General features: G+C 39.0%; 6 protein-coding genes and 2 pseudogenes across 8 annotated transcripts; 2 read left to right on the forward strand and 6 right to left on the reverse strand.

Annotated features, from left to right (window-relative positions):
- Positions 1-7,010: 7,010 nt before the first annotated feature.
- LOC119773073 (protein FAM160A1-like) lies at positions 7,011-40,359 on the reverse strand. Of its 3 annotated transcripts, none has more exons than XM_038269888.1 (17): positions 40,200-40,359; positions 32,128-32,377; positions 29,336-29,531; positions 29,036-29,254; positions 26,189-26,351; positions 23,770-23,881; positions 19,107-19,208; positions 18,559-18,615; positions 17,745-17,831; positions 16,365-16,532; positions 16,194-16,273; positions 15,864-16,036; positions 15,672-15,783; positions 12,088-13,376; positions 10,184-10,362; positions 9,990-10,110; positions 7,011-7,423 (listed from the first exon to the last, which is right to left on the reverse strand). In XM_038269888.1, exons 2-17 carry the CDS (start codon positions 32,230-32,232, stop codon positions 7,191-7,193), a joined length of 3,396 nt encoding a protein of 1,131 aa, XP_038125816.1. In that variant the 5' UTR covers positions 32,233-32,377; positions 40,200-40,359; the 3' UTR covers positions 7,011-7,190. The 3 variants fall into 3 exon arrangements, with proteins under 3 accessions (XP_038125816.1, XP_038125814.1, XP_038125815.1); XM_038269886.1 differs by having other exon boundaries at positions 29,036-29,257; XM_038269887.1 differs by lacking the exon at positions 40,200-40,359 and adding an exon at positions 40,150-40,166 and having other exon boundaries at positions 29,036-29,257.
- Positions 40,360-45,097: 4,738 nt separating this feature from the next.
- On the forward strand, positions 45,098-87,793 carry LOC119773074 (SH3 domain-containing protein 19-like). Its single transcript, XM_038269889.1, has 17 exons — positions 45,098-45,580; positions 58,736-58,772; positions 67,557-67,597; positions 69,807-69,861; positions 70,427-70,562; positions 70,742-70,880; positions 70,958-72,130; positions 76,878-76,943; positions 78,742-78,970; positions 80,427-80,685; positions 80,775-80,975; positions 84,139-84,188; positions 84,281-84,534; positions 86,218-86,243; positions 86,553-86,727; positions 86,950-87,044; positions 87,140-87,793. The coding sequence occupies exons 1-17, from the start codon at positions 45,490-45,492 to the stop codon at positions 87,248-87,250; spliced, it is 3,138 nt and encodes a 1,045-aa protein (XP_038125817.1). The 5' UTR covers positions 45,098-45,489; the 3' UTR covers positions 87,251-87,793.
- A 2,370-nt stretch (positions 87,794-90,163) lies between these two features.
- Positions 90,164-92,613, reverse strand: LOC119773076 (tripartite motif-containing protein 16-like). The gene has a single exon (XM_038269890.1). It carries the CDS (start codon positions 92,437-92,439, stop codon positions 90,766-90,768), a length of 1,674 nt encoding a protein of 557 aa, XP_038125818.1. The 5' UTR covers positions 92,440-92,613; the 3' UTR covers positions 90,164-90,765.
- Positions 92,614-100,197: 7,584 nt separating this feature from the next.
- On the reverse strand, positions 100,198-102,340 carry LOC119773075 (annotated as a pseudogene).
- A 2,845-nt stretch (positions 102,341-105,185) lies between these two features.
- LOC119773072 (tripartite motif-containing protein 16-like) lies at positions 105,186-107,212 on the reverse strand. The gene has a single exon (XM_038269885.1). The coding sequence runs from the start codon at positions 107,026-107,028 to the stop codon at positions 105,220-105,222; it is 1,809 nt and encodes a 602-aa protein (XP_038125813.1). The 5' UTR covers positions 107,029-107,212; the 3' UTR covers positions 105,186-105,219.
- A 13,865-nt stretch (positions 107,213-121,077) lies between these two features.
- LOC119773088 lies at positions 121,078-122,563 on the reverse strand (annotated as a pseudogene).
- A 6,272-nt stretch (positions 122,564-128,835) lies between these two features.
- On the forward strand, positions 128,836-131,296 carry LOC119773071 (tripartite motif-containing protein 16-like). Its single transcript, XM_038269883.1, has one exon. It carries the CDS (start codon positions 128,864-128,866, stop codon positions 130,502-130,504), a length of 1,641 nt encoding a protein of 546 aa, XP_038125811.1. The 5' UTR covers positions 128,836-128,863; the 3' UTR covers positions 130,505-131,296.
- A 2,987-nt stretch (positions 131,297-134,283) lies between these two features.
- On the reverse strand, positions 134,284-135,990 carry LOC119773069 (tripartite motif-containing protein 16-like). Its single transcript, XM_038269881.1, has one exon. The coding sequence runs from the start codon at positions 135,988-135,990 to the stop codon at positions 134,326-134,328; it is 1,665 nt and encodes a 554-aa protein (XP_038125809.1). The 3' UTR covers positions 134,284-134,325.
- Between the last annotated feature and the right edge of the window lie 8,189 nt (positions 135,991-144,179).

Below are 144,179 nucleotides of genomic sequence, written 5' to 3' on the forward strand. Positions count from 1 at the left end.
GATTTGTGTCTTTCTGTTGCCATCTGGTTTGGAAATTATGTTAAATGTGAATTCTGCCTTAAAATAGACAGTGAATTGCTGCTGCCATCTTCTTGAATTACACAGATAACGGTTCAAACACCATCATTGGATCACCTTCCAATGGTTACCAATGGATGTGGAATCACAATGATGAAGAAGATTTTAAATAAACACATTGGGAAAATATGAAAAGGAAGAAAAATAGAAACTAATTAATCTACTCTCTGATCAAAGCCAAAAATAAAAATCTATGCAACTGAACTATCTGACTCACAGCCAAGCAAAGATGACAACAGTGGCTTTAATCTATTCTCTGCCCAACTGACCAGTATGAGCAACACATTGGACAGGTATTCAACTTTCTTTAGGGCATGAGATGACTTGTTTTTGCCTTTTGATACCTTTTCTGGGTTGACCATTTACATTTCCCATTGTTAGCAAACTATAACCAAGACTCACCTTTCTAAAAGGACAATAGCTTGCTTAGTTGGTAAATATTAGCTGCCTTACCTCCCAAATGAAGTAGACTATCTGTGGGGAATCAATTACAGTCTGTTTAAGGTCCAATATGAAAGTGTCCTGAAACGTTATCTAGCATGTTAACTAACTAAAGTCACACATAATGTTTCTTTTCTCACCCACTAGATTTCTAGACAGATTGAAGCATCCTTGTCTTTCTCCATCTTCATTGTCTCTCTGTCTACATATCTGCAGCTACAGAGCATATGGTCTCACATGCATCATGTGCCCTCTACTGTAGATCTGTCCTCTTGTTGCTCATCACTCATTTCCAGTCACAGCTGCCATCATGTTATGAGATTGAATTGACCAGGTTGTATCATTTGGGAAATCCGGAGTCCAAAGTGTTGCATTTGTGGTTGTTGTTTCCTGCCTTCCACACGCGAACAAGCTTCCTACACACAGACACACCCAGACTCACTCGCTTTATATAAAGACGCTTACAGTACAGCATCCTGTAAGTAGAACCGTGGTTAGTTGATGGTTAGTGAGTAGGTTTTTAGGGTTTTATTTAGGATTTTAGTCATTCTTCTGACTTTGATGAATTATGTTGATGTTATGTTTGGTTTGCCATACTCTGTCTGTGTAAATTCAGGCTAAAAAAAAAACACTCAGAAACTATCAAATATTCAGCTTCCATCATATCTGTACAGATGGAAACATAAAAGCTGATGAAAAATGTTGACATTCTTTGTAGCAACATTACAGCTTCATCCCGGCTCTGTTTCTGGGTTTCTGGCGTAAGAAAAACAATACCTGTCATGATTTTGTCTAGAGCTCGGACCCACATGCAGATAAACCAGTCCAGAGAGACAAGGGGAAAAGTTTAATAGAAGTCTTGCTCTGAACACTGCTCAACCGGAACTGAAAGGTGAGGCAAAGACACTGCGGTTAGTTCAGGTTCAGTGGGAAAATTGATTCTCGAACTTGAAGAGGAGGAAAGGTAGGCAGACTCAAGTTTCCAGAGATTAGGTTGACTCTTAGACTCCAGTAGGTGAGGAATATGTTCCAGTGTTTGTCTCATACGGTGGAGGGCGGACAGGGTTACCCAGAAAGCAATTGCTTGTAGATGAACGGAGAAGACTGACTGCCACTTAGTTTTCCTGCGGTACTTGAACGGACTGTGATGCAGATGAATCCCTTGCTCAGTGTGAAGCTCAAACAATTCCTCGGGGGGAAAATGGATCCAAACCTCCGGTTTGTATCCCCAGCTCAATTTGAAGCTCAGATGATCCTCCCAGGGAGAGAAGGTCCGAAAATCGGGTTTGCAGGATGACTTCCTATCGAGAGGCAAAGATAAAAAGACAATGTTAAGACTCAGGTTGACAAAAACTCAGTTTGACGCAGCAAAACTCAGCTTGGCTAGAGTACCCAAAACTGGCAAACACTCTGGCGTCGAGGTAGTGGCAGTCAGCACTCCATTAACGAGGTAACCCCTTGCAGGTGTGTGAGGAGGAGAATCAGAACCAGGCGCCGCCTGGTGGAGGAAGGAAGACAAACACACAAAAACACAGACCACACAGACTGGAGTCCTAACAATACCTTGTCATAACTGAGAGTTAGTTATAAATTTCTTACCTAGTGATTAATTAGGTGGCCTCTGAAGGGGATTTTTGCTCTGGATTTTAATAAAGGGTATCAGATTAAAAGAAAAGCTGACTTCCAAAGTAAAAATTGTTTCATATCCTTATTGGTAAAAAGACAAAATAAAATAAATGCACAATTTTTCCACTAACTCATAAAGATGGGTTATTCTGTGTTGATCCTTCTATCTAAATCCACTAATTCACTATATGTAGTTTTTAGGGTCAAAACATGAAAAAAGATGAAACAATACGTCCAAACACAATTTTATTTGCAAATTCATAAAATCAAAGTCAAATGAAAGAGCTGCAGCTTAGTCTTAATTTATTATAATTTCATATAAAGAGACCGTTAAAGATGACTGAAACTGTCTGTCAATAACCTTTAACCATATTTTTCACACCTCATTCTTAACAGCAGATGCTTCACGGGTTAGGAAGTGATGCTTTTCACATTACGCTGTGTTGAAGATAAGATTTTCAGTGAAAAAAGATCACATTTCCTCTGCACTTGTTTTATCTTTTTCTTTTGTGAAAGCTCATGTTGACGAGGAGCTCTAAGTTCAGCTTAAACGTGCAGCCCCAACATAAACCAATCTAACCTTATCTGTCTGCGCTTATTGGAGTAAAAAAAAAAAATAATAATATGACAACATCAGTTCAAGACAATATCTATTTTCTTACACATAATTGACTCAACAAATTGCTGTGAGAAACATTAGAGGTTAAATATTATTCTCCATTCTAAGTGCTCTAATCTTTTTTGTAAAACCTCTCAGGTCTTTCAACCTTGACAGACCCAGAAGATAACATTGAGGCATCTCAAGGCGCATGCAGCTGGACACCTTCATGAGTGATTTAATTGTTTGGGAAACGTTGAAAATCATAAAGTCCCTCAGATGTCATGCTTTCAGAACTATGACTTCTGATAAGAAAACAGCAAATGCGTGCAGACACTAAAGCAGATATAATAAAATTGAATCAAATTGACTTTGTGATCTGTTTGAACAGTAAAGTGCCTTGAGATGACTTGTGTTGTGAATTGGCGCTAAATAAATTAACTGAATTGAATTGAAATTGAATAATCCTTTACAGTTTTTGTCATTTTTCCCAAGGCCAATTTAATGGCTCAGTTCCCTTGTGATTTTTATGTTCTCTAGTTGTTCCCTTTTTTCATTTATTCTTATATAATATCCCTCTACTTTCAGCGTCTGGCTCCTGTTCCTTTTTCTACTTTCAGTGGTTCCCCCTTCAGATCCCTTTGCCTCCATAAGTTTCAGCTGTTCCTTCTCTCCAGCAAATAGTTCTACTATTGTTCCCATATCTTCTTTTTGCACACTTTTACCTATATATATTTATTATTGTTTGTTACTGTTTTTTTTCGATCACCGTGGCTTTTTGTCAGGAGATTTTTACATTGCATGAAGTTTCTAGGGCATCAAAAAAGGGAAAGAGGCAGAATTGTTAAAAGAAATCAAACTTATATGGACACCTGCCCTCAAGAATAAATATTTAGTATTTATATATTTATGTAATAAAAAATGTTTGTTCACTCACTTTGCTACAAATATCAGTAAATGTAAAGTTTACTGCTTTATGTTCACAGGCATAGACGGACGTATTGATGGGTAGATGAGATGTCATGAAGCATTTCACACATTGCTAAACTGTATAATGATACTCTGTCACTGAATAGTGACACTTGGTGGACCTTAAATTCCCTACAGGCAGCATATCTGACTCTGATCCATGGTTGGTTGGATGTTATATTGTATAGTTTCATATCTTAATTTAAACTTCATATATCTTTGATATTTTTAGATGCAGTTGACAAATAATGTATCACAACCTTGAATATTTAAGTTAACGTGAATACTTGAAGAGTAGGGTTTTTTTTTTTTTTAAGAATAGGTTTTTCTAAGTTTTTGAAATTTAATCAATCAGGATTTTTTGATACACCTTCTCCAGCAGGATAAGAGGTTTGGTTAGGTTGTCATTTGGTTGTCTCAGTATCTATTTGGACCTGGCAAAACTGGCCCCTCCCAACTTTCTCTGCACTTCCTGGATGGCATCAGCTGCGGCGCTTTTGGTCTGCCTGCTCACTTTGATGCAGAGATGTTTCCAAATTTTATCTTAAAAAAACAACAGATACACATTTACAATAGTACATGATTTTACAAAGACAAAAAAACTATTAAGATTGTTTGAGTTTCACTCGTTAAAAGTCGTTAACAGAAATATAATTGACTGGGACAGATTTTTGTGAAATTCGTTTATGTCTTAATGGAAGTTATTGGGAATTTATTCCATATGTGGGTATAGTTAACTGTTTACCAGGATTTGAGCTTGTTATAGAATTTCATTTATTGTTTTAACACACAGCCGGTTGGGCTCAGAACATATGACAGTCAGAGAGGTACGTATTTGATCAAATATTTCTCACCCTTCCTAAGTTGGGCATTGATTTATTACATAGCCCAGCCTTCTTCTGCTGTCTTACACACAGTAACAGCAACTGTGTTTTTAAAGAGCCGGATGTGGCTGAGCTAAAGGCTGTTGTTTCAAAGCCTGGTAAAGACGGACAGCTGTAGGAAACGGGTGTAGGTTTGGATGGGATTAAGTGCTTATAGGACGGGTGTATTATGCTCAAACTTGCTTACTTCCAGGATTACTCGGTTGGCACTGTTTTGAACATGCTGTACATTTTGAATGCTTTTGGGTGATTAAAAAGGCATGGGTAAGTTTTCCAGCATAAGAGCAGGAGAGGATTGGATGTAAAGTAGTAGCCATTCGAAAATTTCCTCAATTTCCTTGATGGGCCCTTGGCTGGTCCCCGACCGTTTTAAACTTCAATGTTTGTACTAAAATATTATTTCTGTCATGATTTGTGGACATTAAGATATAAAGAGAAGCATCATCTCCTGGTCAGACCCTTTAATTTGGTGAAAGAGTGAAGTCGGAGTAAAAAATATGCACACCCAGAAGAAGGAGGGGGGGTCACTCCAGCCATTCGGCTGCTGTTTGACTGGGAAGGACCATTTTGAATAGCTCCTACTGTATATTTGGGAGTTTTTGACTGAACCGGACACCAAGGTGAGCTGGGAGAGAGAGAGCAATGACCTGGTCATCCGATGAGAGCCTGGAAATGGAGAAGGTGGTGATCTGGTGAGATGTGCCAACAAGTATGTCCTCGTTTTTGCTACTGTGGAAGGAAGCTAAAGGAAGTTATCTAAGAAGTGTCAAACTTCAGTCCTCGAGGGCTGGTGTCCTGCATCTTTTATTTGTCTTTGCTTCAACCCCCTAAATCAAACAATAAGCTCATTAGGAAGGGATTAAAACATTAGATTCAGGTGTTTTGGACCAGGGATATATCTATAAGTTGCAGGATATTGTTATTTGAGGACTTGATTGTGAAATGATCCATAATCTAGGCTTCACTCTTCTTAAGACAAGCAGCAACATATGACAACTGTCTTGATCCTCCTTAATTGATCTCTTTCACCTGCCGTTTTCCCTCCCTGCCTCAATTATAATTTATTCCTCTCACCTGTTTCCTCTGGTTTATATTCAGTTCAGCCTGAGCATTCAGTGCCAGATCATTATTTTTCTTTCTGTTTGCCTGTTAGTTTTATTCCTTGGTTCATGTTTTGGATCCTGGCAGCCAGTGGAAAGAGGGTTTTTGTGTCTGTCTCGTCTCCTGATCGTCCACTGTTCCTCCCCCGCGGAGTCCTCCGGGTTTTTGGCTCTATATGTGGGGAGGTTCAGTTTTTATTCCATTAGGCCTGGCTCCAGGGAGGAAACCAGTTTAAAGTCCTGCATCTAGTTCTGGTTCCACGTCCTGTCTCGGCTACCCTCTTCCACTGCGCCTGCTCATCTGCACCTGATCCTGTTTGCTCCTGTGCTTGACCACCTGGTCATGCTTCTGGTCCCAGTCAGACTCTGAACCCGCCTGGGAGCTCTATGATGCCTGGAAGCCTGGATCAAGCCTGATCTGGATCCTGTTCTGTCTGTTCTGAATCCCTCACCAGGATCGGCTTCCTGCAAGACCTCTGGAACTGCAGCACTGGGGACATTCTTGGACTGGACTGTTAAACCAGAGTGTCTGAGACTGGGCGGTGCCCCGCCCCCCTTCTGTAGTGTCCGCGAGCCTCAGCTCCACTTTAGTTTTTGTTTTGTTATCTTATAAACGTTTTGAACTTTCCTACTGACTGTCTCTCCTGAATACTGGGTCCATCTGTCCTCGTTTCATGACAACATTGTGTCTGCTGAGGACCTAGTAGCGTCATTGAGGAGAAGAAGAGCAGGATACCCTAGAATGAGCCCTGGGGAACGCCACTAGCAAAATGGAGGGGTCTCGACTTACAGGATCCCATAAAGACATAGTTGGTCCTATTGGTGAGGTAATGATTATTCACATGGCTAATAGTGTCCAGGGCTTCGCCCTATTAGGAATCTATGGCAGGGGTGAATTGGTGTGTTTTCCTCATTTTTTTTACGTTTAATGAGTTTTGTAGAACTAAATAAATTCTCCCTCTAAAAATAATTGAAATCGACAGAAAATGAGCTGAAGCGAAGGCACTTAAAGATCTTTGAAATCTTTTCAATATTTATTTCAAGTCACTTCAATGTATTAAATGTTCCTTGTATATTTTTAAAGTTTCTTTATATTTTCCCAAATAGGTTCAAATATCAAGAATGTAGTTGTCTGTATCTTAAATCAAATGAAAGTTTAACAAGAAATGTATGAAAAGATTCAATAAAACATTTTCAAAAATGCCACACATTGATTATAAAAAATGTTCATATCAATCATCTTTAAAATAATCTCCTTCCAAACATTTTATAAATATAATCTATCTTCATATGGGGACACATTTTCAAGTGCAGTCAGGCAAAAAAGAAAGTTTACATGAAGATTTGCAAATAATAGAATAATTTAAGGTAATATAGTCCACATAAGTTGCATAAATCTACAGGTTGGTTTGAGAAGTTTTCCAGTGATTTGTGATCAGCTCCTAAGATGTGATTTTAGTCCAGTGCAGATCTTCATAACAGTAGACGAGTGCATTATTCCTCTGAACAACAGTCCAGAGCGATGCTGTGCTCCTGGGCGATGGCTGCCAGCTCCTTCAGGAACTCGGCGTACAGAATGATGGCAAACACTCGGCTCTTGGCTTGAGGAGGGATGGGGGGGCACGGGGGTAAGACACTGAGGGGAGGCAAAGGCAGGGCGTTTCTCACTGAGCCGTTGGGTAGAGATGGATCCAGGATGATGTCCCCGCCCTGAGACTGGAGGGCCTCTGAGAGACAAAATATGGGGAAAAAGGGCTCATTAGTTTAAATTGATTCCGTTAAATTATAGCAAAACACTGGTTTGTTTTTCCGCTTTAAAATTTTGTGAATTCTGCATCATTATTTCCTTGTAGTTTATTACAGAAAACATCTATCAGTTTATTATAAAGTTCTGTACGATGGATCTCCTTATGTAGAAGGAATTAAATTAAACTAGCATAAAAAATGTACAAAGTTAATTGTTTTACAGTTTTTCCTTCGTTGTAAACCAGTCGAGACTATTGGTAAGCTTTTAGGATGCTCAGGATGAAAAGTTTTATGAAGGATTTTTAAAAATGTTGGTTTATTTAGCATCCTTTCCTCAACCTTTATGACTGAATTTAACCTTTTGAAGTCTAAAGCAGCAACTAACTGTATGAAAGTTCACATTTTCGAAAAGTAGATTTAGATTCTGACAAATGAAAACATTTACATTTAAATCAGGCATTTTATTTCTATTAAATTAGGCACTTCCATACATTTTGTTATATATCTATATATATATATATATCTATATATATATATCTATATATATATATATATATATATATATATATATATATATATATATATATATATATATATATATATATATATACACACTGAAAGAAGTGAAATGTCCATTTAATTCGGTCAACTTAAAAGTTGATGTTTTTTCAACTTAAAAAATGCATGTGTGGTTTGAAACCAATAATTTCACTTTACCTGGAATTAAAAATCACTTATCACAGAAACAATCAACTAAAGCAATTATTTTCCAAGTAAATATCTACTTCAAGTCAAAGGTAATAGTGTCACTAGGCATTTATCCTTCCACATGCTGTAACTCACGTGAATGTGACCTCATTACCTGACTAATTGAAAATAGGTGTGAGCAGCACAGCACCACCATGAGCAAGGCAGCTGTTCCAACTAATGCAGTCTGCTCAGTTTTGGAATAACAAGGATTATGATGGGCAGGCATTGTAGTCATCAAGAGAAATTGCTCCATTATCATATGGAGACCATTGCACGAACTCAGAGGAACTTAGCTTTAAAAAAAATAGGATCAAACTAATGATCTTATAACAACTAAAGGTCAAGCTCTAAGTTATCATGACTTATAAATCCTGTCTGTGGTCAATATAGTTGGATCAGAATTATGTTTTTAATTCTTTGAAATAAATACAGTTTTACATTTTTGTCACTACTTTATTCCAAATTACATTTATACTTGTATGTAATTGTACAGATTTCATTTTTCCAAACAGAAAAAATAGATTATAAAAAAAGCATAAAACTTGTTTATGATCTGTTATAAGTTATAGTTTTACTTTGTATGAATGTAGTTTCTTTCTTTGGCTTAAGGTAAAAAATATATTTCTAGTAAATCAAAATGTACAGTTTCAACCACATCAGAAACTTCATTTGAGACAAAGTAATAAATTTAGGTGTAACAAATTACAGTAATTTTTTCAAGTTGATAAAAAGTATCTTTTTTTTCAGTATATATATATATATATATTTATATATATATATATATATATATATATATATATATATATATATATAGATAGATAGATATATCTATATAGATATATATATATATTTATTTATTTATATAAAGGCCATTGTCTGATTACAAGATTGTAGACCACAGAAGTGCCAATTAGTGGACATACCTTGATTTAACATGTCCCTTTGGTCACATTATTTTCTTTTCTTTATGGTTTTACAGGTTTTTTTGTTTTGTTTTTTGTTTTTTTTAGAAATCATTCTGTTTAACAGTTGGAAAGCAACATCTAGGTTTCATTTGTAAATTTTCAGAACATTTTTATCTATCTATAAATTTTATTTTATATTTGTGACTATTTGAAGTTTTTCTTTCATTAAACGGGGGGTACCAACAACCTTTTCCTCGTGTGTAAAGGTGCAGATTACTGTAAAGGATCTTCACTGGCTGTGGGAGAACAAATTTAGGATGAAATAGACCAAAGCTTTCACTCTTAGCTGCTTTTCAGTAACCAAATATTCAAATTAATTAACTTCTAAATGTTGTAGACAGCAATTCCAAACAATGTAAAGCTGTTATAGCTACTCGTACAAGGGTAGGCCAAAACCAGCGCCCTTTGTATAAAACCTGTGTGTGTGTGTGTGTGGTCTTGTTTTACCTGCAATGTGAGTGAAGTATTTTGTAAAATATCCTACATGCGAGGACTTACAGGTACATATGGGGACATTCAACTGGTCCCTATATGGTAAAGTTCTGTTCTTTGAGTTGGGGTTAGGTTTAAGACTAAGGTGTGAATTCAGTTTAGGTTAGGATTAGGTACGTCTTGGTAATAGTTAGGGTAAGGGTAAGGGTCTGGGTTAGGCTTCATTTTTGGCCATATAAAATGAATGCAAGTCAATGAAATGTCCGCATATATCATGAAAACAAAGCTGTGTGTGTGTGTGTGTGGAGGCAGGTGGCTCAATAGTTTTCTATAATGCGGTGCAACTTGAGGTTTTGCCACCAGTTGGTGTATGTGTTGATGTTCGGCTTCAGTCATTTACCTCTAAATTTGCCATCCTGGTCTTTAACGAGCAAGAACCTCCAAGCCTGGGTGACCAGAGAGGGATATTCAGGTCTTTCCTCCACATAGTGCTCGATCTGAGCATGCACTGAAACCAACACCTGCAAATACAGCCAAAACAGTGTTATCATGTCTGAAACAGTTTCAGGAAAATGCCACCTGTGTTGGTGTTACCTGGTATAAAGTCCGTACGCTGTGCTGGTTGTGTGTTTCTGTGCTGAGTAGGAAGGACCTCAGTAGAGGCTGGGGGTACGATGCTAGCTGGGCTAGGATCCCTGTGACCAAGAGGTTGACTGCTATGGAGTTTTCCAGGAGGTTCTCCAGTCGGGACAACAGGACGCTGATGAAGGGACCTAGTGCGTTTTTTGAAATCACAGTTTGGTATAAGGAATGAAAAAAAGGAAAACATACTGTATAGTAGCAATGGGTCAGAAACATGCATTGGTGCTGTCAATCAATCCTACAAAGAGAAACCCAGCTGATGTTTACCCTGTTACAGAGGAGCCAAACTGTTTTCTAAGGTGGTTTATCTGCATCTGTTAATGGGATACATTAAATGAATCAAAGATATAGTTCTTCTCATCAATTCATTTTGATATTAAAGGGGAATTTCATTTTTTATTTACATTGGCACCTTGATTTTACGTTATTACATCATGTTCTACTCACCCATATGAGTTTTGTGTAATTTAGAGCCATTCTGAAGATATTCCGTTAGGTTATATCCAAGTAACGTCTTCCTATGATCATCTGTGGTAGCAGCACTAGACATCTTCCAGGCATGTGAGTGAAACTAGCAGCAGTTCAGCGGACAGGATGAATGAATGGTAGCCGGCGCATGCGGATGACGTCATACACACTCTGCTTTGTTTTAAAAAAATTAAAAATATAAAAAAATATAACCGCGGATGTCTGGAAGACAGTGATTTGCCTACATCTTATGAATGCTGGCATAACATAAAGAAAAAATTATGAACAGTTTAGTTTGTGCCTTCAAGTCTTTGCCCATAGGAAGATGTTACTTGGATATAACCTAACGGAATATCTTCAGAACAGCTCCAAATGACACAAAAGTCATATGGGTGAGTAGAACATGATGTAATATCGTAAAATCAAGGGCACAAGGTTAAAAAAAAAAAACGTTCCCCTTTAAAATAACAAAAAAGGTTTCGACCATATGGACCATTTTAATCTAATATCACCAAATAAGATATTTGTTGGTAGTTCCTTCCTTTCTGTCCACTTCATCTATATATATATATATAAAACTGTAACTGGAGCGTGTAACAAAAGTAATTTCCCTCTGGGATTATTAAAGTATTTCTGATTCTGATTCTGATTCTCTCAGACTCCAAATAAATCTAAAGTTATGCTATTCCATTTATTTCTTGCAGGTTAAATGTTGCATTTGTGTGACTGAGCTGTCAAATATAAATAAAAGAACCTCCTCAATGCTAGGTCTTAAAGCGAGGAGTATGTGACAGTAGAGACTCATAAACCATCCTTATCACTTCAAAAGTAAACACAGGGTCTCTATATAGCATGAGGGGCTGATGGCTTAGTTAGAGGGAAGCACACCTTCTCAGCATTAATAGCGAACAGTTCTGGGAACTGCTTGAACCATCAAACGTTTTGCCATCCAGAGAGGTTTGTATAATTTGCATCAAAAAGGAAAACAGAGTCGTCTGAATACAACACCTAGGGAACCTTTTCTCTCTGTTTTTTTAAACATTTTCAATTTAAAAGCTCCTTGGATTAGTTGCAAATCAAACACATCCAGTAAACTTTCTTTTAGATTTTCACATTATGACGCATTCACATTATAGACTGTATATTTGAAAGATATCTAAGATATTTTAAACTTAAATGATCTAGACTAAAATCTAAAATAATGCAATATGACATGCAATGAATTGAATTACTGTATAAACTATGGCATTCAATTTGTGTTTGATGCAATGGTGTTTAAGATCCAGCAGGTGTCAGCATAGAGCAACAAAGTGACCCTATACCAAAACATATTGGTATAGTTCTGTTTTATTATTTCAGTATTTCGTTCCTGTCTAGCAAACACAAACCTGTGAATGGAACCCCTTGTTTCTTTCCTCCGTTCTTCTCCTCCTCCTCCTCTTCCATGGCTTCTATTTCTCCCTCCTGCTCTGCGTAATCCAATGCGCAGCTCAAACCAAAGTCTATGAAAAGCTGCTCGTCCTCCTCCGCCAGTTTTTGCCTCAGAGCTCGAACACGTCTCCTGAACGTACCGATGTCATCTGTAATGTCCTCGCCGTCAGGCTCCACCCCTAAAGAGAGCATGAGCTCGTAGTATTGGGACAAGAAGTCATCCTTGGTGAATCCGTTACCAGCAGGCACTGTGTTTGGGGTGTTTGTCTTATAAAAAGAAAGTGATTCTGTTTTTAAATGTCCGTTTGTGATGATATTTGACTCAAAAGGAGTAGTGAGGCCAGTTTTGGGATGTGTCTCCTTCTCATGTGTTGTATTGGTGTTACTGCTACAAATTTGGATGTCTTTCCAGAAGCAGTTTTGAGTTGAAGAATTTGTTTCTTGTTTAGAATCATCAAATTTGCTGATGATGTGATTCTTCCCATCAGTTACGTTAATCCCTTCATCTTCCTTTTCCTTTGTTCCATTCCAAAACTCCTCACTTTTCCTCCTCACTAATCCCTCAAACTCTTCTGTTTTGCTTCTTTCCTCTTTACCGCCATCTTCACTCCTCCTCCGTGTTGACAAGATGCTGTTAACCGTCTCCATCACTATTGGGGTTGATGTTGTTGGTACTGTTGCCGTGGATACTCTACGTTTATAGGAGAAGCTTTCACGAAACTGTCTGTTTGCGGCCTTAATCCGCTCAAATATGGCTGCCTTTGTGTCCTTTTGAGCAACAAGGTCGTAGACGATGACGTCGTCCTGAAACTCTGATTCCTCCACGTACGCGCCACGCACCAGCTTGGTCGCCGTGAGTCTCATTTCCTGGATGTGCTGAGGCGGCAGCAGGGGTGGAGGTACAGGTGAAAACCTAGATCTGTCCGACTCCACACATCCGTTTGCAAAGTTAAAGACGGCTGATGAGGAAGGGATGCTCTCTTCTCCAAAAATGTCGTCCCATTCCAACTCCATGGCAGAGCTGACCCTGCCTGCCTGATTGCCAGTGGAGATGGTGTCTGAGGATGACGGTGTAGGAGAGAGAGCTGAAGGGGGATGAAGGACAACCCCAGAGCAGATAGAGTCACTCTTCAATCGTTGCATGAATTCCTCCTCGTCTTCTATATCATCCCCTGGCGTTTCAGATCGGTACTCCTGAGGCGGGGGATCGAAGCCATCGTATGTCGCCGACCAAAACCTGCAGGCTCTGGAGACAAAACAGATGAAAAATCAGTACTTTAAATGCACTTTTATTTTGGGAACCAAAGATTGTATTTAAAAATATAAAGTGTTACTTCATGTTCAAGTATAATTTAAGATGTTAAAACATTTATTTCTACAGTTGGCTTATTATTTTGACAATTAAAGCATCAAACCCTTACTGGCCAAAATATTATTTGTTCAAATGATTCACTCAGTTTCATAGATGGCCTCCCTCTGGGTCTAAACTGAGGGATTAATGAAAACTAATTGAATAGTTGACACTTAACTCTGTCATCCATTGTTGCTGTTTTCCTTTCTTGAAATGCAATTTCAACATGAAACACAGCAGCCCTTAGGACTGAACTTGGACACCACTGTTTAAGAGATTTGATGACATTCCACAAACAGAAGAAACTCAGGGCAGATAATATTTGTAGTTTATACATTTTATTAAGCTATCAAAGCAGATCTATAATCTCTTACTGGTAATATATTCAACATTAAACCTCTATTCCACCATGAAAGTGTGAGGAGAATCAAGACACTCCTGTTTTCTTTTTGGTTTGTTTATAAATAAGAATTAACAAATTTTCTGTCCTTATTTTTATTTATTTTTTTGCGATATTTAGACTGAAGTTCTTTACAGGTGGTGTAGAATTTGTGGTTCCAAGCATGAATACAATGGAAAGTTTCTGAAATGTACAAGGTTCTTTAAATTATACAGAAATGTAATGATATTAGAAAATGTTATAAGTATTTATAATACTTAAGTACTTTTAAATGCATGTACGTTTGAATACATAGGTATTTTCAAAAGCGAGTGCTTAAATATTTGAGTAGCTGTTTGACAAATTTATATTTACTTGTAGTTGAGTAACATTCAATGATGAGTATTAATACTTTTACTCAGGGAGTGCTGTTGAGTACTTTGTTTACTGCTGTTTATCTCATACATAAATGATTAAAGGAATAGTACACCCAAAACATGATTAGCCTTCATTTTCTACTCACCCCCATGCTGAACAACACTCTGGAGTACTTTTTTGATATCTCAAATGCATCTGGAGATCTGGGAGGCTTCTTGCTGTCTGCTGACATTCAAATAATGGAGGTCTATGGCGCCCGAGGCAGAAAGGTCCATAAAAGTCCACAAAAAAACGTGTCAATATTCCTCCATACTGCTCGTCCAATGTATTCCAAGTGTCCTGAGTGGGTAGCATCCAGAATTTACTCGAAACAAAGTCATTTAGAATGTTTTTAGAGCATAAACAGTAGTGTATAGGATTTCCTGAAAGCGCGCGCATGCGCGTTCCTGACGCTACGGAAGCCGACAGACCAAACCAGATGAAAGTGCGCATTCAGCGTCTGCTCTGCCAATAATGCAAGCGTAGAAGAAGAAATGTGCTGTTTACCAGTGCAAAGAAAGAAACAAACAACGAAAGAAAAATGTCTGAGGACTTCAGTGTTGAGGAAGAGCATGAGTTCTTTGCCGAGCTGAATGCGCACTTTCATCTGGTTTGGTCTGCCGCGGTTTCCGTAGCGTCAGGAACGTGCAGGCGCGCGCTTTTAGGACATCTTATACACTTCTGGATGTTACCCACTCAGGACACTTGGATTACATTGGACGAGCAGTATGGAGGAATATTGACACGTTTTTTGTGGACTTTTATGGACCTTTCTGTCTCGGGCACCATAGACCTCCATTATTTGAATGTCAGCAGACAGCAAGAAGCCTCCCAGATCTCCAGATGCATTTGAGATATCAAAAAAGTACTCCAGAGTGTTGTTCAGCATGGGGGTGAGTAGAAAATGAAGGCTAATCATGTTTTGGGTGTACTATTCCTTTAAGACACATGTTTTTGTATGTAATTGCACCATCTGTCCAGCAGGAGCCACTTGAAACCCCTTTATTGAAATATGTGTTTTTTTTCACAATGAGGACACTATTTAACAACAGTAGGTTGTCTAAAGTGTGTCAAAGTGAAGTTACGTTGTCGATTCTGTTTCCAGAAGAATTTTTTTTTTGCCACGAGAGTTTAAATTTTTTTCGATGTACTGATTTCAGCTTTTCAGCAGTCAGTGATTTAAAATCTCTAAACGTTATTTTGCTGCTTATTTAACCTTTATTGTCCTAATAAAGTGAGGAGGGGGAGAGAAACAAAGCCAGATTTTAATTTCCAAGATCTTTTTTTGTTTCGTTGTGGAATTTTTTTTTCCCGCTTGCTGGTTATTCAAACCAAGATTAAAGCTGTTTTATTGAGCCTTATTCAGAAGCATGTGTGACATCAGAACAACTAACCTGTAGGAGATGGAGATGGCCTGGCGCGCATCCCAGAGGTAATGGATGTAGTTAACATCCATCAGGAAGTCTGACCCTCGGCAGTAACCAACACTGTCTGAAACTGACAGATCTGACACACAGATTCAAAGTCACTATTTTTCTGTCCTATTTGATGTTTCTTTATGTTTCGTCATGTAGATCCTCACTGACCTGCTCCTTTGGGCCAGTGGATGTGCTCTGAGGGTGAATGTGTGTAGTTGAGGTTCACCGGGCACCAGGAGGGCATGAGGAGCAGGAAGGAGGCGGCGCTGGAGGAGTAACAGTCTCTCTGCTTCAAGGAGCAGCGCTGCTTCCTGCTCAGGTGGTTACAGGGAATCAGATACCTGAGGAAAGATCAACCATTTTCTCAGTCCTGCTCATTACTGTCCGCTGTCAGGCAGAAAACCAAACAGCTTAATAAAATCCTCTAATTTTAAGATCTAAGAAGAAAGAAGAAATGAGCAATGATAGGCCTTCTGCTGTGGTTCTTTTCAGACTGACCTGAACACCAGCTGCAGCATAACGTCTTCACAGAAGAGTCCAATAAGAGTTCTGAACAAAGCCAGAGACACAGTACCTAACTGCAGGCGAAGAAAGAAAGGTCAGAAGGCAGAGAACAAGAGAGACAGGACAGGCAGAACCGTTACTGGGACCGTGGTACGACCGCGGTACCTGGAAAGGCGTGTTGATCCTGCTGACCAGCGTGTCCAGGATCTGAACGTTGTCGTGTCGATGCAGCAGGATGAATGACAGGAAGGTGTGAAGGAGGGCGGGCTCAGCGATGGAGCGCAGGAACAGGTCCAGGTACGCTGTGGTGGTCATCACCTCCTCCACAGTCAGCTAAACACCAACACACACACAAACCAGTTAGACGTTAGGGATGACTCTTATACCAGATGATCATCCATGTATTTTTATTTTCTCTGAGACACATGAGAGACATGTTCTATTTCTCTGAATAACTAAAGGAAACACTGGAGAAAAGATACCTTTAAAATCACTGAAAAATTTGTAATTTCTAAGATCCTGTTGCATTGACTACATATGGACAAATTAATTAGTGCCCTCTAGTGGGGAAACATGGCAGGGCCGTGTTAAAACTCAAAACAAACCCATATTTAGTCATAGTAATAAAAGCTTTTCTACTATTTTACGTACTTAGGAACCATTAAATCAGATGATATTAGTCAATAGGTTCATTTCAGCCATATTCCTAACAGTTGACCTACCAAATAGTAATGACTCCAGGGGCTGATTAGTGGCATTAAAGGAATAGTACACCCAAAACATGATTAGCCTTCATTTTCTACTCACCCCCATGCTGAACAACACTCTGGAGTACTTTTTTGATATCTCAAATGCATCTGGAGATCTGGGAGGCTTCTTGCTGTCTGCTGACATTCAAATAATGGAGGTCTATGGTGCCCGAGACAGAAAGGTCCATAAAAGTCCACAAAAAAGACCAAACCAGACGAAAGTGCGCATTCAGCTCGGCAAAGAACTCATGCTCTTCCTCAACACTGAAGTCCTCAGACATTTTTCTTTCGTTGTTTCTTTCTTTGCACAGGTAAACAGCACATTTCTTCTTCTACGCTTGCATTATTGGCAGAGCAGACGCTGAATGCGCACTTTCGTCTGGTTTGGTCTGCCGCGGTTTCCGTAGCGTCGTGAACGCGCTTTCAGGAAATCCTATACACTACTGTTTATGCTCTAAAAACATTCTAAATGACTTCGTTTCGAGTAAATTCTGGACGCTACCCACTCAGGACACTTGGAATACATTGGACGAGCAGTATGGAGGAATATTGACACGTTTTTTTGTGGACTTTTATGGACCTTTCTGCCTCGGGCGCCATAGACCTCCATTATTTGAATGTCAGCAGACAGCAAGAAGCCTCCCAGATCTCCAGATGCATTTGAGATATCAAAAAAGTACTCCAGAGTGTTGTTCAGCATGGGGGTGAGTAGAAAATGAAGGCTAATCATGTTTTGGGTGTACTATTCCTTTAATTAGTCATTCAATAATAAATTACTTATCTAGAAGCTTGTTACCTTGTGCAGAGCAGGAGCGAGAACCGGAACCAGGAAGCCGTTGTAAATGTAGCTCAACAGCTGGGAGCGGATGGAGGGATGGGCCACCTGAGACAGATGGACAGTCTTTGGTTTCATATCATAATGAGGACAATAGGAAAGACAAACCACTGGGAAAAATGTGGCTCAAACATATGGATATAAAGGGAGTAAAGTTTGTGATTAAAATGTTGTTTATTTATTCAGTTGTAACCGTTAACCCTTCATAGGGCAAGTTACTGTTTTTGATCACTTGCATACCCCTTACAAATGGAGCCCCCCATCCCTCAGTGAGGTCTAGAAACACAAGATCTATATCCAGCCATCCAGCAAAGATGCTGCTACATGGCTGTACATCTTATTTTTTACCAACAAATGAGACCTTGAATGATATATTATGTACTGTAAATTAGGTTGAAAAAAGAGTTAAGTCAAGAAAAAAAAGGTTCAAAAAAGTTCAAAAGTTAATAAGCCTAGTTAACAATTATATTTAGGTTTATAAACTAAAAAATGTAAGCGCTATTTTTCCTAATGTATGCGGGCAAGTTGGCCTTTCTTGTTATTACATTGATATTCATTTTTGCCATCAAAATATCCATATTTTTTGAATGTTACAAAGGTAATAAGGTCTTGTCCTGGATTCCAATAACACTATTGGCTTGAAATATTGATTTTCATAGTATTTCACTGAGTGCCCTTCAAAGGGTTAAGGTGAAGTTTAGAGAAACTGTATCAGAGGAGAGTACAGATGAGGGTATATCTGTGCAGGTTTGTGTGTTTTAGTGTCGTTTTGTACCTTGGCAACAGCGCTGCAGAAGTCCAGCGAGTGCAGGAAATGTACAAGAGCTGGAACCTGTTTACACAAGATAAGAATCCTGGTGATGCTGGCAAACAGAATTTATGTGCAAGTTTTGGCATTTTAAAGACTCAAATGCCTAAAGAATACAAAGAAATGGAAGGAATATAAAAGAGCAAATTCATGCAAAAGAAATATTTTTACCAATTTTTTAACATAAACCTTATAAACCTATCCTTACAATAAGAACTGTATATATGTTAGGATAGGATAACACACTTCCACTGTTAATATCTAGTTCATGCTTATTTGATTTTGGATTAGTTCCAATTACTCACAGAGGAAAGAGTAGTCAGAGATTTTAATCCAGTAGGAGTAGCGATGCTCTACAAAAATATTATTCAAACTAAAAGTAAGAAGTACAGCACAGTAAACCTACTCCTAAAAATACTTTTTTTCAAAATGTTACTCAAGTAAATGTAATTGAGTAAATGTAACTAATTACCACCCTCCCCTGGTCGTACCCCTGCTTTGATGAGCATCCTCACCTGCTGCCAGTCTGCGGGCTCCAGGCAGTGCCAGTCTTCACTGTAAACCTGCAGTCTGGCTGGAAGAGACGAGTACAGGCCAGACAGACCAGTGGCTAAGACCTGTGGACACACAGAAACAGGCAGGGCCATGACTTTATGGTCAAATTCTGGAAAAACGATCTAGAAATAAGTAAAACATTCCTTAAATTAAGTGTATTTACCCTTAACCTGAGTAGGTAAATCAGAAATTTGCCAATGGAAGGAGTAAAATTAGATAATATGCACTTGAAATAAGAGAATGCAATTGTGTTTTCTTATTTTAAGTGTAAATTGTCTTGTTCCGTTGGCAAAATGTCTCTTTTACCTCCTTAATCCAATAACAAATGCACTTATTTTAAGAAGAAATGACTTTTCTAGATTTAGATTTTTTCCAGTGTGAAGGGTTGTCGTTCGGTTAGGAAGCAGGAGATTAGACCATGAAGGTGTCCAACTTTAATTATACCATCCTTGCTTCCAATGTAGATTTACATAATTTCTGTTTGTAAATAAGCCATTTCTATCAGGTGATCTCTATTATGGCTCCTTCAATGGACTCCAGACTTAGACTCTTGTCTTTCTCACCTTAAAGAGGTCAATTTATCTGTTTTTCTTGGTAAATCTTCCCAGGAACTTCCCTATCAACACAGCTCCAAGGATTTTTTCCACCCCAACAAGGTGAATTTTCCCCACAGACTCTCAGGAAGACCAACTGATCTTCTCTCAAGTAAGCAGCAGGTGATGATTGGATGGATCTGAACCTCTGATTTCTGCATTGAGGTTAATCAGCGTTGCTGTTATACCAGTAAGGTATTCTGCAGGTTCCACCATCAAAACAAGAAGCCTGTAAATCGTTTTCCATTTTCAAATAATATGTATGCCTCAATAGGAAAGAAGCACTGAGACTCATCCGCTGATCAATCACCTAATAAAAGACACCTCACAGTATGTTGGTGCTTCTGTTTGTTTACTGTATGACCTCTTTGTAATCTAAAAAAAAAAAACAGACCCAGCGAACACACGGAGGCTTTTATGGAGATTAAATTCCAGAGCAGATTAGTGGAGATTTGGGGAAGGTATGTGGAAATGTGAGTAATTTAAAAGCTATTTAATGCTCATTATTTTTGACATTTAGGGAAAATGATTCAAGGAGAATAAAATGATTCCTAAATCCTCAATGTGAGGTGAACTATGAAGCACAAAGCAGTTCTTTTAGCTTTTCAAACTTAACGTTAAATGGAAAATGAATCCTTACATCTATCAGAAGTTAAAAAAACCTTCATATTTTACTGATTACAAGGAAGAGAGAACATTTTCTTTCAGGAATATTATCCACATTTCATCTAACTTTTCCAAAGCACAATTGTTTTTTCTTCTTTTTGCATGTTTACCAAGCCTGCATTTCTCACTCCTGTCCCACGTGGCCCAAATTAAAACAAAGAGCAAAAAAAGTCATACATTAATATTCACAGGCACTTTAAGCTAAAGGCAAAGAAAGTAGAGAAAGTAGAGAAACATCATGACCAAGCTGCTCCTGATGCTCTTAAAACAGAACAATTAAAGGATTTTTATATAAAATATGAGTAGGGTTATTCTCAGAGAGCTTTTTGAGAGTTTGCTGAAGTTATTTTTCAGTTTAATAAGAGAATGTGTTATAAAGCAACACAAAAAGTGTTTAACAAAAGAAGCATAGAGCTAAAAAAGCTGTGACTGTCTCGTATCGTGGCTCATAACCTCCTGGTTGTCCCACATTTTTTGTGACCCTACCAAAAACTGAGATAGGTATTCAGATGTTTCATTCTACATAACTAAAGAAAAACAATCCACCTGCCATTGTTTTGCTTCTGACCTGGAATGAAACTAAAAGGATGGGCCTCTGTTTGAGCTAAAAATAAAAATGCTGCTGGCATTTAAAATATACAATGAAATCTTCAAGAAAAAATGCGCTTATTTTAGGAAAAAATAACTTATGTAGATTTGAATTTTTTGCAGTGTTTATGCAGACTTTGTGAGTTTTTATATATTCTCATGAAAATACAAAATAATTTTAATCAAAAGCCAAATGGATGACAAATAAAACCAGGCAGAATGTAACCAAATTCTAATTTCATAGATGTAGGAAGACTGTTGTTTATTTTTTTGTACTTGTTGATGTTCTGGGTCAGTTAGTTTACTTCTCTTAGTTTAGTCCTACAGAAGACCAGGTAAAAGCTGCTTCATTGTCAAAGCAACATTAGATCTTTTTGGCTCTTTTTAGATTTAAGCATGATCATTTTTTTCATCTGAAAATTTCTAAACCTAAAGACATTTTCTATGATATATGATTTGCCAACAAGGCGACACATATAAAAAGGTGCATGAAGTGTTGAAACACAAATTGAGAAAAAAAAATGGTTCACTAATAATTGATTATCCTTAAAAATGAGTAAAACAGAGTTCAGTTCAGAAAAAAAATCAAAATCTAGATAAGTCTTAAAATAAGTGCATTTGGTCTTGGATTGAGGAGGTAAAAGAGACATTTATTATAATACTAATAATAAATTACTATTATATTATATATTATCAAACTATCTTGTTTTAAGAGTAAAAATGCTAATTTACCTACTCAAATGAAGGATAAATACACTTAATTTAAGACATTTTTACATATTGCTATATTGATTTTCCAGTGCATGCAACATAAACAAACAGTCAAGTTTCCTGGTGTTCTGATTGATGAACGAGTGATATAGAAACTTCACATAGATCATATAAAACTTAAAATACCAAAAACTATTGCTGTTTTAAGCATAATAAAATACTTCCTAAATGAAATAGCTTTGAACATTCTGCATAACTCACTTATTGTGCCATATCTGACATATTGTAGGGAAGTGTGGGCTAACGCTTATAGATGACATTTAAAACCTCTCTTTTTATTGTAGAAGAGCCATAGGAGATATAAGTGGATACAGAGATCACGCAAATCAGACATTATAAAGTTAAATACATTAAAACTTTAAGAATTGATAGAGTATAATAGTTTAAAATTCATGTATAAGCCACAAAAAACAAAGTTCTTCCAAACAATATTACAAAAAAAAAAGATTTTCTAAAAGAGAAAGTAAGTATAACTTAAATGGAACAGATAGTTTTAAAAAAATCCAGGTAGAGAACAGCAATGATGGAACAATGTATTTCTATTAAAGGAGTTGATTTGTGAAATAATCTTATTAGTGAGTTAAAACAAACAGAAACTTATTCTCTATTTAATAGAAGCTTTAAGGTCATTTTTAGGAGTCAATATTGTTTGTTTGTTTCCTGTGTATTGGGGAACATGGTGTGTTTGTTTTATGTTTGTACGGTTGTAATTAATCCGAGTTGAATAAGTAATACTTTATTGAAAATGGGGGCAGACAAAATAAGCTTTTACTTCTTTCTGCTTCTTTTCGTTCATTTCACTTGTCAACTGCCCATGTATACCGATTTCTTTTGAATTTTCTGAACGAATTAATGAAAAAAAAAAAAAAAATCTACTAATAGAAAGCACAGTGGATAGCTAAAAAAACAGACATAAAAGAGGAGATGGATAGAATTAAAACCTCCAGATGAGTCTAAACAACAGCAGCTTCCTCAGTGGCCAACAGCTGCAGCCTGGAGACTCATTAACAATCGGGCAGCCATCCAATCATGTGCAGCCTTCTTAATCTCTCTCTATGCAGCGGGCCCAATCCCTGGCTGATTTACTAATCTGCTCTCTTCAAAGAGATTGAGGTCAGAGTGTGGTCACATGGGCTTAAAGCTGGAGAACTCCAACATAAACATGCTCACAGGTGGCACGTGCTGAGCAGCGTCTGCTTCACCGTCTCTGGGTTTTAAATAGGAACCTCAGATGTCTCTATGCTCTCCTCACACAAGGTGACAAAGAAGCTGGCACAGATATCTCCTGCTTTCTTAACCTTACCCTTACCTTTTGCTAAATCCTTGTGCAATTTTCTCATCACTTTTTTTTAGGTTGAAATGTTTCATCTAATGGTTTCGTGTTTATGTTAATATTTTCTGCACATTTCTGTCCAAGTCTAACCTGATTCTTTCCCTATTTGTTTTTGCTTCTTGCTTTCCCCTCATTAGCCCGCCTTATTGTTTCTTTCTCCCTCTCCATACACATTTAGTCCCATGAGGAGGCATTATGAGCTCATTAGTTTATTGCATAACTCATGATAATGAGATTACAATACTGAGGGGAGATGAATGGGGGGGAAAGCTCATGCAACAATCTGCATTCATTTAAACAGCCGTTTGATTCATGAAAATCTGATAATCACTTATTACATTATGTTAGGGGATTTTTCATTCTCAGATCTATTATATCCTCTTTTTTCTTCCCCTGTTCATTCTAAATAATATAAGAACAAGTAGTTTAGCTTTTCTGACAGTGATTTGTGAAGCATAAACTGCTATATTTGGGTTGTGGATCAAAAGTTTTCAGGCCTAAAACATTTGGAGCGAATGTATGAGATTATTATGGCATGCAGCAACGGCCATGAGGCAACCAGCCGTCTCCTCCGTCGCCTTGACATGAACCATCAAGGACTCCTCCTATCAGCGCCGGAGGACTTTCATATCATTACGCTCATCAGTGCGTTTGTGTGTTCTGAACACTTACAGGACAGAAGTAGGTGTTCTCTGCGATGTGCTGAGCAACTCTGGGCTCTGAGGCTGACAGAGACATGATGAGCAGCAGAGCATCCCGGGCCTGCTGGCCTACCAGACCCTGTCTGGAAGACAAACACAAACAAACTGTAGCTGATTTAGACTGCAGAGGTAATTGCATTCATTTGTTGTAATCTTTTCACGGGACATTGGTAAGAACTGCTTATCTCATTCAATTTAGGGAACCTCTCAATTGAACTGAATTGGTGAAATTAATGATGGATGTATGAGATATATGTCCTGATCTGATGCCAAGTACGTAACAAGAATCCTGGTTGAGGCATTTTACAATATAACGTCACTCCTCTCTTAAAAATTAATACAATTTTTTAATTTCCATAGCGCTAATAAAAAATTAAAAAAATTGTTGACAAAAGTCATCTTAAGTGACTCAGGCAGATGACAAAGCATCATCAACCTTCTAATCTGAGGCCTCTAATGATAAAAAAGCCTCCCGAACATCTATTATCTGATGTGCTACAAATCTTCTGTTATAGTCTGTAGATGTATCGGTAATTATAAGAACACAGTTCATGATATTCCAAGCTGATGACTCCACAATCGGATGAGAAACCGATCTTCTAAACTGAACAGTAAGGAAGGCCAGGGTGTACGAAAAAAATCTGTTAAATTCTCGTCCTAGCCATTGTTAAAAATAATGTAAAATCCCAATAACCATCTGTTGTCATGTCATTTACTTGCAAATGTACATTGATCTTTTCTCTGAGGGAGAGGCCATTTTGCCTCCTGCAGCTTCTTGTCCATCTGTGTCCAATGAACCACATTAGGTAAAAAGTTGGACCAAAATACTTGTCATGATCTGTAACAATCTGTGACCCGATCTGATCCGTACCGTCAGCCTATTTGTTTGTGTCCAAGCAGTTATTCATCAAGATCTTCATAATAATGTACTTACGATTTTGAAACTGCTTATTTCTATTCTTAAATAATCAAATAATGCCAAACCACATTGTATAAAATTTGTTAACGACTTTTCTGAGAGAACCGGATGTGTCTGGCATCATCATGGGACATGGTCAGAGCAGCCGGGCAAAATATAATTACATCTGGTTTATCTGTATCTTACTTGTGTCATCCTTCCGATTATGCACTACATACTATAAAAATTTAAATAATATGCAAACAAATAAAACACAACAATTACTTACAAATCCATAGCTAAAAGAAATGGGCTGCTGGAAATAACACACATATGATCACATTTTCGGGCAGGGGTGGAAAGTAACGATTTACATTTACTCACGTTACTGTAATTGAGTACATTTTATGAGTAATTTGTAATTGTCTGAGTAGTTTTTGAAATATGTTATTTTTACTTTTCCTGGAGTAAATTTTAACCAAAGTAGTTTTACTTTGCTACATTTAAAACCCCCCTCACGTTACTGAGTAAAAAATAATAATAATACTGATGGTGAAAAAATGTAATGCCGCCAGAAATTTAAACCGCTAGGTCATTGAACCCAAACTTAATGCATGCTCCTGCCTTGCAATTACTCATTGTATTAAATTACTCATTGATTATTCACATAATCCAGTGCTGCGCTTTGGAAGATGGCAGTTTCTAATCACGACATAGGGAGTATGGATGAGGAAAGGCAAAAAAACCCTTGGCCATATTTGGAAGGATTATTTGTTTTCAAATGCACAAAAGGGAAAAACGTGATAATGAAGTGCAAGAAGTGCCTGCCCAGCAAAACGGAGCTGGGCAGAATGGGCGTAACAGGAAGGATGCAGTCATTTTCTCAGAAACTTTGTAAATAACATTTATAATTTATATGACTAGGGAGAGAGAATAGTGTTTTCTGTCTTTTTTTATTAAACACGATCAATGGTGTTCCTGATATATTTACGATATAGATCAGCTGAAGGTACAAATCTGGTGGCAACAATGGTTACCATCATAACTCTGATGACTGAAGCAAAATCATGATGCATGAAAAACACTTTTACTGTAAGTTATAGTTTGCATCAAATACTGGATTACTTGAGTCAAATTATCAACAAGTCATATCAAAACAGAGAGACCATATGCTAATGTTGGGATAGAACTTCAGCAAACAACTTTGCACAAAACAGTTGCCAAAGGCAACATGTTAACTTAATGTAAACTGTTATTATATCCATCATTCATATCTAACATGGTAAATCCATTATGATCTATGGTGAAGCATCTGAAGCAGACAGTCAGCACATTTCTTAGTGTTTCAACAATATTTTAATGTAGCGTCATACTGGGATATTAGGATCTACTCTCATACTCAAAGTGAGTTTTCTAAATGCTCAGATGTTCGGTGTTCTCTCTAAAGTATTGCGGAGAGGCATACCCTGATTGGGAGATATGCAGTGCCTACCTGTGTGTATATTGTATGAGCAGGGAGAAGAGCAGGAAGTTGGCAGCTCCTTGGTCCTGACTGCTGTGGAAAAAAAGCTCCAGCACAGATGGATCTTTGACCAGAGCCACACAAAGCTGGTGCAGGAGGTAGACCAGCTCCGCCTCCACCACACCGCCGGTGTCTGTGGGACAAGGCATCCAGGTACAAGAGTTAACATCTTACTAGCAACGCATTCTCAAGTCTTACACTACTTTAAAGATCCTTGATCTAAAAGCAGAATAGAATAGAATAGAATAGAATAGAAGTCAACATTATTTTTATTAAACTGTCACAAGTATAAAGCAACGAAATTCACTCATGCATTTAACCTATCCCTTTTGGGGGGAGCAGTGGGCTGCCATTGTGCGGCACATGGGGAGCAATGTGGGGTTAAGGGTCTTGCTCAGGAAAATACAGTGGCAGTCTGTGGGAGTGGGGCTTGAACTCAGAACCTCTGGGAATCAATTGCAATGCCCCAACCCCTAGGCTCCCACTCCCCTAAAAAACAACCGCCCAAAAAAAAAAAAAAAAAAAAATGGCACCAAAGTGGTGGGTACGAATTACCCGGAGGGGCAGGGCTAACTGTAGGGATGATTTACCGAGGGTGGGGTCAGAACTTGGCAGCTAGTCATTAGTTTGACATGTTGAACCATACAGAATTAGAGTGACACTGGGAACTACTGCATGGACAAAACCTTTTGAGGTGGAGGATTTTTCACCTTTGATTTCATGCTGAAGGAGTTTTTCAAAGCGCAGTTGCCTGGATGCTTATAAGTTTAAGCATGTTTCTATAAAGGTCTGTGCTGAGTCTGTGTGGATTCAGAAAACTGCATGCAAAAGATTTTTACAACCCCCTACTTGGTGTCTCACTACCCTGCTCAGTGAACATAGTATGTCTTGCGAGGCAGAATCTTCAAACCCAATTTCTTTGAAGCTGACAAGGCTCCCCAGCTAACAGCTAACAGCGACCCATTTCTCAGAAAATCCAGTCGCAAGGACCAACAGTTTTAAAGCCACTTTGTGCACAAATGTGCACAAACTATGTCGATATTTTACCAAATTTGAAAAGGCTTAGTTTCGCTATAGTGTTATTTGCATTAAATAACAAAATTGCAAGTGAACACATTTGTTAAAGCAATAATTCTGAAAAAAAACATGGTAGTGGCAAATTTAAACATGAGATATTTCCCTATTTCAGCCATGGCTCTAGTGGCCGCCATCATCCTCCAATTACTTCCTGTCTTCTTCTAGCTGAAGATCATGTGCCTGGTGTTATACAGAGAAAGTATTTCCATTGCAGTTGTGCGAAATATAACAGATTCAATACAACGAAAAAACCTCATGAAATGATAAAAAGATTTTTTTTTAAAACATCAGTTTTTTCTGAAACTTCTGTGCTTCCGTTTAGGGAATTAATTTCGGGGATTACAATTAGCACAAACCCAAGCACCAATCTGAACGTTGTTTCTTTTGTCTTTGTAAAGTTAGCAGGTAAATGTTCACCATGGCAGTGGGGGGAATGAACGCTTTTCTCATGAAAACTGCAGGAACAGATATGCTTGACTGCATGCAGACTCATATACAGAGTGTGTTTAATGTCCACTCAAGCATCGGCCCGAAGACAAGTGCTTGCAGAAGCAGTGGAGGAAAGGAGGGCTCTCTATTGGTGTGTTTCTGTGAGTACAGTAAGATGCCTGTATACCTGAATGCAGGTTTAAATTAATGTAAACATGTAGCCAAAGTGGTAAGTCACCCGTCCTGCAAACAGGAAGCCTTTCCACTCTGGGCCCATGAGCAAGACCCTTAACCCCCACACTGCTCACTGGGCGCCGGTACTACGTAGAGAGTAATTTTGTTGCTCTGTACTTGTGAATTGCACTGCAACAGCCACAATTCCTTATAAAAGGGCATCACTTTGGCTGTTTTATACAAATATTGCAGCATTAAACAAGTTAACATGGAAATGGTAGGAGAAATACAAAGTAACATTAAGGCCCCGTCCACACGAAGACGAACCCTGGCCTAAACGCACAAATTTTTCACCAAACCAGCCTCTCATCCACACGAAGCCGGCGTTTCGGGGGTCTGTAAACGATCTTTTTTTATTCAGCCTTCAGAGTGGGAAGATTTCGAAACGCCGTTTTCGCGTTTCCATCTTTAAGCTCTAACCGCATATTTTTTTTTACACGCATGCGTCATAGCGTCGCCTCTAAACACGCATGCGCGACACAGTATCACAACAACAATGGCGCCGTTGCTGCTAATGCTACTCACCCTGCTGTCGGGCTTACAACAGAATCTTCTTCTTCTGGAATATCTCCAGGAAGAACAGAGCAATATCGACCACATAGTTCAGCACCTGAATTTGACTTAACCACGAAAATGGACCCGCAGGGCAACCATGAATAAATATTAGTGCCATGCCCAACATTTCGTCGCTTATTTTTGCTTTGGCACCACAGCGCCACTTACAGGCCTTGCATAATTTTGCAGCGTTTTCATGCATTCGTGTGGACGCTCACATTTATTTTACGTCTCCGTCTTTACGGCAAACGTTTTGGAAAATATCAGCGTTTCGTGTTCGTTTTGACTTCGTGTGGACGGGGCCTCAAACAGCATCAGTTAAACACCTTTTATCTGAGTCATATTGCAACCTTCTCTAAAGGTAGGTGCAGGGTCAGACTGAAATAAATCATATTTTAAAGACTCAAGGCACATCTAAATAGACTTTTTTTGCTGTAAATCCAAATAAGGCATTAAAAGACAATAAGGCAGAACATTATTTTTTTATTTCCCTCATATTAAACAAGCTGATTAAGAACTGACCAGTTGCGGCTCCAGCACAGGAAGTGAGCAGCATCATGAGCGGCCGCAGAACAGGTTTGTGGTGCAGCAGAGGCTGTTTGGCCTGAGATAAGAGCATCTGGTACATCCTGAGCTGCTCCAGCTTCATGTCCTCAGTGAACTGTCTCCTCAGGCTCCACAGAAACAGCCTCTCCATCACACCTTCCAGAACCACAAACTCCAGGATGGGACCCATGGCTCCTTCTGGTATCCAGCACATCATTACCAGTCAGGAGACTTAACGCAGCACAGTGACGACAAACCATGATGGCTTCCTCCTACCTTGCCCTGACTCTTCTTCCATCAGCAGGAACAGCATGTGCTCCACATAGTTCTGCACCGCGCTGGCCTCGTCAGCGGGAATCGGACCCAGGTGGAACGTTCGGGAGCTGCTGTTGTTACCATGGTGACCTGAGAGGAAGCTAAGGGCCCTGGAGGTGCTGCGACTCGGCTCGTGTTTCTCCAGAATCTTTACGACCTGCACAGAGAGGGACATGATGGATGGGATAAGGATGCAGATAGATATACAGACAGAGAGACAGACAGCCGGACGGATATATAGATTGCTATCTAACCTATCTGTTTACATGGGTTTCTTCGTAAGATGGATTTTACAGATGTTCAAACAATAATTGAGCAAGGTTTTGTTTTATATGATGTCAAAATAACTTATACTAAAACTAAGCAATTCAAATAATTTTATTTTTCAACTGTGGCTACTTTAGAGCTCCAATTATTAGATCATCTGTTTTTCAACAATTCAATTGGCAAACAGATAACATAAGGTGCAGATAGATACAAAAGATACAAAATTTCACAGGATGAAGCTAAAAGTATACCAATTAAAGAGTTCTAGATATAACAAATTCAAGAACAATATAATCTTAAATGTAAAGTGTTTATATATTATTTTTTATTATTACTTCTCTGAGTAGGTTGGTCTCTCATACTCATTCTATACTTTACGATTAATTGATTACTAAATTAGATAACAATTTCAACAACTTACAGTATATTGTATATTATATGTGATATATACTGTATGTGATTTAATTATATAATAATTAATACAGTAATCGCATTTAATTCTAATTAATGTGTCATCCCTTGACTAGTTAAATGTTTTTTGTTTTTTTTTGCAGAGAATTGGAAAACTTCCAAGTCTTTATTTGAAAAGATGTAGAAAGGTCTAAACAGGCATGAGAACTTCACTTTAAGTCGTGTAAACATGGATCCTAGGATGGAAGGGGGATAAGGCCTAAAGATATTTGAGGGAAACCTTTAAGGATTTTTTTTATTCATTTTTTACACTCAAAGTAGTTCCTTTAGTGAAGGTACGGCTGCAATGTTTGAAAGTCAAAACGCTTCTGGACTTCAAACAGGCAAATCTGTTTGTTCCCAATGCGAATTAAAGTTTTAGCCTCAAAGGTTAACTGAAAGCTTCATACGTAGGCACGTTTTTTGAATCAATTAACAATTAGCAGATTTTTTTTAATTTTATTTAACCTTTATTTTACCAGGAAGTCCCTTGAGAGCAAATCTCTTTTTCGAGGGAGACCTGGCCAAGAGGCAGCAGCACAGTAAGACATATAAAAACAAAGAACAACATCATAAAATCAATCATAAACTAGACTCTAGAAAAACACTTACAATTCTCTGTGCAAGCGGTTTTCAATAGTGATTTAAAATGCTGTAGCGGAATAAGAGTCTGTAATTGCAGAGAGTTTTGAATATTGTGCCACGACCACGGTGCTGCATAGGAAAATGAAGAATTCTACAAAAGCTTATGGCATGTACTCCACCGCTGCCTCTTCTCTTTTGCATGGCAAATGGGATCCAAAGCATAAGCAATGTGGTTGGGAAGCTTCAGGGTCCTTTCAGTTTCGTCTTTCGTCAAACCAAATTTCTTAAGTGTTTTATGATTGTGAAGTAAAGCTGGTTTTATCAATGTATTCAACTGCTAGCTGGAGCATCAACCAATGCTGTTTCTTTCTGGGCTGCTCAGTGACGCAGCGGGTAGCACTGCTGCCTTGCAGCCAAGAGGTTCTGAGTTCGATTCCTGGCCTGGAATCTTTCTGCATGGAGTTTGCATGTTCTCCCTGAGCATGCGTGGGTTCTCTCCATGTACACCGGCTTCCTCCACAGTCCTAACGTGACTGTTAGGGTAATTTGCTTCTCTAAATTCTCCTTAGTGTGTGAATGGTTGTTTGTCTCTTTGTTGCCCTGCGATGGACTGCGACCTGTCTTGGGTGCACCCCGCTTCTCGCCCATAGACAGCTGGAGATAGGCACCAGCACCCCTCGTGACCCCACTTGGGATAAGCATGTTAGAAAATGGATGGATGTTTCCATCCATTTATATTTTTCACATTTGTAATCAAATTATTGATAATAGTAAGAAACAATCTAATGAATGAAGTTAGTGTGGTTAAGTAATTTCATTTTCACTTTTAGACTTTCTATGCAGCCTTTCCAGGTTTTAATTTCACTGGGTAATTAAAGAATATAATTTGGCACCCGAATAATATAATCATCTATCATCTAAATGAGTTTAACAATGCGTTAATGGTTTTAAGATGTTAGGCAACGGTTTTACAAGCAGTGGAATATACATTTATAGCCTTTAAGGGAGAATGAAGATCTGTAGGTTTTCTGTTTTTAGCAGAAACAGCAAAACTGGATCATTGGAAATGTGAGCATTTTTTCATCCAATGGAAAATAATAAACTCACAAATAAGCAGCGCAATGATAAAAGCATATAACATGCTGTTTAAATCTGTAATCTTCTGACTGTAAAACGTTCAGAAATGAACGCACACACAGAGATGTTGAGGTTTCTGTTTTTTGTTTTGCTTTTTTGGCAGTAGCAGAGATCTGGTGTAAAAGGATTCAGTGATTAAGGGCCAAAGTCTGGATCAAAAACCCACAATAACAAACCAAGACTAACAATCGGCCACATTCATACACAGTCGGCCAGAAATTATGAAGGAAAGGCTGAACTAAGAGCTGGAGGCAGTGGAGACAAACAGGCATTATGAGAAGGGAACCATTCTGATTGAGCTGATGGTTTATTACCTGCATCCAGTGGTTCTTAAACACAATCATGCAGGTCTCCGGGTCCACCCCTCTCAATGTGAGGGACTTCTTCCGTTTGCCCCCGACAACCACCGAGGCCATCATTTTGACTGTCTGTCAGGCAGCTGTGGTATCTCCCAGTTCAATGTGAGCAGGACGCCGCCTGCGGAGGAGAGAACCTGGAGGATCTGTTCAGTTCTATCTGTCCGGAGTCAACCGCCATGCCTGGGCTCAATGAGCTGCTGCTGGCCTGCCACAACATAAAAATAAAAAATATATGAATGTTTAAATATGAAACCAAATCTACAACAATACAAGCAATATGTTAATATGGCTCCCTGTTACTTTAAGCCTCCTTGGTTACAAATACTCACTACCTCTGATATAGTTTATTGAGCTGATTCAGCTTTAAACATAAATAGATGCCACACAAAGCTGTATAATTAAAATTAAGACATGGTTTCTTGGTTTTTATCCAAATGCACAAAAACTCGTACAGGATTTCTGAAAACCATCCTGCTCTTGAGTCTTTAGAGAGGAACAAAAGGCTGCAAACCTTAACGAGCTTTATTACCAGACTCACAGACAGGAAAGATGGCATCAACAAGAGAGCAGTCAGCAGAAACTTTAACATGTATAGGATGACAAAGGTCATTTAATAGTGCTTTATAGGATGCTGAGTGTTCCCAGGTGGCTTTAGAACCAGTCTGGATAAAATGTAAAGGTTTTTAAAAGGAAAACCTCCAGGCAGACTGATGAAGACACAAAACATCCTAGCAGAAACTTAAAGCTCTTTTGGAAATAATTAAAGGTATAGATATCTTCAGGTAACATAGAGTACATGTCAGACTAAATAATACTACTTCAGCGATAGTTTCAAGGTGTTGCTTTATTGTATGTCTCGTACCGTGTCTTCGGTTGTGCTGTTCTTTTTACATCTCGTTGCAGGTGATGAAGCAGACTGAAAATGCTTTGTCATTGTTTCCTTTCTATCTCCTCTTTCTTTCATCTTTTCTCTTTTTTTTCTTCTTCTGTTTTTCCTGTTCTGTTCTATTGACATTGCAGTGTCCATATAAACTGTGAAACTCCCTGCATAATTATAATAAAGCAACTTAAATGCATGAAACAAGTGGATCAATATGGCAATTGGCATACTGCTACACTTGTGATAGTAAAATCTGTTGGGCTATTTTTGGCATCTATACAATTATTCTTATTGCCACATTGCCAGACAGGACACTGTGTAAAAAAAAAAAAATAAAGGAAATAATTAAAGGTGAAAAAGAGAAGAAATTACACCAAATGGGTAGGGGGAAAAAAAAAGAAGAAGAAGCATATATATATAACTGTTTAAACTGAAATCCAGAAAAGGTGAACTGGAACTGCCATGGGATTCTAAAGAGAAGGTGACAGGCTAGGCTGAATCCTGAATCTATCAGTAAAGATCATGCAGGCTTATTTTCATCACCTTGTCAACTAAACATCAAACCATGATAACATCTTGAAAAATCTCCAATTTCTACTGTTTGTCTTGCCTAACAGAACAACATCCCCAGCAAAGAGCATTTTCAACTGTAAAATGTAAAAAAAAAAAAATAAATAAAAAGTTGCCCGACAAGAATGCATTGTGCAACATAGAAATTCCAGGTGCTATATGATAAAGTTCGGGGCTGTAAGGTGGCATAGATGGTTACCCCTCCACCAAGGCATTAGTTTGAAATCCCAGTCTGGATTTGTATGCATGGAGTTGTCTGATTGCAAGGGTTCCCTCCATCCATCTATCCATAGAACCATCCATCCATGTCCATCTATCAGGTTCTGGGTCATTGCATTGCGTTTGAAACCCCCAAAGAAAGCAGATTGAGTAATCCTAACCTGCTCAGTTTACGTAGAAGAACAATGGCTCTCCTTAAAGCTCTTAATGGATGATGGAGCACCTGATCATCAAGGCTATCATCTCTTGCTCTGCCCCTCCACTAATGATGTTTTGTATCATTATTTGCTACAATGCCATAATCCTCATAACCCACCGTTTTAAAGCGTTTACAAAAAATAACTCAGAATGCATGAAAATTACACTGGTAAAATGTTTACCAATATTGACATGTTATTTTTATTTATTAACAGTGTCCTGTCTGGCAATGTGGCAATAAGAATAGTTGTCTTGATGCCAAAAAGAGCCCAACAGATTTTACTTTCACAAGTGGAGCAGTATGGCTATCGCCATATAGCTCCACTTGTTTCATGCATATAAATTGCTTTATTATAATTATGCAGGGAGTTTTACAGTTTATATGGACACTGCAATGTAAATAGAGCAGAAAAACAGAAGAAGAAAAAAAAAGAGAAAAGATGAAGGAAAGAGGAGATAGAAAGGAGACAATGACAAAACATTTTCAATATTGACATGTTAGACATCGTTGGAAAGCTTAGATTCTCCACAATTCAACCACCTAGTTCATTTTATGGACATAGTGAGCACCAAAGAACAATTAACACAGATATAGCAGCATGGCAAAATATACCATGACAAAGCAGCCACAACAAGTAAGCATATCTTTATTACTACTGTTCAAAAAAGAACTATTATTTTTAAGAATAAAAAAAACTACTTTGAGTCATGTTTGAACTGATGCAGCTTGTGCTGTTTTTTACTCACCCAAATTTCATATATATATACATATACATATATATATATATATATATATATATATATATATATATATATATATATATATATATATATATATATATATATATATATATATATATATATATATATTCAGAAACTAGAAAGTGTTAGCTTACAATTAATGTATCACACATATAATTTGGGGTTACGGTTCCTAAGTTATTTAATTTTCTATTTGGGTATGCAAAATAGGCAAGGATTACCCAAAATGAGGTGGATATTAAGAGGTTAAATTGGTCTTAGAAACATTTCATGTTTGATTTAGAAAGCTCAGCACTCTTTGAATGATAAAAGACCTGAACAAACTGTAGGTGCAACCAGGACAATAACAGTTTGTTTTGTCACCCACTTGCATGAATCTATTGTCCACATGTTCTGCTTTGTTTATATAGATTTCCTTCCTATCGGGCAGCTTCTGTTCTCATTCAATCTACGATGTTTTAAAACCAGCTTGCAGAGATGTGAGGCTAAAGGACTGTAATCCGTCACAATGAAATGTATTTTTAGCTCAGCTGGGAGAATAAAGGGCTGCGATGATTTCTAATCTAATGATAAACAACTTTAGCACAATAACACAGTGTTTAAGTTTTGCTTTCTCTTATTTTACTCAATTTCAAGCATGAAGATCCTTTAAATGTGACTTTGATTCTTGTTTTAATGACTTCATGCGTTTCAAATAGGAAGAACGGGCCGTCAGCAGGCACATACAAACAGGAAAAAGTGACAGCGTGTTTGGGTCCCACCCTGGGCGTTACGGGAAATTCCAGGAATACCCAGGGAGGACGTGAAGATATCTCAGCATACCTACTGTATGTTCTGCTGCTGGGGAGACACTAAGGAGCCAAAACTAGCTTTTATCCTACAGGGAAGAAGAGATATTTCTCAAAAATTATTGCATAGCTAAATTTTAAATATAAGTAATAACTGCTTTTTTTATTTTAAGCCATTACTGTATGCACAAAAGAGATAAATGTCCCAACAACAAAGGTAAAACAAACGCAAACTAATTCATCCTGCACCATCTGGGCCTCTAATCTCTGTGGGTCTGTGAGGGATAAACTGATGGATTTTGGTCATTATAGGATGTGCATGTCAGTGTGTGCATGTTTCTGTCTGCTTTTCACCTCGAATCAGTCTTTGCAGCTTTCATTCATTTTTTTTGTTGCTTTTTTTTTATTAAAAAGCTGTGCACAGCATTAGCTTTGAAAAGCATATTAACCAAAATTACTGTATATCACTGAGAACTCGAACCTTGTCTGGATTGCATGAAAAAGGTTGGACTTGAGAAAATATGCAGAAAATGATGTGGTCAAACTCAGAAACCTCTCAAACAGACCCGACTGCATTCCTGCAGCCTAACTTGGCTGCACACGTTTAAGAAAAACATGTAGCTGACATTACCGCACAGATGGGTGGTGTCTTTAGACAAAATACAAAAAGATTCAGACCGTGAAATGTGATCACCCTGCCGGCTTTTAAGGTTTTCAATCTGATTGGAGATAAAGAGTTAAGGAATGTATTGGTTCAGTGGTCCTCCTCACACAGATAGGAGAACCAGTGTGTGTGTCTGTTTCAGACAGAGCTGGTGGGAGGAGGGAGGTAATCTGAGATGATGTTTAATCCTGAACTCACTCTGTGTCTGTGTCAGTCAGAGGAACACATCACAAAGCAGAGATTAAACATATGTTCAAACAGACATACCTGAATTAATTATAACATGTTTTAATTTGCAGAGTTTTAGGTCCTTATTTAATAACAACTTCAAACATTGGTGGTTATTACATTCATCAGAGTTTTTTAACAGTTTTTGCATTCAGAAGAATTTTCTGTAGAAAATTAAAATCTGTCAAATTAAGGTCTGCGATAACAGCTGTTTGTTTTGCAAATAAAAAAAATACATAAATAGCAGGGAAAAAATTAAACAGACTGATCAGATCATATTACAGACAGACACTGTTGTGTTTAATTCAGTCCTAGTGAATATGATTGAACAAAGACCTCATGTGGAGTCCCTCAGGGCTTCATTCTCAGGCCACTTTTAATCAATTTCCATGTGTTCCCAAAAATTGGACACGGTAAGCTACAGTCATTCAGTCAGAGAAATAATGGTCATAAATTACTCCATCATAGGGTTGCCAACTGTGTCATTGTCTTGGTTCTGTTGTTCTTTACTTTGCTCCTTGTTTTCTAGATTTATTGGTTTAATTCCAGTTTTGTTTTAATTTCTAGATTTATGTTAGTTCTCATGTTTTTCTGTTGCCCTCTTGTGTGTGTGTGTTCCTTTCCCCTTGGCTCCCTCGTTGTCTCCTCTCACACCTGCTCCTTGTCAGCTCGTTAACCCTCCCTTTGTCTCTGTCAGCTATATATGCTCTCCCTCTGCTCTCACTCTTTGTTGGTTCCTTGTCTTTGCTGTCCTCCCATGCTGTTGTCCACCTTCCTCGTCTCTCCCTGGCTCCTCGTGTTTGGTTTCCCCAGATGTCTCCTTAGTTCTGGTTTGCTTTTCATTATTAGTTGGATTTTTGGATTCCTGCCTTTGTTTACTGTTTTTGCCCCATTAAAACTCCTAGAAATCTCCTCAGCCTCTCTGCCTCTGCACTTGGGTCCTCCAAACCGCAACTAAACCCTGACAAACTGTCTCTTAAAAAAATAACTTTCCTGTATTTAGACAAAAAATTCGGCATTAAATTTAATTTGGGTTTTATTTAAATGTATACAATTCCTTCACACAATGAAGGGCAAGAATAAATTCTTAATGTCGCGTGAAAGACATGTCCCTTATTTAATTTTCACTGAGTTGGAAACCATATTCCGTCTTCCTGCTGGAAAAAAACTAGACTCAGACTTCAGCTTTTACAAGCTTTTATTAAATAAGTTAAATATGAGTTAAGGGGGACCCTATTACAGGTGCTGGTCATAAAATTAGAATATCATGAAAAAGTAGATTGATTTCAGTAATTCCATTTAAAAAGTGAAACTTGTATATTATATTCATACATTACATACAAACTCATATATTTCAGATGTTTATTTTGTTTAATTTTGATGATTACAAATGAAAATCTCAAATTCATCATATCAGAAAATTAGAATATTACTGAAGACCAATAAAAACAAAGGATTTATAGAAATGTTGGCCAACTGAAAAGTATGAACATGAAAAGTATGAGCATGTACAGCACTCAGTATTTAGTTGGGCCTCCTTTGGCCTGTATTACTGCAGCAATGCGGCGTGGCATGGAGTCGATCAGTCTGTGGCACTGCTCAGGTGTTATGATAGCCCAGTTTGCTCTAATAGTGGCTTTTAGCTCTTCTGAATTGTTGGGTCTGGTGTATTGCATCTTCTTCTTCACAATACCCCATAGATTTTCTATGGGGTTAAGGTCAGGAGAGTTTGCTGGCCAATTAAGAACAGGGATACCATGGTCCTTCAACCAGGTACTGGTAGCTTTGGCACTGTGTGCAGGTGCCAAGTCCTGTTGGAAAATGAAATCTGCATCTCCAAAAAGTTGGTCAGCTGCAGGAAGCATGAAGTGCTCTAAAACTTCCTGGTATGTGGCTGCGTTGACCCTGGACCTCAGAAAACACAATGGACCAACACCAGCAGATGACATGGCACCCCAAACCATCACTGACTGTGGAAACTTTACACTGGACTTCAAGCAACGTGGATGAAGTGCCTCTCTTCTTTTCCTCCAGACTCTGGGACCTTGATTTCCAAAGGAAATGCAAAATTTACTTTCATCAGAGAACATGACTTTGGACCACTCACCAGCAGTCCAGTCCTGTTTCTCTTTAGCCCAGGCAAGACGCTTCTGACGCTGTCTGTGGTTCAAGAGTGGCTTGACACAAGGAATGCGACAGCAGAAACCCATGTCTTTCATACGTCTGTGTGTGGTGGTTCTTGAAGCACTCACTCCAGCTGCAGTCCACTCTTTGTGAATCTCCCCCACATTTTTGAATGGGTTTTGTTTCACAATCCTCTCCAGGGTGCGGTTATCTCTCTTGCTTGTACACTTTTTTCGACCACATCTTTTCCTTCCCTTCGCCTCTCTATTAATGTGCTTGGACACTGAGCTCTGTGAACAGCCAGCCTCTTTAGCGATGACCTTTTGTGTCTTGCCCTCCTTGTGCAAGGTGTCGATGGTCGTCTTTTGGACAACTGTCAAGTCAGCAGTCTTCCCCATGATTGTGTAGCCTATAGAACTAGACTGAAAGACCATTTAAAGGCTTTTGCAGGTGGTTTGAGTTAATTAGCTGATTAGAGTGTGGCACCAGGGGCCATCAATTTTGAACCTTTTCACAATATTCTAATTTTCTGATATGATGAATTTGAGATTTTCATTTGTTGTCATTTGTAATCATCAAAATTAAACAAAATAAACATCTGAAATATATGAGTTTGTATGTAATGTATGAATATAATATACAAGTTTCACTTTTTAAATGGAATTACTGAAATCAATCTACTTTTTCATGATATTCTAATTTTATGACCAGCACCTGTATACAGAAAAACTGATACATTTTTTCTTGATGCTGCTGTGCCTTTCCTGACCAAAATCAGGGTTAGTAACTTTCTGTACATCAAATGCCGCCATTTGTAAAGGGGTGGGGGGGCACAAACCTATCCTTTCTAAAAAGGAAAGTAAGGGCTTTGATCTTCACCAATCAGGAAATAACCAGAGGCTGAAATATCTTTTAATCGGCTCACTTTCACAGTCAACTTGATAATAAAGCATGTGTGGTGTTTTTGTGTGTGTGTATTTTTTTTATTTAAAATACTAGTGTATTTGATTTAAACCAGTGCAGTTTAGATTTACATAACAGTTTTGATTTACATTACAAAATAAAAAAATTTAAACTCAAACCAATTACCCATTAAATAATAACTTAACAGAATTTTTTTAAAATTGTCGCTTTATGTTTCCCTAAACATTTCCATCTCCTGATTCTGGGTAACATAAGTACAGAAGCTTTACTCAGAGCTGTTTAATGTGAATGAGGGGCGGGATAGGTGAGCACCATGGTGAACACACAGGTACACACAGGTGGACAAATATTACTCAGCAGGATGTAACATATAAGATAAGATAAACTGGATATGATATTACACACATGATGCTCAGATGAGATCTTGTGCAAATCTTCTTCCAGCATTTTTCTGAATTCAATCTGAAGTCAATTTATTGTAATTTACTCACAGTTACCTGTAGGTTGTTGGAGAATAAAATACTCTAATAAGAATTAAACTTTTTTTACACACTAAAGTACAGCAAGTGTTGAATCATAATATATCCGCTTTTTTTTAAAGTCAGCAATAAAGTATTTACCTCTAGAGACGCATCTGTGTCGCAGCGATCCAGTAAAAGACGCTTCTTACCTCTGAAATGTTGTTCAAAGTTGTTAAAGGTGAAAAAAGTATCCTAGAAGTTCCTTTAAAATCCTGAAACGTTTATAAATCCAGGTGTGAGTGACTGTGGTTCAGAGGTAGTGTTGTTTCTGAGCGCTTTGCCATTTATTAGGGATTAAGCGGCTTTACTGTCAATCATTTTGCTCCAAGCCTGGACCTTTACGTTAGCCCCGCCCACTGTGTGGCTTAACTCCACCCACTTGAAGGCAGAGCTCCTCCTCCAACTCATTAGTAGTGTCATTAGTTTTTATGACATACTTGTTGGAGCTATTTATTCTTTATTTATCTATCCATTGGAATTCTGTTAATTAATTCTAAATTCTAAATTGAAGACATGAAGTGATGTGGATCAGTCCACTTTCTATAAGTGTAGGGGCCTGGGAATTCTCTTAATCAAAAGGCAACAAAAACTGTAAATGTGTGTAAACAATTTAATATCTTTTTATAAATTTGTACTTTACCTGGCAAAATGTGATGATGTAAATTTTCCTTTTTGTTTTATGGTAAAATGTTAAAACACCAGCAATGTTGGATACTGCACAGTGTACTTATTTTCACAATGGAGACGAATGTTCATGTATTAATGTAAACTGTGCAATTGTTGAATTAAAAAAAAATAAAAAAAAAATAAAAAAAGGGGGGGCCTGGGAAAGGACCAGCAGGCATTTTGGGTTTGTGGCCCATGGTTTTTACCAGTGCAAGAGAGGTAGGACAAAAGAAAAGTTGGAACTCTGTGATTGTTAAATAGGAAATAGGATAATAAACCTTCCAGAACCATCATCAAATTTGCACATTGAACCTTCCTTTCCCTGTGTACAGAAACTTGATCCCGGTGCCTTATAGTGGCTTAATTGGATGTTTGGCTTGGCAAACAATCACCACTACAATACTGTATATTTGCACTTCTTCACGCTTCCCAAAACTGATGCTGATTTTAATGTGAGAAATTAAGTATTACTATGTATTTGGCTTTGTTGTATAAATGGGAAATCTGCAATAGGTAGGTTAAAATACATAGATGCAAAAATTCTGGATAACTTTAATTCTGCCAATAAATTCAATTATGCTAAAGTTAACATCCAATGAAAAAAAATAAAATAAAGAGAACATTATAACTGAATAACCTACCATTAGTCACCATATAAACACTATAATCAGAATAAAGAGTTTTGATTATTTAATGCAAATGTTTAAATTGTTATGCTAGAAATGTGTGGCTAAAAATTAATTTAGTTAAAGATAAGCCTGCATAGTATATTTAAATACATTTTAATTCCATGAACATTATATAGAGGAGGTCTTCAACAGGGGGTCCGTGACCACTAAGGGGTCTGAAGAGGTACTGCATGGGGGTTGCAAAAGTTTTGGTTGATTACACTTTTTTTTATATTCCCCCTGCAATTTTTTTCCAGTAACTAAAATGTTTTTAAATACACGTTATCATGAATTCAACACAATTTAGTAAAAAAGATAAATGGAGGCAGAAGACGTCTTTCAGTCATCAATGCTTCAGTGACACACAGGAGCTCTTTCAAGCTGGGTACCGTTTCATTCACAACACCTGTCCCATCAACCAGGAACCAGAATCAGAATTACTTTAATAATCCCAGAGAGAGAAATTACTTTTGTTACATCTGTAATAGAGTGACTATAGGACCAGTTTGATAGAACACAATTTTATACAATATATATAATTAGGGGGGCCCCGCGCTCGCCATCAGTTTCAGGGTCCTTGGCCTGGAAAACATTGAATATAATATTATATAGCATTTCAATCTGTTTCTGCTGTTTTAATGTTTTCATGGTTATGTTTTTCTGTTATTGTTAATTATAGGTTTCATGTTTAAGCAATGTTTTAAGCATCTTTACATGTTAATACGTTCATCTGAATGCATTTATTACATACCCCATGCACCTTTTCCTCCTTTTGGCACCTTCTTTTGACTATTAAGCCAATGAGAGAAAATAATTTCTCCACTGTGAGATCAATAAAGTCTTATCTTATCTTATCTATGCTTATGTACTTTATTGAATATTTTTATTCATATTTCCTGATTTTCAGTACTGTTTTATTTATTAAATTCTGCATTTTTTATTGTGGTTGTTGTTTGTATCCGTGTCCCTCTGTGAAACCTAGTACTTCTGGCAATTTATTGTATTAGAAATTTTCGACAGATAAAATTTGTTTTGTTGATGATTGATTGAATGATTGATAAATAGAATGATTTTTTTCTTGTTCTTCAGCTACTTCCGTAGTTTTTCTAAAATACCCGTAACTTTTTATATGTTATATTTTAAACTGATGTCCCAAATGTACTTGTTTTGGGAGTGGGGGCCTAAAGATTAGGGCATAGAGCTTGGAATCCAGAGGTTCTGAGTTTAAGTCCCACTCCCAGCAAAGACCCTTAACCCCACACTGCTCCCTAAAGCGCCGCACAATGGCAGCCCACTGCTTCCTAAGGGGATGGGTTAAATGCAGAGAGTTCATTTTATTTCTCTGTACTTGTGACAGTGTAATGGCAATAAAAATTCTGGAAATGTACTGTTCTGAGATTTTTAAGAGCTAACAAGTGTGCTTTGTTTTGTGTGTTACAGCACCATCTTGTGGTAAGATTTTAAAACTACACCCCTTATCTATGTCAATATACATGCTGTAGATTTCAACTTTATTAAATTGCAATAAATTATCAGTGTTCTATCCAACATCTTTAATTTTCCAAAATATATCTGAGTTTAAATAAACAACAGTCAATGAAAAGAGGTAAACAGGTGAAGAGCTTGATGTTGGTGACATCATCAGTGACATTAAAACAATGCAAAACTACATTTGATTTAAAAACAGTAAGACCTTGCAGTTTTGTTTTCAGTTTCTTGTAGCCAATCTCAGTGTTTCTCTTTTAGCTGCTTATTATGTTATTCTGCTCACACTGATTGTAATATGACTCCAAATAAACAGTCCAAACAGGCCACCCAGTGGACGCCCATCTGTTCCTGCTTGCATATTTAATATCTATTGTTCTTGGCCAGGGTTTGTGGTTTCAGGTCATTTATTTCTCTGTAATCCTTTCACTGTGGTGTGTATTTTGTGCATTTTTATTATACCTTCTGGCTCTTTTTAAAGTTTTGTTTGTTTCTTTTTCTTTAATCATTTTTGTCTTAGTGCTGTTAACATTAGAAGGCCTATTAACCACGGTAAAATCTGAAGCCAAAAATGAACATGTCGTACCTTATCAATACATTTAATTGGATAGAGTGCTTTAAACAGCTTTACCTCCCAGCAAAATGTCACACAGATTACACAACAACAGAAAAAATCTATACATACATATAATCAAATAAGACATCAGATGGAACATTATTTGCATAAAAACAAAGTTTGTTTTCCTTTCATTCATTTCTATTTGCTTCTCACCTTTTCCTTTATCCCTGCTTCTACCAAATCCTCCCTGAACATAAACAAATCTATGAGCTTTCTCTGTGATCTTCTTCTAGCTCATCCTCATATCCTGCAGCTGTAGATCACTGTTCCTGCACTGCACATATCCTGATATTGTATAGCTCATTGTGTCTTTAGGCTGCTTTAGCTGACTTCAGATATTGCAGATAAGTCTGCTTTTATATTTTTGTGGACTTTAGTGGCCTGCAGTAATCAGGTGGGAAAAGGCAGGAAGACAAAAAGGTCATAAAATAGAGGATTTGAACCCTGAAATTGACGCTTAAGACTGTATAAATGAAGCACCTGCTCTATTGTTACACCACAGGGCAATCCAAGTTCCTGCACCGTCTGATCACCTAAAGTTTCAACTTGTCTCTTTTTGTCAATCAATTTTAAAACGGGTCTCACTGTTACCTGCTACACCTGTTTATTCTCTTTTGCATCCATCCATCTGCCAAAGATCTCTCAGGACCAAAACAAAATAGTCAGATTGGGCTCAATTTTAGAGTATTTTGAGAAAAACAGATCAGTTATCAGTATCAATTTTTGTCTTGTTCATCACATATTAAAATATGCTGAATGTTTTTGACTTTTGTTGTTGTTGTTAAAGATGCCGTGTTGTATTCCATTTAACGAGTCTTCTTAAATGAACAAATGTGGTGTTTTAACAAAGCAGTTTAAATTCCTGCAGTGAAAACATATATTTCATTAAAAATACCAGTGTTTTTTTTTGTGTGTGTTTTTGTTGCATTTTTTTCTCTTTTTGAATACTGTATTAAAACTATTTTCAATTGTAAATAAAGAAAATATTAGAAAATGTTTTTAACTTTTTGAGTTTACAAGGGATTTTTTTTTGCATCACTCTTACATTAAAATAAATTCTGTTAACCTGGGTTTGTTTTTTACATTTAATGCTCAATGTTTGCAAGCAAATAAATGTTGTTTTTTTTATCGATCAATAAAGTTTAAAATTATTTTAAACAATGCAGATTTTATATTTAAGAGTCCTTCACAAGATTTAGCAGATGGACAAATTCACCAATAAAGTCACAAAAATAACCTTAGTTCTTAGTTTATTTATAACTGATCGTATTTATCTGGTGGGCTTCTTGTTTTGTCAATATAAAAGAAAAAATATTGTAGTTTATTTATAACAAACAAACAAATTTTAGTTAGGTATTTTAGTTATTTTATCTTTTTGTGCAGCACTTTGGAAACCTTGTGTTTATTTAAACCGTGCTATATAAATAAAGTGGATTGGAAAATTGTAAAATAATTATGTGTTGCAGGATCATGTTGAGAAAGCTGCTTGGTTTTATTCTAAAATGTTAAGTCCTCCCTAAAAAATGAAACCTTGTTTATGGCCGCCTTGAACTTTGCACCGCCCCTGGTCAGATAAGCTAATCATCATTTCTCTCATCTCCATTTTCGTGACGTCACGGGGTCGGCGCTCGTGCGGCTCCGTATCAGGAGCTCGCGGGGAAACAGGGAAGCTTGGGGGAAAGTCTTCAGACGAAGCTCGGCTTCAGAGCGAGTTTCCACCGGAGACTGGATGCGGATAAAACGGAGAACAGCTCCCGGGTTCAGAGGCAGAGTCTCTATCCGCTCCTGGAAGCCGTTCGGAGCTGGAAAGTTCTCGGTGTTTAGGTGAACTTGTCCCCGCTGGACGCTGTGTTTAGGCTGCAGGTTATCGACGGAGGAACCGGAGAAGAAGAAGAAGAAGGGAGGGGAGATGGGAATGCGGTTTCTCTGCTAAACAGGGGCTCCCTTTTTTATTCAGACACTGAAACCTCCAAAAAAACAATTTAAGAGGCATAAAGCGTCATGGCAGAGGCTCGGGCAGAAGAAGAGGAGGAAAACCTGAGGAGGGACACGCGAGAGCAAGTGGTCCGCAGACAGCCGAGCAGCTCCGGAGGTAAGAAGCTCCAGTTAGTGGCCTGTTTGCACCTGCTCACACCACAGTTTATCAGTAAGATGGAAAAAAAAAAAACGAGATTTTAAACACACGAGAAATACCTTAACTATTGAGTCTCCATAACAATAAACCTTGAATAAAAACTCTATGAAAGCGCGCTGTCTCTTTAAAGGCGCCGCAGAGAGCTGGGATGTTTGGAGGATTTCTGAGGAATGTCACACTGCAGATAACTCTGATAGGGAAGAGGATTAGGGCCACTGGGAAAATATAAACAAAGTTAACTGGTTTTTAAATAATCTTTCAGTTTAATTTAGGAAAAAAGTCAGAATTCTGACTTTAATCTCTGAATTCTGACTTTTTTTGTCACAATTCTGACACATTAATCTTATAATTCTGATACTTTAATCTTATAATTCTGACACATTAATCTTAGAATTCTGACACTTTAATCCTGGAATTCTGACACTTCAATCCTGGAATTCTGACACTTTAATCCTGGAATTCTGACACTTTAATCTTGGAATTCTGACACTTTAATCTTAGAATTCTGACACTTTAATCTTAGAATTCTGACACTTTAATCTCAGAATTCTGACGCTTTAATCTTAGAATTCTGACACTTTAATCTCAGAATTTTGACACTTTAATCTTAGAATTCTGACACTTTAATCTCAGAATTTTGACACTTTAATCCCAGAATTTTGACACTTTAATCTCAGAATTCTGACACTTTAACCTCAGAATTCTGACACTTTAACCTCAGAATTTTGACACTTTAATCTCAGAATTCTGACACTTTAATCCCAGAATTTTGACACTTTAACCTCAGAATTTTGACACTTTAACCTCAGAATTCTGACACTTTAATCTCAGAATTCTGACACTTTAACCTCAGAATTCTGACACTTTAACCTCAGAATTCTGACACTTTAACCTCAGAATTCTGACACTTTAACCTCAGAATTTTGACACTTTAACCTCAGAATTTTGACACTTTAATCTCAGAATTCTGACACTTTAACCTCAGAATTTTGACACTTTAACATCAGAATTCTGACACTTTAATCTCAGAATTCTGACACTTTAACCTCAGAATTTTGACACTTTAACCTCAGAATTTTGACACTTTAATCTCAGAATTCTGACACTTTAACCTCAGAATTTTGACACTTTAACCTCTGAATTTTGACACTTTAACCTCAGAATTCTGACACTTTAACCTCAGAATTTTGACACTTTAACCTCAGAATTTTGACACTTTAATCTCAGAATTCTGACACTTTAACCTCAGAATTCTGACACTTTAACCTCAGAATTCTGACACTTTAACCTCAGAATTCTGACACTTTAACCTCAGAATTCTGACACTTTAACCTCAGAATTTTGACACTTTAACCTCAGAATTTTGACACTTTAACCTCAGAATTCTGACACTTTAACCTCAGAATTTTGACACTTTAACCTCAGAATTTTGACACTTTAACCTCAGAATTTTGACACTTTAACCTCTGAATTTTGACACTTTAACCTCTGAATTTTGACACTTTAATCTCAGAATTCTGACACTTTAACCTCAGAATTTTGACACTTTAACCTCTGAATTCTGACCTCTTTCTCAGAATTCTGTCTTTTTTTCCCTCAGAATTCTGACGGAATTCTTACAGCTAACAAACATGTTAGCATCAAGCCGTAGCTATGTCCATTTTAAAGACTAAACTAGCTCTCTTTTTTTTATCACCTTCAGCTCTTCCATTAATGAAATAGCATCACCGGGACCCCTTTGACACGTAAAAAGTCGCCTAATTCTGTAATTTTCCACCAATGTGTTACTGGCCCTCTCAAACAACTCACATCTTTGTCAGTGAAGCTGAGTACTCCCACATCTCTTCCTTCATGGTTCCATGGTACATTAAGATCCTTAATTCTGAGATGAAAGTCAGAATTTTGACTTTTTTCCCATATTAAACCGAAATGATTATAAAAATAATTTCATGGAATTAAAACATGTTTAAAGACATAAAAAAACATTTTCATGAGAATCTCACATTTTCAATGTCAACATGGAGCATGTTTTCTAAACAGAATCAAAGGTAATATAAGTTAAATAAGTTTACAAATAAATGTTAAATAAACATAATATAAATAAATTTTATTGATCTCACATTGGAGAAATTTAACCCATCCCCCTGGGGAGCAGTGGGCTGCCATTGTGCGGCTCCCTGGATGCACATGTGGGGTTAAGGGTCTTGCTCAGGAACCCAGAGATTTTTTTTATTTATTTTTTTTGCAAGTTTTTCAATGTATATATTTTCTAGTTGCACATTTTTCAGAGAGTGGAGTCCAGCTTTGCAAATCTAACACGTTAGTTTCGAGTTTCCTGCTTCAGCTAACAGGATTACTCTGGTGCTAAAGGAAAACATCTGACAGGATTATCAATAGTGACTCCATACAATTCTGTCCTGAAGTTCAAAGTTTGAACTGTGCTTCTTTCCTTCATGCGGACAATGACTCTCACCCCAGTGGGTAAACCATGTGGTTTCACAGTGGGTGTGGACCGCCTCAACTCCAAGCCATAAAACCTAAAGCCAACATATCACTGCTGGAGATGAAACTTGACCAAAACAAACTCGTAGAAAGCTGACAGCCAATCGGTTGTGTAAATATCTTATGTTTTTGACAGAATATTTTTTTTTTGTTTTGTCAGAGGAAACAGAAAACAGTAATTGAACACCTTCTACCTGCTGCTGTGTGAGTCAGACGAGTCTGATCGTGTTTAAACACAGCAGGCGAGGCCTTTCCCTGAGGTTAAGGTGTGCAGTAATAACACGCTGCACATTTTAAACAGGGTTTTTAAACGTCTATACCACCAATTTTCTGATGCAGTCATTGTTGTGTTTCCCCTTTCGGTTGTTTTGCAGTGTTTTCAAATGACTCTGGTTGAGAAGGTAACAGCAGTCGCAGGATTTAAAGTGTTGTGGTGGCGGTTTGAACCGTCACAAATCAGCTAGTTTCATCATGTGGCTGTTTTCTGGTTATTTTTAACTGTAAAATTATAACTTACTAAAATAGAGTGGCTGTAGATCACTTTAGTGACTTTTATTTTAGCCCCCAGTTCAAGGGGCTGAAAGATTAAACCCACATTTTTAAAATATTCTGTTTTTAGAGGTCTTTATTCTAATTTTATTGACTTATAAGATCAGAATATATGGAACCTTTGAGGTCTACAGTTAAACGATTTTTAAAAGAAAAAGGTTAAAAATGCAAACATAATTTAATTAAGTAAAGAAACCAAAACGTTCACTCCTTTTCAGCAGTTTACTTTCAAGAATCTATGAGATTCACCAAGAACAAGAAGAAAATGTTTGTTCATTGAACCCAGACTGTCCTGTTGTTTGATTTAAACTCTCTTAGATGGTTGATTTTCCTAGTTCATAGTAAAAAGCAAGAGTTTCATTTCACAAGTGCTTAAAACTTAATGAGTGAATGTTTAAAATGTCCAAAGCTTCTGGAAAAGAAAGCATGGATTACAGGGCTCGATGTTAACCATCGCCCGATCTCCCGGGGCAAGTAGTTTTATTGTTGGGAGAGTACAAATTTCATTGCATTTGACCGCCGGGCAAGTGCAATGATCGCAAAAAAAAAATTATCACTCAAAATTACTGTAAAATCACAGACATTCGATGAAAACGACCTAGAAGCGTTGCCGGCGCCATTTTTGTTGTTTTGTACACATTCTCGCGTGATTTGAAAAAAGGCGCGTGATTTGAAAAAGCCAGGTGATTTTCTGCCAGATGGCGGGATTTTTGTCCACTTAGCTGTAATTGTTATGTAGCTACCAAACCGACAAACGTCTGCATTTATTTTGTCAGGGAAAACTAATCCTGAGTCAGTTAAAAGTCAGGGAATTCTGAAATGTCAGACTGTGGAAACCCTGTATAAAATAACTATGTATAATGATTCTCTAGAAAAGTCACATTATATTAATAGTATTATCTTGTATAAACATACCGTGACTCTAAAATAAAAGTTATTCATTTGTGACATTGACTTCTGTCTTGTGATTTATCTTAAGTTTTTAACCTGTCAAGTTTTTTTCAGATTTTTAACATTACAATTTATATTTTTCCAAGCAAACAACAGTTTAAAGCAAAGTTTAGTTTAAAAATAATGTGCAGGAAGGATGGAAAAGCTTGTTAACACGGTAATGTAGGCTGGAGTTCATTATCTGACGCATGCATATACACACAAGGAACCTGAAAACTTAAAAAATACTGAATTACAAAAAACATTTAAAAAACAAACATGTTTCATTGATATATATACAAAAATGAATATTTGGAACTATATTTATCAAACATTATACTGGGCAAGTAAAATTTGTTTCTGGGCAAATGAAATGTGAGAGTCACTTGCCCAAAGGGCAAGTACTAAAAATCCTTAACGTCAACCCCTGGATTATTTACTTTTATTTCACCCTTTATCATTACTTCCATTGTCTGTGAATTGCAAGTGCAGAAGCTTTATTTCTTAAGCAATGTTGCTAACAAATCAAATTCAACATTAAACATGTTGCGGTCTTAAGGCATCTGGGTTTGTGATAGCAAGGGTGAAACGGCACATCTGCAGTCAAAATCAACCTCTATCTGAAAGAATTCAGCAGCAAAGTCAGAAAAAAAACTGTTTAGATCAATTTAAAAAAACTGAAGAGTTTCATTGTTTTTGTCTTACTCCTCTGGTTTAGTCCTGTAATGTGTCAAAGTGATGGAAATGTGTGTTTAAAGGGCGCCAGCAGGGTTTAACCTGCAGGGATAAACAGCTCTCATGAATAAAGGAAGGTCTGTGGTTTACCTGCCTCACTCAGATAAAGACCAAATGCAGTTGCAGTTGGGCGGGGCGAAATCACCTCAAATCAGTGTCACGACAAATTGGGCAGTTTTACCTCGATAACGATAAATGCATGATAAATTCTCAGGCTCATCTATAAGAAATAAAGGCATGTGCAGGAAATGCAACTCATTGATTTATAATTTATTTATTGAATAAATCATGTTACATATTACTCTCAATTAAATATTAAAGTTTTGTACCCATTTGGGTTTTAACATTCAAAAATGTCTCATTGAACAGGAGAAAAATGTTTCCTGTCTGGCAAAAGTTTTTACTCAAAGGTAATGGAGCCTTTTGCACATCTTTGAACTCAACGGCGTGGCTGTGCTGTAGATGGTGGAGGTTGGTAGTGTTACTTTTACACCATGTACACTACCCTGGAAAAACCGTGCCGAAACCGGTCCGAGCTCAGTAACTGAGATAACTTATCGTGTGTAAATGGACCGAGCTAGACACAACCGAACCGCACTAACTGCAGACCAGTTCCAGAGGTGGGTTCGGTTCTCTGATAACAAGAGCGCATGAGCAGAACGCGTCATCTCCGTCTGGCTGCCATCCCGATTCACACTCCATTCCAGTAGTTGGCGCTAATGCCCCTCCGGGAGTTGCTTACCAACCAACACAAAACAGAAATCCAGCAGCTGAAGTTGAAGAACAACTATAAACATCCATGAAAGGTTGCCGTCTTCGCCTGACCCTCCACAAACACCGAAGTACAGCAATAATAATCAATAATAAATTAATGTGATGGGCGCCGCCATTTTGATTTGCTTGATTCCCTCCTCCTCCTCCTTCTTCTTCTTCTTCTTCTTCTTGTGTTTTATGGCGGTTGGCAAACAACTTTTGGTGCATTACCGCCACCAACTGCTTGATTTCCTCCTTCAATACTGGCAGTAATACCGCAGATCGTCACTAGGAGGCGAGGAGTTGAGGAACTGAGATAGCGTGATGTGTCAACGGTCATCAGAATCGAGCTCGGCCTGGTTAACTGATCCGAGCTCGGACCGGTCTCGGCATGGATCGGTTTTTCAAGGGTAGCGTAAATGGGGTATTTGGGTAGTCCCAACAGTTTTCGGACAGACTTTGAGGTTCATGTTCTTTTGCTCAACATCTACTTTAGTGCCACCGAACTGAGTGAACAGTGAGAACAATGTGCATCGTTTTTTTGCACATCCTTGCTTAAAGGAATAGTACACCCAAAACATGATTAGCCTTCATTTTCTACTCACCCCCATGCTGAACAACACTCTGGAGTACTTTTTTGATATCTCAAATGCATCTGGAGATCTGGGAGGCTTCTTGCTGTCTGCTGACATTCAAATAATGGAGGTCTATGGTGCCCGAGGCAGAAAGGTCCATAAAAGTCCACAAAAAACGTGTCAATATTCCTCCATACTGCTCGTCCAATGTATTCCAAGTGTCCTGAGTGGGTAGCATCCAGAATTTACTCGAAACGAAGTCATTTAGAATGTTTTTAGAGCATAAACAGTAGTGTATAGGATTTCCTGAAAGCGCGCGCCGGCGCGTTCATCATGCTACGGAAGCCGGCAGACCAAACCAGATGAAAGTGCGCATTCAGCTCGGCAAAGAACTCATGCTCTTCCTCAACACTGAAGTCCTCAGACATTTTTCTTTCGTTGTTTCTTTCTTTGCACAGGTAAACAGCACATTTCTTCTTCTACGCTTGCATTATTGGAAGAGCAGACGCTGAATGCGCACTTTCATCTGGTTTGGTCTGCCACGGTTTCCGTAGCGTCGTGAGCGCGGATGTGCGCGCTTTCAGGAAATCCTATACACTACTGTTTATGCTCTAAAAACATTCTAAATGACTTCGTTTCGAGTAAATTCTGGATGCTACCCACTCAGGACACTTGGATTACATTGGACGAGCAGTATGGAGGAATATTGACACGTTTTTTGTGGACTTTTATGGACCTTTCTGTCTCGGGCGCCATAGACCTCCATTATTTGAATGTCAGCAGACAGCAAGAAGCCTCCCAGATCTCCAGATGCATTTGAGATATCAAAAAAGTACTCCAGAGTGTTGTTCAGCATGGGGGTGAGTAGAAAATGAAGGCTAATCATGTTTTGGGTGTACTATTCCTTTAAAGCCTGCTGCCGTGCGCTGAACTCTGACTGTGATTTTGTTTACAGCTGTGTTAGACGCTTCTTCATTGGGCTCCATTCTCTTTGTTTACGCTTCTGACTGGATTGAGGGAGTCGATTAGACACCAGCTGTTTAAAAAGTTTTCCACTCATACAAGCTTACTGTAGCCGAACGTCCACCCTAACCCTGAATCCCTAATTGCTATCTGGTTGAATTGTCTCTGTAAAGTGACTTGAGATGACATGTTGTTAATTGCCGCTATATAAATAAACTGAATTGAATTGAATCTTATTATTAATCGGAAAAAAAATTACAGATTAATCGATTTAGCAAAATAATCCTTTAAACGCAGCATTTATAATAACCACACATTGATTTTAATCGTCATTACTTCTGTGTTTTTTTAAATACCTTTTAACATTTTTGTCATTTATGCTTTTGTTTGCATTGCTAAAGCTTTAAAAAAGTGTGTTTAGAACATAAATAGTAAAAAAAAAAAAAAAAGCAGCATTAGGGGTCTGCTTTGTTGAATCACAGAAAAGGATGGACATTAGACCGTCAGCACAGGAAGCAGACATTAGCAGTGGGGATAAAGACTATTACACACGGTTATTATAGAGCTATAAAACAAGATACAAATGTGATAAGTGTAGTGTCATCTATGTAGATTTAATTAGGATAATCTGTGTTTCCGCAGCTGGATGAGATGGACAGCTACAGCTGCTCTGATTTGCAAAAACCCGACTTAGATGTTTTCTTCATTGTCTTTATAAATGATGTTGTAATTGTATCAGTTTTAGTCTTTCAGTGTTCGCTCTGATTCAGAGAATAATATATTTAGATTTATTAAATGAAAAAAACGCTTAATATTCACTTTAATCTGCAGCATTTTGTATTACCAATGAACTGGAAAGTTAGATTATTTTTTGTACACATGGTGTATTTATGACAAAGGTTTAATATCGCTGAAGATATCTGTGTAGGAGACAAACGGACATAACCTTTGATGCTATAATAAGAACTTTATGTTCACTAATTTTTCTGATGTTCTTTCCGACCTTTTAAATAAAGGAAATGGAGCAAGGGCTTTCATGTTTACAGTTTATTAAATAATAATTACACTTGATCAATAAAAAGGCGACATATTAACAGAAATATCATTCCCAGATTATTTGATCATTCGATTAATGTTGCATCAAATTTTTTTTCCTGGTTCATTTTGACAGAAGTCACCCGGTAATAAAGTTAGGTTGAAGATTAACTTTCACTGTTCTTAGAAACGCAGTAAAGGTGATGATCAGACGGAAGAGAAAACAAGTTAAAATATGTGACATTTATACATTTATATTTATAGTTTTTGCATGAGGAGAGCTTTGACAGAAATACTAAAAGAAATTACAATGCTCTGTATCAGTCTGGGTCTAATGAGCAAAAAAAGCCCTGTATAGACACGTCACATGATCTTACAGTAAGACATGATAGCTGAATACACCAGTAAAGGGGCCAATGCATGCTTTCATTGGCTGATACCCCCGAAAAACACTAATAGTGACCAAAAATATGATTAGACCGACACATCGATCCATCTCTACTTTACACTGTGTTTCTCATGAGCTCAATTATACCATCCTCAGCTTCCATCATCGCATTCTCAAATCAGCGCTTTCCTTTGCTTTAACTGAAAATATTTAACAAGACAATTAGGGCTGGGTAAAAAAATCGATTTTCGATCGATTCGTTTACATTTTTGCAAAATAAATGTGTAGAGAATGAGATAGATTAGTTTTATATTGAAGCTCTCATTCAAATGAGCAGACGTGTGCAAATGCCGACCCCAATAACACACCGCTCAGCAAGCTGTCCCAACTGAAGTCTGATGTCTGGAAACATTTTGGATTTAAAAATAACTAAAGATAATGTGCTGGATATGTGACATTAAGGTGACTTCCCACTACATTGATAATGAGTGGCGCCTCGCATCTCGTGCTACAGGCCACCAAGATGACTTCAAGCCAGACAGCTGCAAATATAGCCAATAGTTTGACTGAAGACATTAACAAATGGGGGCTGACCAGCAGACACCCTGTAGTTGTTACAGACAATGCTGCAAATATGGTTTGTGCAGCGAAGATAATGCAGCTCATGCATGTCTGCTGTGTCACGTCTGGTTGCTCGTGTGAGGCTTCACTTTTTCACTTTTCACAAACAAGTTTGCACTTTTGAGGCAGTTTTGTTCACATCTTAAGTTTAAAATATCTGATTTACAAGTTTGCACTTTGTATTTTATATGACAGGAAAAAAAATACATGAGCATTTTGAAACACTATTAAACCACTTTCATTATTGTAAAAACAGATTGAATCGATTTAGAACTGTATGAATTAAAATTTAATCGATTCAGGACTTTGGCCAAAAATACCCAGCTGTAAAGACAATTAAACAATAAATAAGGAAACATAATTTGTGAACAAGATGAATTGATTCCCTGCTAAGCTAATGCTAACCAATGTTACTATTTGTGTGCAGAGCTCCAGCTTTGTCGCTCTACTCTCAGAGGACCTGCCTCAATCTGTTATTAATTTTTCTAGCATCTGGAGACTTTTCATTTCTGCTCTTTAAGGGGGGGTTGTTGTTGTTGTTTCTTTTTGCTCTGGCAGATGAAGCTTAATGAAAACGGTTTAAATGATCATTGCAAATTTAGGCCAGATCTTCCTTTTCCCTCCGTGTTATCAGAAAAATGTCGTCAGTTTTTGACCCATTCCCTGCTTTTTAAAAGTTAAACATTCATGCCTGTTTTTCCCACAAACCTTCTTAGTGTCTGTGAGGTGATAAATGTCACATGTGGGTGTTTTATTTTGCAAGGTCCAAGGAAAAAACAGTGGAGGCTTTAAGTTTACTCCTTTCTGGATTGAATTTGTCTGAAATGTTTTCATTAAAATCAATATCTCTATTATTCTACTTTTTTATACCAAATTTTCTGTGTTTGAAAATAATTTTTAAGCTTTAAAATAAGCTTTCATTGACTTGCAGAGATGCATCATCTTGGATATTCGATTAGAAATTCTTAATTTTGTTTCAGGATACATCTGTTGGACAACCTTTTAAAGAGATTTCAGTTTTCCTTTTTTCTTTTTCTGAGAAAAAAAAAAAAATCACATCATTCCACTTTAACCCTTGACCTCTGACCTCCTTGAGGGAAAACAGAAACTGTCCCGATGACGAGCGCGGACTAGAAATGTGCAGCGTTGCTGGTCTGCATGTTAGAGCGTGGCTCCAGCTCAAAGCTAACATCTGGAAATGTTAAAGCACTGATGACTCCTGCAGAATCCTGCTGCAGCCAATCAGAGCCTCACTTCCTGGAAGCTCTCCACCAATCAGGGAGCCTGCCTGAGCTGAGGGACGGTCCGGTTAGAGTTTCAGGGACCAAAAGAAGTCGAGGAGAAGCAGAGAGGGGAGTGAGGAGATTAATTTCTGACTTTATAGATGGCAGAAGAAGAAAAGTAAGGATCAAAGTTACATTTTGAAGAAGCAAATGTTTAGCTGTGTTTGAATCTAAAGCAGATCAAGCTTAGCTGGTTTACGGTTTGGACTGGGAAGAAAACAAAGGAAAGGAGGTAGGAAATGGAAAAACTCAAATCCACACAGGAAAGTCTCCTAGTTTTTATGTTTCTCTTTAACTTAAATGATGAAACTGCAGGAGCTTCAGCTGAAACTAGTAAATAGTTCTTTGTTTTTCTGGATCCTTTGTCAACTTGGAGCTGACAGTTTTATCTAAAGGATGTGACAGACTCTTCCTTTGGTTGTTAGGTTGGACTTTTATCTGACCTCCTCGCTCCATGTCAGCTGCTCACAGAAAAAGTTTCCATAACAAATGAAAAGACTGCTTTATTCTGATACTGTAACCTAAATATACCACCTAGTTTAATTGTGTAGCTCAGACAATCATCCAGGTAAAGTTTCAGTGCCATTTTCACATTAAAGCCCTTCTATAAAAGCTCTTCTCTCAGAAAATAATTAAAATGTTTATTCTTTTGGGCTTGTTTAAAGAAATAAAATGTAAAAAGTGTTAGTTTATGAAGTTAAGGAGGAGAAAAAAAGATGGTGTCTGTTGAAGCTTCAGCGCAGAGTGGGCAGATCAAAAGCTGTGATTCAATCTGTGGGAAATAAGTTTAGATGACCTCATCACTTTTCTACGGAGCATCAAGGACGCATAAGAATATCTGGAGACTAGAGTAACAGGCTTGTTTTACTTAAATTGATCCAGATTTCTGCATCTCGTTCATATTTGCAATATTGTGGATCATCATGCTTGTAGATGGAGCCAGTATAAGGATAAGTTCAGGATAGAAGTCTGATCTTTATCCTGTCATTGCTGCCTAACAGTTCACACACTAAAGCAGGGGTAACCAGTTAAAAATCAGCAGGGTCCTAATAAAGAAAATCATCAACCAGTAAAGGTCCAGAGACATTTTTAATTATAATACTTTAAAGAGAATTTAACACTGAAATCAAATGAGGTTTTTATGCATTTGAATTTTTAAATAAAAAAAACATCTTTCCATTTTAAAATTTAAAGTATTTTCAAGTAGAGAACAACAGTCGTTCAGTTTGGTATATAGACAATTACCAAATTCACATGTTTAACACCTGAACTGATTGTTATTTTTTTTCTGTCTTAATGAGAGCAGTGGGCTTTATGCTGGCCTGCAAGGCTTTAAACCTGGTTTGAATGGAGACAAAGCCATTCTAAAGCACATATCCAGGTGCTCATTATAAGCCTGGATCCATATTGAATTTTGATTCTCTTCATGGTGGAGAATCCTGCTTCACAGCAACAGGTTGAGCCAAACATACTCAAAATGTTCAGGGTCATCTTTGAGCACCATTTCACTTTTCTTTCACCAGTTCACTGCGGTTCTTCCTGCAGTCCCAACTTTCTTTCACTTTCTCATCATCTTCTTCTTCTTTCCCATCGCCCGACTTGCCACAGGTTTGCCTGCTGTGTCTAAAAGTAGCATCAGCAGCAACCCAGACTGACAGCAGCCCATTGGCTAACTTGTATCACACGTAGCCGGGTCCTGGGCGTTCTGGAGGGCTTTACCGTAAAAACAGGAGAAGCGGCTGAAGTGAAGTTAGACACTGCTGTTGGACAACATGCAGTGTGTTTAGGTGTTTTAAATCAGGTGGGAGACCTATAAAGTGCTGTTGGCGCGTCTTCCAACTCCAGTTCTTTGCCACTCGCCAGTCCGACACAACAGATTTTTTTCCCTGCTACACCCGGCTGCTTCGCTTCTTCTTCTTGTTTACTACTGGCGGTTGGCTTTGGTCGCAGTACCGCCACCTTCTGCTCTGGAGTGTAATCGCTTCCTCTATGAGAAAAAGGAGCATCGCATGAACCGAACGAAACACACACGAACTGAACCGAGGCAGTCGAACCGACGGTTTTCATAAATCGTCTCATCCCTAATATATATATATATATATATATATATATATATATATATATATATATATATATATATATATATATATATATATATATATATAAATACCCATGTAATCACATGTGCATTAACCTTGTAAAATGATCCTACTATTAAAAAAAATAAAAATAAAAAGCTGTCATATGTGGATGCACTGTATGTACTGTATATATCCATGCACCTTTTTCTTCCTTTAACACCTTCTCCTTTGACTATTTGAGCTGATGTAAGGAGTAAATTTCTCCACTGTGAGATCAATAAAATCAATCAATCAGTCAATGGCCCGTAATGAAAGCGGAATCTGTAAGTTTAACTTTTTCTTCCTCTTCTAAGAGCAGGTCTATACATGCAATCAGAGGTGTGATGACACCATCAGTCAGTGCAGAAACCAGGCCTCATGGATGCCATGTTTTTATAGTCTATGCAAGGTCACCATCTGCTTCCTGCTCGTATATTGATCCAGTTAGATTGTTTTTCGCTGACCTTTAAACAGCTAATGTATATTTTCAGACTATGCTAAACCTCAGAGAGAGCGGTGACACATCATTTTGAATAGGAGTAAGAGGAGAATCTAGGAGGTGTTGCCTCATTCTAATTGAGTTCTTCATCAGGATATGGAAGCGCAGCTTTATTATCTCAGATTGCTGCTAAACCGATTGTTTTTCTGCTTCTCCTCAGGTCGGCCTGACAGACGTAAGCCAGAGCATCGCCACAGGTAACCTTTTTTCTTTTCTTTTTATTTCCCCCACATGGGGAAGGCGGGTTGGTCCAAGGAGGAGCATTTGATGTTGAATCCTTTTGAACTTTGACAGTTGCTTTAATCGAATGCAAGGGTTATTTGGCTTAAATAGAACAAAGGAAAACCTCTTCAGATGTTCAGGAGAGATTTGAATGCGGTTTAAACTCATCCTGCTGTTTAACTGCGGCTCAGGCACATTTCTTCTGTTCTCTTACTGACTTCCACGTTTTAACTTTCCTCCCCTTTGGTCTCTGCTTCTTACACACTCCCCAAAGTATTTACCCTGTTGGCTGGTTGGCATGGCGACCTGTAGAAGTCATCGGGTTTAAGGATCTGGAGTTTATTCATCAAAAACAGAGAAACATGACCCAGCAGCAGCAGGTGTTGAATCACCTAAACCTCTCTGATTCGGCCATGTTTAGTTTTAATGTTAATTCATGTTAATGAGGTTTCCCACTCTTCATCAGAGGCTGGCACTGCTGTTATTGCTTTCAGCTCCTGACCTTCAGCAAAACACATGTTTAAAACTGCAAAACAAAGACAGCTTTGAGTGCAGTCCCATTGCAGCACAACATAAAACCCCCACAGAGGATGACTCAGAAGTTTAAATGGCATCATAAAGCTATTATAATCAAGTAAATGTGGTTTTGATTACAAATGCTGTGCCATGATGTCAATGCAGAGATCAGAAGCATTAGGTTGTAGTTTAGTTTTAATCTATTCCTAAGATAGAATCTTTACTTTAAGCAAAATACATTTAAAAGAATAGTTTTTTTTTATGATGGTGATTCCCTTCTTTGGTTTATGTCAAACCTCACCTCCCATCTCTTTTTTGCAGTTGTCTCTGGTCTCATTCTAGAGTTAAATACGGAGGACCTCAGGGATCTCTGCTCGGGAATTGAAATTTCTTTACAATCTATATTCTTTGATACTGTAAAATGAATGGACAACATTGAATACGTATTTTGTTTCATATTTGATTAGCACCACTCGAGTACAGGTCAGGTGGGCCATTCCTTCCAACCACGCCTCCCCAGGTCTCACTGTCGTTGCCCACATGAGTTTAAGGACAGAATTTCTAGGTGCAGCCAAGGTGTTGAGGGGATCTGTCTTGGTGGCCTTAGGATTGGGTCTCTGTTATTCGTGGATGATGTGGTTCTATTGGCTTCATCAGGGCGTGATCTACAGCTCTCACTGGAGCTGTTCGCTGCAGAGTGTGAAGCAGCCGGGATGAGGATCAAATCCAAATCTGAGACCATGGTCTTGAGCCGGAGTAGAGTGCCTTCTACCGGTTGGGGAGGATTTACTGCCCCTAGTGGAGGAGTTTAAGTATCTTGGGGTCTTGTTCACAAATGAGGGGAAGATGGGGCGGGAGATGGATAGGCGGATTAGTGTGGCGTCTGCTGTGTACTGGTCTGTTGTGGTGAAGAGAGAGCTGAGCCAAAAAGCAAAGCTCTCGATTTACCGGTCGATCTACGTTCTTACCCTCATCTATGGTCATGAGCTTTGGGTCATGACCGAAAGAATGAGATCCCGGATACAAGTGGCTGAAATTAGTTTTCTCCGTAGTGTGTCTGGGCTCTCCCTTAGAGATAGGATGGGGAGCTCAGTCATCCAGGGAGGATTCAGAGTAGAGCCGCTGCTCCTCCACATCAAGAGGAGCCAGTTGAGGTGGCTCGGGCATCTGGTTAGGATGCCTCCTGGACTTCTCCCTGGTGAGGTGTTCCAGGCATGTCCAACCAGGAGGAGGCCCAGGGGAAGAGCCAGGATATGGAGGGACTATAGCCCCATTTACACTACCCTTGAAAAACCGATCCAGGCCGAGACCGGTCCGAGCTTGGATCGATAACCAGGCCAAGCTCAGTTTTGACGACCGTTCACACGTCACACTTATCTCGGTTATCTCGACTCCTCGACTCCTCGCCTCCTAGTGACGATGTGCGGTATTACTGCTAGGATTGAAGGAGGGACTCAAGCAGCTGGTGGCGGTAATGCACCAAACGCTGTTTGTCAACCGCCGTAAAACCCAAGAAGAAGAAGACGAAGGAGGAGGGAATCAAGCAAATCAAAATGGCGGCGCCCGTCACATTCAGAAAGTTATGCTTGATTATTATTGCTGTACTTCCGTGTTTGCGGTGGGTCAGGCGAAGACGGCAACCTTGCGCGGATGTACTTGAGAAATTCGGCTTTTGGGAAGCCGACTTTCTGGAATGGAGTGTGAATCGGCATGTTCAGCCAGTCGGCGATGACGCGTTCTGCTCATGCGCTCTTGTTATTAGAGAACCGAGCCAGGAAAAAACCGAGCCGAACCCACCTCGGGAACTGGTCTGCAGTTAGCGCGGTCCGGTTATGTCTATCTCGGTTCAGTTCAGGTTGTTTCCGTTCACACACGACAAGTTATCTCAGTTACTGAGCTCGGACCGGTCTCGGCTCAGTTTTTTAAGGGTAGTGTAAACGGGGTATAAGTTTCTCGGCTGGCCTGGGAGCACCTTGGGATTCCTCAAGAGGAGCTGGCCCAAGTGACTGGGGAGAGGGAGGACTGGGCCTCCCTACTGAAGCTGTTACACCCACGACCCGACCCCGGATAAGCGGAAGAACATGGATGGATAGATTTGATAAGCAGACATCCGTCCATCTTCTCTCGTTTATTCTGTCTGGGTAGCAATGGGGCCAGTGCCTGTCTCTGTGACAGTCTATGGGTGAGAGGCGGGGTACACCCTGGATAGGTCGCCAGTCCATCGCAGGAAAATAAAGCTTTTCCACTTGAGGAGTTCAGGATAGAGAATATTGACAGATGACAAAGATTTATATCTTAGATGTCAAATGTTTGCACATTTTCTTTTACAATTTTGCTATATTTGCTGCTTGAGTTGAGTTACTCTTTCAGCTAAAGGCATATTTTAGAGTCTCTATACTCTAAAATGCTAACAATGAATTGATTACAAAATTAGTTCATGATTATTTCAATAACTGATTAATAACTATGAATCTGATTAATTGTTTCAGCCTTAGTTTGAGAAACTAACCTGAGAAAGTAAACAGGCTGTGATTGAATACTTTTCAGTAGATTAGGCCAATCGTTTTAATTAAAATAATTCCAATTCCTTGTTTCAATTCCAGTTCCTATTGGTTCCAATTCCTTTAAGAAGAAGAGTCCTAAAACTTTTACATGCTATAAATTAGCTCGCTACCCAGAGTTCTACCCAGATGAAATACTTCCCAATGAAAAGTAGTTCCTTGAACATTTAACTTTGTGTAAACACTAGAAATGATCACATAGTTGTTTTCAACAAGTATGTATCAAACCTATGAACTCGGTGAACATGGTGTTTTAGCAGAATTTACTTTTTGTAGAACATTTTGTCTTTGGTGCAAACCAGAGATGGGGACTCGAGTTTGTGACTCGTACTCGAGTCGCACTTAAGTCGCATATTTAATGACTTCAGACTCGACTGAGACTCGTGATTTCCGACTTGTGAACAATATTTTATCCCAGTGTAAAAACACTTATTCAAGTGTTTTTTGTTTTACTAACTTGACTGATCGCCGCTCGCCTTACAGTACCCGCACACAGAAGAGGTAAAAAAAAAAAAAAAGTAGCACTTGTGGCCAGTATGGCCCCACACTCAGTCTTTGACACAAGGGGGAGCAAACAACTCAAAGACCCAAACCGTGAAGCACTCAAGTTCAAGTGTTTTATTTATACAAGCCACAGCAAAAGTGGCATAATAAAACAGTCCTTTTCTTCTCCTGATAAAACCTAAAATTCAAGAGTTTTCCTTAAAAATCAGAGGCTGGAAGTTGGGCTCCGCTTGTTATGCTGCTTCTGGTGCGAGTGATCGGCCTGGAGCACCCACTGGCTGATCCACAGCTGACTCTGCGGGCTCCGGCACTGTCCCACTCCCTGGCGTGCCACACCCCTTTCCAGACCGATCCAGCTAAAAAGAGAAGCAAGGAGAACGCCAGCATCCACGCGCCAAAACCCCGTCGGAAGATATATTCCTGTTTATGCTTTAAGCGAGGGGGAGCGCTACTTACAGGCGCGTCCGTCTCTGTCACCTGCAGATTCCGTTCTCCTTCTCCTTTCCTTCAGACTCCTTTTATGTCGGCTTTAATCAGCCCCCGCTCACACCTGAGCGCAGCAATTACGCAGCGCAATTAATGCACTCCGCCTCCTCAGACAACTACTTCAGTCCAGTGCGCATGGATTGTCACAAGGGAAAAACAAACCAAAACAAGCAACCCAACATGCAGGACAAATTCAAAAGTCTAAAATAAAGGAAAACAATCATATAAAAAAGAAACATCAAAACCTGCAAAGCTCAAGAAGAAAATACAAAGAAAAACAAATCATACCTTCCTCTCCAAACATGCAAAGCATAAAACTAACAGTTAAATGAAAGAAAACCATAAATCATATTTTTCCCTGTGCAACACACTGACGTCACTGAGGCAATAGTACGTGACATATATGCCTGTGCGCATGCATGCATGCAACCCATACAGGTATGGAAGCGATGATTACCCCCCCCTGTTTCGGTCCCACCGTTCATAATAACCTTTGACTACAAAAACTTTACATAAGGCGGGAATAAAAGAGCAGCAAACTGCAGCTTCTTTAGAAAAAAAATACACGATGCTTGGTCCAACACATCTAATTTTATCAGCCACAGTGCAGTGCAGGTGTACAGCCAGGGACATCACAGACATAAGGCAATAATTCAGGACCTTATTATTTCATGCAACCTCCCCTTGTTTTTGATCGACAAGCCCAGCTTTAAAAGCTTCATGGCAGTGGTAGAGGAGAAATATGTTGTGAATAATGTTGTAAATTGGCGCTAAATAAATAAACTGAATTGAATTGAAAATACTGCCCGCCAAGTCATTAAGTTACAAAAAGTTATTGCCACAATCGTTCTGTTATAAAAGTATTGTTATTGTCCTGCTATTTGTTTAGGGTTTTTCTTTATCTCTTGTAGTTGCTAACCTCATATGTATTAATAAAAGGCAGGATTGTGATTGTTTTTTCCCCACAGTCCTCATTTTCACTTAAAAATAAAAGAGCAGACATTTACTGCTAAAACTAGAAAAAGTTGTAACCATAAACGTCAGGTAAATACTGTAAGAAAATAGTTTTTTTTTTTTTTTAAAAACTACAAATGCAAAATTTATCTGGAAAAATTTTTTGCGTGTGTGCTTTTTTTAATTGTATTTTTCATTTAGCAGTTCAAGATAATGATCATTCCATAGATATAATAGCGACCTTTAAGCTATACCGTCTCAGTGACAGAGATGAAAACACAAGGAGAAACAAGCAAGCACGATAAATTATTGCACTTTTTTTAATTAATCAAGTGATTAGAATTTTTTGTGCGATTAATTGATTATTGCGACGGGCCTTCTCAAGACTTGAGACTTGACTTGGACTTGAGCTCTCAAGACTTGAGACTTGACTTGGACTTGCAAAAAATGACTTGTGAACATGTCTGGTGCAAACACATTAGACCCTTGATTTTATTTCTAGAAGGTTCTTTAAAAAAAAGGCATTTCCTACTTTTGCTACTTAGGATGCATCTCTATTTCTGACTTTTAAGTCCTTATGTTTTTATTGATGACAGGTTTTCTTGGTTTCTCTCATGTATTTTCTTGCTTTAAATTTTTTTGCATTTATCTCGTCTAAACTTCTTGCTCTGATATTAATATGTAAAGCACTCTGAGCAACATCTGGATCGTTATATGTGCTGTATACATAAACTTGGATTTGATCTGCTGTAAGCTGTATTTTAATAACGAGAACAAAGGTCTGGGCTAAATGTAATCCCTATTTATATTTTTAACAATCAAAGCTGTAAAAGTGCTAATTTGGATCAGATTCACAGAACTGACAGTTGATTTGTCCTCCTGCCTCTGTGTTTCTGGTTAACGTCGGCCTCTGCCCGAGCTGCTCTGCTGTCAGTCATCAACACTCACACCCAGGAATGATGTAATGGAGAAAGGGCTTTAAACCAATCTGCCAAATTCAACACAGAGAAACACAGTTTGCAACAGAATTTGACTCGGAAAACAAGGAGCTAATCCAAGATGTCTGAGCTGATGAGCTAAAGCTTCCTACTGAGGAATTAACCATATTCTATTTTTTATGTCACCTATTTAATTGATATGCTGTATAGATCAATTTATAAAAGGAAGATTCTTCAGGCATTGAAAGGATAAATGGATAATGTTAAAGTGACTGCACCCTGATTGTAGTCGGGCTCCTTTTCTTTAACCCCAGAAATGTTCACAGATAAAACTTCCTGTAAGGATAACTCCAAAGAAAAAAACAAGCAAACTAGACTTTAACACTTAACTCTTAATCAGAGCAATCATCATGCTAGACTTTTACCAGATAACGAGGGCAAAGAATAAAGAAGAGCCTTAAATGATAGTTGAATTAGTTTTTATAACCTACGTGCGGCCGTCTAATCAGCCGCAGCAGCTGTGGAGCAATTACTGTTATTGTTTCTGTGTTTTTCCACTCTAGTTTTCTATTTCTATGGCTCTAACAAACTGTATCTTCATCTAACACTGAGTGGTAACACAAATGTTTACTCCTCCAAACACACTGCTTAGAATATGGTAAAAAAAAAAAAAAAAAAACGTATGCGTGCTTAATTGGAATTATTTGAGGAATATAATTGAGGAAATTATTTCTATAAATCTAAACACAATGAGGCTTGTTTTGGTACTTTGTTTTTTTATTTTAATCACAAAGTAAACCTCTTTATTAGGAAGAAGTTAAATTAAAAGGTTTAACCCTTTAAAGCCAATTGTATCATATTTGATACATGGGTTTTTGACACCTCTACATCATCAGTGTTATATTTTTATTCTTGAAAATCCTCACTTGAACAATAAGTTGCATGTAGGGGACAGAAAACGTTTAAAAGATGATAGAGAGATGTATGTATCAAATTTGATGCAAATAAATTATCTTATTTAAGTTATACAAACCTTTTATTGATGTAATTCGTCAAAAAGTTCAATGACAACTCTAATAAAGTGTCAATTATGTAATGATCCAGGCTTTATAGGTTTAAATTAAACGCTGTCAGATGGAACAGATTTAGAGAGGATTTCGTTTAAAGCCTGGCAGCTTTGGTTCTGTTTCCGAGTGTCATCGGAACCTGGGACTCCTTAGTTACCTTCGAACCAAAAACATCAGATTAAAGTTTTAGTGACACGTCGAAGAAAGGATGTTTTATCTCAATGATCAGAGGAAGTTTAAAACATCACTGCTTAACTTTTGAACATAGCATTGTGGAAGCTCATTGGTAGAATTAGAAATAAGAACACTTGAAAACGATTCACATTATTTTATCCTCAGGAGGGGGGAGGCATTTATTGACAGTTCAAATTCCTACAGCTGTCTTACACACTTCATAAATCCAGCGCTACATCCTCAGACATCTCAGTTTTTAGTAATTGCCTCATTTAGTTAAAAACTTTTCTTGTCAATATTTAGCACTTGGTGTGTATCGGTGCTCTTTGTGGGCTGCTCTTTTCTAAAACTGTCCTCATTAAGCAAGTTTTGGATTCTTCTCTTAATTGCCCCATTTACACTACCCTTGAAAAACCGTGCCGAGACCGGTCCGAGCTCAGTAACTGAGATAACTTATTGTGTGTAAATGGAAAGCAAACTGAACTGAACCGAGCTAGACACAACCGAACCGCGCTAACTGCAGACCAGTTCCAGAGGTGGGCTCGGCTTGGTTTTTCCCTGGCTCGGTTCTCTGATAACAAGAGCGCATGAGCAGAACGCGTCATCTCCGTCTGGCCGCACATCCCGATTCACACTCCATTCCAGTAGTTGGCGGTAATGCCCCTCTGGAAGTTGCTTGCCAACCAACACAAAACAGAAGAAGAAGAACGACTATAAACAACAATCGAAATCTTCTCCATGCCACATTTTAAATAACACCGAAGTACAGCAATAATAATCAAGCATAACTTTCTGAATGTGACGGGCGCCGCCATTTTGATTTGCTTGATTCCCTCCGTCTTCTTCTTCTTGTGGTTTATGGCGGTTGGCAAACAACTTTTGGTGCATTACCGCCACCAACTGCTTGATTTCCTCCTTTAATACTGGCAGTAATACTGCAGATCGTCACTAGGAGGCGAGGAGTCGAGGAACCGAGATAGCGTGACGTGTCAACGGTCGTCAGAACCGAACTTGGCCTGGTTAACTGATCCGAGCTTGGACTCGGTCTCGGTTTTTCAAGGGTAGCGTGAATGGGGTAAATGAGTCATGTGACCCAGAGCTGTGCTTTATGGCAGCGTGAGCTCCCCTTTAACATTAGAGCTAAGCTAAAAGTTGTTGTTAGGCAACAAACCAGATGAAGGGTGACACTAACCCGACCAAACTTTTGATTTTGGGAAAAAAAACATTTTTATTTTTTTTTAATTAATTTTATAGTAAACGTTCAGTATTTTTTGTTGTATTGCATCACTACTTCAATACTGATTGTTTAATATCAACTTATTGAAATTGTATTCGAGAATTAAGGTTGACCCAGACATTGTGATCTTTGTAAAAAAAAAAAAAAATCAAGATTATTACTATAATTTTTTTGTAACTGTTAATTCATAAAATAACAATACTGTTAAATTTGATACCAGTATATATTGCCTCTGAAAAGCATGGAAAGTACTTTAAAAGATGAAAGAGAGAGAAAATGGTAATTGCAGAGGTGAAATAATGATATTCTTCTCTCTCTGCAGCCAGGGTCCTCTCTCCTCCATCAGAGCCGTCATCAAGAGAAGTAAGTAAAATGTTTTTTTCATGATCTATAAAGAGTATAGATTATAATAAATTGTGACTACAAGCATCAGTACAAATTAATTCAAGTTTGACTTGGATTAAAAGCACTGATTTGTTCTTGGTTTTTGGGATGATACAGATTTCTAGTTTCAGTCCATAATTTAGAGGCTGAATGACTTGCAGAATTCTCCTTTTTAGGCATCAAATCTGAGCTTTTTAAAACTCATGAATTTATCTAAGCCCTCATATATTGTTCTGTTAAACCTAGGGATGGGAATCGAAAACCGGTTCCGTCTGTTCCAATGCCACAGCACCGTTTAGCAGCTCGCTTAATGATTCTCTTAAAAGTCCCAGGCAGCACCAGAGCCTAGCGCTCTGGGCAGCGCGATTTATGTCACATATTTTATGCAAGTTACATACACAGCATTCAGTAAGCAAGTACGACGTGACCAGGTAGTCTAAAACAGCAAAACAGAAGCGGTCAAAGTGATCGACAGTCTGGCTTCATTTTAAGGAAGAGCAATGTGGTAACAAGGCGCTTTGCAATCATTGCAAAGTGGCAATTACATCCGTGGGACGAAATACATGCAAAAACACCTGGCATAAATTTAACGAATGTCAGTGTTAAAATGTATGCCATCCGTTAAAATGGCATACATTTTAACAAATGGCGTGTTTTTGATGCTTCCGGACAGAAGCTAAAGTTACGACCAGCATGGAAGGCAACTCTTGTGCAAGTAGTTCGTTTTATATCACTGGCTGTGCTTAATGAGGTTCATAGTAAATAATATGCCATTTCTGGAAATAAACCAATTTCGTACCTCTCTTTGGGGTTGTTAAACATGCTGCGAAGTTGCTCCGCAGTTCAGAGAGCAAGAGAAAGGTGAGGCTCGTTCATTTAAATCAGGGGGAGATTAGTTTATTTCCTGAAATTGTACAGTAATGCTTTTTCATTAAACGGATGCCTTCTCCATTAAATATAGATGACTGTGACGAGACGGGTAGCCTGGCTGGCTCAGAGGCTGGCAGCTGCCGTTCACTGCCTTCTGTTTTCACTGAGGCAGGCAGAAATAGAATGTCTCAGGCGAAGGTAGACAAATGTCACCATGCACTTATCAAGTTCATTGTTCAGCGAATTGATAAGGAATCGAATAGTTTCACAGAATCGATAAGGGAATTGAAAATCGTGAAAATCTTATTAATTCCCAACCCTAGTTGTATTTTTTCTGGTGCATTTCCTAAAGGAGGAGTTTTGATCAGAGCTGATTTTGTGCCAGTTTACCGATGCATCTTTACCTTGGCTGCTGTTAATTTACACCTTAGTAACTAAGTTAAGCTGCTGTTAAAACTCTACAGCAAAGATTTAAAACTAAAACTAACATTCTGTTTAAACTGAGCTCAGGTTTGTTTAAATATATTCTAACTAAGTCTGGAAGTTTTTACCTAATTTTAACCCTTTTTTGTAATAAAAGCTAGTTTGACCTCCATTTTGATTTGTCCCACTGTAAAATATAAACCCTTTCTACATTTGGTTTACCTTTAGATTCCCATTGTGCGGCTCTAAAAGATGGTTTTTTTAATATCTTAGATGCTCCACGTGTTTCCCTCTGCAAAGTCAAAGTTTAAAAGCTTATTTTTTTCCACAATGCCAGACATCTGCCTTTATGTTCTGTTACTGTAGCAGAGTCTAAAAAGCAGCTGTTTGAATCTGATTTATTAGCAGAGAGCTAATAGAAGAAGATAAGACTCCATTATGTTAAATTATCTCTAACTTCAAGTAAACTATTTAAACGCATAAAGTTTGTCTCCAAAGGTTTCTGGCAAAGCTTCACCTCTTCCTATCTGGATGGAGACAAACAAAGATCTTTAGTAGCATTGGAAAAAAAAGAAGAAAACATTTATTAGCAGACCTACTTAGAGTATGAGCCACTTTAAAACATCTAAACCAACCCTGGTTCGGTTTATTTAGATGTGATTTAGATTTTAAAGCATTTCTTTGCTATTTTAAAGTTTTGCATGATGTTAAACTGATATTGGTCCATTATTTGAAGCATTCTACTGGTTTTTATCATCATATTATCCAGGTTAATCTACTGATAACCCAAAAATGATTTCATCATTCAGAAATCCAGAAGGCAATTATGTCTGTGTTTAATCTGTTGATCTAATCTAATTGGTACTTTTTGTTTTTTTGCCATCTTTCCCATCAGCATCAAGGTCCACCTCTGTCTTAGAGACGCCCAGAGACAGAGAAAGAGACAGGAGGTAAAACTACCAATGATTAATTATCGCTCAGCAAAAGGAAATGCATTGAAGCTGATGTCCAGCAGCATTTAAAACTCAAACGTTTATCAATCATTAATTATTATGCTTGTTTTAGATGTTGAGTTTATCTGTAACTGTCCCCATTTTCACTCATTCAATTACTTCTATAAGCAGCTTTTGAATTTAGGATTAATTCAGCTGCATCATCTAGAACCTCCTTTTAGGATTTCGTTGAGCCTGAAAAGAAATTACATTTGAGGTGCAGAAGGTTTTCAGTTTTAGGGAAGTTTATAGGGAACAAATTCTGATGATAGCATTTTAGAATCATCAAACAAGAACAGAACAGGTTTTTTATTAACTTTGTTTTAAGCAGAACCTGAAATGATGAATTGTTTAATTTCTTTATGCATACATTTGTAAAAAAAAAAAAAAAGTACATTTTTGTTTTTAATGTTACCGTCTGAGGCATTTATTCTTAATTGATCTGATTCAGACTACAGATACAGACTAATCGCTTTGATTTGAACATCTTTGATTTGACTTCCTGTTGCTTGTTGGTTGCTAGGCGACCAGAGATCACCATCTTGGCTGCGGAGCCGCTTCCCTCTACATCCTGGTTCCCAGGAGCTGTTGGAGGAATCCCTCCTCCTCCTCCTCCACCGGCGCAGATCTGGGGACCCACGATCGCTCCGGCTGTTCAGGTCAGACTCCTTTGATTGGACACGAAAACCTTCACCTCCAATCAAGATGAAACCATCTAACTGTGACCTGCTAGTGAATTTAGACTCTATCAGTTCTGTGTTCCACCTACTTGGAAAACCTCATCTTAAAGTTTCCCTTTGCTCATTTCTTACCGTCGTTTCCTTCCTTCCTTCCTCAGCCTCCTCCTTCCTACGAGGAAGTGATAAGAGAGAAAACACAGGAGCAGGTTCTCCTTCCTCCTGCCTCCTCCTCACCGCCTGTTTCTAGAACGACCATTGCCACCCAGACCGATCCAGGACCTGCTCCCAATCCTCGCGGTAAACTAGAAAGCTGATTGGTCGCTCTTATAGGTTTGTTTTTGTGTAACAAAAGCAAAATCTGTTCCTGCTCGTAGAAAGAAGATCAGGGAGACCGCCCCGCCCCCCTCCCCCCTGCACCATCAGATCATCGGATACAGATGACCTCAACATCACCTCCAGCCAATCAGCTGTTAGCTCCTCTGAGACAAACAGCGTCACCTCAAACACACATCCTCTGCCTGTAACACACTCCTCCACACACACACAATGCTCCGCCTCCCTCAGTGAGCAGCATTTATCTTCACTACTGACCTGTGGGAGTCAAACCCACCAGTGGGACCAGAGTTTACCTGCTGAGGAACTGGCTCCTCCTCCTGACGCGTCCACACATGTCCCATTGGAGCGCCCCAGGCCACGCCCTCGTACTAGGCTAGGTCGCCAGCCGGCCAACGAGGTTAAAGTCCAGACTTTGGTTAAACTGCGTGAGGACGGTCTGGCCACCTTAGCGGCCCGGGCAGCCGGCGGACGCACAAACCCAGAGGGGAACCAGGGGCCGTATCTGCAGGAGCTGCTGGAGGCGTTCAGCTCAGACGACTGGGGATTCCCTGATCCCCACAGCGAGGACAGCCAATCAGAGAGCGGGGAGGAGGACGGCGAGGACATGGCGACTCTGAGAGCGAGGATTCAGGCGTTTGAGCAGCAGGTGGCCGATGGGGGCTGTGGAGACACTGCAGGTGTCCATACGGTGATTACTGAGGGTTCAGTCGCTACAAGACCTGAGCCTCGCCCACGGCCTCGTCTCCTGGGGCAACCGGCCAAATCAATCCCACCTGCCATCGCTCCAAAACCCAAAAACCTTCCAGCTGCTCCCAAACCCTCCAGCAGGGCATTCTGGGAAGATGGAGGAGTTGCAGGGGAATCGGGAAAGCCAGGAACACCTGAAGTCTGCCCTGTGGAATCTCACCCTGAAACCCAAACTACTGCGGAACCGTCATCAACCAGAACCACACAGTCTGATCTGGGATCAGAACTAAAGCCCTCCATCACAGCCAAACCACAGACTGCTACAGACCCTCTCCCATCAGGTACGCCTGTCCCCGCCCCACGGCCACCTCCGCCCAAACTAACGCACTCCATCAGCGCCGGTTCCTCCCCACCGAATCCCAGGGCGCCACGCAGGCCCCCGGTGGCCCCCAGAGCCAGCCTGGGAGCCTCACAGCAGGAAAAGAGCTCTGAAGAGGTCGGAGGTGACGCTGTGACCCAAACAGGTAACATTTTACACTTACCGACTGTTTTTAGGCATCTGCTTAATATTTATCTGCAGTTTTTCATCATAGATTAATCTTTACCTTCCAAGAACATTTTGTTTTGCGTTCTGAAGACGATTTGAAGTCGTTTAGACTTCTAACAAAAATCAGATTAAAATTAAAACAATCAAATTATTTTTTGATAAAAATAAAAATAAACTCCAAAAACCTTCCCTTTATAACTTTAAAGCAAAAGGTCTGCTTCTCCTGTCGGTATCTTTGAGTCTTTTGATGCTGCTTGAGTTCGCTCACTCTCCATATTTACGTTGTCGTCACGGTTCATTCAAATTGAACACGAATGCGGCCTCAGAATCAGGTGATTTCCATGTCCTACATAGGAAAAGGCGTGTTCGCATCTTTGGTTACCTTGGCGACGCTTCGGTTACCATTGCAGCGCTCCAAGGCAGCGGCCAAGAGCAGCTCCTCTCGACAATTTCACAAAATATGCTGCTTAAAACGATACAAACTAAACATCAAACCCGCGTCTATTATCGCCAACGCCTGCTGGAGCTACGGTACCAAAATGTTTCAAATACTGACATTTTTGACGATTTAAAAAGCTGTGACGTGCTACGGACGGATGTCAGGAGGACAACAGCGGAAAATAACGGACGGAGGAAGAGATGCGCGAGAGAGGGGAAAGCGGGGCTGCAGAGAGGGGCTAACTGCAAAGCTAAAGAGAAATTCCCCACAGACCGCCGCTTCCATCAATCCTGCTCTCCAACATCAGCTCGCTGGAAAACAAAATGGATCATCTTCGACTCCAACTCTCTTCAAAAAAGGAGATATGTAACTGCTGCGCCATCATTCTGACTTGGTCTTGGCTGCGTACAGCAGTACTGGACGGTGTTGTTGGCGTGAGGGAGCCGATGCCGTACCGCACCGATAGAAACAAAGAGGTCTGCAGGAATGGAGGCTCCTCTGAGACTGTTCCCAGGTAGTCTTCGGCATCCAGAGGGGAAGCACTGCCCTCTGCAGGTGAAAATGAGGAGAGCATTCTAGATGCTTCTCTGCCAAATGCTGAAACATCCCCAGCCGGCTCCTCTCGACCCCCTCCGGCTTCCACACCTTCTCCAGCCTCGTCTGTTGCTGCTAAACCTGCCGAATGGCACCACTGCTGCTCCAACCATGTCATCTCATCAACCCAGGGGGCGACCACCCTCACAGCTTCATCATCATCGTCCTCTTCCTCCCCTGAGCCAGGAGAAGCAAGTGCTTCAGGAGCTGGAGGCAGTAGCAGCAGCTCAACAACAACTGCTGCTTACCTTATCAAGGCTGCACTTCTAGAAACCGTCTAGAGAGCTGTTCTAAACGAAATTTCATTTTGTAATAGAAAATAGCAATATAAATCTAATTCTTTTTGCGAAGGACACATTTTGTGCGATCCAAATTCTGCGTATCATGCGAATGGTTATGCTGATTTAACTCTCAAATTTGGAGCTTTGATGCACACACACTGCTTGTTAAGATCCCTGTTTCTGTAAGCAGATACTTGCAAAGGTCTCTGGTTATTTCCCAAATATTTGCAAGAGGGAAATGCCCCGCTTCCTGTTTACGCTGCCTAACAACCAGATAGGCTAGAAGAGCAGCAGCTGCTGATAAAGAAGTGAAGTTTTTGACTGGGCTGCACCTTCAGAAGCAGTCGTTATGATGATCTCTGTTTAACTCTCAAGAAGAATGATATTTTGATGCTTTTCCTCAACTGTGGAAGCTAAAAATATAAAGGGATCAAATTATAATGAAGGAAAGACTTGAATGATAAATCTGGAATCAACAGCTTAGGTCTAGTTTTCATCCTAAACTAGATATTTAATCAGATTTGAGCACAACAGAAGCCTTTTGTGAAAATTTTTGTTTTTTTATTCCTTTTTTATTTTCAGTCTCGATTTTTAACTCCCAACTCCTCCTCTGTGTCGTGCTGTGATTTTCTTTATGTAGCCTTAATGTTTTTTAGTGTCTGTCTTCAATCACTTCAGAAAAAATCTACCTACAGGTATAAATAAACAATCCTTGGAAACTGAACAAGTATCACAAATCATTTCAATAATCACTTAAAACTTGACTTAAAAGTGTCAGCTACTGGTTCCATGGTAGCAACAGTATACTGATGCTCATAGACACAAACAGATTAACAGGTGAGCAGTCAGCACTTTACTCTGATCAGGTGTAAATATGGCCACAAACAGGTGGAGTCATCATGGCATCTGTCACTGTCATGGTTACATAATAGAGCAAGTAAACAGCCAGAGCATCTTTGTTTGAATGAAATATCCTAATGAATAGAAACACATCAGCTTCTCAGTGAGGAATCCAAAAACTGAATGTTTAGATTTCTTTTTTTTTTGTAGATTTTCTGTTATTTTTGACTCATTTTAATTTATAATTTCCAGTGTTTTATTTTATTTTTTACACTGTCACAAGTACAGAGCAATGAAATGAACTTTATGCATTTAACCCATCCCCTTGGGGATGCAGTGGGCTGCCATGTGCCAGGGAGCAGTGTAGGGTTAAGAATTGTATTGGGAAAAGTATTCAGCTGCTCACACCAGTTAAATAAACAGAGATTGGTGGATTTCACGCAATCAGCACATTTATTCATATCTTATATTTGCAAAGAGAGAGCAGTTCATCATATGGCCCTTATTGCTTGGTAATCAGCCCTGTTCTGCCTGAGCAGCGTTCGTTCCCCTTTACTTACAACAATAGAAAGTAGTCAGAGTCAAAAGAAATTACAGACACTTTGGTTAAACAGTAAAATGTTATGAATAAACCTTGAGAAAGAATCTGTCTTGTTTTGAGAAGAAGCTCTGCTGCTCTACAAACATCCTCACAAAAGGAGAACTGTGTGGCCTTGCAGGTGAAGTAGACTTGGCTAAAACTTTTACAGTGAGTAAATAGGATAAATTAATATATGAAATAAGAGAAATCTAAATTTTCCGACAACAGGGTCTTTGCTCATGTACCCAGCGGAGCTTGAACTCAGAACCTCTGGATTCCAAGCTCAATGCCCTAAACACTAGTCCACCACTCCCCTACCTCTGCATTTAACCCACCTGCTTGGGGAGCAGTGGGCTTCCATTGTGGGGCACCGGGGGTTAAAGGGTCTTGCTCAGAGACCCAGAGTGGCAGTCTGTGGGAGTGGGTTTCAAACTCCCAACCTCAGGATTCCAAGCTCTAACCACTAAGCTACCACTCCTCCTGATAAAGCTTATTAAAAAAACCACAGCAGCCATAAAGTTCTCAACACACATTAAGCCAATAAGATGGTTTAAAAACAAAACAATTAAAACAAGTTGGGAAAAAAATGACTGATTATTTAATTATTTTTAACTGACCGTCATAAATTGTTAAATGTATTCATGTTGTATGGAGGAATGACTTTATGTGCCCACCCTTAACCTGCAGGAAACAGTTTATTTCTGGCTGTTTTTTCACAATGTTGTTTTTTTTTTCCTGTTTTTGGTCCAAACAAGGAAAAACTTCCCTGAAGAACGGATAATAGATGGTTCATTCAGGAGGAGTATTTGCATGGCTGAATGCAGCCAACTGAACCTGTGTGGATAAACGGAGGTCGATGTATCAAATACAAGTTATACAGAAAGCAGCTTTACTCATTTTTGTTTAAAAAAAAAAACATGCAGATGGAAAACTTTTCTTAGGTCCTCCTTTCTTTCATCATCACTGCAAATCCTTTAGCAATCGTGAGTGCTCTTTCTTTTTCTGTTGCACAACAGAAGTTGCCTGCATGACATAACCAGTCTGCATATGCTCAGTTTAAAATATTAGTTCAGATATCCTCGTTTACAACGTGTCATAATTCGGCTTGCTGTTGTAGCAGCACATGTAGATCAGGTTCTTCTCTGCAGACAGCAAAGCATTTTATCTCATGCATGTCTGTAACATGATGCTATGGTGCACATATAACAGAGCAGGGATGAAAGGAAAGTAAACTGCTGCTGCCGCCCATCGGCCGGTAGAGAACTGGTTTGTCTGCAGCCTGAGCGCAGGTGGAGGACGACGCTAAACTGGGGAGCTGTTGATTTCATAGACTGTCTTCCTGCTGCAGAGAGATGTGAAATTTTATATCATTTTATTTTCAACAAATGTTTTTCTTTTTCAAATTTCTAATTTTCCAGATTTTATTTTTAGATTTTTATTTTGTTATTGGTTTTTGACATCTTATTTATTCACATAAAAGTTTTTCTATTTTTTTTATTAAGTTTTACGAGTTACATTCTTTTCAAATTACCTTTTGCAGATCACATTCTCTACACTTTAAAGCAAATAAACAATCCCACACGATTGACCAATAGAAATGTTGTTGCTAGCGTCCAGCAGACCAATAGAAAAGCGTGTTTGCTCCCTCCACAGGAAAGCCCCCCCCTTCACAGAAGTTAATTCAATTTATGAAATTGAAATGAAAACAAACACATTTTAAAAAACTTAAAATTCAAGTGAATAAATAAAATTTGAAAAAATCTATTAAAAAAAGTTTAGAAATAAAAACTGAATCGTCATTTTCACATTTTCTTTGCAAATAATGGAGCTAAATTCACTCCATAAATGTTCTGAATTCTGACTTTCATTTGCTCTTAAACATTTATATGTCACACAGTTAAAATATCACCAAAAATAAGAAAAAAGTTAGTAAAAAGAGCTTTAATTATATATATTAAATGATTTTTAATGTTTTTTTCCCTCATTCTAGCTAAAGGAGGAAGTAGCCGTTCCACGGTCAAACCGGCAGCGCCTGCTTCCCCTCGCAGAGCCAGCGGTGAGATTACAGTCCCTGCAGTGTCTGTGTGTGTCTTTGCGTGATCTTTAACACTGATCTGGATGTGGCTGCAGCACAATGGTGTGTTTGAGAGCTTAGAGACACAAATGCAGCTCATTCATTATGCTGCAGAAACATGCAAACGAGTGGACAGATTTTATGTGCTGCGTGTTTGTATGCGACTGCGTGTTTGGGTTCAAGACAAAGAGGGAGGATTGTGTTATGCAATCTAAACTTGGTGGGAGTAAAATGGGATGATTGTGTGTGAAGAAACAAGCCCCCACTGTTGTTGTGGGTTTAAAGTGTGTATTGGCCCTCAGTGTGCATTGCTGGCTGGGCTTTCGGCTGGTTTATTGCCTCTTTAAATTAGGCTTGTCCTGAACTTGTTGTAGAAATCTCACCCTGCCAGTATTTAGACTGGTCCATGTCCGCTCTAAGAGATAAGTGTTTATTCTGCAGAATATGACACTGAATTTCTGCCAAAACATTAAAGTTTCCTAGAGTCACTTAAAAAGGGAAGGTTAAAGCTAACTTGAACAAAAAAAAGATAAGGTTGTTTATTATAAACTCTCAGCTGCATGAAAAATACAAATATTTTAATTTTTTTTAAAAGCCAGTCAGGCAGCAGCAACTCAAAACATGCAGTCAGTTGTTGTGCTTTTAGATGTGGAGAAGAACAGCTGCTGAATTTCACACTGAGCATCTAAATGTGCAAGAAATGGGATTTAAAGAGACTTGGAACAGAGCTTGGATGTTTGTGCTTAATGTGGCTGTCTGAGTATTTCAGAAACTGCTGACCTGCTGGGTTATAAACAACCACAGCTCTGTTTAAAGATAATACCCAGTGAACAGCTGTGTGAAGGAAGAAACATGCTTTGTTGATGTGGTTTGGATCGAAGAGAATCTAGAAAGGGTAAACTGGACAAAGGGGCTAGAAAAGCAACATTAGGTCAAACAAGCTAATGCTAAGCTATGCTGAATATAAGCAAAGCTGGAGGCAGATGTAGGAGACCTCGCTAGCTGCTGTTTCTGTTAGAAAACAACAGGGAAATATTCAACATTTGATCATAAGACTGTAGAAATGATTGCGATGGAAGAGACGTAGAGACCAATAGGTCAAAAAAACAATTTTTTACTTTACAGATTGGTTGATTTAGGATTTAATAATTAAAGTGATAGCGTCAGTCATGTTGAAAGAGGATCCGTTTGCCTTTACGAAATGTCATTTTGAACCAAGCTAACAAAAAAAAATGAATCAAATAACAAAATAGAACTGAACTAGAACTGAAAATTAAAAAAAAAATTTCAAAAAATAAGACAAAAATTTGATATTCCTGAGTTATGAATCTATATTGAGCTAATATTCCATTTATTTAATCTTTTTGATATAAAACATTACGATGTCGGATATTCGGTTTTATTTTATTTATTTGGTTTTCTCTGTTTTGGATGCAGTTAATCTCACTTTTAAAGTTCCTAAGTTGATGTAAAGTCAGTTTTAGCTCAATGCTAAAGCACACAAACCTGCTCCCACAACAGTAGCTGTGAACACAAAGTAATCACCTCAAATATACAGGTTTGGAATCTGATCAAAATGTAGTTTAAATGGTGCATTGAAAACATTTTAGACCAGTAGAGGGAGCTAATGTATAACTGATCATCTAGCTGCACAGGGGAGAAGTTATAGAAATAACAGCAGAATAGGCTGGAAATGGGTTTTCTCCTTTACTTATTTATCATAGTGGGTTGATCTTTTATGTTTTATAAATATAATTTCTCATCTTCCTTTCACTTCCAGCTCCAAATCTGGCTCCCAAACCGACTTTAGTACCACCAGCACGTCCAGATCCAAACCCAGTCCCTCCTAAACCCACAGCTGTCAATCCTGTTGCTCCAACCAAACCGCCAGGACCGCCTAAACCACCAACACCAGCTCCAGCCATGAGGAAGGGCTCTATACCCCAGTCCAAACCTGAAACAGAAAACCCTCCAAACACAGCGTCCTCAGACACTTCTCTCCCTCTACGGTGAGAAAACTAAAATAAACTGAATCAGCGGCATCAGGAATACACCTTATGTTATGAATGCTTTATTAAAGAGGCATGGAGGGGATTTATTTAGATCAGAGTTTAAGCTAGGGCTGGGTGTTATGGCCTAAAAAAAAATCTAATTCTTTCAAAATTACTTTTAATTTGATTTAAAAAATTGTATTTTTTTTTTGCTAATCATTAAGGAAAGCAATAAATACAAATGGGTCACCATGTCTTTGGCTATGCGAGGGGGAACATCACTACCGCACCGCACTATTGGCAGCCGTGCTTCTTTTAACAGCTAGCTTGTTAGCTATCTGGACCTGGAACCTTTTCTTACACCACCCTAATTTGATTATTATTTTTTAAATTAAGGCATTAATTTGCCTTCACATTAATAAAATTTGATTATCGTGGCATTTAAAATGCCTTCTTTTAAGAAAAATTTATAAAGTTTATAAAAACAATTTTGTCAGATATATTATATCGCGATATAGTTGCCCAGAACTATGTTCTGAAAAAGGAGCTCGAGGCAGAGAAAAAGATAGAGAAAATATATATATATATATATATATAAAATGTCATGGGTACTTATTTCTAAGAGCAAAATTATTTCTAAGTGCACTAAAAGAGCATTAAAAAGTATTAAATTAGAGTTACTCATTCCTGTATAAACACCGGTGTGTTGTTAATGTTCACAAGCTGCTATGTGCTGCTGTTTCTACTGTCTTGGCTGCAGCTCGTTCATGTAACTGAACCCCCCACTCCCATCCTCCATCCTCCTACTAAACTTGTGTTTGGGTAGTAATGCGTTCTGATAAGCTCCAAAAGACACGTCATCATAGCAGCCAGAGTTATCGCTGGTGTTGCTATGAAACTAATGTTGAGAAGTTTATTTTCCCCTCCCAAAAAATCAACAAACAACCCAGCCACAGTTGCTGCATGCCGGAAATCCACCACTAAAAGAACTTTAGGCCCTGCTGTTCCGACAACAGATGATTTTATTCCTTTTTTCAGTACGAACTTCTCTCTCACCTGTAGTTATTTCATTTGCCATTTGATGCGACGCTGCCGATTGTCAAACTTCTTTAAATCGCCCTCAAGAAAAATTCAAATTAATTTAATCGATTTTTTTTGCCCAGGCCTAGTTTAAGGTTTGATAGTCGTTATTCTAGTTTAGTTTTTTTAGTCTTTAAAACCACAAAGATTATGATTTAGGATTCTGTCTTGGAGGAAATGCAGTTTGTTAGCATGTGTTGAATCTTTAAGCATAAACTGGTTTGATGGCCTCTCAGATCAGCTGGAAATAAGCCCCACAGTCTACAGAGCTTTTATTGTGAAATAATAATTTATTTTCTAAATTGAACATTTGTTCCCAGCATAATTAAAGCCTGACGGAGGTTTTGACTACTTGGTTTTCTTTCTTTCATCCTTTTTTTTTTTTCCCCCAAAGTCCACCAAGTGTTAAACTCCTCCCCCTTCGCCCTCCACCAATCAAAGCCGCCCCAGGGAGACCGCCACCCCCAGCCATCAACTCGTTCCCCTCAACCAATCAGATCGCTGCCTCCACTACACCTGCTGGACGATCTTCGCCATCACACTCCTCATCTACTCCCACTGCTAATCAGATGCAGACACAGAGGGTGGCAAAAAAAGGCCCCCCTCTGCCGCCTCGCCCTAAACCTGGACACCCGCTGTACAGCAGCTACATGGTACCCACACAGACACACCCAGAGATTAGTCTGTGACAAACAGATCTACGTTATTTTTTAGATCTGATTTTGATCTGGTTGTTTCCCAGAAACAGGAAGTCCTGATTGTCCTCGATGATCCGATCCCGACTCCTACAGAGCCCCAGGAGTCAAATGAAGGGAAGGATCAGAGCAGCGTCATCAGCCCGCCTCAGTGTCTCTTGGACTCGGACCCGCAGCCAGAGCCCGTCCAGGATAAGGAGAGCGAGTCAAAAACGGTCATAGAGGATCTCAACCAGCCAGACATCCAGGTACAACGCAGGAAATCATTGTGGTTTTAATGCATTTGTTTAAAAATATACTTCTTTCTATTCATCTTGAATGTATATTTATTTATCTATACTAATTTACATTTGTGCTGACCAGTGTGTTTTTTATTTTATTTTTATTTCAGCAATGTACCAATGACCTTCCGTAGCCCAAACTGATTCCTGTTCATCACATTTTGTTCCTGGATGTTTACTATTAACCGATTAACTAACTCGCTGTGGGACGCCACCAGCTGCAAAGTTTTACTTATATTCTCATTTCTATGGTTGTTTCACCGCCTGAATTTTATTGCCCTTTAAATTAAGGTTACCTCATAGAGGCAACTAGATTTTGAAGCCATATCGCTCATCCATAATTGAAAATGAGAAAAAAAAATCGCAACCTAAAATGGCAAATTGTGCTGCTAAACAATTTAAATGTGTCTTCATCACTCAGATGAAAACGGTAGCTGAATTGTAAAATATGAGATGCTGGCCTAAGGTGAAAGAGGAGAAATGTATGGCATCCGCATTAATGCATTCATTTTCATTTTACATTATTCAACAAAAAGCCACTAAATAATAGGGGTTTGCAAAATAATCGTCATGATGATGCATCGCGATTCTAATTATTGTGATCTACTGCATCAATTCTTGACGCCAAGTATCGATTCTTAATTTTAAAAAATGAACAAATAAAATACATGAATGTTTGGCGCACATCAGCCAAACCAAGTGGAATACAATTTCCAGTCCAGTAGATGTCGCTGCGGATGTGTTGATGCCCGCTGCTTTGTGTCACAAGCATTTCCGTCCGCGGGATACTGAGACCAGTCATTCGTAAACAAAACATGGAGGACACTAAGAAAATTCGCCAGTCAGCCACTGGTAAGGGCTGTATCCTTTTCCTACAGTGTTCAGTGAAAATAGCGCGATGCATTGCGATATTTCAAGTATTGTGATGCATTGTGATAGAATCGCATCGTGGAATGTGAATCGTGATTCGAATCGAATCATTACTTCTTTGCCAATACCCACCCCTGCTAAGTAATCTCCGTACATAATCCGAAAATCTCCCAGAAATAATACAAGTGGTCATTTAAAGATAGAATTTAAATGTAATATACCCACAAGTGGTCTGCACAGTAGAGAAGTGCTTAGCTCTGTTGCATTGCAGCAAGAAGGTTCTGGGTTTGATTCCTGTTCTCCCTTTGGGTTCTCTCCAGGTACAGCAGCTTCCTCCAAGAGTTCAAAAACATTACTGTTAGGTTAATTGGCTTCTGTTAAAGATATAGTGGAGGGTGTTCTTTTTTCCGGGTGGATCATCTAAATAAGTGGTCCTCCTAATTGTCAATCATTCTGGTGATATGTTTACGTAAGGCCGTCCTACGGGCTCGTCCCCATTTTCACTTACCGGTGAGTCTGACATAGTGGAAAAATTGCAAATCTTCTTTTGGAAAGTAAGCTTGTATGAATGAATTAAACTTTTAAATAAAACGTGCTGCTGTTCCTGTTTTCCAGCACCAGCATATGAAAACAAACACATTTCAGTTTTTATACTTTCTATAGTATTTATAGATGGTTTCTCTGCAGTTCAATAACAACAAAAAAAAAAAAAAATGAATGGGATTATTCACCTAACTCTCACTTTTGTACCTGAAAAAAATACATACTACTGTTTTTTAACTTTAAATGTAAATATTCTTGTTTATTTTGGATGGGGATCACGGATGCAGAGACCGTCTCTCTGCCAACTCAAAGATCAGCTTCTCTGATTGGACGAGCTTGATGCACATTCATGCTAGGAAGCTCAAAACACTGCGGCAGACGGTGGAAACACGCCGCAGGAGCTACAAACATAGACTTTGCATGAAAACCAGATGCCCCAGATGTTTGCTGTGTAAACAGCATTGATTTAATTTATCTGTTTGAAAGGAACAATATGATCAAACTTTCTAACAAAGGCATACTCATGATGAGATGCACAGTTTATATCGAATGCTTGTTTTCGTCTCAAATTAAAATAAAAAGAAGTAGATTTAAGCTTAAGTATACATCCAAACACACGACAATATGCCCTTCATTATTAAAATCCATAATATAATATTTACAGAGGCTCACAAATATCGGAGTTTATAATCCATAGTTTTGTTTAAGACCACTAGAGGGCACCATAGCCTGTTTATACAACTGAGGTGAAGAAATATGATGAGAATCAGGAGTTGTGCTTTGATGCTCATTAATCCCGTAAATACAGGAAGAACAATTTATAACAAACCAGACGCCTTCAGCTTTATTATGAATAAAGGCAGATCATAAGAAATGGATAATTTGAGCACTTAATGAAAATATCTTGATAGAAGACTTCATAATAGGTTTTACTTTTCTATTTTTATCGATTTTAAGAAAACCAGAACTAGTATAAATATTTCTGAACCTTTAAACCCGGAGCATGACAATAATTCAGTATCAACATATCGTGATCTTAATTTTGTTCAATAACCGTGATATGGCATTTCTAGGGCTGAAACAATCCGATTGATTAATCAATTTTTGAAATAATCAACTAATAAGTTTGAAATCGATTAATCGTTAATAGGAGTATAATGACTCTGAAATATGTATAGCAGACAGATCAACCCTCTTAGAGCAGTAATTATACCAAAATTGTAAAAAGAAATGTGTAAACATTTTGTATGAAAATCTTTTTCTTTTGTCAATATGCTGGATTCAGAACTCCTCAAGTGGAAAAGTTTTATTTTTACCTGGTTTCATTTTGGAAAAATTCTTCATTAAGGAACATTTAGCTATCAGATTATTAACCAAAAATATGATCAACAGATGAATCGATTTGCTAAATAATGGTTAGTTGCAGCCCTAGACATTTACAATATTTCAGTTTACTATACAGTCTATCATTATTTGTCACTGACTGACACTTTATAAACACATAAAACTGACTGGTTTTATGTGTTTATAAAGGTGGCTAAAATATTTCTATAAGTTTGTTCAATATAAATATTTTATTTTGTTTGTGTTGATAGTGGAATTATATCGGATTAACCAAACTTAATAAAATACTATGATGTAATATTTGGTCATGTCATCCAGTCCTGTTTTAGGCCTTTATTATTTCACCCTAACAGTATTTTCTTTCTTTCTGCAGTCCATCCTGCCTGCTGAGCTCAAAGAGCAGCCGGACCCCCCCGCAGTCAGGTCGGAGAGCTTCACTCCATGATCAATCCAAGATGAATCAGAACCACCCAGATGCTAATCCTGGGACCTCTGTGTGTCGTCCGTCTCTGCAGCGGGCCACGATGCGTCGCTCTGTTTGACTACGAGGGAGAGGAGGAAGGTGAGCTCACCTTCTCTCAGGGGGACGTCATCGCCCTCCTGGAGCTGGTTGGTGAGGAGTGGGGGCGGGGCCAGATCCACGGGCGAGCTGGGATATTTCCACTCAACTTCACAGAGGTGTTGGAGCCCCTTCCAGAGATCACATCGTCATCATCAGTAGAAACCACCAAACTGGAATCAACAGAACCAGGAGAGACGGAAAACTCTGGTGAGTCACAGAGATTATAATCTGCTGGAATAAATGTCCACTTTAACCAGAGACGGTGTCTCCGAAAAGAAGCTGGTAAAAGGAAAGATGTCTGTGTGTTGAATATCAAACATGTTTGATTTTCTCCCGACCTCACGATTCCTGATCTGGAGGTGGTCGTAAGAGGCTTATCACCGCTGGTAACCCCCCCGACTCACGACGCACAATTAGGCTGAAAGTCGGCCCGATCTGAAAATTCTCGCACGAAAATCACACAGTGTACTAGGGTTGTAAATCACAACCATTATGGCGACTTTATTCAGTATCGATTTCCTGACCGAACGATTGGATTATTTTCGTTACTCAAGAATACACCACAAAGATTAATTGGTTCATTTTTTTTTTTTTACCTTACAGGCTGTTTCAAATTTAAAATAAATTTAATGAAAGCTATAATATCGTTATGCATTTTATTTGAGAAACAACAGCAAATAACAGAAGTACACCTAGGCCTATGAAAACCTCTTTCACTGAAAAATAATAATACCCCTGCGTTATAGATTCTGAAAGGCTTTGTATAAAAAAAATACTGCACAAAATCAGTGCAATGAGTGTAATGCAATACCTCGGCTCCAGACAGTCGACATCCTCGCCCCCTCCGCAGACGCTTCGCTGCACCTCTCCCAAATTGTAAATGGCCGCAGACAGGAGGCCGGCTTGTTTTGTTTTTATGACCAAAATTGCGGAAAACAACTCGCAAAGATGGACCAGCTAGAAGAGCGAGGTGCGCAAGAACGCCGGGACCCTTTTTCTACCTGGATCCCCGCTATTATTCACCGTCATGTCCACCCCGCCACTTCCTCACCGCCTCAGCCGTATCTAGACCCACAGCGTGTAGCACAGACCACCCTTCAATATTGGGAATAAATCAAAAATGTCTGTGTCAAGCTCACTGCAACACACTGCTGCATATAACCAGGAAGCGAGGTAGGAGGGCGAAATAGGTTTAGCGCCACCCCAGCACGGGAGGGAGAATTACGTCCCGGAGCAAATGGATTAAAATAGACCGGAGGAAAAAAAAAACATGAATCGATACTCTTGCAGACGTATCGATGCATTGAATCGTCGGCTGTTGGATCGATGCACTGATACAAAACTATTATTTACACCGTTGTTGTGTTGTGCAACCGTTGCCCCACCTGCACGCCCTCTGTAGTATTCTAGATCTAGTCTTCATTGAAGCTGAACTTGGCAGAGATCTGTAAATCATCTCCAGCTAGAAGCTCCATGTTTCACACATGGATCTGCTGCTTTCCCAGGTTCTGTTATTCTGTATTTTCCACTTATCAAATACACTAAAACACTTCATCCAGTTATGTAGATAAAAGACATCAGACTGAAAATAGACACAGGGGGTCTCTATGGTTTTATAACAGTCAGGTACTTTGTACTGATTGACTGCTATGATATCATACTGATATTCTTATATTCCAGATTTATCTAGATAAAGCAAAATCCCTTTAAATATGTTTTTATAGAATTAAATGTGTTGGATTACAAGATGCTAAAATAGTTTTTAAAGATGTTTTTTTGTCAAATTTAATTTTATATAAACTTCTGTCATTTTTTTTCTCTCTTAGTTGCTTTTAAACCTATTTACAAACTTTAATTTCCTTTTTTTCTTCATTGCATGTTTATCCACAGTGACCGTTAAGCCATCTGAGTTAGAGGTGAGTGTTTCTCTACTTGTTTTCCATTTTTATAAAGCTGTTTTCTGTTAGTTCAGCCTGTCACAGCGGCTAAAACAAGTATTTAACACGCCACCATTTTTCTCAGTTAATATATTTCTAGAGGTGCTATTGACATGACATTTTCACCAGATGTCGGTAACAGTTCATGCAATCCACACATAAAAAGAAATCAAACGGCTGTATATCCTTGTAGATATGTATTAACGAATGCATTATCACGTTCATTAGGATTCTGTCAGTTTTCTCTACTTACATACGCACTAAACCTGATTTTATTTGTGGGAACAGACAGAGGAGTGGGTGGTTGCTCTGTTCGACTTCTCTGGTCAGACTGCAGAGGACTTGTCGTTCCACAAGGGGGCGCTGATTCAAGTGACGGAGCACATCGACGCTGATTGGAGGAGAGGTCGACTGGACGGGAGGGAGGGTCTCTATCCCGCTGCTTTCACACAGCCCTGTCAGGGTACAAAAATAAATCTAGACGACACTTTTCTAGAGTCATAAACACATTAAGAAATAAAAAATATTAGAAAGAAAATTGAAAAGTAAAAAATTGATTGGTGTCAGAATTTAAAACACATTTTTGCCTCTTTGGTTGTTATTTTATTATTATGTAAAAAGATTATTGGATGGCTAAAAAGGCTACCTCTGTTTTTTTTTGTGTGTGTTTTTTTTTTGGAATCAGCTCAACCAATCACAGGCCAGCAGTCTGCGGCTAAAGGAACAGCTAAAGCTGTGTTTGATTTCACCGCAGAGAACGAGGACGAGCTCACCTTGAAGGTTCTGGATTTAAACAATTTATTTTTTGTTACGTCGAATCCAGAGCTGCGCTCTTGTTTTAAACAATGGCTTTCATCCCGTTTCGTCTGTTGTAGGTCGGTGACATCATCACACAAGTTGAGTCCATCGATGAGCAGTGGATTATGGGAGTTGTAAGCGGAAAGCGTGGGATCGTTCCTAAAAACTACATTTCATTCCTTCGATGAGGAAGTTAAAGCCACAGCGTTAAGCAGACTTTTGGACCATTAACGACCCCTCAGGGGCGTTTCCTGGCTCTTTTTTATTCTAGTGTTTTTGGATAAAAAATTCATCCATTTCAGTGTTTTGTTTTGTTTGTTTTTTTAGACTAAGCTTTTTTATTGCCAGGAGCATTATTAAAGGACCTAAATCAAGCCAGATTGTTTTAATGGTGGATTACTAAACTGGAAAAGGAGAAACTTTGAATGTTTTCTTTTAATTTAGATGAACTGAACAGAAGTTTTCTAGTTTGCTGACAGATTTCCCCCTTGTTTTATCAGGACCTTCGTATTTTACTTTTTTACTCATCGTTTTACCTGATTGTTCAAGAACTGAATCTCATAAACCACAATCCTCAATTTTATCAAAAGATTTGAGGTTATCTGCTTCAATTATCATTTTCTCTTCTTTACTTCTTATTTTCTGTCTTCATTCTTTGTTTGCAACCATTAAACAGCAACTCATAATCTGTCAGAAAATAGAAAATATGCAATAAATTTACTGAACATTAATTGTGCAAATTTCCTTTTTTTCAACTTAAACATCTGGTTCCTTAAAATCAACATACCATTAAACTTTAAATCTTACAGCTATGATAAAGTACTGTAGTAGCTGGTAGAAGCTGCTGATGGGATGTAGTTTACAGACTAAATTAATCTAAACTTTATATTATGTGCTCTAATGCTACGTTCAAGCTGCAAGCAGCAGGAGCAGCAAAAATGCGCATGCTGCTTCATTTTTGATGCTTGTAGAAGTTTAGCCTCTTTGCTGCTTTAGCTGCACGGTGATAAAGTGGGTCTGATGCGCGTTGTGCAGAGCTACCCTATCCTTTCTTTACCACTGTGGTCAGTGGGTAAAAAAGCTGTTTTAATGTTTTTAAATGGAAAGTCAGCCTGAAAGCTTCCTCAGTGCAGTCAGTTGATCAAGATTACGATCCTGTATTCAAATATTATTTGGCTGCTCTGTCACTATGAATCCCTTTCAGCAGCAGCCTCTGGCTCGGTCGACTCTTCGCAGTTTGCCGCTACTGTTCACGGCGGCTGTAAGTCGTTTTTCATGTATGTAATTCGATACATTATTACAAGAAACATAGAGAAATCATATCTGTATTAAATATATTTTAAAACAAAATAAGGAAAATTTATACATACTAAAATTAAACTAAAATCCTGTTAATATTGTTTTCAAAGTAAGACATGCAGTAAAATGGTATTAAATTAACAAAAGTTTCATTTTTACACCTTTCCAAACTGTTAAAAAAGTTTTCACCCTTTCCAGCTCTACAATAATATATTGTTACTCTGTAGAAATGAAAGGAGCCACGTTGTTAAAAGTAGTGGTCGTTGGTTATAATGTGGTTAGAAAACAAAGAGTAAATGCCAAAACACATATTTAATATCCATGTAGAATAGAAATACACTTTATTATTGCTGTGTGTCAATGCCAAAGAAAAAAGACAATTAAGCCCTTGGGTACAGGATGAAAGAACAATGAAAATAGAAAATTGGGAGGGAAAGGGCAAATAGGTCACTCAGTAATGTGGGGAAATACAAAAAAAAAACAAGATTCAAGATAAAAATAAAAAAAAACACAAAAGATACATACAGCTTATTAACACAACAACAAAAAAAACTGGCATGGATATGGAAAACATTTATGAAGTATGTAGAAATTTGCAAATAAAGTTATAGGATTTACCTTTTCAGATTTAACTAAGTTCAATTCAGCATCGCTTTTGACTATAAAACAGTTTAAAAGAAGTAATTAACTGCCAAGTCTCAACATCAATGGGATGTTAGTAAGAGCGTGTAGTACCCCCTTTCCACTGTCCGAAAAACCAGTTTAAACTCTGAAACGATCAGCTTTTAGGGGCTTAATAACGCGTGTCAAACAAATCAGCAAATGCTCTGTGTTAAGATTGCCTCAGCTCTGAGCGGCATGCTGATCGAAACAGCTCTGTTTACGTTCAATAAACATGGCGCAGCTCTGGTGAGAGCGATTCAGAAACTATAAAGCCCTGGGTTCCCTACATGTTGCTCTTCATTGTTTACTTTCCTGATTTCTGTCACTCTTTTAACATCATGGCTATCCCAGTGTGATGATGTCACCAGACACGCACTTGTGAGCGGACAGAAGCCATGCAGCTTGCTAGCTATTAAACCCAACTTTTCTGCCAATGGGAAGGGAACTAAATGCTGATTGTTAGGGGGTTGACCCATGTTTGAAAAACGCGCATTAACCTGCTATTTTCAGTGGGAAAAAGGCTTAAATCATCCGGGAAATAGACAAGATTATCATGAGTAGAAAATACAAGATGGGTTGATCCTAAAATTGCATCATGCAATGTTTTGAGAAACTACAACAAAAAACTGAAGTGATTAGTTCTTTGTCATTAAAAAAGAAACAAAAAAGCAAGAAGCTGTTAAGAATGATGCTTGCATCTACAAGGATACTTTTGCTCCAAAGAACTGATATCTCGTGATGAAATCCTAATTGTGTTTGATTTTATCCAATCAATGCTCCATTGCAGTAGAGTGGCCACATTGCTACAAAGGATACCCGTTTTTTATTTTTTTTGACAACTTTAGGCAAGGCCAAGGCAAGGCAAATTTATTTGTATTGCACAATTCAGTACAAAGACAATGCAAAGTGCTTTACATGATTAAAATACAGGAAGATAAAACAGAATCAAAGCAAGTAGGAAAAAAAATAAATAGAATATAATAAAAAATGCAGAAAAAAAAATATTAAAAACAGTTGGACTAAAGAAAATATGTTTTAGCTGAACTGTTTAACTAGAACAGTTGAAGGCAATCCTAAACAAATGTGTTTTTAGTCTTGATTTAAAGGAACTCAGGCTTTCTGCACTTTTACAGTTTTCTGGAAGTTTGTTCCAGATAAGTGGAGCACAGGAACTAAATGCTGCTTCTCCATGTTTAGTTCTGGTTCTAGGTATGCGGAGCAGGCTGGAGCCAGAAGACCTGAGTGGTCTGGAGGGTTGATACTTTAAACAGTTTCGATTATACTCATGGGTTTATCTGTAGAGTTAAGTCTAATGTTTAATGTGTTATTGGTTAGTCACCATATTTTGCACAGCTGGTAGTGGCTAGAGGTAGAACGCTTTCAACACTCACACAGGTGGACTTGGCTCTGAAATAATGCAGCAGTTCTAGGCAGACGGGCATACAGGATTGTACCAGGGCAACTATACAACTTGGAAGAGGGAGGTAATCAGTAAAGCAAAGGAGCAGCTGCCCACAAACCAAACAGTCACAAGGGGTTTGTTCAGACACAGGCCAGGCAGCTAGTAGCAAAACCTTTAAAGGGCATAAAACTTCGCGATTAGGCCTCTGGGAGCTAAAAAGAGGGCTACCTATCAGAGCCCATAGTCATTATGGCCCAACGTCAGCCCAAAATATGAGCCCACCAATCTAAAATTGTTGCTGATATCATACTTAACTGACCTCCTGTCACTGGACTGGTCCTATTTAGCTTTAATGAACTCTGCAGTGGTCCCATAATTAAACAGCCAAACTCCAGCATGTAGAGGCTGAGTGAATGTGGTCTGGACTCTATGGAGGAGAGTCATGGTTTCAGAGACGCTGTAGAAAGACAGAATACCTGCTCTGTGATCCAGAAACACTCCTATTCTGGAGGAAACTGGACCTGATACTTTATCCAAAGTATTTTTGTGCCAAAACTGATACCCAGTCCTGTCACAGCGTAAAGCCCAAGATTTGTCATTTCGTCCGAATGCAGATTGGTCTGAGACCCCTGCTCGTCTGATACTCCTGTAAGTGACAGCTAGACGAACTCCTTCCCCTTTCCACTCCACCTCCCAATAACAGCGTCCTTCCAGACTGTCTTTACTGAGGACCTGATCGTAATACGTGAATCGGTCTCGATGATCAGGATATGGCTGTTGTTGCTTTGTTAATGTTGCTTTCCTATTCCCCTCAGACAATGAAACATCTGTGTGAGCCGTGTTTGGGTCAAAAGTGATCGCTTGTGAATATTTCAGGAAGTCGTCTCTGTTTTTAGGCTCTGGCTCTGGTTGTGAGACATTCACTTTAATGACTGGCATTGTTCTTGTCCTTTTTATTCTTTCTTTCAAAATGTCCAACAGTTTCTCTCTGAGCTCTGACACAGCTGCTGTCACTTCCTTAAAGTCTCTCAGAGGTAGAACAATCCTGGATGAGTCTATAGACTCACTGAGTGCTGACAGTGAGGGGTAGTTCTGGAGAAACTGGTTGTGATCCTCTGTGATTGAGAGCTTCTCCAGCTCAGCATCTTTCCTCTTCAGCTCAGTGATCTCCTGCTCCAGCTTCTTCTGAAGCTCTTTGACTCGACTCACTTCAGTTTCCTGCTGGGATCTGATCTGCTGCTTCACATCAGAGCTTCTTTTCTGGATCAGACGGATCAGATCAGTGAAGATCTTCTCATTGTTCTCCACTGCTTTATCAGCAGAGCCACTGATGGCCTCCACCTCCTGTTGAAGCAGCTTCACATCTTCCTCTTGCTCCTGGATTCTCTGCTGGATTTGTCGTCGTCTCTCCTGGAGCTCCTTCTGCCTGTCAGCCCTTTCGGTCGCGGCTGGGACTGTTTCATGGCCTTTATGTTCATCCATGGTGCAGAGATAACAGATACACTGCTGATCAGTACGACAATAGATCTTCATCTCCTCATCATGAAGAGTGCAGATCCTTTGCTGAAGTTTGGTAGAAACTTGAACTAGTTTATGTTTTCTAAAATTGAATGATTCATAGTGAGGCTGGAGATGATCCTCACAGTAAGAAGCCCTGCAGATCAGACAGGATTTAACAGCTTTCCTCTTCCTCCCAGTGCAGACATCACAGGCCACATCTTCAGGTCCAGCATAGCAGTGATCAGCTGCAGCAGCTTGGAGTCCAGTCTTCTCTAGATCCTCCACTAACTCAGCTAACACGATGTTCTTCACCAGCACAGGCCTCGGTAGGAACTCTTTCCTGCACTGAGGGCAGCTTTGGATTCTCCTCTGATCTTCTCCATCCCAGTGAATTTTGATACAGTTCATACAGTAGCTGTGTCCACAGGGAATAGTTACCGGATCCTTCATTATTTCCTGACAGATCGAACAAAGAAATTTACCTGAATTAACAAGACTTCCTGGTTGTGCCATTTTGCCCTCAGAACAACAGCCACAAGTCTGCAAAAAAGTTCCTCTGTTTTAAGTTTCACACAGTCCGTGCATTTCCTCTTTAATCCGCTGCAGTTAGACCTTGCAGATCTTCATGGCACGTTGATTCACAGCAACTGAGCCCCAGATGTCAGAGTAGTGAAAGAGAACGAACCAGGAAATGTTAGTGCGGATCAGCAGAAAAAAGAAGGGAGGGACTTGCTATGCTCTGTTTTTTTTTTTTTTTTTTTTTTTTTTATAGCTTTGTTGATATTCATGTCTGTACACTACAGGTCTGTTTTTTTTTGTCATTGCTTTAATCATTCTAAGAAGTAACTTGCTTTTATTGTATCTATGCCTAAACATTAACAAATCTGAAAACATTTATTGTTGTGGACACAGCTTTAAGATTTCTGGACTTTTTTTGTTAAATACAATTATTAAGTACAATAATCCCTACAGAACGTTTCCTAGACCAGGTGTCGGCAACCCAAAATGTTCAAAGAACCATATTGGACCAACAAAACAAAAAACAGATCTATCTGGAGCCGCAACACTGTCTAAGTCTTCTATAAGCCTCATAAGGGCTGTATGTGTATATTATCCCACTATCAAAATGAATAAAGCCGGGCTTACACTGTACAGTTTTTTGCCCTTTTCGGGCCGATTCTCCACCCGTGCAAGAATTTTTGTATTTTTGTGTACAGCGGGTAACGAGGGCTGATCAGCCTCTCACAACCACCTCCCGATCAGGAATCGTAAGGTAGGGATAATATCAAACATGTTTGAAATTCAGTTGGCTGTCGTAAGGTGGTCGTGGGCAAATCGTTCAGTGGGCATGCTCAAACAAGTATTCTTGTTCTTCCTCTCAGACGAAAACACAGAAGCATGGCGGGGTGCGAGTGAAATGGAGTTCTGTCTGTAAAATTGACAAACTGTAGCGGCCATGTTTTCTCAGCCATGTCTTTGTCCAAATATGTCGTCGCCCTTTTCTTTTTAGAGCTTTCAGCACAAAATTGCGCATTTATCTCTAGTAGCCTCTCTTGTACTCGTTTGTGTCATGATTTTATCTAAAGATCTGGCCCACATGCAGAAGACCCAACAGAGTACCAGGGAACAGTTTAACAGGTTTAATTGAGAGTTGGTTGAAAGGAGTCCAGTGCTGCTCTGAACACTGTCAAACCGGGACTGAAAAGTGAAGGGGAGGATTCTGCGGTTAGTTCAGGCTCAGAGGGAAATTTGCGTCTTCGATTTGAAGAAGGGAATTAAGGCAACAGGACTCACGTTTCCAGAAAAAGGTGTCTCTTGTTGAATCCAGTCGGTGTGGGTTGTTCCAGTGAATGACTTGCTCGTTGGAGGGCGGACAGGGTTTACCCAGGTTGTGGTGTTTCCTTGAGGAACGGAGGAGCTGACTGCCACTTAGTTTTCCTGCGGTACTTAAACGGTTTCTTGTGGAGATGAAACCCCTTGCTCAGAGAGACGCCCAAACAATCCTTGGGGCAAAAGTAGATCCAAACCTCTAGCTTGAATCCTCAGCTCAGTTTGATGCTCAGAGAATCCTTCCAGGGGGGAGAAGGTCCAAAACATCCAGTTTGCAGGATGACCAAAACTGGCAAACACTCTGGCGTCGAGGTAGTGGCAGTCAGCAGCTTAAGAGTCCTCCGGTAATGAGGTAACCATCCGCAGGTGTGTGAGGAGGCCAACGAGAACCAGGCGCCGCCTGGTGGTGGGGGGAAGACAAACAAAAGCACAACCCACACAAACTGGATTCCTAACAGTTTGGTTTCTGGATAGACAAGTCCGATTGGTGCCATCTCACTGTGGAGCTGAGTCCAACGAGGTAGACGTACAGTGTGAGCAGGTAGATCGCATCAGAGCGTCTCACAGTGTGAGAGCATACATCATGAACTGTGAACTCACACTGTCCGAGGAAACCCTGTGGTTCCTCGGACAGTGTGAGCTGGGAGTGTGTTCAATGATTGAAAATATCGTACAGTGTATGCCCGGCTTAAGTAGGCTTAAATACATAAGAAGTATTCCCTACAGCCATCCTGGAGAAAATGACACCATGTGACTAATCTGCTGTATTTTGTGCTGGAAGTTTAACTTCCATTACAGTATTATTATTTCTCGAATCAGTTGAATTATAAAAATACAATAAAGAAATAAATTTTTGGTGTTATTTTTCCTTTGAGTGTCTGAAAAAAATGGAATATATGGAATATGCATACCTCCTGTAAATTCAATATTTAAATTTCAGTTTTCTCATGTTGGCTTTCACATTTTGATTGGTCTATCAGAGATCTTCAGTTTTTAAACTAATGACCTACCCAGGGTGTGTTCCATCTCCTGGCTCTCTTGTATAACATGCCTGATAACGTATCAAAGTAAAAAGTGTTAAACATTAACAGCAGTCCAACCCTGACACATATAGGCCAAGTGAATGTAGTATGAATTCTAGATGGAAAAAATTGTTCAGTGCTTTTAAAACACCCCTACTGGACCTGATATTGGATTTTAATAGTTGACATTTGAAAACTCATCAACTGCTTTAATCAGCATGTAACACCTAAGATTTATTTTATTTTATTTTGCAAATTCTGCACATTTCTAGCATTTGCAGCACTGGTCTGGTTCAGGGATTTGTTTAAGTGATCTTTAATTGGCCCAGCTTGTTCTCACAGTCTTGGACAAACAATGCCCTACATTGGCAATGAATTGTTTCCATGGTAGTTTTGCTCCAGTATTGTATTTACAAAAAAAAAAGTCTGCTCTGCCTCATGAGATTTGAGTTGTTGTCTTAAAGTACTCAGCTGTACTCAATCTGTACTCGGCTCACGTTTTGAAATGTGAATTAAACTTTTGCCATCAGTGAGGTGATTTACAGTAGGGTCCCTTTTGGTAAAAGACACCGGTATAACAACTCCTTTGTGCCTTATTTCATTCCGTTCATAAACCAGAGAAAGGACAAATAGACTGTTTAGGGCAGATCTAGATTTTGATTGAATTATGGTGATAAATTTGTATGATGTGGTGTTGTGTGGGAGTCATCTAAAGGATTGCGTAGACAAAATGTCCATTTTCATGGAGAATAAAGTGTTATCTACTAATGTAACTGTTCACCTGCATATGTTCTCTAATATATAAACCATTTTATATTTCAGTTTTTTATCATATTAATGATCTCTCCTTAAGTAACCTCCTCTGCTCAGGTGCATTTGTTGTTGCTGGCCCAGGATGTGTTCACACTACATGATCTTGATAAATCTATTAAGAACTTTAGTCATAACATTGCCAATGTATGGTTCTCTGGTCTACTTTTTGGGTCTAGGTTGGGTTCCCTTCCCACCATTATTATCCTCTCTCAAAAGGGAACACTGGCACAGTTAAAAACATTCAAAAGGTTTGGTGAAAATTTGATTTACTTCAACAGTTAATCTGTCTGCTTTTATTTCATTAATGGGAATTTCCTAGTTCCCTCATATGATAACAGACGTCTGTTTCCTGTGTTAAATCCAGAATTTAATCTATTTCTTGTATTTGGCTTTGGTTCTCATGGGGAAAAAAAAAACATTTCTTGACTGTTGGGATTTTATGTTCAGTGCTCCTCCAGGGACGCCAATTAATTTTGTGGATTTATATTATATGCCAATTCAGGTTGGATGCCATATTTATGTTGTTTTTAACTGTTATATTCAATTTCCAGCCAGCTGAGAATTTAGATTTCTGATACTTTAAGATGTTCATTGTCCTCCCCGGTAGGGGTGGTAAATATCTTATTTAATGAGATATTATTTCAGCTGTTATATATTGTTTATGAATACACGCCCTACTAGCTGTGTGGTAGAACAATAAATGAAAGTGATTCAAGCTCAAATCATGGTCAAACAGTTAATTCTGCACATACATGAAAATCATTTAGCTCCAAGTCAAAAATGTTTCTGTTTAAAACTCTTAACTAAAACTAGTGAAACTCAACTAAACTACTATGTACAAAGAGGAAGGGCAAACATGGTTGAAAAACATATTACAGTTTAAGATGGATTTTGTGTTTGAAACCAACGTTTATTGGGAAGAATTTGGGGTATGATAAAATTAGATTTTCATTAATTTGGAGTTTTCAGACCAATTCACAATGCAAATCCATGAGGTGAATAACAATTATTTGGCCAAATAAGGTTTTATCAAACGATTTGCTTAATCAGTTTGCAATAGTTAATAGACTGAATAGACTGCAGGATTCCATTAAATGACTCTTGGTCATACTTGGTAATGGAAATGTAATGCCGAGGTCCCACAGCTGTTTCTTCACCAAAGCTGTCTTCTCTTCTCTGGTCATCATGTCAGGATGAAATATGGACACTGGTTCCCAATGTCCAACAACCATGATCATGGCATATGGCACAACAGCACTGTCCTGTAGTTTACCTCGAGTTCTGACACAGCTATCTTCATATACTCAAAGTATCTCAGAGTAGAAATACTGTAAATCATTTTATTATATATTATAAAAACACAAATACAAACTGATTAATCCATAAAAAAAATCAACCTTTATTTCAGAGCTATTGTACATAATTTCAAAAGAAGAGCTTTTTTCATTTTGTTAATGCAGTATTTATTTCTGTCGGTAGCAATTTCACCCATTTAAATTATTTCTGTGTACAATCAAAGAAATTCAACATAATATTGTGGATACAATGTTCTGTTTGTCTTCTGAATGTTTACAAAAACAGATGTTAAGGTTTTGCAACATGTTCAAATTCTTTCTGGGAATTGACTTATTAATTAAACATTTATTATTTGATAAAACAATATTTTTTTTTAGCATTAGGTTCAAATAAAAATCAAGTTGTAATTTTCAGATTTCTAAATTTGGAAACATGTTTAAAAAAGAATGAAAAAAATATATAAATTTGAAATGCATATTACAATCCTTTAAACATTAATAGTACATTACCTCAGTTGCCAACACATCCTGATAGAATAATTTTATGGTTTCCACAGTTAATGTATACTATTAATGTAAATTAAAATAGTAACAGCAGGAATGCGAAATCTTGTTTATTTAGCAATTTAAAAATCTCCAGCTAACAGTGGGAAGCGAACACAACCAGAAACAGATCAAACAAAAGCCTACATGATAAACATGAGCACTTCTATGCAGTTTATTTAGACATAATTTACATATAATTTAGAGATGTCACATAATATGGAGCTCACAGATTTACTCATTGACATATTACAACTTTTGTCACCTTTCTTTATGGTATTTGGAAAATATGTCCGTAGCTTATAGCTTCCCTAATTATTGTAGTTTACTACTTGAAGAACTTGTCAGTTTTTAAGATTTCCCTAGACATGTATCTATGTATCTATGCACGTTTAATATAGAAAACAAACAGAGCTATAAACAGAGCTACCCTGAAAATTAATATCCTTCATTTTAATTTGATTAACTGAGCAGTTGTTTCTGTTGAACGTGAAATCCCAACATGTAGAGGCTCAGTGAAAGAGGTTGTAACTCTAAGTAGGCGACTCATGGTCTCAGAGACATTGTAGAAAGACAGAACACCTCAAAGGTTCTCAGAGGACAAACATGGATGTTACATAAGCACATTAATGAATTAAAACTACAAAACATTTATAGGCCAAGGCGGAGACTTAAACCAGTAGACCTGTCTTAGTGTATTCAGTATTTGTAATTTTCCAAAATGTAAGCTCAGTTCCGACACCTTTGTTGTTTACTTTATATCAAGTTATAAATCAGATATTTCTATTTAGAACTGCTTATCAAATGTTGACACCATTCATGGTCAGAATATTAGCTTTATTAGTTTTCTAGAAAACAAAGCAACAGTTGATTGTACCCTAACATCTATGAGAGTTTATTAACAGGTATATAATTAATCCATGCTGAATCTAAACACACAAATATACACTACAATGTATAATTTTGGTCAAACTGCAAAGAAAAACAAAGATAAAATGGTTCATTTAATCCATTGTTAAAACAATCATATATTTTTTCTTTTTATTTCAAAAAAAAAACATTGTACAACAAAAACTCTATTCATATTTCCAAAATTTTTATTAATTTTAAAAAGAAAAAAAAAAGTTTTATAGTATTTCTAACAGAAAAAGAGTGTAAATATACATTTGTTTACATTAATAAAGGCCATGAGCTGGTATCAAACAGTAGCTCTTAGATTTTAGACAAATAATTGAAAGTGTTGCGCCTTCTGCTGGTTCAATAACATGGAAGTAATTTCCCACTAGTAGTAAAGATTCAAACCCTCTAGAAAAATATTAACATAAAACCTACAAATTCATTATGAAATAATAGCTGCATAATGTTAAGTTACTTTTTGATCCATACTTCAATATTAGAACGGGCATTGTAGCACGCTAGATTAGTAGTTCGAGATTGTAGAATCAATAGTTCAACCTTTTTCTTTGTGATAAAGCTACTCATCTAGCATGCTATCACAAAGGGATAGCATGCTAGATGAGTAGCTTTAATTATACACTACTCAAAAAAATTAAAGGAACATTTTGTAATCAGAGTATAGCATCAAGATAGTTAAACTTCTGGGATATTGATTTGGTCAGGTAAGTAGCAGAGGGGGTTGTTAATCAGTTTCAGGTGCACTAGAGGGGCAACAATGAGACGACCATCAAAACAAGAATGATTTTACAGGTGGAGGCCACTGACATTTTTTCCCCTCCTCATCTTTTCTGCCTTTTTTACCAGTTTTGCATTTGGCTAGGGTCACTGGCACTATTGTTAGCATGAGGCTCTACCTGGACCCTACAGAGGTTGCACAGGTAGTCCAACTCCTCCAGGATGGCACATCAATACGTGCCATTGCCAGAAGGTTTGCTGTGTTTCCTAGAACAATCTCAAGAGCATGGAGGAGATTCCAGGAGACAGGCAGTTACTCCAGCAGAGCTGGACAGAGCCGTTGAAGGTCTACAACTGATCAGCAGGACCGGTATCTGCTCCTTTCTGCAAGGAGGAGCAGGAGGAGCACTGCCAGAGCCCTACAAAATGACCTCCAGCAAGCCACTGGTGTGAATGTCTCTGATCAAACAATCAGAAACAGACTTCACGAGAGTGGCCTGAGGGCCTGACATCCTCTAGTGGGCCCTGTGCTCACTGCCTGGCACCGTGGAGCTCGATTGGCATTTGCCACAGAACACCGGAATAGGCATGTCCGCCACTGGCGCACTGTGCTTTTCACAGATAGGAGCAGGTTCACCCTGAGCACATGTGACAGACGTGAAAGGGTCTGGAGAAGCCGTGGAGAACGTTTTGCTGCCTGTAACATCGTTCAGCATAACCGGTTTGGTGGCGGGTCAGTGATGGTCTGGGAAGGCATATCCATGGAGGGGGCACAGCGGCACCCTGACTACCATTAGGTATCGGGATAAAATCCTTGCACCCATTGTCAGACCATATGCTGGTGCAGTGGGTCCTGGGTTCCTCCTGGTGCACGACAATGCCTCATGTGGCGAGAGTATGCAGGCAGTTCCTGGAGGATGAAGGAATTGATACCATTGATTGGCCCCCACGCTCGCCTGACCTAAATCTAATAGAACACCTCTGGGACATTATGTTTCGATCCATCCGACGCCGCTAGGATGCACCTCAGACTGTCCAGGAGCTCAGTGATGTAGGTTGGCATCCTTTTGTTCCTAACACTTCACCCAGTCCATATCAGTATAAATAGACAGCAGGATTTTTTCACCCATTGAGATCTGATGTGTTTTCAAAGTGTTCCTTTACTTTTTTTTGAGCAGTGTAAATATTCAGATGTAGCTTTGATTCATAACCCCAGTAGTTTGAGATTGAAATAAATAATTATTGAAATAATTCACATTATTTATTGCTTTAAACATTATCAAGAAGCTTGTTATGCAAAAATGCTTCCTGTTTTCAATGTAATTAACTCTCCATTGGAACTATGTTACTCTGAGGATAACTAGGCGTTATCACTGAAGTGTAAATGAACCAGAGCTTTAAACTGGGCTACTCTGTTTCATTTATTGCTCTATTGTAACTGAATGAACTCTGCAGTGGTTCCTATTGAGCGTGAGAGCCAAACCCCAGCATACAGAGGCTCATTGAATGTGGTCTGAACTCCGTGGAGGAGAATCATTAAAGAACCAAAGACGCTGTAGAAAGACAGAATCCCTGCTTTGGTATCAAGGTACACTCCCACTGTGGAGGAAACAGGAATTGATTCATCAATATCCTCCTTCCAACCATCAGTATGAAATGTATATTTATTTGGTGAGCAACACAATGCCCAAGAGTTTTCATTCAGACCAAAAGTACTCTCCTGTGTGTCCCCTTCTCTTTTTATTGCATCATATGCAACTGCTATTTCAACGCCTCTCCCACTCCACTCCACCTCCCAGTAAATACGTCCAGTCAGACGTTGTTTACTGAGGACCTGCCACCTCCTAGTGAATCTGTCGTCATGTTCTGGATAATGCTGGTTTTCAGTCGTCATTGTTACTTTTCTGTTGCCTTCAGATAATTCCAGATATTTGTGTGCGGTGTTTGGATTGAGAGTGATTTTCCGTGCATGCCTTAAGAACCCAGCTCTGGTCTGTTGTTCTGACGAAAGCGTACAATCTGCTATAGCGACTGTTGTTTGCATGTTTTTTGACTGATCTATGACCTTTAGTTCATCTAAGTCATCGTTGACATTTTCCTTTGTACTTTGGTCTGATTCTGGTGGCAAAACATCCACTTCAGTGACTGCTAGTGAGATGTCTGTCCTTATGTTTCTCAGGACATCCTGTAGTATATCCCAGATCTCTGACACAGCTGCTGTCACATCCTCAAAGTATCTCAGAGGACGAATATTGATGCTGGATAAGTGTGTAGAAACCACTGAGTGCTGACAGTGAGGGGTAGTTCTGGAGAAACTGGGTGTGATCCTCTGTGACTGAGAGCTTCTCCAGCTCAGCATCTTTCCTCTTCAGCTCAGTGATCTCCTGCTCCAGCTTCTTCTGAAGCTCTTTGACTCGACTCACTTCAGTTTCCTGCTGGGATCTGATCTGCTGCTTCACAGCAGAGCCTCTTTTCTGCAGGAGACGGATCAGATCAGTAAAGATCTTCTCATTATCCTCCACTGCTTTATCGGCAGAGCCATTGATGGCCTCCACCTCCTGTTGAAGCAGCTTCACATCTTTCTCCTGGTCCTGGATTCTCTGCTGGATTTGTTGTCGTCTCTCCTGGAGCTCCTTCTACTTCTCAGTCCTTTCTGCTGCAGCTGGGACTGTTTCATGGCCTTTATGTTCATCCATTAAGCAGAGATAACAGATACACTGCTGATCAGTACGACAGAAGATCTTCATCACCTCATCATGATTGGAGCAGATGTTCTCCTGGAGCTTCTTAGAAGGGTCCACCAGCTTGTGCTTCTGTAATGGTTCAGCATCATAGTGAGGTTGAAGGTGATTCTTACAATAAGAAGCCATACAGACCAGACAGGACCTGACAGCTTTCATCTTCCTCCCAGTGCAGACATCACAGGCCACATCTTCAGGTCCAGCATAGCAGTGATCAGCTGCAGGAGCCTGGAGTCCAGTCTTCTTCAGATCCTCCACCAACTCTGCCAACATGGTGTTTTTCTTTAAAACAGGCCTCGGTGTGAACTTCTGTCTACACTGAGGGCAGCTGTAGATCCCTTTCTCTTTCTCTTCACCATCCCAAAAGTTTCCAATACAGTTAATACAGTAGTTGTGTCCACAGGGGATAGTTACCGGGTCTCTCATCAGATCCAAACAGATCGGACAGGATAATTTCACAGAATCCATCTGATATCCTTGGCGAGCCATTTTTCACACTGTGAACTGACACTGCATGATAGGTTTTGTTTCTTCTAAAGCAAACAAACATGAACTTCCAGCTATCTGAAAGGGGAGTAACTTAGTAAGGAAGTTACTTTTCTGGATATACTGGAAGGGTGAGATTCCATCTTCCTGGAAGAAATGCCCCTCCTTCTCTCTAAGAAAAGGAAGGAACGCTTTTTTCATGATATCTCTTAATTGGGTGTTACCTCGGTAGCTCTCTACAACACTGCCAGTGCTGACATGGGAAGGAGCATTAGACAGGCCAAAGATTCATACAAAAAAAAAACAATGGAGATATGATGAACCATAACCCCCAAGGCATGTGAAGGGGCATTCAGGCCCTAAACAACAACAAAACCATATCCTACTTACCATCCTCCAGGTAGCAATATGCTAGCAGAGAAGCTGCACAGCTTTCTTGCACAGGTTGAGGCTGGGATTCTTACAAAGTCTTCTATCTGTGAAAAATTCATCCAGATTCCTAAAAATGAGCCATATAGAGCCTCAGTGAACACTGATGCCTGTGATTATCAAATGCTTTGAGCATTCAGCTCTCTGTCTCCCTTAAACAACAAACCAGGCCACATTACAAGCATCCATCCATCTTCTAACATGCTTAATCCCAAGTGGGGTCATGAGGGGTGCTGGAGCCATCTCCAGCCAGGTAAACCCTGGACAGGTCGCCAGTCCATCGCAGGGCAACACAGAGACAAACAACCACTCCCGCACACACCTAAGGAGAATTTAGAGAAGCCAATTAACCTAACAGGCATATTTTTGGACTGTGGGAGGAAGCCGGGGTACCAAGAGAGAACCCACACATGCTCAGGGAGAACATGCAAACTCCATGCAGAAAGACCCTGGGCCAGGAATTGAACCCAGAACCTTCTTGCTAAAAGGCAGTACTGCTACTTACACTGAGGAGCAAATTACAAACATCTTATCTCTTAAAGCTGCAGTCTGTAACATTGAGAAGAGAGCAGACTTCGACTGAAAATTTGAAGAAAAACAGGTTTCACTCCACTCCCCCACCCTCTCTGCTTCACTCATGCCCCACCTCCAAGCTCCACCCCTCTCACAGCATCTGCGTGGCTACCACATGCGACCAGAAGCGTCCAAGCAGCGTACGCGGCATGGAGTGTGAACCGGTAAGAGCGATAACACTCACCTCCAAGCAGCTAGATATAAGATGCTGGTTATACCAAAGTTTGCCGTGTAAGCAGTTGTCGGCAGGGGCAGTAAGGGCAGTTTCTCTTTCGCTGGTGGCTGTCGCTCCGCCATGACTTCCACGCGCGTCCTCCTGACTGCAGCAGCCGGGCAGGGGAGGGCGGGATTCAGCGTGTGTGAGCTGTGATTGACACTCCATTAGACGCTCCTCTGGCTGTGATTGGTTGTTTTGACTCGTCCCGAATTATTCCTTCCACATTGAAATACAGGCAGTAGGCGGGACCAATTGAAGCAGTTGTTTTCACAGGTTACATATCACATGTACTGCTGTCTGGGCATAGGGACAGTTTTAGCCAATATGACAAAAAAGTGATTTTTAAAAACTTACAGACTTCAGCTTTAACATGAATTGTTGGTAGTGTGTGGCTCCCATCTAGTGTTCATTTGGTGGTACTGCAGTTGACATGGACCATCAGGAATATCAAAGCAGATTACAAGTATAAAAGTAGAAGACTTTTGGGATCTTTTGAGGATCAAGAATCAAACAAGGCCTGCTCCATTGCAGACTTTAGGTTTTGGTGATGTTTTTTTTTCTTTTTTTTTTTCTGGTATCTCATATTAACAGTTTTACCTGATAGCCTTTGTAAAGCATATTAATTTTGTGTTCTAAAATCAACATATACAAATTTTTAAGACAAAGAAAAAATAAAAACTATTCACCTCATTCTTAATTGTCAGTAAATGTTGCTCACAGACATAATTGCATCCATTATAAGACAGTAGAATTATATTTTATACCTTTGTGGAGATAACGTTAAAAATATTCTGTTGTGTAAGCCTATCCTTTGCTTTGATTCTTTTACTTCAATATGAATTTAATGATTGTGAATTAGACATTTGTTCAGGATGTCCTGTATTTTACCGTTGAACATTGACACATCTGCCATCACACACTCAGTGTCTCAAAGGAAAAATATAGACTTTACATAAAAAACATTAATGTACATCACTATTGGAAAAATAAAGTAATTAGCAAAACATTTATAGGCCAAGGCAGAGACTTAAACCAGTAGAGCTGTCTTAGTGTATTCAGTATCTGTAATTTTCCAAAATAAAAGCAGTTCCCACACCATTGTTGTTTATTTTATATCAAATTACAAACCAAATATTTCTATTTAGAACTGCTTATCAATTTGGTCAAACTGCAAAGAAAAACAAACATAAAATGGTTCATTTAATCCATTATTAAAACAACAATGACATATATTTACATTTTACTTCAAACAAAAACATTGTACAGCATAAACTCTATCATATTTCCAAAGTTTGAATCAATTTTAAAAAGATGAAAAAAGTTTTATAGTATTTCTAACAGAAGAGTGTAAATATATATTAGTTTACATTAATAAAAGCAAACAGTAGCTGTTAGATTTTAGACAAATAATTCAAAGTGTGGCGCCTTCTGCTGATTCAATAACATGGAAGTAATTTCCCACTATTAGTAAAGATTCAAATCATCTAGAAAATCATTAACGTAACACCTTCATATTTAATATGAAATAATAGCTGCATAATCATTTATTTCTTTATCCATACTTCAATATTAGAACAGGCATTGCAGCATGCTAGATTAGTAGTTTGAGATTGTAGAATCAATGGTTCAACCTTTTTCTTTATGCAATATTATTGAAGCAAGTCACATTAATTCTTGCTTTAAAAGTTATCAAGATTGTTTCATTTATTACTCTATTTTAACTGAATGAACTCTGCAGTGGTTCCTACTGAGCGTGAAAGCCAAACCCCAGCATATAGAGGCTCATCGAATGTGGTCTGAACTTCGTGGATGAGAATCATTTTAGACCCAAAGACGCTGTAGAAAGACAGAATCCCTGCTTTGGTATCAAGGTACACTCCCACTGTGGAGGAAACAGGAACTGATTCATGGATATCCGCCTCCCAACCATCACTTGAAAATGTGTAGTTTTTTGACTTGCAACACAATGCCCAGGAGTTCTCATTCATACCAAAAGTAGCCTCCTCTGTGTCTCCTTCTCTTTCTATCTCATCATATGCAACTGCTATTTCAATGCCTCTCCCACTCCACTCCACCTCCCAGTAAATACGTCCACTCAGACGTTGTTTACTGAGGACCTGCCACCTGCTAGTGAATCTGTCGTCATGTTCTGGATAATGCTGGTTTTCAGTCGTCATTGTTACTTTTCTGTTGCCTTCAGATAATTTGAGATATTTGTGTGCAGTGTTTGGATTGAGAGTGATTTTCCGTGCATGCCTTAAGAACCAAGCTCTTTTCTGTTGTTCTGACGACGAAAGCGTACAATCTGCTACAGCGGCTGTTATTTGCATGTTCTTTAGTTGGTCTAGGAGCTTGCCATTTAGTTTAGGTAGTTCATATCTGATTTTCTGGTCTATAATCCTGCATGGTTCCGGTTTTGACTTTAAAACATCCACTTTAGTAATTGCCACTGAGATGTTTGTCCATGTGTCTCTCAGGACGTCCCGCAGTTTCTCTCTGAGCTCTGACACAGCTGCTGTCACATCCTCAAAGTATCTCAGAGGACATCTAGTGATGCTGGATGAATGTGTAGACTCACTGAGTGCTGACAGTGAGGGGTAGTTCTGGAGAAACTGGGTGTGATCCTCTGTGATTGAGAGCTTCTCCAGCTCAGCATCTTTCCTCTTCAGCTCAGTGATCTCCTGCTCCAGCTTCTTCTGAAGCTCTTTGACTCGACTCACTTCAGTTTCCTGCTGGGATCTGATCTGCTGCTTCACATCAGAGCTTCTTCTCTGGATGTGATGAATCAGCTCATTGTAGATCTTCTCACTGTTCCCCACTGCTTTATCAGCAGAGCCATTGATGGCCTCCACCTCCTGTTGAAGCAGCTTCACATCTTCCTCTTGCTCTTGGATTCTCTGCTGGATTTGTCGTCGTCTCTCCTGGAGCTCCTTCTGCTTCTCAGTCCTTTCTGCTGCAGCTGGGACTGTTTCATGGCCTTTATGTTCATCCATGGTGCAGAGATAACAGATACACTGCTGATCAGTACGACAGAAGATCTTCATCACCTCATCGTGACGAGAGCAGATGTTCTCCTGGAGATTCTTAGAGGGGTCCACCAGCTGGTGCTTCTTCAATGCAGAGACATAATAGTGAGGCTGCAGGTGATTCTCACAATAAGAAACTAAACAAATCAGGCAGGACTTAACAGCTTTCTTTTTCCTCCCAGTGCAGACATCACAGGCCACATCTTCAGGTCCAGCATAGCAGTGATCAGCTGCAGGAGCCTGGAGTCCAGTCTTTTTCAGATCCTCCACCAACTCTGATAACATGGTGTTTTTCACTAAATCAGGCCTCGATGTGAACGCCTGTCTGCACTGAGGGCAGCTGTAGATCCTTTTCTTGTCCTCATCCCAGAACGATCCAATACAGTACATGCAGTAGTTGTGTCCACAGGGGATAGTTACCGGGTATTTAAGGAGATCCAAGCAGATCGAACAGGAGAATTTCACAGAATCCATCTGATATCCTTGCTGAGCCATTTTTTATCTGGTGGAAAGTTACTGTGTGATAGGTTTCGTTTCCTCAGAAGCAAATAAAGTGTTATTCAAGAGGTCTGTTAAGTTTCAGTTCTATTAAAGGGGAGTGAACAGGGCAGGTTAAAATTTAGTTAGACCAAGGCCACATCTAAAATACGATAAACTTGCTTGGAAGGGCTCCAATCCACACAAAGCAGCGGCAAAACAGACTAACATAAAACTTGCTGCCAGCGTTGCAGCTTCCGTCCCCAGGAAGAGGAGGAGTTTTATTTCCAGGAAATCTGTAATTTGAGCGTTTCAGCTCTACACTACATAACCATATTGTTCAGTCTTTGTGTCATGCTTTATTCACTTAAATCAAATGTTTTAGATTTTGGAGAAATGTGTTGAAATAGGAGAAATTCCTCCACATAGGGATAATATATAAAATATGAGGGACAAGAAATGACAGAACAATTGATATAAAATATAATATACAAATTTTATATAAATGAAAACAAACCCACTTTTTAATAACCTTCAGGATTACTTTAAACGAGTTCTCTTCCCCCAAAAGAAGATTTCACTTTCACAGATCATTATCAGGTAATGCAGTACTAAAGTATCTGTTTGACTTTCTTTCTCCTCTGTGTCGCTGAGCAGTGCTGCAGAGTGCAAAAGTGTAGCTTATTCCTCTCCACAGGTTGATGGTTTTGTTGATGGGGTTGCTAGTTCTCTGCCTTAGACAACACAGCCTCTTTGAAAAAGAAAAAAAAATGAAAAATAGAAAGCTTCCTTCCTGGTTTAATGCAGAGCTGCGCATTCTGAAGCAAAATGTTAGGAAACTGCAGAGGAAATGGCGCTCTACATGCCTAAAAAATAGAAAATAGTTTAATGCTGTAAAATATGACCTTTGTAAAGCAAGAACAGAATATTTGTCCTCATTAATAGAGAATAAGAATAATACTAGATTTCTTTTTGATACAGTTGCTCTGCTGAACCCTCCATCCCTCCTGATCTTAGCAGGAGTCAATCAATCATACAAAATTGATTCTTTTAAATATAAGATAATTAGCACCCCTCTAAATATGATTGGTTTATCTGTGGAAGGTGAGGCAGCATTTGAGGTAATTATAGAATATGAAACGGGTTCAGAGTGCTTTGATGTGGCGGCTTTATGTGCAGCATTCTGCCACCAGAGGGGGCTACTGCCTCTGTTGGTGAGATGTATAGTGTTCAGTCCAGTTTTATTGTGATGGTGAGATGAAGTGTGTGTTCGAAAGGCTGCATCCTCCAACGAGCCGGTCTATCTGGACTGGATCCTTTGAGGTCTGTGAAAATAATGAGGCCACATGGGTTTTGGCTGTGGATTCAAACATGTCCAGCCTTCCCGGCTTTCACCCCCGTACGCTCTGTCGCTTGGTAATCGTGAGAGTTGACACTCAAGAAAAGCAGAATCTGTCCTTAAATGACAGCCAAACCCATTTGCATAGCGACAGATAAAAACATTTCAATCAACCAAACATTACCCGGCAGATATCTGACTCAATAACCATTTAAAACAACAATTTTTCTTAGTTTCAGATGGAACTATTCACATACTTGTATTAGAAGAAACTGCACTTCCAATATTCACCACTGTTGGGGAATCAAGTACCTTTTTCCTCTGAGCACAGAGCCGCCAGCTTGCTTGGTCTTGCAATGAATCACTGGATATCCAAGGCTATGTAGGATACACCGGACCCGTCCTTCAAAACGGGCGAAAAGAATGCTGCATTCGTCGACTGCGTAACCAGGAGTCTTGCAATCAAACAGACCTTGGCGCTGTGCTGTGACGTAATCGGCCTACAACTCTGGGCTTCAGAGGACGCATTCCATGAATTTGAACTCAGTAGAAGCCTCATGAGGCATTGAACCTTTTGGGCAAATTGCTTCGACAATCCCCACATTTCCCGAGTCTTCCTGGGAATGTCACCACGCAGTTAGTAATATAAGCTGTGATTTTTTTGCAATTGTTTTTCTTGTTTTCTTTTCCCCATTTATGTTTCGTTGAAATTGTTAATGTTTGGTGTGTATAATAAAATATTTTGTAAGTTTTGTGTTCATGTAAATGTCTTAGAACAGAACAATATTTTAAGGTACACTGTTTTTCTGTAATTTTTGTGAAAGAAACTCAAGCAGTGAAACAGTAAAAGTGATGGGCAATGATGAGCAAAATTAAAGGTGTTAGTCATTTTTATTCAAAAATAATATTTTTTTCCAGTTTTTGGTTATAATCTTGTGGGAGGTTATTGGCAAACCAATCTTTTGGTTAAATAAACCAATCTAATTTGGAAGTGTTTTTACCTAACCTATATTGGTAAAAGGGCAAACCAATACAAACTGGTCACATTGGCTAGAATACTGGTTAAGTAGAGAACTTTCAAAAGTTTAAACCAGGTCTTGAACCAACAACCTTTGGACTGTAGGCAAAGTCTTACAGTCGAAGCCACTTGCAATGATAACTGTTCCTCAGAGAGCAATAGAAGTAAATGCTAATATTACATCTGAAACCAGTGGCCTACTCAGATTCTGATCATTACATTGTTTACTCTAACCAAAAATGTTTTAACCAACTAGATAGGTTGTAAAAACAACCAATCTATTCTTAGAATATATCAAAACTATCCAACTGATTGCAACTCTCCTACAAACTCCCACATCTTGCTTGAATACTGATGCTTAAATGCCTGTCGAGGTTCGCGGGCCACCTGAACCACTTCCCGAAGCAATCATGAGGTATGCGGGGGTTGAAGAGGCTTTGGACGTTATCGATTTTGGCCCACCCCTAAAAGAAGCAAGCCTTGATACATACTTCACGGAAATGCCCCCTCCACTCCTCGACACACGCCTCAAAGCCTCAGCTCATCTTATAGCATCATTACTGTTTTGACTGCTGAGCTGCGTAGTTGTTCAGGCGATCTCTGTCTGAATCAATTCTGTGTTTTCTGCTATATCTCTGTATCTAAATAACTTTAACTGTCCAGAAGCCCTTTTTTACAGCTCACTTTTATGCGGTTTTATCTTCTTTTGGTAGTAAGGAGTAGCTAGCCTAAGGCCCCGTCCACACGAAGCCAAACCCTGGCCTAAACGCACAAATTTTTCACCAAACCAGCCTCTCATCCATACAAAAACGGTGTTTCGGGGGTCTGTAAACAATCTTTTTTTATTCAGCCTTCAGAGTGGGAAGATTTTAAAACGCCGTTTTCGCGTTTCCATCTTTAAGCTCTAACCGCATTTTTTTTTTACACGCATGCATCGCCTCTAAACACGCATGCGCGACCAGTGTTGGGAAAGTTCTCTTTCTACGTGAACTAGTTCAAAGTTCAGTTCACACATTTTAAAATGAACTAGTTCAGTTCATAGTTCACAATTCCAAAAAACGAACTAGTTCATAGTTCTTTTTTTTTTTTTTTTTTCTTCATATATTGCTCAATTACACCATAGCCTACTGTAGAACCACAGACAGCAATTATTTTATCAGTTGTAACTCTGAAACTGTGTGTCAGATTTCATCTTCATATCCAGTTTTGAATCCTTATCCAACCAGGGTTTACATTGGCATTGAGGGGACAGCATTTCCCCATTGTTGCTTTAATGCTTTGTTGCTGTCCATTCACTTCACACTAGTAGCAGCTGCAGCTTTCACCCCTACAGTATATTCTCAAAAACATCAGGAAAAATGTGCTGCTTGAATGGTCTTTTTTATGAGTAATTATTAAAAGAAAAATAGGAAAGTAGTCTTTAAGGTGCAAATGTTTTTTTTTTATTTTAATAATTTTTTCCATTTGAAATTCCATTTCAATACATACTAAAAAGGAATCCTGGAATCCTGGAAAATTATACCAGGCAGGTTTAACAAACAAGTTACATGGATAGTAAAACCCTCAAGAACAGGGGTCTTCTTTTCCAGACCAAGGACCCCCAAACTGATGGCGAGATGGAGCGGGGACCCCCTATTTATATATATTGTATGAAATTGTGTCCTATAGTCACTCTATTACAGATGGAGTAATGTAAAGAAATTAATTTCTCCCTGGGATTATTAAAGTTTTTCTGATTCTGATTCCTGGTTGATGGGACAGGTGTTGTGAAGGAAACGGTGCCCAGCTTGAAAGAGCTCCTGTGTGTCGCTGAATGTGAGCATTGATGACTGAAAGACATCTTCTGCCTCCATTTATCTGTTTACTACAGTGTGTTGATTTCATGTTAATGAGTATTTAAAGACATTTCAATTAGTGGGGGGGGGGGAAAATGCAGGGGGGGAATATAAAAATATCAACTAACCATGCAGACCCTCATGCAGTACCTCCGTAGACCCCCTAGGGGTCGCGGATCCCCTGTTGAAGACCTCCGCTCAAGAAGATTTTACTAACACAAACTGAGGGACCAGGCTGAGGTAGGAATTTAAGGTTACTGAAGTGCGGATTTTTTTTACTGCAAGCCGGCGGGCAAACTTGTTTCCATCATCCTCACCGACCACCTGGTCATAAAGCTGTTTTAAGTCGCCTCCATGCTGCTGTGGCTTCCAGGCTGCATTTTGTTTTGATGACCCACGCGGCTGTAGGCTACGACGCTGGTAGCTGGTGTTGCCAGATTGGGTGTTTTTCCCGCTACATATTAAGGCCTGTTTACGGTGTGATTTAGCCGGGGTTTCGCCTGGAGGGCTTTATAGAAATCTGGTAACCTATTGAACGAAGCTGAACTGAGAGAGCGTGCCGTTCACAGACGCCAGAATGAACGAGTTCACAATAACGTTCATCAGGCAAGAATGCAGTACGTTCAGTTCACGTTCGCCCAAAATATGAACGAGTTCATGAACTTTCGTTCAATGAACGCGTTCAGGCACAACACTGTGCGCGACACAGTATCACAACAACAATGGCGCCGTACTGTGTTGAATGGTTGCTGCTCATGCTACTCACCCTGCTGTCGGGCTTACAACAGAATCTTCTTCTTCTGGAATATCTCCAGAGCAATATCGACGACATAGTTCATCACCTCAATTTGACTGAACCACAAAAATGGACCTGCAGGGCAACCATGTATAAATATTAGTGCTCATGCCCAACATTTCGTCGCCTTGCAGTGTTTTCATGCATTCGTGTGGACGATCACATTTATTTTACGTTTCCGTCTTTACGACAAACGTTCTGGAAAATATTAGCATTTCGTGTTCGTTTTGACTTCGTGTGGACGGGGCCTAAGCTAGCTTAGCATAGCATAGCTATGGCGTCTCTTTCTCCCTCCCTTGACTCTTTTCCGACTCTTTCTTCTTCCTCTCCTCTCTCCTGCTCTCTGTGTCAGATGTTCAGTTATTCCTCTATGTCCTTAAGATATAATGGTATGTGTAATAACTGCGGTATCTTTTTTAGCTTTGGAGGTGTTAGTTAGTATCCCGGCTTTGAGCTGTTGACCAACCAGGAGTTAAAGTAGTCCCACCTGTTAAGACCGAGGTGAAGTTAGTTTTCAGTTGGATATTCGACAGACATTTGCTGGGGTTATACCCCTTCTTCCTCTGGTTAATCTTCTTTGCTCTGGGTACACTGCGATTGGGGAAAGCCGCCCCAACACTGTAAGTGCACCTGTATGTATACTTTACAATAAAAACACGGCGAAAGAAGGCGCTACATCATGTATCGACTTCCTACTTTTTAAAATAAAAGTGCATGTCTAGATTTTAACCTCTTAAAACCCTTCAGTGGGTCTTAAAGACCTTAAGTGGGGGTAATAACTCAGAATGCATAAAATTCGATATTATTTTACCAGCAGGTGGAGCCATTGCGCAAAGCTCCAAGCTGACAGCAAAAGTTCCAAACCCCGCAGCTCTGGAACTGTTATTGCTAGAGGTCTGAAATTTTCTGCATTTGTGGTTGACATGATGTAGAATAAATATAATGCAGCTTTTTCTCAAGAATGTCTTTATTAATGCTGTTCAAAAAAGACCTATCATTTCCGAGAATAAAAAAAAACTTTGAGTCATGTTTCCACATACAGGTTGGTCTGTGTTCTAGTCACCCAATTTAGAGGGTGTTAGCTTTCAAATAATGTCTTGCACATGTAATTTGGGCTTAAAGTTCATAAGCTATTTGCTATTTCCTGTCGGCCTACTGTCGAAAAAACGAGCGTGCTGTAAAAACTCCAAAAAAAAATCATAAAAAGGTTTTTTTTTTTTTTTTTTTTTATGGCAGTAGTGGCCCTTTTGTTGACAGTACGCTGACAGGAATTGGAGTATGAGAGAGGGGGAGAGACATGCGGCAAAGGACCACAGGTCGGACTTGAACCCAGGTCAGCCGAGGACCAAGGCCTCTGCACATTGGTCGTGCGCACCACCTGCACACCCCGTAAAAATCTATTAAAAATAATGTGAGATTTGAAATGGAGAAATAAAAGGGGTAACATTTTGTAGCAGGAAGAAGCCTGCCCCAATATTCAGAACACCTGGCCCTCTAATTACCTCATGATTGCTGGGGAGTATAAAGGGAAACTCTCTCACCTGGTTGCTTATGCTGGCATTTGGTCACATGCCGTTGGGAAGGTCACTTGGAAAGCATGCAGGTCTTAAGCTCTAACATCAGTAAGTAATAGTGATGGGTTGATGAGGCGTCATGAAACGTTTCGACACATTACCAAACTGTATTGATACTGTGTCGATACTGTGTCACTGAATACTGACACCTGCTGGACATTAAAAATCCCTACAGGCAACCTAGTTGACAGAGTTAACTGACACTGATTTGATGACCTATTATATACACTAATATGATGCAATTCATTGTATGATGCATTGTATTATTATTAAAACATATTTGATATTTTAGAAACAGTCAATGAATAATGAGAACCTGCATCATAATTTAATAATCTCTAATCTGTATTTATTTGTCTATCCTCATCCCCCAATACATCTTCCTACACCTTATTTAATTGATTTTATTTTTCTATTGTATATACTGTGTCTAAACATCCTCTATTTTCTTGTATGTGCAATTTTTCCTGCTACTGGAAATACAATTTCCCGAAGGGAGTAATCCCAAGGGATTAATAAAGTCAAGTCTAAGTCTAAGTAAACATGTAGTAAATGAAGATGCTTGTTCACTGGTAGCTTTTTTTTTACAAATTTTTATTAAAAAAAATAAGTTTTGAAATTCAGTCTGTTGCGCTTTTTTGATATTAGTTCTCCAGCTGTGGAAAACACCCGCTCACACGGCACAGATGAAGCTGGAGTGCACAAAAATTTTAAGGCCAGGCGGAAGAGGTTTGGATAAACCGTCCTTTAGTTTTTCCAATATACAAGAGGATCCTGGGACCTCGCAATATTGCCCTCTGCCATGTATCTCTGCACCTCAAGGATGGCATCAGCTGTGGCACTTTTGGTCTGCCTCCCCACTTCGAGATCAAAATGTTCCCAAAAGTCATCTTAAAAAAAATAATTGTATTTTAGTACATGAATCAAGTGGAAACTCTAAGAGGAACAGGATGAAACAAGGAAATTAAAACAAATACCTTATTTTCCGAAATGACATCAAAGTGGTCCCACACGGCAGAAACCTTTCTTTTTGCTTGAGGAAGCTCCATAATTTTTGATGAATTTTATATTCGCAAAACACGCAAGATTGTTTTGGCAGATGCATCTCGTTGGCAGATGCGCATCCTTATAAAGGCTTGTCAATCAGTTCGAAACATCGGTCACGTGACCGATACAGGAACTGTTTCGGTCACGTGACAGACACATGCGCCGACGCATCGGTGTTGCCCGACCCATCACTAGTAAGTAATGTTTCTCCTTCTGCATAAGACCTACAAATTTAGTGTTTTGATTTGACTTGTTTAAATCTAGAAACCACTAGAAGTCTGCTGCTTTGTACCGGGGTGTGGCTGTAATTCACCCTCCCCAGTGCAGTTATCACATAAAACGAGTATGTATTGTTTTGTTGCACCCACTAGTGATGGGCAAGTGAAGCCTCATGAAGCAATGAAGCTTTCCAACGCAAAGTGTTGAAAAAAGTTCATTACTCGATGCTTCATTCATCACTCACTAGTGACATCTGCTGGTGAAACTGTAACAGCCTTGTTACTCAGTTGGATCATACTTCCAAATATTAGGAAATGCAATATTGTCACAAAGTTTTCATAAAACTCATGTTTAGTAAGAGGAGAATACTATTTAATTGTCATGTTTTAATGATTAAAATAATTTGTAGCCAATCTAATCCTTGACCATCAGTGGTGTTAGGTTTTCTTTTATGTCATGGACTTATTAGACAATGAAGATATGTGTTACTTTAATGTATTGAGAACTGAGTGACTGTTGCTGCAGACTCTGTATACTTTGAGCTTGAAACTTGCTTCCTTAAAGAATTTGTTTAAAATCATCTCTTCCTAGGAGTTCTAGTTCTGATTCTTAATATTAAGTTACACATAGAGTTTGCCTCTTCTAATGGCTTTTAGTCTGGTTTTGATGTGTGATTCTGATGCATCTCCTGATTAAACAAAAGAAAATATAGACATTTCTGGATTTTAGGTTTAATTGTTTTTATTTAGGAATATGACTTTTTTCACTGTTTCAGGTTGTGATTGTGATCTGTCATCTCATAATACTCCCGCATACGAGAGGTTTTTCTCTTTATTGACGGCTCCATTTCAACCACTGCTGATGAAAACTGTTCTGCTGATACCAAACCACCTACTACAACCCACGAAGAAACAGGATTCATCGCGCTTTTATTTTGAAAACCGACACGCAAAATGAAGCAGTCACGTGACCAATGCAATGCGAGGCCTCGTTTGTTGCCAGTCACGTGGTTTTCAACAAGACAACACAGGCCTCGAAGCGGGGCTTCATTGACACGCCCCCTTATTACTCGGTACAAGCCTCGAAGCCTGGCTTCAGATAGCCCATCACTAGCACCCACACAGCTCAATAATTCAAAAATAACAATTATTTATGTATAGAATGTATTGGAAAGCTGATCCTCCTGTTGTGGGCTGGAAAGGATCCTCTGATTTGAGGTGAAGCCATCCAGCTCTGGTAGGTGACAATGGTTTCCTCTGGCTTCCATCTTCTGTAAATCACCTACTGACCTTTTGATTTAATTCCAGCTCTGACACTGCTGCAGCTCACTGGAGACCCTGCTGTTTTGTTTCCCTGTTTTCCTTTTCATTGTTTTGCTTAGTTTATCTGGTTCATTGGTTGATATTTCCTTTTGAACATGCTATTGTTTTGTGTGGTCCCCAGTTTTGTTGCAGGTAGCAACCAGGGGTTCTTTTAGACTATTCTATTAAAGCATTGATTTTAATTGGTTATGTTGGAGATGACCTCATTTTAGTCTTTGGCCAAGTTTAAACTGTAATATTTTTTTTTTTTTTTTTTTTGTATTTGCTTGTTTAACACCACCCTTTTGTCTCCAGGCTGAGTGCTGACGGTAGTGGGAGGGGCCTCCTGGGAGACTGGAACTGTGTGCTGTGCGAGGGGCTGTTGGGATTTTTTTTTTTATTATTTACGATTGACTGCCTGCTCACAAGTGTTTGGGGTGATTTATTTTGGATTTATACATTTATTTTAGGAACCAGTTCCCCTTTGGACCGCCCTTCCCCTGCTGGTAGGCCTCAGTACTGTACATTCCCTTCCTATTGTGTTTCCTTGTTTTGACAGTTTTTTTTTTTTTTTTTAAAGAAGAAAACAAACAATAAAATTTAACTATTTTCTTGGAAAAGTCTTGTTCTCTTTGTTCACGAACCTCGAGCCTACTGGTAATCTATTTTCTTGGGTGCAATTCCCAAGGTGGCGTTGTTGACAACTTCTAGTTCCACTGCTCCTCACAGCAGGGTTATCAGACTCCTACCTTAGTGTTGCCACAATTTGAAGCCAAGGAAGTACTATCATCCAACACAGATTTTGAGTCAATTGATGACATGACCTGCAGCCAGTTGGTTCTGAAATATTAACCTTAGCTTTGGTCAGTCTGGAGATCCTGGGCCTTGGTTTTCCATGCTGGTGTCTTTTCCAATGTGAACCTGCAGACAGCTTCATGGAAAGAGAGAGAGAAATGAGACAGTACTTTCTCCTCAAGGCACTGTGTGGGGGGACAAAGGCACACCTCTATGGGAGTTTCTTGTGATTCTGTCTTGGGCCGGGGGACGGATGCGGACTCTTGAGTGAGACCTCCAGTGCAGTCCAGCGCTGTGGGAGAAAACTGCCTCCTTCAAATCCAGTGGCTTTGTTAAAAATCAAAATGAACACTGGTCCTCAATTTTCAAAAATAATACCATGGTTTATGGCCCAACAAAGCATTACACAATTGGAAACTGCTCATTTCTTCTGTCTAACTGGATATTTTTAGATTATATTTCATTTGTATTTTTCATCTCACTACAGCAGCTATATTGGGGTAGCCCTTTTTAGGGCACTCAACGAAATACTTTGAAAATCCAAATTTCAAGCCAACAGTATTATTAGAATCCAGGACAATACTTTACCATTGTAACATTAAAAAAATATGGATATTTTGATCCCAAAATGGAATGTCAATGTAATAAACGCCAACTTGCCCAAATATAATGAATAAAAGTGCTTTTATAAGAAATTCATGAAAAACACTCTGAGTAAAAAACAATTTATTTTGGTACAACATGGTAAAATGGTAAATGGCATGTACTTATATAGCGCCTTTATTCAAGTTAGGAGACTTGACCAAAGCGCTTTACACTACATTCATTCACCCATTCACGCACACAACATAACCTTAGAGGCATTAATGCTGCTACTTACACTTACATTTTTTAGTTTATAAACCTAAATATAATTGTTAACTAGGCTTATTAACTGTTTAACTTTACTATTTAACTTTTCAATTAGCTTATCTTTCTTTTTCTTGACTTAACTATTTTTCCTCCTTAATTTACAGTAGGTAATATATTATTCAAGGGCTCATCTAAAAGGTCAAATGCAGAAAAAAGATGTAAAGCCTTGTAGCAGCATGTTTGCTGAATGGCTGGATATAGATATTGTGCTTCTAGACCTTACTGAGGGACAGGGGGGCTCCATTTGTAAGGGGTATGCAAGTGATCAAAAACGATAACTTGCCCTATAAAGGGGTAGGTAGAGCAATATATTTGAAATCAGCTCCAGCAAGAATAATTTGAATCAGCCACCATGGGATGGCCGGTGGTTCACTTGATGTCCTCGACAGATAGGATTCAAACATGTTCTGTGCCAATAAGATGGTAAATATGTTTTGAACAGGTTCCATGCTTGTTATACTCATTAAAATGTAGCGTTAGGTCCCTGCTACTGGGAGAAATCAAGTTAAAATGTCTTCTAAATAAAATTCTTCTTTCAAGCAGACTCAAACCTCTATCCTATCTTAAATATCCCCAGTTTGATATATTCTTCTCTCCATAATTATCACCAATCTATCAAAAACTACAGAGGCTGTTTAAATACCTTTCAAAACTTACAGGGAATCTGAACCATGACCTAAAGTAGTCACGTGGTATAGCTGGGAAGCAATGCCTTGGACGTCATCATCATAGATATCTATGGTCATCATATCAGGATCCTCCCTTAAAAGAGGCATCTGGCTGTTGTCAGGTTAGCATTGGATACCATTTGGTAGAAACGCCCCATTGGCCACACTACATGGATCATATAACGTCACTTGGCTAGTCTTAGGCTGCCATCTAGTGTTCATTTGCTTGTACTGCGGAATACATGGGGCATCAGCACATACTAGGATATAAAAAGTACACTAGAAGACTTTTGGACCTTTTAGGGGCCAAGAACCAAACAGTGCCTGCTCCATAATAGACCTTTTATTGATGATTTGTTAAAAGAACTTAGGGATATATTTTTTGTTTCTTTATTTTACTGTTATCTCTTCACAGTAGTATAAAAAGCTCTTATGATGTATCAGTAAGTACACTGATCTACAGAATAAACACTAAAAAAATGGCTCATATCAGCAGTTTTACTGATACCTATATAAAGCATGTTTATATCATGCTTTATAAATAACATATAAATAAATGTAAGGTAAAATAATATTTTGTCAGTAAATCTTGCTCAGACAGAATATTTGCATCCATTATAAGGTGGTAATATATATTCTATTGTGTAGGCCTATACTTTCTAGCTTTTCAACCTTTTGTTCTTTAGTATGACTTTAATGATTGCTTTAAGAAACTGTTTGGTTCTGATGGTGGTAGTTAAAGCTTCACTGGAGTGACTGAGATATTTGTTTAGGAAGTCCTGCGTTTCATCCCTGAACTTTAACACATCTGCTGTGAGACACAAAGGTTTTCAGAGAAAAAAATATAGATTTTACATTAACTCATTAAATCAACAAAACATTTATTGGCCAAGGCAGAGACTTAAACCAGTAGAGCTGTCTTAGTGTATTCAGTTTTTGTAATTTTCCAAAATAAAAGCAGTTCCCACATCATTGTTGTTTATTTTATATCAAATTACAAACTAAATATTTCCATTTAGAACTGCTTATCAAATGTCAACACTATTCAATGTCAGAATATTAGCTTTATTCATTTTCCAGAAAACAAAGCAACAGTTGATTGTAACCTAACAGCTACGAGAGTTTAGTAACAGGTAAATAATCAATCAACCTTGAAACTAAATAAACAAATACAAACTACATTGTATAATTTTGGTCAAACTACAAAAAACAAACAGAAAATGGCTCATTTAATCCATTATAAAAAAACAAAACAAAAAAAACCACTTATTTTCTTTTAAAACAAAAACATTGTACAGCAGAAACTTATTAATCATATTTCCAAAGTTTGAACCAATTTCAGAAAAAAAAAGGTTTTATAGTATTTCAAACAGAGTGCAAATATACATTTGTTTATATTAATAAAGGCCGTGAGCTGGTATCAAACAGTAGCTCTTAGATTTCAAACAATTCAAAGTGTGGCGCCTTGTGCTGATTCAATAACATGGAAGTAATTTCCCACTAGTGGTAAAGATTTAAACCATCTAGAAAAACTTTAACGTAACACCTTCATATTTAATATGAATAATAGCTGCATAATGTTCATTTATTTATTCATACTTCAATATTAGAACAGGCATTGCAGCATGCTAGATTAGTAGTTTGAGATTGTAGAATCAATAGTTCAACCTTTTTCTTTGTGATATTATTTAAACAAGTCACATCAATTCTTTCTTTAAACGTTATCAAGAAGCTTGTTATGCAAAAATGCTTCCTGTTTTCAATGTAATTAACTCTCCATTGGAACCATGTTACTGTGAGGATAACTAGGCGTTATCACTGAGGTGTAAAGGAACCAGAGCTTTAAACTTTTACTCTGTTTCATTTATTGCTCTATTTTAACTGAATGAACTCTGCAGTGGTTCCTATTGAGCATGAAAGCCAAACCCCAGCATATAGAGGTGCATCAAAGTGGGCCTGAACTTCGTGGATGAAAATCATTTTAGACCCAAAGACGCTGTAGAAAGACAGAATTCCTGCTTTGGTATCAAGGTACACTCCCACTGTGTAGGAAACAGGAACTGATTCATGGATATCCTCCTTCCAACCATCATCATAAAATGTATATCTATGTGGCGAGCAACACAATGCCCAAGAGTTCTCATTCATACCAAAAGTAGCCTCCTCTGTGTCTCCTTCTCTTTCTATCTCATCATATGCAACTGCTATTTCAACGCCTCTCCCACTCCACTCCACCTCCCAGTAAATACGTCCACTCAGACGTTGTTTACTGAGGACCTGCCACCTCCTAGTGAATCTATCTTCATGATCTGGATAATACTGGTTTTCATTGGTCATTGTTACTTTTCTGTTGCCTTCAGATAATTCCAGATATTGGTGTGCGGTGTTTGGATTGAGAGTGATTTTCCGTGCATGCCTTAAGAACCAAGCTCTTTTCTGTTGTTCTGATGAGGACGGCATACAATGTGCTTTAGCGGCTGTTGTTTGCATGTTCTTTAGTTGATGTAGGAGCTTGCCATTTAGTTTAGGTAGTTCAAATCTGATTTTCTGGTCTATAATCCTGCATGGCTCCGGTTTTGACAGTAAAACATCCACTTTAGTAATTGCCACTGAGATGTTTGTCCATGTGTCTCTCAGGACGTCCCGCAGTTTCTCTATGACCTCTGACACAGCTGCTGCCACATCCTCAAAGTATCTCAGAGGACATCTAGTGATGCTGGATGAGTGTGTAGACTCACTGAGTGCTGACAGTGAGGGGTAGTTCTGGAGAAACTGGGTGTGATCCTCTGTGATTGAGAGCTTCTCCAGCTCAGCATCTTTCCTCTTCAGCTCAGTGATCTCCTGCTCCAGCTTCTTCTGAAAGTCTTTGACTCGACTCACTTCAGTTTCCTGCTGGGATCTGATCTGCTGCTTCACATCAGAGCTTCTTCTCTGGATGTTATGGATCAGATCAGTGAAGATCTTCTCATTGTCCTTCACTGCTTTATCCGCAGAGCCATTGATGGCCTCCACCTCCTGTTGAAGCAGCTTCACATCTTTCTCCTGGTCCTGGATTCTCTGCTGGATTTGTTGTCGTCTCTCCTGGAGCTCCTTCTGCTTCTCAGTCCTTTCTGCTGCAGCTGGGACTGTTTCATGGCCTCTATGTTTCTCCATTGAGCAGAGATAACAGATACACTGCTGATCAGTACGGCAGAAGATCTTCATCACCTCATCATGACGGGAGCAGATGTTCTCCTGGAGTTTTTTAGAGGGGTCAACCAGCTTGTGCTTCTTCAATCCAGAGACATCATAGTGAGGCTGGAGGTGATTCTCGCAGTAAGAAACTAAACAGACCAGACAGGACCTGACAGCTTTCATCTTCCTCCCAGTGCAGACATCACAGGCCACATCTTCAGGTCCAGCATAGCAGTGATCAGCTGCAGGAGCCTGGAGTCCAGTCTTCTTCAGATCCTCCACCAACTCTGCCAACATGGTGTTTTTCTTTAAAACAGGCCTCGGTGTGAACTTCTGTCTACATTGAGGGCAGCTGTAGATCCTTTTATTGACCTCTTTCTCCCAGAAGGTTCCAATACAGTACATGCAGTAGTTGTGTCCACAGGGGATAGTTACCGGGTATTTCAGGAGATCCAAGCAGATCGAACAGGAGAATTTCACAGAATCCATCTGATATCCTTGGTGAGCCATTTTTCATCTGGTGGACAGTTACTTTGTTGCTCGAGAAGTCTGTTAAGTTACACTTCTCTTAAAGGGCAGTTACCAGGGCAGGCAAAAATTAAGTTTAACCAAGGCCGCCTCTAAAATACGATAAACTTGCTTGGAGGGGCTCCAATCCACACGAAGCAGCGGCCAAACAGACTAAGATAAAACCTGCTGCCAGTGGTGCAGCTCCCGCCACCCGAGGAGAGGAGTTTTCTTCCAGGAAATCTGTAGTTTGAGCGTTTCTGCTCTACACTACATATTGTTCAGTCTTTGTGTCGTGCTTGATTCCGTTGAATCCGATTTTTAAGATTTTGGAGGAATTTGTCAAATAGTTCCTCTACGAAGGGATAAGTTATTCTCTTCGCTCTATTGAAAAATAAGAGGGACAAGAAATGACAAAACAATTAATATAAAATTAATTAAGTACACATAAATAAATACACATTTTAAATGCATGAATACAACCCTCTATTCTCTGACAACTTTCTAATAACTGGTGAAGATTTTTTTAGTCATCCAGGTCATTGCCCTTCCAAAAAGGATAAAAACCAATCCAGTAGACTTTGTTTCATGTTTGAAGACCTTTTGCCTCCAATGAAGGAAGCTTTTTCAATTCAAAATGTCAGAAAGAGCGTTGAATTCGAGGTTTTTTAGAGTGGACCAAAAACAAAGCCTTGTTTTCGTGTATAAAAAATGCTAATTGTACCAGATGAACGGGTCAACCCCTTAGGAATGAAGAGATGTTGAGGGTTTTGTTATCTTGCAATAAATTATACTGGCCTATGTCTCTTTTGGGGGTCGTTAGGGGGAGTTGCTGGTCTTGGTGAACAGGCAAGATGGTATGACCCCCTGTATGGGGGTTGGGGTTGCAATGATAGCAGGAAGGAATCAACGCAATTGCTGCATTATAGGTTTTTGAAAGCTTAGACCTGAGTCAACCCCCTCTGTTACATGTTGGTTTTTCTTTAACATAAATGGCTTACTTCACACCCCTCTCAAACCATCTGTTTTCTTTGTCCAAAATGTGAACATTCTGGTCCTCAAAAGAATGTCCTATGTCCATCAGGTGTAGAAGTACTGCTGATTCTTGTCTGGAGAAGTTAGCTGTTTTGACAGGGGGTGGACTCAGGTTTCAGTTTTCAAAAACTGAAAATGCAGCGATAGAGTTGATTCTATCAACACAACCCCCACCCCCATACAGGGGAACAGAACATCTTGCCTGTTCAGCCAGGCCAACAATTCCCCCTAAAGCCGGGTATACGCTGTACGATTTGTTGCCCTTTTCTCTAGTCGTGCGAACAGTTTTAGATCTGGCTTGTAGAGTGTATGCCCGGCTTAACCACCTTTCACAGACATAGACAGGTATCGGGTATTGCATGCTAACAATGAACCCAAATGACTGCCCATTTCTAAGTGGTGGACCCGTTCGTCCGGTTCAATTTGCATGTTGGCTAACCCAAAACAAGGCGTTTTTTTGTCCACTCTATAAAGCCTCGAACTCAATGCTCATCTGACATCTGTATTTTGTTTTTCTACTTTTTTGGAGTTTTCAATAACCTTCAGGATTACTTTAAAAGAGTTTGCTTCCCGCAAAAGAAGGTTTCAATTGAGCAGATCACTATCAGGTAATGCAGTACTAAAGTATCTGTTCCACTTTCTCTCTCGCTGAGCAGTGCTGCAGAGTTTAGCTTATTTCCCTTCACAGGTTGCTAGTTTTCTGTGTACTGCCTTAGACAACGCAGCCCTTGATGAAGAAAAACTTTAAAAAAAGAAAACTTGCTCCCTGGTTTAATGCGGAGCTGCATTCTTAAGCAAAATGCTAGGAAACTGGACAGAAAATCGAGCTCTAGATGCCTATGGGAATCCTACCTAGTCAGGAAAAATATTTTACTGCAGTATAAGGGGACCCTTCGTAAATCAAGAGCAGTAAAATCCTCCTCATTAATAGAGGAGAATAAGAATAATCCTAGATTTCTCAATTTAGTTGCAAAACTCACCCGGAGCCATAGCTCTGTTGAACATTCCATCCCCCCTGATCTTAGCAGGAGAGAATCAATTTAAAAAAAAAAGAAGAAAAAAAAGGGACTATTAAATATAAGATAATTAGCACCCCTTTATAATGATTTGTTTATCTGTGGTAATAATACTCATTATCAAAGGGCAATCCAAAAATACTGATTAATAATATTCTATATAAATGTGTAATATTTAGAAAACATAATCTTCTAATATATTAATGTAAAACTTGTATTTATTAGAGTAATATTTATTTGCAAAATATATAGCTTTGCATATATCTCATCCAGTTTGAGTTAATTTGTAATAGTTTCTAACCTGAATAGATATGTTTAATCTACCTGAAAGGTTATTTTAAAATTAGTTTTGGTCTTTTATGGGATTGTGAAATCTAAGAGATTATTGTAATATTATCTCCAACTCATCCTTCATGTGATTAAAATTAAATCTAAGGAGTCTCCTATTCGCTATGGCAGCAGCTGTCTGAACTGTGGTCCAATCAACATGGCTGTCCTCTAGGTACGTCGGCCTCGCTGCTGACAGTGCTCAATGAGGAGTTTACATATAATATGGCTGAATTCAAATTCAGGGACTGCGTCCACTGAAGGCCAGATTTGTAGGTCGATTACATCATAGCGCTGCACTGAGGTCTGGTCGGATTCCAAGACTCCTTGTTATAAGGCCTACAAATGAGTCCTATCTAGCCTTGGAGCCTAGCTGCTCCATGATCAGAGGAAAAGGGAACTTGGTGCCGCTGAATATTAGTAATGCAGTTTAATATAATACATGTACAGTGGGGCCAAAAAGTATTTAGTCAGCCACTGATTGGGCAAGTTCTCCTACTCAGAATAATAAGAGAGGTCTGTCGTTTTCATCATAGGTGCACTTCAAGTATGAGAGACAAAAATCCAGGAAATAACATTGTAGGAATTAAATTAATTTTTTAATCAAATTTATTTGTAAATTATGGTGGAAAATAAGTATTTGATCATCCACAAACCAGCAAGATATCTGGCTCTCACAGACCTGTAACTTCTTCGTTACCTGTATTATTGGCACCTGTTTGAACCTGTTATCTGCATCAAAGACACCTATCTTTAATCATTTTTCCGTCTCTTTTCTACATTCAGTATATTATTCATGTGGCTTTCCAACGGCTTTAACTATGGTGAACCATGACTGGGAATGTGTGTATTTTGTGTGTGTAGGCTCTATGTAGGTTTTTTTTGTGTTATTGTTCTATATATGTGGACACTGTAATGCTCCTTGTTATTTTGGGGTGGTTGTCATCTTTATTCCACTCTACAATCTCATGAGTGTAGTCTAAGTTCACTTTACAATAAAACAAGAAAAAATTAGCAAGAAAGGTATGAAAAGTTTGGTATTCATTCTTCAAAAACGTTAGAAAGTTAGAATTATATTATATATATATATATATTTTACTATCTTTCAAGGCTGCACTTTTAAAAAATATGAAATTGTCCAGAGAGCTGTTCCAAACGAATTTCAGTTTTGTATTACAATGGTGTAAACAAAATGACAAATAAACTCTAAGTCTTTCCCTGATTTGTGGATCAACTATCACGGTTGCTAAGCGAACGTGAAAGCGGCTGAAAGCCAGAACTGTTTGAACTGGAACACAACCCATGAATTTGAATTCAGCCCATTATGGTTCAGGCCATCTCCGTTCTTAACTTCTTTTTTTTTCTGTGATATCTCTGTAGCCTAAGTAACCCCAACTGTCCAGAAGCATTTAAAAATACAGCACCTAGTGCGGAACTTTTCAACTGAGCACGTGGCGCTTTCACACGGTTTTATTTCTGGAAGTAAGGAGCAGCTAGGTTAGCGCTAGCTTAGCATAGCAATGGCTTCTCTTTCTACCCCCCTTGACTCTTTCTGCCTCCATTCTCTTTCCTGCTCTCTGTGTCAGATGTTCAGTTATTCCTCTGCCTCCTTCATCTATAATGATTTTAGTAATAAGTGTATTGTTATTTTCTAGCTTTGGATGCGAGGGTGTTAGTATCCCGGCTTCGGGCTGTTGAACAACCAGGAGTTGAAGTTGGCCCACCTGTTGAGACTGGGGTGAAGTTAGTTTTACGTTGAATATTCTCTCCGGTTCATCCTCTTCTTCACTTTGAGAAAGCCTCTTTTTTGCTCCGGGTACACTGTGATCGGAGAAAGCAGCTCCAACACTTCAACTACACCCGTATTGTAGAATTTACAAAAAAACGCGGCAATAGAAAGCAGCTGCGTCATATAACGACTTCCTGTTGACGGTGGCAAACAGCTTTTCGGTGCGCGTTACTGCCACCAACTGGCGAGGAGTGTCCGTCAGAATCTGTTTCTTCTTCTTCTTTTCTATTATGGCGGATCGCAAGCAACTTTAAGGTGCATACCGCCACCTACTGTACATGAGTGTGTAGCAACATTACTTTACATCAAATTCTATTTTTCAATGTCCATTAGTAAAAAGTAGTTTATTCAAGTATACTAAAAGTGCACTAATTTCATACTTAAAATCAGGCAGTGCACTTAGAGTTTACTTATTCTAAAGTATATTTCATATACTTAACAATAGTATAGTCAAGTGTACTTGACTATACTATTAATTAAATGTGATGTTCACAGGGTACACAACCTAAACCTTCAAACACAGAGTTTTACTATTTTTTGATATTTGTTTTTTTCTTTAATTTCCACTTTTTAGATTCTCTTTATCAGTTCTAACTGTTTTCATGAATCTCCCCCCAGGACTGCAGGTAAGTCAGTTTCTATTATTTAAAAATCCAACTCATGTGATTTGTTTCTGTACATACAATTTAGCTTTATCTGGACTAATTGCACCATCTTCTGGTGAGAATACACCAGTAACTTCAGTCCTTATTTTGCAGCGGTGCATTATTTTTATCACCTTTCTTGAAGCTGTAACAGGAAAAAACTTTGCAGTCTGCCCTGGTATCAACTTTGAATGTGTGATCCATTCACCTTAATAACTTGTGATCATTTTTTCTTTCCCCTCTTGGTGACATTATCATTTGACTTTATTTTGGACTCATTAGCTCCAATAAATATCTCTTTATTATTAATTTACATTCAGACTTCCCATCCTTTGTTTGAAGCCTTTATTATATTTCTTGCTTCGACACATAAGTGATTCTTTTGTGAGCTTTGCACTTTTGACCATAGGCAGGATATTTATTGGGTTCATGCTTATATCTACATTTACTACAGCCGCTTCCTTCACAGCATTCTAATCATGCAGAGCATTAACTATTCATGCAGTTTGTTTTTGATAACCCTTTTAAAGTGAACATTATTCATTCTTTTTTAAATTATTTGCTCATGAAGAAAAAACCTAAAAGTGTTTGCAAGTTTTTCTTGTGTTTTTTTTGCCTGTGAAAATCGGTTTAAATACCATCACAAAAAAAGCCAGGAAAAGCTGGGATACAGAAATTAAGTCTGGCATTTGCGTTGCACATATAGCTAGATAAAACATTTGTGTAGTTAAATCTGAAAACTAGACAGAAAATGCAAAGAAAAGGACGAAAAAAGAAGATCTAAGAAAGATATACGATGATCACATTTTACACTCTTGAAAAAAGGTTTTCTCAGATTTGTTTCAGCTCAGCTCTGGCTTCCAGTTTATAATTGTCAAATCATTAAACTCATTTAATTACTATTCTGTGTATTTATATGATAGGAATTTAGTGAGAGATAAAGAAATACTGTTTTAAGTCCTGGTTATACAGAAGCACAGTAGATGTGAGCATGAGCCAGCCACAGTTTGATGCTGACTCCCTAAACTGGGAGCATCTCTATCTTTGGTGGACCTTTGGACGCTGGTGGTGATGTTCTGCTTTACAAAATGAATAAAGCACTGTGACTCACTCCATTAGATCCAGATATAACAAGTTAAGTTAAAACCAGCAAGCAGCAGATATTTAAGACACACTAAAGCGACATTAGTGGAGCTTGACTTGGGCTATTTGGGTTGCTAGCTATATGTCAGGGGAGCGTCAGCATGCAAATGTGGCTACTTTGTGTCTGCTCTCGAGGTCAATTTGAACCACCCTTACAAGCTGATAATGTTCTCTTGCAAGGAAATAAAAAATCACAGTATTTTTTTTTTAGCAGCTAGTATTAAAATAAGCTGCCAACTGGTACTTTACATTTGCTTTTGTAGAGCAAAATTCTAAATGAACAGGATCAATAGCAAAGAATTCAAAGACAAATAAAAGTTATTCAAAGTATTCCATATTTTCTTAATAGCAACATCATTATAATTTAGGTTTATTATATTGTGACAGTATTATTTTTTCTCACTTATTTTAGATTAACCATTTCTGATCACTTCTATGAATTAAAGAGTTTGAAGTGTGTCAGCAGTTAACAGTGAATAGAAATGAAAGTTAGATACAACTGACGAGAGTGTTCTCTAGGTACTTTGATTATATGCCTGTCTGGACTTGTAAACACATATGCGGCAAAACAAATGCAGTCAAATATATTTCCTTCTTCCCTCCCCATTTGACCAGCAATGGGTGTAACCAAAAATACTGGTTGCAGTGACGAGTATAAGGTAGTTTCTATTTTGAGTAAACGGAACTCACATATCTCTGCTACTGAGAAGCAAAATGGCTCAGAAAAGTGGTCAGTTGGAACAACAAAAATTCTCTTGTTGCATCTGTTTGGATCTACTGAAGGATCCAATAACTATTCCCTGTGGACACAGCTACTGTATGGACTGTATTAAAGACTTCTGGGATGCAGAAGATCAGAGAAGGATCCAAAGCTGCCCTCAGTGCAGGAAGAATAACATCATGTTAGCAGAGTTTGTGGAGGATCTGAAGAAGACTGGACCCCAGGCTGCTGCAGCTGATCACTGCTATGCTGGACCTGAAGATGTGGCCTGTGATGTCTGCACTGAGGTGAAGAGAAAAGCTGTCAAGTCCTGTCTGGTCTGTTTGGCTTCTTATTGTGAGAATCACCTCCAACCTCACTATGATGCTCCACCATTACAGAAGCACAAGCTGGTGGACCCCTCTAAGAATCTCCAGGAGAACATCTGCTCTCGTCATGATGAGGTGATGAAGATCTTCTGTCGTACTGATCAGCAGTGTATCTGTTATCTCTGCACCATGGATGAACATAAAGGCCATGAAACAGTCCCAGCTGCAGCAGAAAGGACTGAGAAGCAGAAGGAGCTCCAGGAGAGACGACAACAAATCCAGCAGAGAATCCAGGACCAGGAGAAAGATGTGAAGCTGCTTCAACAGGAGGTGGAGGCCATCAATGGCTCTGCTGATAAAGCAGTGAAGGACAGTAACAAGATCTTGACTGATCTGATTCGTCTCCTCCAGAAAAGAACCTCTGAACTCAAGAAACAGATCAGATCCCAGCAGAAAACTGAAGTGAGTCGAGTCAAAGAGCTTCAGAAGAAGCTGGAGCAGGAGATCACTGAGCTGAAGAGGAAAGAAGCTGAGCTGGAGAAGCTCTCAATCACAGAGGATCACACCCAGTTTCTCCACAACTACCCCCCACTTTCAGCACTCAGTGAGTCTACACACTCATCCAGCATCAATATTCGTCCTCTGAGATACTTTGAGGATGTGACAGCAGCTGTGTCAGAGCTCAGAGAGAAACTAGAGGACATCCTGAGAGACACATGGACAAACATCTCAGTGACAGTCACTGAAGCTGACGTTTTACTGCCAGAACCAGAACCAAACACCAGAGCTGAATTCTTAAAATATGCAAGAGAAATCACCCTGGATCCGAGCACAGCAAACCGTTTTCTGGTATTATCGGAGGGAAACAGAAAAGTAACAAAAATAGAAAACCAGCAGCCTTATCCTGATCATCCAAATCGATTTACTACTTTGTTTCAGGTTTTGAGTAAAGAGAGTTTGGCTGGACGTTGTTACTGGGAGGTGGAGAGGAACGGGGGAGTTGAAATAGCTGTTTCATACAAAAATATCAGGAGAGAAGAAAGGAAAAAAGAGTGTGAGTTTGGATTAAATGACAATTCGTGGACTTTAGATTTAGTCTCAAAATGTTTCAGATTTTGGCACAAGAGCATTAAAACTCCAGTATCAGGTCCAGTTTCCTCCAGAATAGGAGTGTTTCTGGATCACAGAGCAGGTATTCTGTGTTTCTACAGCGTCTCTGAAACCATGACTCTCCTCCATAGAGTCCAGACCACATTCACTCAGCCTCTATATGCTGGGATTGGGCTTTTTAATGGATCCTCTGCTGAGTTTGTTAAACTGAAATGATCAATAGTGATCAAAAGACAAGGTGGTTAAAAGGTGTATATTAAAATCAGTTATTTCTGTCTCCACAATTGCTGCTGAGAACTATTCGTTGTCATTTCTTCATAGAGACAACTTCACAGATCGGTTTTCTTTTCGGAGCTACTTTGTTATCTTTTTAAGTGTTTTGTTGATCTTGGCGTTTGTTGGAGGGCTACCCCTTCTGTTTGCTACGTACCCTGTTTCAGCTCATGGGCATTTTTATTTAGTAAGGCAATTCAATTTTTTTCTTTTTGGTGAAATTATAGGCATAGGTAAAGAAGATGAGCTTGAAAATCCAGATTTTTTTTCAAGTAAATTTTTTTTTGTGATATTTACATTTTGAATAAATTGGTCCCTCCATTAAGTGACGTCATAATTTATTTCAAAATATGTGGATGACATCAACTGAGAGAATAAATTTAGGGTAAAGTGTTGAGTTAAAACAGATGCTGGCCAGCACATACAGCAGCTGTCACTAACCTCCACCCCTACTGGCTGACTTCCTTGAATTTATTAAGCAACGCTGGTGAGCTAAGAGCAAAATGAGAAAATAAATGGGAACAACAACAAAACAGGAATATTTTTCTTCCCTATGGGTCAGGCAGCAGTTCCATCACTTCTGTTGTGAAACTTGCTTGATTATGAGTATATTAAATAACTAGAACTGGTGGTTATAGTTGTGTCACATTTCTGGTTCTATTATGTTTTCTTTTGAGTATTCAGTTTTACTTTGCTCCTTGTTTTTTAGTTTTAGTGGTTTGATTCTTATTTTGTTGTGTTTTCTGGTTAGTTTCCAGGTTTTTATTTGTTGCCCTCTGCTGCCCTCTTGTGTTCTCCTTTTTCCCTAGCTCCTTTCCTGTTCTGCTCTGTTCACACCTGCTCCCAATCTGCTTATTAGCCCTCTCTTTGTTTCAGTCTCCCATAAATACTCTCTGTGTGCAGTTCTTCAGTGCTGGTTCCTCGTCTAACTTCCTTCAACTCCGTCTCTCTGAGTCTTCCTCCTCGTGATCGTTTTCCCCCAGATGTCTCCATAGTTTCTGGTTTGTTTGATTTTGTTTTGATGTTTGATTTTTGAATCCTGCCTCAATTGTTTGTTAACTCTTCAATAAATCCACAAGAAACTCACCTCTGCCTCCCTGCCTCTGCATTTCGGTACACAAACCTCAACCAAATCCTGGCAAGTTAATCAATAGGTCATTCAAATCAAGGATCATCAGTCTAATGATTATGACTGTAATTTGCTTACAGACCAGGGTGCTTAGTCTCTTTCCAAAAAGGTTGGACTGCTGAATCTGGGTGTTAAAATTCAGTTGTCTTTCAGCAATGTAGTAATTTAGACTATGGCTATCAGCAGAGTTATTAATCACCAACAAACTAATGGTGTCTCTGTTCATTCAGATGCAACTAAAAAAGAGTAAATCCAGCCTGAGTGATAAATCGTTAATTGCATAAAATAAACACAAAAGACCATGGGTTGAAAATACAATTGTACCTTTATTAACTGATAATCACACATCATTATTATTTCTAACAACTACACAGGTACTAAAAATTACTTTAAAAAGCTCAAATAAAGAAAAGATGAAGAGGGGTTTGAAAGTCCCTTCAAAATATGAGAAATATGTTTTAGGTTCAATGCACTGAAAGTTTCCTTTAAAATAGCAGCAGATAAATGTGAATAAAACCCTGATGCAGAGATGTTACATGCAGTCAAAACAGTTAAGTTTCATTTGGTTTTATGGTAAAAAATTAATAATGACTCAGGAATGTATTAAAACTGTGATGAGGCTGAAAGAAAACGGGTTAGCTTAGCTGGCCCCAGGTGGCTAGCCAGTCCACTGTAGCAGTGTCTTCAGGCCCACTTTGCTCATTCAGTCTGTTCAGTGAGAATTAGCATTAGTTACTCTTAAAACCAAGACAAGAGGAACATGTGGGATTTTGAATGAAGAGGATGGTTTGATTTACTTTAAACCGTGTTACAGCAGCACATTTAAAAAAAAACAATCTCCATAATTATGTGCCCTTAAACTCACTCTATATATACTCAGGTATAGCTCTTCAAGGATAAAATAACTTTTTAGTCGGCATTGAGGGCCGGATCACATGTCCCTGTTGTGTGTCTCTGTGAGACTGTTTTGCTGGGTCTGCATGCTTTGGAGTTTGCAAAACCAACAACAACAAAAAAACAAAAAACAAAAAAGAAACCTAGCATTGACATTGTTTCCCATGTCCAAATTTAATATCATGGCTTATGATACAACACCAGTATGAGTCATCTTTAGTAAAGTAAACTTTGTATAGTGCCCCACAAAGCTAGAAATGTAATTATTAAAGATGAAAAGGTCAACCACTTTAGAAATGATCATAAATCACTCTTACAAAAAAGACATGTAATATGTACAGATTTATATACACTGCTACAAAAAAAAGAAGAAATAAAGGTAATACAGGACTTAAAATAACTTCTGTAAAATTAATCTTAGGGAACTTAGTAAACAACAGTGGTTGAATACCATTTTCACATGTTTTTGTACAAAGTGAATAGACAGCAGGTGGAAATTATTTGCAGATAGCAAGACACAATAAACAAAGGAGTGGATCTGCCACAAAGACTTCTCAATACCTTGGCATTCTGGCTGATGTTTTGGTCACATTTCAATGTTGGTGGTGCTTTCACACTCGTGGTAGCATGAAGCAGACTATCCAACATACAGGAGTGGCTGAGTTAGTGCAGCTCATCCAGGACGGCGCATTAATGTGAGCTGTGGAAATGTTTGCTGTGTCTGTCAGCGTAGTATCCAGAGGCTGGAGGCACTACCAGTAAAGACACCAGTATACCAGGAGATTTGAAGGAGACGGTAGGAAGGCAACAATCCAGCAGCAGGACCACTACCTCCGACTTTGCGCAACGAGGAACAGGAGGAGCACTGCCAGAGCCCTGAAAAAGGACCTCCAGCAGGCCCCAAATCTGCATGAGTCTGCAAAAATGGTTTGAAATTACTCCACGAGGATGGTATGAGGGCCCGATAGTCACAGATGGGGATTGTGCTCACATCCCATCACCCTGCAGGACATTTTTCAAGAGAATACCAGAATTGGCAAATTCACCACTCCTGCCCTGTGCTCTTCACAGATGAAAGTAGATTTACATTTTGAACATGTCACAGATGTAGAAAAAAATCTGGAGACACTGGAGGGCAATCTGCTGCCTGCCAGTAATGGTGTGGGGTTGTATTTCTTTTGAGGGTTGCACAATCCTCTATATGCTCACCATGTTGGTTTGATTTTTATTTAGCTGACTGCGTTAATTATTAGCCACCCACTTCATGAAAAAATAATTGATTATTAACCCTAACCCTATTAATAACAGGAGGTGAAATACAGCTCCAGACGTGCCTAGCATGTGGTGACGTCACTAGTACGCCTCGGTTCCAGGTCACCCATATTTATGCTGCATGTTCCCGTTCCATATTTTCCTGTGTTCTTGTCAAGAACATACTTGGCGAGAACAGGAGTTCATACTGGTGTTCTTGTGAATTGAGAAACAGCCACATTCTATAGTATATGCATAAAATCCATTAGATGGATTTAACATTCACCAGTTGTGATGTCAAGCATTTGCATCCTAAACATAGTAGCTGTTTCTTTTGTATTAGTTGTGCATTTGAAATTTGCTTTTTCTGTAGTCTTACAAGCACTAAGAAGAAAGATACGAGCTGATTCAAGATGTTTTCTATCTCTCAAATACAGAAATCTTGAACCATGGTTGAAAGTACTCCCCTCTAACTGGTTTTATGATCATTTTATTTAACTTTACTTAACTCAGCAGAGTTTCCTTCATCAAGAAGCCTAATCCCAGCATATAGAGGCTGAGTGAATGTGGTCTGGACTCTGTAGAGGAGAGTCATGGTTTCAGAGACACTGTAGAAAGACAGAATACCTGCTCTGTGATCCAGATACACTCCTATTCTGGAGGAAACTCGACCTGGCACTGGAGTTTGCACCTTGTTGTGATAAAATTTGTAGCCTCTTTTGCTGCAAAATAAACCCCATGATTTTTCAGTGTGTCCCAGCACACAATTAACTGATGCTCCTGTTCTGCTGATATCTTTATATGAGGCTGCTACAAAAACTTCTCCTCTCCACTCCACCTCCCAGTAACAACGCCCAGTCAGACTTTCTCTATTCAGTACCTGAAACCTTGTAGTGAATCTGTCTGGATGGCTGTCATAAAACAGTTGTTGCTTTGTTAAGGTTGCTTTCCTGTTCCCTTCAGACAATGCCATATAGCTGTTTGCTGTGTTTGGATCAAGAGTAATTTCTCTGAAATATTTTAAGAATCCAGCTCTAGACTTTGGTTCTGGTTGTGGCAGTAAAACATCTACTTCAGTTATTGCCAGTGAAAAGTTTGTGTCTCTCAGGATGTCCTGTATTTTCTCTCTGAGCTCTGACACAGCTGCTGTCACATCCTCAAAGTATCTCAGAGGACGAATATTGATGCTGGATGAGTGTGTAGACTCACTGAGTGCTGACAGTGAGGGGTAGTTCTGGAGAAACTGGGTGTGATCCTCTGTGTTTAAGAGCTTCTCCAACTCAGCATCTTTCCTCTTCAGCTCAGTGATCTCCTGCTCCAGCTTCTCCTGAAGCTCTTTGACTCGACTCACTTCAGTTTCCTGCTGGGATCTGATCTGCTGCTTCACAGCAGAGCTTCTTTTCTGGATCAGACGGATCAGATCAGTGAAGATCTTCTCATTATCCTCCACTGCTTTATCAGCAGAGCCATCGATGGCCTCCACCTCCTGTTGAAGCAGCTTCACATCTTTCTCTTGGTCCTGGATTCTCTGCTGGATTTGTTGTCGTCTCTCCTGGAGCTCCTTCTGCTTCTCAGTCCTTTCTGCTGCAGCTGGGACTGTTTCATGGCCTTTATGTTCATCCATTAAGCAGAGATAACAGATACACTGCTGATCAGTACGACAGAAGATCTTCATCACCTCATTGTGACGACAGCAAATGTTCTGCTGTAGATTAGCAGAAGCTACAATAATTTTATGTTTGTCAAAAGTAGGAGCATAATGGTGAGGCTGGAGGTGATTCTCACAGTATGAAGCCATACAGACCAAACAGGACTTCACAGCTTTCTTTTTCCTCCCAGTGCAGACATCACAGGCGACGTCTTCAGGTCCAGCATAGCAGTGATCAGCTGCAGCAGCCTGAAATCCAGTCCTCTTTAGATCCTCCACCAACTCTGCTAACATTGTGTTTTTCACCAGTCCAGGCCTCGGTATGAACTCCTTCCTGCACTGAGGGCAGCTGTGTATTCTCCTCTGATCCTCTACATCACAGTGGTTTTTAATACAGTCCATACAGTAGCTGTGTCCACAGGGAATAGTCACTGGATCCTTTAGTAAATCCAGACAAATCGAACAAGAACATTTTTCAGACTCCACATTATTACCTTGCTGTGCCATGCTCACGTTCAGCATTACTGAATGTCTCATGTTTCAGCTTTCTCCTATCAAATACCTGCATCTTTGAATCAGAGCTGCAATCTTTGACAGAAAGTGGGAGGAGTTAGTGCTAAAATGACAGCAGGAAAAAGTGAATGCAACTCCTGGTGTCTTTGTCTGACTATTTAACATTTTCAGCTTTTTGTTTTCCCTCTAAAATACATTTTGCCAATAAATTTATAAAGGTAAGAAGATTGAGTAAACATAGAAAATTATTTATGATTCAAAGTAAAACAACATACTTCTTTCAATAAAAAAAATACTAGCACATTCATTTGTAAACTTTGCAAACTGGTCTTGCATTGGTTAGTGCTAAAATGTCAGCAGTAAAAGGGAATGTAACTTCTTGTGTCTGAATATTTCATATTTTCAGCTTTTTGTTATCCTTCTAAAATAAATGTTGCTAATATAGTTTGATGTACATTGTTACCATTTATATATTTCTTGAAGTAAAACAACATACATACAACAAAACGCATTAATATATAAACCTTACAGATTGGTCTTGCATTGGTTTGTGATGTTTGTGGTACCTAAAGATTTTGGAAAACAGTATCAGTGACGCTTCTGGTAAATGTTTTATTTTAGGTTATTCAGTTAAAATGTTTTTTTTTAGCTTTATTTTAAGGTAAAAATTAACTAATTTTACAAAGAGGAACATAATAAATGGCTGTAACAACCTACAAAAAAAAAAGAGGAGTCACAGAGATGGCAGAAAGTGGTTTATCAGAGAAAAAAAAAGCAGAGGAAGAAGGTTGGATGCAAACCGTTACATTTTTCAGTGGCAAAATTACAAAACTTAATGACTTTGTTATTTAAAATTAAGACCAGTCACAATATTGAAAATAAATAAATAAGAGAAACAATAAGTCACTGTACTCACAGAAAATGACCCTTTGCACCAATACTTTTTCACCACAAAGTCTAAATGGACATTTAGGTTTTTTTCGTGCTTATCACCTTAAATAACTTTCTTATAGGATTGGTGTCCTAACTCTCTTTTGATACTAAAACGTGTGTAAACATCATCTAATCACTGGTAATGTTTTATTCAATTCAGTTCCATTCAAAAAAACTTTAAAGGGAAAGTTTAAAAATACACAAGTATGTGTAGTTGTGTATTGAAAATATGTTTACCCATAAATGTACTGGCTCAGAGCTGGTCCAGACGACTAAAACAGGACTAATAAACACTCACTTCATTGAGGAGTCTGATTCCATTATCTAAATTCCCATCACATCACATTCCCATCTCTTTTCAGCTTGTTTACTTGTATGTGCTTGTGAAAGATAAGCTGTTCCAGACGTAAGAATGCATGAAGGGAAGGCGCCTGGATATGTTTTTGCTCTGCCCATTTTATCAAGGATTCATCTTTTTGCTTCCCAGCACAAGCACTGATAGAGGAGAAAGGTTGGGGTAGAAAGTTACAATATATTTATGCAGTTATGAAAACAGTAATGTTCTTATATGTGTATGTATGTGTGTACAGTATGTGGTGGAGAAAACAATAAATATTCATACCACCAAATCTTTTAGTTGTGTTTTATTTGACAATTTGACTGAATATTCTAAAAACAGCAGCATATTGGTCTGCTTCTCCTTCTTCTTCTGTGTTTTATGGAGGTTGGCAGACCAATTTATGAGGTGCATTACGGGCCACCAACTGGACTGGAGTGCGGACAGGACATTTACAAAAAAAAAAACAACAACCACAATACTCTTTAATAAGATGGTACTTCCCAAAAACCAAAAGAAACCTGAGTTTTTGTTTTACTCACTCAAGAAATATCTTCAAATGTATATAAAATTTTCATGTTATGTATTGCTTCTCTATGCTTTGTCCTTTCATTTTCATATGCAGGACATTACATAGACACATTTTACAGTTTTAGGCAGGTAACAATATTCACAAACACCTGTTACAAACCAGTATGACCTATTCTGAAATCATTGATTAATTTCTCCTGTTTCTCTTTTGCCGAGCCACGGTCTGTACTTCTTTGTTTTTAGTTGCAAATAACATGTGATTCCTGCCCCCTGCTGTACATTCTCATTTAGCCTGTATTTCCCAGATAACCTTAGATTTGCTGTAATTTAGTGCTTGTCATAACTTAACTTAACACACTGTAAATAGTATTGGTGAAGCACTGCTTCCCCGCACCAGACAGTTTGCCAGAACACTTTCGAGGATGACCAATAGTCCTCCTCCACGGCTTCACGAACTCCTCACAGACCCCAACTTTTCAGAATCAGAATGAAGTTCATTGCCAACTAGAATAGCACTTACAAGGAATTTGACTTGGTGTTGATGGTGCAGACAAATTACACACACACATATATATATATATATATATATATATATATATATATATATATATATATATACAATACAATACAAAACATATATATAGTACTATGTACTATATACACAGTAGGCTGTGCTTTAATGTAATGCAGGTGAGAGACGCTGGCCTAAATTGGAGTCCCTCAAACGATCAACCATGACCTAGATCTTGCTGACCCCACAGAGCTTGAACATCCAGCCTCCAACCAATCACACCGCAGTCATAATCATCCTACCTTACTGTCAGGATTTGGTTCTGGAGTGAGGACCCAAATGCAGAGGCAGGGAGGCAGAGCTGAGTTTCTTGATGATTTAATGAAGAGTAAACAAACAACTGAGGCAGGAATCCAGAAATCAAAACATTAAAACAAAGTCAAACAAACCAGAAACCATGGAGATATCAGGGGGAAAACCATCACGAGGAGGAAGACTCAGTCAGAGTTGGAGGAAGTTAGACGAGGAACCAGCACTGAAGAACTGAACAGAGAGAGTATTTAAAGGAGACAGAATAAAGAGAGGACTAACGAGGAGAATAGGAGCAGGTGTGAACAGACCAGATCAGGAAAGGAGCTAGGGAAAAAGGAGAACACAAGAGGGCAGCAGAGGGCAACAAATAAAAACCTGAAAACTGAAAAATGACCAGAGAACACAACAAAATAAGAATTAAACCACTAAAACTAGAAAACATGGAACAAAGTAAAACTGAATACTCAAAATAAAACATAACAAAATCAAAACTGTGACACTTAAAAAAATAAAAAAACTCTTTGTAGATTTGTCTATTACGAAAAATAGAGATGTTGCAATTTGTGATTTAACACAACAGTAAGAAATTAAGTTGTAAATACATCTGACTACGATATCCCAACACATTTTTTTTATTTTTATTTTTTTATGCATTGTTAATAGTTACATTCATGCTGTTCTTTTCAACAGGCGGACGGCATTTTTTCTTTCACTAAATGGGCCTTGGACTGGAGAGTCAAGACTTAAGACTTGACTTGTGAACATGTCTGTCATAGTAACATTCTCTCTAGAGCTAACCTGGTTGTTCAATAAACTCAGAGTGTCCTCTGTCTCCATCCTCCTTAGAGGTTTGATGAGCATCCAATTAAAGAATAAGCCACATTAGTTCACAGAGAATTGAATATTTATAAGGAGAGGGTTCTCAGACCACATATCTTTCATTTTCACAAAGTTTTTTGTGGTTGTTACGAATACATCCACAACCTTATCCGTCCTTGCATTTGTAGCATTACACAAACATCTGTAACATGTATTTAATACAACTTGATATCAGAGAGAGAACATTGATGTGTGATAACAGCATTATAGAAGGCAACTGCACAGTCAAACAGCCATAGTTTTTAATGTGTAATAGAAGAGAGAATCAAAATGAGAAGGTACTCTATGAGATGATGAACAGGTCCTAAATATTTGAACAATGTTTTTATACCTTATCTTCACCTGCTGACAGTTTTGCTTCTCCCCTGTGAGATTTTGCCAAAATAGAATACACTGATACACTACCATACAAAAAACCTGTCGATACATTTCCAACTAGAAATCTGAGTATGACCAGGGAGACTGCTAATATAGTGATCTGCAAATGTAAAATCGGAGAGGAGAGTGCTTTAAATAAATGTGAAATCTGCAAAATCAATTTCATAAAGTGCAGCAGTGACCAAATGTAAACATTCTGGGAGAAAAACATGGTGCAACAGGCATTGATATGGAGTTCAGAGCAGTGCAAAAAACAAACACATATAGTGCAAAAATGCAGTACAAAAATATTTTTGAGTTGAGTTCTATTCAGTACGATGTTATTAGTGTGATGCTGAGATAAGTCTCGATGAGTCTCGATTTGTGACTTGCTTCAGAGTTTTTTTCCTTCAACAGTTCAGCAATCTGATGGCAGTGGGGAAGAAGCTGTTGCGGAATCTGCTGGTCCTGCAGCGGATGCTGCGAAGCCTCTTCCCTGAGGGCAGCAGGGAGAACACGCCATGGTGGGGGTATGAGGGGTCACTGATGATGTTAAGGGCTTAGGACAGTGCTGCCTGTCCTGTGCCCGTAGGAGGGAAGAGGAGCCCCGAAGATCCTTTCTGCTGTTCTCACCACTCCTATTAAGTTCTTCCAGTCTGAGGTGCTGCAGCCTGCACACCACACAGTGAGACAGCTGGTCAGAACGCTCTCTATGGTGCTTCTGTAGAAGGTGGTGAGGATGGGTGGGGGTAGGTGGGCTCTTCTCACACTCCGCAGGAAGTACAAACACGTCTGTGCCCTTTTGACCAGAGAGGTGGTGTTAACAGTCCAGGTGAGGGTGTCCGTGATGTGCACCCCCAGGAATTTGGTGCTGCTGACCACCTCTACAGCTGAGCTGTTAATGAGCAGTGGAGCATGGTTACGCTTGTTCTTCCTGAAGTTGACGGTGATCTCCTTCGCCTTCTCCGCTTTCAGGATCCGGCTGTTTTCTCTGCACCAGTCCACCAGCTGCTCCACCTCCTCTCTGTAGTCCTGGTAGTTGTCGTGTCTGATGAGGCCCCATCACCGTGTTGTCGTCTGCAAACTTTACAATGTGATTGGTGGTGAACCTGAGGGAACAGTCGTGTGTCATCAGGGTGAACAGCAGGGGGCTCAGGACGCAGCCATGATGGGAGCCTGTGCTTAGGGTGATCACATCAGAAGTGTTCTGTCCGACCCGGACTGACTGAGGTCTGCTTGTGAGGAAGTATAGCAGCCAATTGCGGAGGGGTGTATTGAACCTCAGATGTTCCAGTTTGCCCATCAGATGCTGTGGGATGATGGTGTTGAAAGCTTAACTGAAGTCCAGCAACAATTCAATTCAATTCAGTTTATTTATATAGCGCCAAATTCACAACACATGTCATCTTAAGGCACTTTACAGTTCAACCAGATCATACAGTCAAATTGATACAAAGTTTTCTATCTAAGGAAAACCAGTTGATTGCATCGACTCATTGACTCAAATACAATCCCTCACACTAAGCATGCTTGTAGCGACAGTGGAGAGAAAAAACTCCCTTTTAACAGGAAGAAACCTCCAGCAGAACCAGGCTCAGTGTGAGCGGCCATCTGCCGAGGCCGACTGGGGTTCAAGGAGACAGAAGCAGAGACACAAAAAGCAGCTGTAAAAGGCGGCCTCATCCAGGAAACACACAGCATCCACACGTAGGTGTTCTTCTCCTCCAGGTGTGCCGTGCTCAGGTGAAGAGCGGAGGAGATTGCTTCATCAGTGTAGCGGTTTCATCGGCAGGCGAACTGGAACGGGTCGAATGTTGGTGGCAGGCTTGAGACGATGTGTTCTTTAACCAGCCTTTCAAGCACTTCATCATGATGGGAGTCAGTCCTACATGCTGGTAGTCATTATATGAGGTGACCTGGGGCTTCTTTGGGACCGTAATGATGGTGGCAGACTTAAAGCATGCTGGCACCAAGGATTGGTCTGGCGAGGTGTTAAAAAATGTCTGTGAGCACACGCCTTGAACACCTGCCCAGATATGTTATTGGGGCCTGGTACCTTCCTTGGGTTGACACTCCTCAGAGTCTTCTACATGTCAGCTGTGTCAAGGCAGAGTCCCTCTTTTCCCTAATGTCAAAAAGCTTTCACTGCTGGAGTGCTGTTGAGTGTCTCAAACCTTCCCAGGATAACAAAAGAAGACAAACGTCCTGCATTCCAAAGGGGTGGACCCCTTCGACCATTTCAATTTGCATGTTTTGTAAACAAAAACAAGGCTTTGTTGGGCTACTGTATAAAGCCTAGAACTAAACGCTATTCCTGACAGTTTGAATTGAAAAGTCTTCCCTGATGGGAAGCGAAACATCTTCAAACCTTAAAAAAAAGTCCAGTGGATTGTTTTTTTTAACCTTTTTGGAATGAATATGACTTGGATAAATGCAAATCTTCATCAGCATTTGTTGATGTAGACCAGGGTTTTAAAAAAAATCAGCGGGGTCCGAATAAAGAATGTCATCAATCGGTAAAGGTCCGGAGACATTTGTAATTATAATCTATTACTTTAAACAGAATTTAATTCTGACAAAAAAAAAAAAAAGTTTTTTATGCATCCATGTTATATATTGAATTTAAAAAATATATGTATATATAACAAAAGACTGACGTTTTTTTTTTTCTTCCTTTTTTGTGGCTTAATGAGAGCAGTGGGCTTTAGGCTGCCCTGCAAGGCTTTAAACCTGGTTTGAATGAAGGCAAAGCCATTCTCAAGCACATATCAAGGAGCTCATTTTGAGACTAGATCGATATTTATTTTTGATTCTGTTCATGGTGGAAAATCTTGCTTCACAGCAGCAGGTTGGGCCAAACATACTTAAAATTTGTCTTTGAGCACACCATTTTACCAGTTCACTGCACTTCTTCCAGCAGTCCACACTTTCTCTACTTTCTTTTTCTGATTGTATTCTCCTTCTTTCCCATCGCCCGGCTTGCCACAGGTTTGCCAGCTGTATCGAAGAGTAGCTAGCAATGGTGACCCATACTGACAGCAGCTCATTGGCTAATTTGTATCACACGCAGCCTGTTCCCGGTTGCTCCGGAAGGCTTTATCTTATTAACAGGAGAAGTACAGTAATTTATAAATGTTTTAAATCAGGCTGGGTCTGGATTAGCCAGCAGGTGGGTCCGGATCCGGACAGCGGTCTGCTATTCCATGACCTCTGATGTAGACTGTCTAAACAGTTATGGCATACTTATCATCAATATTTATCTTGTTATAATAGGTTGCTGCAGCTTAGAACCCGTTCCAGTGAGAGCATTTCAAACATTCCTGGAGTGTCTCCATGGTTTAGCCCTGTTGGTTTAGCCCTGATGAAGTACAGCCTATATGCAGGAATTAGCATGATAGATAGGTCATCTGATGACCCAAGGTGGGAGCAGGGGGGCTACTCTGAATGCATTTTATTTTTTTCTAATAAGCCAGATCTAGAGTGTTCCTCCCAGAGTTGCAAAATCCACATGTTGGTACAAATTAGGGAGCACAGTCTTCAAGTTAGACCGGGTAAAATACCCCTAGCAATGATGAAAACACCTTGTGCGTGTGCAGATTGATACTCAGAGATAGCCTGCTATAGAATCTTCATGGCCTCTCTTGAATTAACAATGGGGGGACAGATACAGCAGTGATGCTAACCACAGTGAACTCTCTAGGCAGATAGAATGGTCTGGAGTTAACAGTCAGAAACTTGATGTCTGGGAAGCAGAAGCTGGCGACCAATGTAACATTTTTACACCAGTTGTTGTTTATGTAAACACACAGCCCCCCCACCCCTCTAGTCTTACAGCTGAGTTTTCTTTTTCTGTCGGTATAATATAATATGGTATGGTATAATATGATCCCCTCCAGGCTAACGGCATTGTCCGGAATGGATGAATGACTTCAGTCAGGATGATGGCCCAGCAGTTGCTAATATTTTTTGAATAGAGTTTGAGTTGGAGATGATCCATTCTGTTGTCCAGTGAGCGGACGTTAGAGAGCAGGATTGATGGGACCTGTGGTCTGATGATGAGATTCAATATTATGGCGGAAGGGCTGGGAAGTGCCCATTTTTTTTAAATTTAACCTTGATTTTGTGGGAATAAATTTATTGACATTTGGAATCTTTTTTATAAGGATGTCCATGCCAAGAAGTAAAAAAGCAAAAGGTACAAGGTGCAAACAAGGTATTACATGTACATAAACATTATTTATAGTAAGAGTAAAGTTTGATTATTTCCATCAATTTATAAAGAAACAAAGCATAAAACACAACGAAAAAATATAATTTCACTAA

This window comes from Cyprinodon tularosa, unplaced genomic scaffold (assembly GCF_016077235.1).
Source record: "Cyprinodon tularosa strain WSP-4 unplaced genomic scaffold, ASM1607723v1 ctg740, whole genome shotgun sequence".
Lineage (NCBI taxonomy): Eukaryota > Metazoa > Chordata > Actinopteri > Cyprinodontiformes > Cyprinodontidae > Cyprinodon > Cyprinodon tularosa.

Excerpts from the sequence above, each read along its gene's own strand:
- LOC119773073 (XM_038269886.1), bottom strand. The coding sequence starts at position 32,232 with ATGATGGCCTCGGTGGTTGTCGGGGGCAAACGGAAGAAGTCCCTCACA. Across the intron at positions 16,274-16,364 it reads GGATCAACACGCCTTTCCAG|TTAGGTACTGTGTCTCTGGC; the intron begins GTACCGCGGTCG and ends CTTCGCCTGCAG. Across the intron at positions 10,363-12,087 it reads ACAAGGGGTTCCATTCACAG|GTCCCTTCATCAGCGTCCTG; the intron begins GTTTGTGTTTGC and ends AAAACGCACTAG.
- LOC119773074 (XM_038269889.1), top strand. The coding sequence starts at position 45,490 with ATGGCAGAGGCTCGGGCAGAAGAAGAGGAGGAAAACCTGAGGAGGGAC. Across the intron at positions 72,131-76,877 it reads TGACGCTGTGACCCAAACAG|CTAAAGGAGGAAGTAGCCGT; the intron begins GTAACATTTTAC and ends CCCTCATTCTAG. Across the intron at positions 87,045-87,139 it reads AGGACGAGCTCACCTTGAAG|GTCGGTGACATCATCACACA; the intron begins GTTCTGGATTTA and ends CGTCTGTTGTAG.
- LOC119773076 (XM_038269890.1), bottom strand. The coding sequence starts at position 92,439 with ATGGCACAACCAGGAAGTCTTGTTAATTCAGGTAAATTTCTTTGTTCG.
- LOC119773072 (XM_038269885.1), bottom strand. The coding sequence starts at position 107,028 with ATGGCTCAGCAAGGATATCAGATGGATTCTGTGAAATTCTCCTGTTCG.
- LOC119773071 (XM_038269883.1), top strand. The coding sequence starts at position 128,864 with ATGGCTCAGAAAAGTGGTCAGTTGGAACAACAAAAATTCTCTTGTTGC.
- LOC119773069 (XM_038269881.1), bottom strand. The coding sequence starts at position 135,990 with ATGGCACAGCAAGGTAATAATGTGGAGTCTGAAAAATGTTCTTGTTCG.